Below are 144,179 nucleotides of genomic sequence, written 5' to 3'. Positions count from 1 at the left end.
CGTTCTTCCATAAGCGTTGTGGCTCCTAGTACAAAGAACAATAGGATAGAGATGATGAGAAAATATTCAAGGACCATAGAAAAGGTATTGCACTTCTCCTTAAGACTCCTTCTTGACTGCCTTGGTTTAAAATGTCCAGGAGCAAAACTGATGAAAGGAGATGCTTCAGTTACCTGAAAAACAAAACAGTCTAAGATCTTAAGGGTGACAAATATATGTCTCTTGAAGACATGCTACTAGAAGGACTCCAAGCATATATTTGTTACATCAAAGGACCTTTTCAATAATTTCTGTTGAGTAACAATAACATGGATTGTCTATGACCCACATCATTAGGAAAGTAATAACAATAATGACCAATGTAAGGAATCATCTAAAGACATTACATTCATATAAAACAGAAAAAAAAAGGTGGGTTACACACAGTTTCAAAAGTCACAATCGTAGTAGCTTGGCCTACTAGAAATGAAGTGGAGTATCAAGTGAGAATATAACTAGAAGAAATTTTAGATGTGCCAAGAAAAATACAGACTATAGTCTCATAATGTTGACAAAGGAAATCTACGAATAGAATAGGCATTTTTCAGAATTCACATTGCTTAATCCTCCCATATATAAGAAGATTTAATTTCAACATGATATTTTAGTAATGCATATGCCTTCAAAGGAAAACAATCATACCAGAAAAACGATCAAAACTTTCTAACAAAGTAATATTGTAAGTCTTCACACTGGTATCTAAACCCCATGGCTAAAATTTAAATATTAAAAAAGTGAATAACATAAACAAACAAACATACAAATCACACTTCCAACAGGGGACTACATGAAACTAAAACTACTACCAATCCCCATAGGTTTAGATCCTCATTCTCACCTGGTCTGGGTCCAGTGCCAGGAGTGCCTCCGCCTTCTGTTGAAGTTGTGGCCTCTGAAAGAAGAAAGGGACGAGTGGTGAGGCCTGAGGATTGGGGATATGATGGAAAGGATTCTGTGGGCGTTCTATCGCAGTCGGTCGACCGACCGCCGTGAGAGGTTCCATGTGAAGAGGCCTTCTTGTTCACCTACCTGTGCGTGAACTACCAGAGAGAATGGTGGTCCTGGGGGGCATAGTCGGAGCACCTAATAACGAGAGAGACAAATGCGTCGACAGAGCTTCAGCTCCCTCTTCGAAATCAAATGATTTGATACGTCCCCCAAATGACCCAAACACATTTCCTTAGGGTCTCTGCTTATGAGGAAATCAAATATCACCCAGTTTCCAAAACGTTCCTTCCTGTCCCGCCTACTGATCACTGTGGCCACCGGAGCCCCCTTTTCCACGGATGCCACGGAGAGCGGAGGGCAAACTTTTGGCGCCCTTACCTGTTTCACTTCCTCGCAGTGGACTACCGGAGCTGGCGGAGGTGCCTAAGGCAGGAAAAGGACAGATGATGGATTCGTCCTTCCCAACGGGCCTCTGCAATTACTTGAGCTATTTGGATGTCCCCATGTTGAAAGTACAACCGTGGGACTCTAACCCTCTCCTATGGTGAACTGATCTACGGGATCCCCCCTGCCTTGAAAGGCTCTGAACCGCCGCTGGATCCAGGTAAAACGACGGAGGAACCTTACGAACGCGAGTGGAGCGCAGGTGCAAAAGAAGCACACGTTTCCTCATCCCACGGATGATTACTCAACTACTCCTAAGTGCAACATTCTTTTAGGCCTTTGGATGTACAAGCGAGCGGGATATTCAGCGATCCCTGCCCTGATGTGGCTTCCGTGCTAGCGGCTAGAAACCAGCACTGAAAGATACCCATGACCCATAGGTCAGCGTTAGAAAGGGCTTCGGGAAAATGTAAGGAGCGGGGGGGGCCTCGGTTGGCAGGGGCTGGCCGGCCGTCGGGCCTAGCCCCTGCCGACCCACAAGTGGCTCAGAGATCCCGGACATCTGGAAATACAGATGGGGATCTGTGACGCCGTTTGATTCCCAGGATGACCCAGGTTTGTGACTGGCATGGTGGCTTCCCGCAGGACATGCAGGCCCATGATCTCAGCCCACCTTCCCGCACATGTGTTCACAACAGCCACACACCCACACTAATGGGGTTAGGAAAATGCAGTAAGATAAAACAATCAATAGATCAATAGATCAAGAGATCAATAGACCGATAAACGAATAAACAAAAACCAGAGCTTCAAACTGAAAAAGCTTGCCTCCTGGAAGTTCAGCTTCGGTGGGCCCACTGCCGCCCGTGGACGTCGTGGCCTCTGACAGGGAAAAGAAAGGAAGGAGTACAGAGTGGGCTGTGGGAAACGCACACTGTCCCATTGTCAGACTATATCATCTGAGGTGCCAATATCCAGTTTTCGCGTGCGTTTTCAGGCTTACCTGTGCTGTAACTTCCAGGTTCCTGAGGTTTTCCGGGGACTGTGGTCGTAGTACCTGCAACAGGAGAGGGGCGGTGACCCCTGGGTCCATTGCTTGTCCGCCACGTGTGTTAAATGGGGATCTGTACGTGTCAGGTGCCAGCGAACTATAACCCTGTGACACTTAGTCCCAACAAGTCATCCAACATGCCCCACGTAACACTGGTTGCTGGCTTGGTTGGCTTGCTTCTCTGTTTGCTTGTGTATTTGTCTGTCAGTTTATTTGTTCATTTGTTTTCTGCAACCACTTTACTGAGCCCCCAGCTATCGTGTCTCTTTCTCTGGAGGGGAGTAGGGTAATTTCTCTCCCCATCTCTAGGTGTCGGTCATTAGTTTGACCTCAGCATGGTCGAGTGAAGGCTCTTGTAAGCTGAGGCAACGGGGCGGCAAGGCAAGGACGGGCTCACCCGTGTTACATCTGAACCTGCTCTGGACAACGCACATTGAATAGTGCGCCTATAGCTTCCCGAGACTGTGTCCGATAGTCATCACAGAGTGCAGGTTTGGGCTCAGCCGCGCTCACCTGTGCCGACTCCAAATCCGGTTGTTTCACCTGCTCCTGGGAGAGAGGTGGCCCCTGCGAAACAGAGGGCAGATAGAAAGAGGTAATTGGACACTATCTAAGGACCTTGGAAGAGAAAGGGGGATACTCCGGAGGAGAGAAAAAAGAGAGAGAAAAAGCAATACCAGAGGAGACATCTAATTTGTGGAGGGACATGGGGAATATGGTGTGTCACCCTGTGGCCTCACCTGTGTTGGAACTGCCAGGGGCAACAGTTGTGCCGGGGGCTACGCCGGTGGTGCCTGAAACAGAAAGGGTCTGAGGTCCGCATGGAGACTAATGTTTGTCTCCCGAACACCTGCCCCAAGACGCACTCTAGGTGTATCTGCGTTAGAGCGGAGGGCCCTGTCACTACTCCCGATGAGGTGAGAATCTCTGCCCATCCCTTGTCCCCTCTCCTTGAGAAAGCGGTAAGAATCGTAACATTCCCAGCACGGGGCACCCTCTCCAGACATTCCCTTCATGCTGTGATGGAGAAACAGGTGGCTTTCTCCGAGGCTCACCTGTCCCGCTCCCAGCTGAGCTGCCTCCTTGTGGTCCAGTGGTGCCTATGGTGGGAGGAAAACCAGGAAAACAAGCGAATGCGCCAAGGGACACCTTGAACATCCTTATGGCTCTTCTGAGCAGGAAAACCTTTCTATAGGCTAGGCCTCCTCTAGAGTGCACACTGCTGTCTCTGTGTCTCGCCTCGCGTGTATACTTTTCCTGAGCTCACCCTGAGACCTCAGTGACGTGCATGCCATCACATGAGAGAGCCCTCGTACCGACTTCACCACCAGCTTCTTTAGAGAGTTACTGCCGTGAGGCTAGAAGCCACTTGTGAGAGCTTGCCCCTAATATATGTTAATCGAGGGGAAAATGGCAGCCGAGGAGATCCACTCTGCGGGAAAGCCAACCCCCCAACAGGCGAGCCCAGGAAGAGTCACAGTTAACGCTAAGCCCCAGCCGGCGAGGTCCTCATTCTCACCTGGTCTGGGTCCAGTGCCAGGAGTGCCTCCGCCTTCTGTTGAAGTTGTGGCCTCTGAAAGAAGAAAGGGACGAGTGGTGAGGCCTGAGGATTGGGGATATGATGGAAAGGATTCTGTGGGCGTTCTATCGCAGTCGGTCGACCGACCGCCGTGAGAGGTTCCATGTGAAGAGGCCTTCTTGTTCACCTACCTGTGCGTGAACTACCAGAGAGAATGGTGGTCCTGGGGGGCATAGTCGGAGCACCTAATAACGAGAGAGACAAATGCGTCGACAGAGCTTCAGCTCCCCCTTCGAAATCAAATGATTTGATACGTCCCCCAAATGACCCAAACACATTTCCTTAGGGTCTCTGCTTATGAGGAAATCAAATATCACCCAGTTTCCAAAACGTTCCTTCCTGTCCCGCCTACTGATCACTGTGGCCACCGGAGCCCCCTTTTCCACGGATGCCACGGAGAGCGGAGGGCAAACTTTTGGCGCCCTTACCTGTTTCACTTCCTCGCAGTGGACTACCGGAGCTGGCGGAGGTGCCTAAGGCAGGAAAAGGACAGATGATGGATTCGTCCTTCCCAACGGGCCTCTGCAATTACTTGAGCTATTTGGATGTCCCCATGTTGAAAGTACAACCGTGGGACTCTAACCCTCTCCTATGGTGAACTGATCTACAGGATCCCCCCTGCCTTGAAAGGCTCTGAACCGCCGCTGGATCCAGGTAAAACGACGGAGGAACCTTACGAACGCGAGTGGAGCGCAGGTGCAAAAGAAGTACACGTTTCCTCATCCCACGGATGATTACTCAACTACTCCTAAGTGCAACATTCTTTTAGGCCTTTGGATGTACAAGCGAGCGGGATATTCAGCGATCCCTGCCCTGATGTGGCTTCCGTGCTAGCGGCTAGAAACCAGCACTGAAAGATACCCATGACCCATAGGTCAGCGTTAGAAAGGGCTTCGGGAAAATGTAAGGAGCGGGGGGGGCCTCGGTTGGCAGGGGCTGGCCGGCCGTCGGGCCTAGCCCCTGCCGACCCACAAGTGGCTCAGAGATCCCGGACATCTGGAAATACAGATGGGGATCTGTGACGCCGTTTGATTCCCAGGATGACCCAGGTTTGTGACTGGCATGGTGGCTTCCCGCAGGACATGCAGGCCCATGATCTCAGCCCACCTTCCCGCACATGTGTTCACAACAGCCACACACCCACACTAATGGGGTTAGGAAAATGCAGTAAGATAAAACAATCAATAGATCAATAGATCAAGAGATCAATAGACCGATAAACGAATAAACAAAAACCAGAGCTTCAAACTGAAAAAGCTTGCCTCCTGGAAGTTCAGCTTCGGTGGGCCCACTGCCGCCCGTGGACGTCGTGGCCTCTGACAGGGAAAAGAAAGGAAGGAGTACAGAGTGGGCTGTGGGAAACGCACACTGTCCCATTGTCAGACTATATCATCTGAGGTGCCAATATCCAGTTTTCGCGTGCGTTTTCAGGCTTACCTGTGCTGTAACTTCCAGGTTCCTGAGGTTTTCCGGGGACTGTGGTCGTAGTACCTGCAACAGGAGAGGGGCGGTGACCCCTGGGTCCATTGCTTGTCCGCCACGTGTGTTAAATGGGGATCTGTACGTGTCAGGTGCCAGCGAACTATAACCCTGTGACACTTAGTCCCAACAAGTCATCCAACATGCCCCACGTAACACTGGTTGCTGGCTTGGTTGGCTTGCTTCTCTGTTTGCTTGTGTATTTGTCTGTCAGTTTATTTGTTCATTTGTTTTCTGCAACCACTTTACTGAGCCCCCAGCTATCGTGTCTCTTTCTCTGGAGGGGAGTAGGGTAATTTCTCTCCCCATCTCTAGGTGTCGGTCATTAGTTTGACCTCAGCATGGTCGAGTGAAGGCTCTTGTAAGCTGAGGCAACGGGGCGGCAAGGCAAGGACGGGCTCACCCGTGTTACATCTGAACCTGCTCTGGACAACGCACATTGAATAGTGCGCCTATAGCTTCCCGAGACTGTGTCCGATAGTCATCACAGAGTGCAGGTTTGGGCTCAGCCGCGCTCACCTGTGCCGACTCCAAATCCGGTTGTTTCACCTGCTCCTGGGAGAGAGGTGGCCCCTGCGAAACAGAGGGCAGATAGAAAGAGGTAATTGGACACTATCTAAGGACCTTGGAAGAGAAAGGGGGATACTCCGGAGGAGAGAAAAAAGAGAGAGAAAAAGCAATACCAGAGGAGACATCTAATTTGTGGAGGGACATGGGGAATATGGTGTGTCACCCTGTGGCCTCACCTGTGTTGGAACTGCCAGGGGCAACAGTTGTGCCGGGGGCTACGCCGGTGGTGCCTGAAACAGAAAGGGTCTGAGGTCCGCATGGAGACTAATGTTTGTCTCCCGAACACCTGCCCCAAGACGCACTCTAGGTGTATCTGCGTTAGAGCGGAGGGCCCTGTCACTACTCCCGATGAGGTGAGAATCTCTGCCCATCCCTTGTCCCCTCTCCTTGAGAAAGCGGTAAGAATCGTAACATTCCCAGCACGGGGCACCCTCTCCAGACATTCCCTTCATGCTGTGATGGAGAAACAGGTGGCTTTCTCCGAGGCTCACCTGTCCCGCTCCCAGCTGAGCTGCCTCCTTGTGGTCCAGTGGTGCCTATGGTGGGAGGAAAACCAGGAAAACAAGCGAATGCGCCAAGGGACACCTTGAACATCCTTATGGCTCTTCTGAGCAGGAAAACCTTTCTATAGGCTAGGCCTCCTCTAGAGTGCACACTGCTGTCTCTGTGTCTCGCCTCGCGTGTATACTTTTCCTGAGCTCACCCTGAGACCTCAGTGACGTGCATGCCATCACATGAGAGAGCCCTCGTACCGACTTCACCACCAGCTTCTTTAGAGAGTTACTGCCGTGAGGCTAGAAGCCACTTGTGAGAGCTTGCCCCTAATATATGTTAATCGAGGGGAAAATGGCAGCCGAGGAGATCCACTCTGCGGGAAAGCCAACCCCCCAACAGGCGAGCCCAGGAAGAGTCACAGTTAACGCTAAGCCCCAGCCGGCGAGGTCCTCATTCTCACCTGGTCTGGGTCCAGTGCCAGGAGTGCCTCCGCCTTCTGTTGAAGTTGTGGCCTCTGAAAGAAGAAAGGGACGAGTGGTGAGGCCTGAGGATTGGGGATATGATGGAAAGGATTCTGTGGGCGTTCTATCGCAGTCGGTCGACCGACCGCCGTGAGAGGTTCCATGTGAAGAGGCCTTCTTGTTCACCTACCTGTGCGTGAACTACCAGAGAGAATGGTGGTCCTGGGGGGCATAGTCGGAGCACCTAATAACGAGAGAGACAAATGCGTCGACAGAGCTTCAGCTCCCTCTTCGAAATCAAATGATTTGATACGTCCCCCAAATGACCCAAACACATTTCCTTAGGGTCTCTGCTTATGAGGAAATCAAATATCACCCAGTTTCCAAAACGTTCCTTCCTGTCCCGCCTACTGATCACTGTGGCCACCGGAGCCCCCTTTTCCACGGATGCCACGGAGAGCGGAGGGCAAACTTTTGGCGCCCTTACCTGTTTCACTTCCTCGCAGTGGACTACCGGAGCTGGCGGAGGTGCCTAAGGCAGGAAAAGGACAGATGATGGATTCGTCCTTCCCAACGGGCCTCTGCAATTACTTGAGCTATTTGGATGTCCCCATGTTGAAAGTACAACCGTGGGACTCTAACCCTCTCCTATGGTGAACTGATCTACGGGATCCCCCCTGCCTTGAAAGGCTCTGAACCGCCGCTGGATCCAGGTAAAACGACGGAGGAACCTTACGAACGCGAGTGGAGCGCAGGTGCAAAAGAAGCACACGTTTCCTCATCCCACGGATGATTACTCAACTACTCCTAAGTGCAACATTCTTTTAGGCCTTTGGATGTACAAGCGAGCGGGATATTCAGCGATCCCTGCCCTGATGTGGCTTCCGTGCTAGCGGCTAGAAACCAGCACTGAAAGATACCCATGACCCATAGGTCAGCGTTAGAAAGGGCTTCGGGAAAATGTAAGGAGCGGGGGGGGCCTCGGTTGGCAGGGGCTGGCCGGCCGTCGGGCCTAGCCCCTGCCGACCCACAAGTGGCTCAGAGATCCCGGACATCTGGAAATACAGATGGGGATCTGTGACGCCGTTTGATTCCCAGGATGACCCAGGTTTGTGACTGGCATGGTGGCTTCCCGCAGGACATGCAGGCCCATGATCTCAGCCCACCTTCCCGCACATGTGTTCACAACAGCCACACACCCACACTAATGGGGTTAGGAAAATGCAGTAAGATAAAACAATCAATAGATCAATAGATCAAGAGATCAATAGACCGATAAACGAATAAACAAAAACCAGAGCTTCAAACTGAAAAAGCTTGCCTCCTGGAAGTTCAGCTTCGGTGGGCCCACTGCCGCCCGTGGACGTCGTGGCCTCTGACAGGGAAAAGAAAGGAAGGAGTACAGAGTGGGCTGTGGGAAACGCACACTGTCCCATTGTCAGACTATATCATCTGAGGTGCCAATATCCAGTTTTCGCGTGCGTTTTCAGGCTTACCTGTGCTGTAACTTCCAGGTTCCTGAGGTTTTCCGGGGACTGTGGTCGTAGTACCTGCAACAGGAGAGGGGCGGTGACCCCTGGGTCCATTGCTTGTCCGCCACGTGTGTTAAATGGGGATCTGTACGTGTCAGGTGCCAGCGAACTATAACCCTGTGACACTTAGTCCCAACAAGTCATCCAACATGCCCCACGTAACACTGGTTGCTGGCTTGGTTGGCTTGCTTCTCTGTTTGCTTGTGTATTTGTCTGTCAGTTTATTTGTTCATTTGTTTTCTGCAACCACTTTACTGAGCCCCCAGCTATCGTGTCTCTTTCTCTGGAGGGGAGTAGGGTAATTTCTCTCCCCATCTCTAGGTGTCGGTCATTAGTTTGACCTCAGCATGGTCGAGTGAAGGCTCTTGTAAGCTGAGGCAACGGGGCGGCAAGGCAAGGACGGGCTCACCCGTGTTACATCTGAACCTGCTCTGGACAACGCACATTGAATAGTGCGCCTATAGCTTCCCGAGACTGTGTCCGATAGTCATCACAGAGTGCAGGTTTGGGCTCAGCCGCGCTCACCTGTGCCGACTCCAAATCCGGTTGTTTCACCTGCTCCTGGGAGAGAGGTGGCCCCTGCGAAACAGAGGGCAGATAGAAAGAGGTAATTGGACACTATCTAAGGACCTTGGAAGAGAAAGGGGGATACTCCGGAGGAGAGAAAAAAGAGAGAGAAAAAGCAATACCAGAGGAGACATCTAATTTGTGGAGGGACATGGGGAATATGGTGTGTCACCCTGTGGCCTCACCTGTGTTGGAACTGCCAGGGGCAACAGTTGTGCCGGGGGCTACGCCGGTGGTGCCTGAAACAGAAAGGGTCTGAGGTCCGCATGGAGACTAATGTTTGTCTCCCGAACACCTGCCCCAAGACGCACTCTAGGTGTATCTGCGTTAGAGCGGAGGGCCCTGTCACTACTCCCGATGAGGTGAGAATCTCTGCCCATCCCTTGTCCCCTCTCCTTGAGAAAGCGGTAAGAATCGTAACATTCCCAGCACGGGGCACCCTCTCCAGACATTCCCTTCATGCTGTGATGGAGAAACAGGTGGCTTTCTCCGAGGCTCACCTGTCCCGCTCCCAGCTGAGCTGCCTCCTTGTGGTCCAGTGGTGCCTATGGTGGGAGGAAAACCAGGAAAACAAGCGAATGCGCCAAGGGACACCTTGAACATCCTTATGGCTCTTCTGAGCAGGAAAACCTTTCTATAGGCTAGGCCTCCTCTAGAGTGCACACTGCTGTCTCTGTGTCTCGCCTCGCGTGTATACTTTTCCTGAGCTCACCCTGAGACCTCAGTGACGTGCATGCCATCACATGAGAGAGCCCTCGTACCGACTTCACCACCAGCTTCTTTAGAGAGTTACTGCCGTGAGGCTAGAAGCCACTTGTGAGAGCTTGCCCCTAATATATGTTAATCGAGGGGAAAATGGCAGCCGAGGAGATCCACTCTGCGGGAAAGCCAACCCCCCAACAGGCGAGCCCAGGAAGAGTCACAGTTAACGCTAAGCCCCAGCCGGCGAGGTCCTCATTCTCACCTGGTCTGGGTCCAGTGCCAGGAGTGCCTCCGCCTTCTGTTGAAGTTGTGGCCTCTGAAAGAAGAAAGGGACGAGTGGTGAGGCCTGAGGATTGGGGATATGATGGAAAGGATTCTGTGGGCGTTTTATCGCAGTCGGTCGACCGACCGCCGTGAGAGGTTCCATGTGAAGAGGCCTTCTTGTTCACCTACCTGTGCGTGAACTACCAGAGAGAATGGTGGTCCTGGGGGGCATAGTCGGAGCACCTAATAACGAGAGAGACAAATGCGTCGACAGAGCTTCAGCTCCCTCTTCGAAATCAAATGATTTGATACGTCCCCCAAATGACCCAAACACATTTCCTTAGGGTCTCTGCTTATGAGGAAATCAAATATCACCCAGTTTCCAAAACGTTCCTTCCTGTCCCGCCTACTGATCACTGTGGCCACCGGAGCCCCCTTTTCCACGGATGCCACGGAGAGCGGAGGGCAAACTTTTGGCGCCCTTACCTGTTTCACTTCCTCGCAGTGGACTACCGGAGCTGGCGGAGGTGCCTAAGGCAGGAAAAGGACAGATGATGGATTCGTCCTTCCCAACGGGCCTCTGCAATTACTTGAGCTATTTGGATGTCCCCATGTTGAAAGTACAACCGTGGGACTCTAACCCTCTCCTATGGTGAACTGATCTACGGGATCCCCCCTGCCTTGAAAGGCTCTGAACCGCCGCTGGATCCAGGTAAAACGACGGAGGAACCTTACGAACGCGAGTGGAGCGCAGGTGCAAAAGAAGCACACGTTTCCTCATCCCACGGATGATTACTCAACTACTCCTAAGTGCAACATTCTTTTAGGCCTTTGGATGTACAAGCGAGCGGGATATTCAGCGATCCCTGCCCTGATGTGGCTTCCGTGCTAGCGGCTAGAAACCAGCACTGAAAGATACCCATGACCCATAGGTCAGCGTTAGAAAGGGCTTCGGGAAAATGTAAGGAGCGGGGGGGGCCTCGGTTGGCAGGGGCTGGCCGGCCGTCGGGCCTAGCCCCTGCCGACCCACAAGTGGCTCAGAGATCCCGGACATCTGGAAATACAGATGGGGATCTGTGACGCCGTTTGATTCCCAGGATGACCCAGGTTTGTGACTGGCATGGTGGCTTCCCGCAGGACATGCAGGCCCATGATCTCAGCCCACCTTCCCGCACATGTGTTCACAACAGCCACACACCCACACTAATGGGGTTAGGAAAATGCAGTAAGATAAAACAATCAATAGATCAATAGATCAAGAGATCAATAGACCGATAAACGAATAAACAAAAACCAGAGCTTCAAACTGAAAAAGCTTGCCTCCTGGAAGTTCAGCTTCGGTGGGCCCACTGCCGCCCGTGGACGTCGTGGCCTCTGACAGGGAAAAGAAAGGAAGGAGTACAGAGTGGGCTGTGGGAAACGCACACTGTCCCATTGTCAGACTATATCATCTGAGGTGCCAATATCCAGTTTTCGCGTGCGTTTTCAGGCTTACCTGTGCTGTAACTTCCAGGTTCCTGAGGTTTTCCGGGGACTGTGGTCGTAGTACCTGCAACAGGAGAGGGGCGGTGACCCCTGGGTCCATTGCTTGTCCGCCACGTGTGTTAAATGGGGATCTGTACGTGTCAGGTGCCAGCGAACTATAACCCTGTGACACTTAGTCCCAACAAGTCATCCAACATGCCCCACGTAACACTGGTTGCTGGCTTGGTTGGCTTGCTTCTCTGTTTGCTTGTGTATTTGTCTGTCAGTTTATTTGTTCATTTGTTTTCTGCAACCACTTTACTGAGCCCCCAGCTATCGTGTCTCTTTCTCTGGAGGGGAGTAGGGTAATTTCTCTCCCCATCTCTAGGTGTCGGTCATTAGTTTGACCTCAGCATGGTCGAGTGAAGGCTCTTGTAAGCTGAGGCAACGGGGCGGCAAGGCAAGGACGGGCTCACCCGTGTTACATCTGAACCTGCTCTGGACAACGCACATTGAATAGTGCGCCTATAGCTTCCCGAGACTGTGTCCGATAGTCATCACAGAGTGCAGGTTTGGGCTCAGCCGCGCTCACCTGTGCCGACTCCAAATCCGGTTGTTTCACCTGCTCCTGGGAGAGAGGTGGCCCCTGCGAAACAGAGGGCAGATAGAAAGAGGTAATTGGACACTATCTAAGGACCTTGGAAGAGAAAGGGGGATACTCCGGAGGAGAGAAAAAAGAGAGAGAAAAAGCAATACCAGAGGAGACATCTAATTTGTGGAGGGACATGGGGAATATGGTGTGTCACCCTGTGGCCTCACCTGTGTTGGAACTGCCAGGGGCAACAGTTGTGCCGGGGGCTACGCCGGTGGTGCCTGAAACAGAAAGGGTCTGAGGTCCGCATGGAGACTAATGTTTGTCTCCCGAACACCTGCCCCAAGACGCACTCTAGGTGTATCTGCGTTAGAGCGGAGGGCCCTGTCACTACTCCCGATGAGGTGAGAATCTCTGCCCATCCCTTGTCCCCTCTCCTTGAGAAAGCGGTAAGAATCGTAACATTCCCAGCACGGGGCACCCTCTCCAGACATTCCCTTCATGCTGTGATGGAGAAACAGGTGGCTTTCTCCGAGGCTCACCTGTCCCGCTCCCAGCTGAGCTGCCTCCTTGTGGTCCAGTGGTGCCTATGGTGGGAGGAAAACCAGGAAAACAAGCGAATGCGCCAAGGGACACCTTGAACATCCTTATGGCTCTTCTGAGCAGGAAAACCTTTCTATAGGCTAGGCCTCCTCTAGAGTGCACACTGCTGTCTCTGTGTCTCGCCTCGCGTGTATACTTTTCCTGAGCTCACCCTGAGACCTCAGTGACGTGCATGCCATCACATGAGAGAGCCCTCGTACCGACTTCACCACCAGCTTCTTTAGAGAGTTACTGCCGTGAGGCTAGAAGCCACTTGTGAGAGCTTGCCCCTAATATATGTTAATCGAGGGGAAAATGGCAGCCGAGGAGATCCACTCTGCGGGAAAGCCAACCCCCCAACAGGCGAGCCCAGGAAGAGTCACAGTTAACGCTAAGCCCCAGCCGGCGAGGTCCTCATTCTCACCTGGTCTGGGTCCAGTGCCAGGAGTGCCTCCGCCTTCTGTTGAAGTTGTGGCCTCTGAAAGAAGAAAGGGACGAGTGGTGAGGCCTGAGGATTGGGGATATGATGGAAAGGATTCTGTGGGCGTTCTATCGCAGTCGGTCGACCGACCGCCGTGAGAGGTTCCATGTGAAGAGGCCTTCTTGTTCACCTACCTGTGCGTGAACTACCAGAGAGAATGGTGGTCCTGGGGGGCATAGTCGGAGCACCTAATAACGAGAGAGACAAATGCGTCGACAGAGCTTCAGCTCCCTCTTCGAAATCAAATGATTTGATACGTCCCCCAAATGACCCAAACACATTTCCTTAGGGTCTCTGCTTATGAGGAAATCAAATATCACCCAGTTTCCAAAACGTTCCTTCCTGTCCCGCCTACTGATCACTGTGGCCACCGGAGCCCCCTTTTCCACGGATGCCACGGAGAGCGGAGGGCAAACTTTTGGCGCCCTTACCTGTTTCACTTCCTCGCAGTGGACTACCGGAGCTGGCGGAGGTGCCTAAGGCAGGAAAAGGACAGATGATGGATTCGTCCTTCCCAACGGGCCTCTGCAATTACTTGAGCTATTTGGATGTCCCCATGTTGAAAGTACAACCGTGGGACTCTAACCCTCTCCTATGGTGAACTGATCTACGGGATCCCCCCTGCCTTGAAAGGCTCTGAACCGCCGCTGGATCCAGGTAAAACGACGGAGGAACCTTACGAACGCGAGTGGAGCGCAGGTGCAAAAGAAGCACACGTTTCCTCATCCCACGGATGATTACTCAACTACTCCTAAGTGCAACATTCTTTTAGGCCTTTGGATGTACAAGCGAGCGGGATATTCAGCGATCCCTGCCCTGATGTGGCTTCCGTGCTAGCGGCTAGAAACCAGCACTGAAAGATACCCATGACCCATAGGTCAGCGTTAGAAAGGGCTTCGGGAAAATGTAAGGAGCGGGGGGGGCCTCGGTTGGCAGGGGCTGGCCGGCCGTCGGGCCTAGCCCCTGCCGACCCACAAGTGGCTCAGAGATCCCGGACATCTGGAAATACAGATGGGGATCTGTGACGCCGTTTGATTCCCAGGATGACCCAGGTTTGTGACTGGCATGGTGGCTTCCCGCAGGACATGCAGGCCCATGATCTCAGCCCACCTTCCCGCACATGTGTTCACAACAGCCACACACCCACACTAATGGGGTTAGGAAAATGCAGTAAGATAAAACAATCAATAGATCAATAGATCAAGAGATCAATAGACCGATAAACGAATAAACAAAAACCAGAGCTTCAAACTGAAAAAGCTTGCCTCCTGGAAGTTCAGCTTCGGTGGGCCCACTGCCGCCCGTGGACGTCGTGGCCTCTGACAGGGAAAAGAAAGGAAGGAGTACAGAGTGGGCTGTGGGAAACGCACACTGTCCCATTGTCAGACTATATCATCTGAGGTGCCAATATCCAGTTTTCGCGTGCGTTTTCAGGCTTACCTGTGCTGTAACTTCCAGGTTCCTGAGGTTTTCCGGGGACTGTGGTCGTAGTACCTGCAACAGGAGAGGGGCGGTGACCCCTGGGTCCATTGCTTGTCCGCCACGTGTGTTAAATGGGGATCTGTACGTGTCAGGTGCCAGCGAACTATAACCCTGTGACACTTAGTCCCAACAAGTCATCCAACATGCCCCACGTAACACTGGTTGCTGGCTTGGTTGGCTTGCTTCTCTGTTTGCTTGTGTATTTGTCTGTCAGTTTATTTGTTCATTTGTTTTCTGCAACCACTTTACTGAGCCCCCAGCTATCGTGTCTCTTTCTCTGGAGGGGAGTAGGGTAATTTCTCTCCCCATCTCTAGGTGTCGGTCATTAGTTTGACCTCAGCATGGTCGAGTGAAGGCTCTTGTAAGCTGAGGCAACGGGGCGGCAAGGCAAGGACGGGCTCACCCGTGTTACATCTGAACCTGCTCTGGACAACGCACATTGAATAGTGCGCCTATAGCTTCCCGAGACTGTGTCCGATAGTCATCACAGAGTGCAGGTTTGGGCTCAGCCGCGCTCACCTGTGCCGACTCCAAATCCGGTTGTTTCACCTGCTCCTGGGAGAGAGGTGGCCCCTGCGAAACAGAGGGCAGATAGAAAGAGGTAATTGGACACTATCTAAGGACCTTGGAAGAGAAAGGGGGATACTCCGGAGGAGAGAAAAAAGAGAGAGAAAAAGCAATACCAGAGGAGACATCTAATTTGTGGAGGGACATGGGGAATATGGTGTGTCACCCTGTGGCCTCACCTGTGTTGGAACTGCCAGGGGCAACAGTTGTGCCGGGGGCTACGCCGGTGGTGCCTGAAACAGAAAGGGTCTGAGGTCCGCATGGAGACTAATGTTTGTCTCCCGAACACCTGCCCCAAGACGCACTCTAGGTGTATCTGCGTTAGAGCGGAGGGCCCTGTCACTACTCCCGATGAGGTGAGAATCTCTGCCCATCCCTTGTCCCCTCTCCTTGAGAAAGCGGTAAGAATCGTAACATTCCCAGCACGGGGCACCCTCTCCAGACATTCCCTTCATGCTGTGATGGAGAAACAGGTGGCTTTCTCCGAGGCTCACCTGTCCCGCTCCCAGCTGAGCTGCCTCCTTGTGGTCCAGTGGTGCCTATGGTGGGAGGAAAACCAGGAAAACAAGCGAATGCGCCAAGGGACACCTTGAACATCCTTATGGCTCTTCTGAGCAGGAAAACCTTTCTATAGGCTAGGCCTCCTCTAGAGTGCACACTGCTGTCTCTGTGTCTCGCCTCGCGTGTATACTTTTCCTGAGCTCACCCTGAGACCTCAGTGACGTGCATGCCATCACATGAGAGAGCCCTCGTACCGACTTCACCACCAGCTTCTTTAGAGAGTTACTGCCGTGAGGCTAGAAGCCACTTGTGAGAGCTTGCCCCTAATATATGTTAATCGAGGGGAAAATGGCAGCCGAGGAGATCCACTCTGCGGGAAAGCCAACCCCCCAACAGGCGAGCCCAGGAAGAGTCACAGTTAACGCTAAGCCCCAGCCGGCGAGGTCCTCATTCTCACCTGGTCTGGGTCCAGTGCCAGGAGTGCCTCCGCCTTCTGTTGAAGTTGTGGCCTCTGAAAGAAGAAAGGGACGAGTGGTGAGGCCTGAGGATTGGGGATATGATGGAAAGGATTCTGTGGGCGTTCTATCGCAGTCGGTCGACCGACCGCCGTGAGAGGTTCCATGTGAAGAGGCCTTCTTGTTCACCTACCTGTGCGTGAACTACCAGAGAGAATGGTGGTCCTGGGGGGCATAGTCGGAGCACCTAATAACGAGAGAGACAAATGCGTCGACAGAGCTTCAGCTCCCTCTTCGAAATCAAATGATTTGATACGTCCCCCAAATGACCCAAACACATTTCCTTAGGGTCTCTGCTTATGAGGAAATCAAATATCACCCAGTTTCCAAAACGTTCCTTCCTGTCCCGCCTACTGATCACTGTGGCCACCGGAGCCCCCTTTTCCACGGATGCCACGGAGAGCGGAGGGCAAACTTTTGGCGCCCTTACCTGTTTCACTTCCTCGCAGTGGACTACCGGAGCTGGCGGAGGTGCCTAAGGCAGGAAAAGGACAGATGATGGATTCGTCCTTCCCAACGGGCCTCTGCAATTACTTGAGCTATTTGGATGTCCCCATGTTGAAAGTACAACCGTGGGACTCTAACCCTCTCCTATGGTGAACTGATCTACGGGATCCCCCCTGCCTTGAAAGGCTCTGAACCGCCGCTGGATCCAGGTAAAACGACGGAGGAACCTTACGAACGCGAGTGGAGCGCAGGTGCAAAAGAAGCACACGTTTCCTCATCCCACGGATGATTACTCAACTACTCCTAAGTGCAACATTCTTTTAGGCCTTTGGATGTACAAGCGAGCGGGATATTCAGCGATCCCTGCCCTGATGTGGCTTCCGTGCTAGCGGCTAGAAACCAGCACTGAAAGATACCCATGACCCATAGGTCAGCGTTAGAAAGGGCTTCGGGAAAATGTAAGGAGCGGGGGGGGGGCCTCGGTTGGCAGGGGCTGGCCGGCCGTCGGGCCTAGCCCCTGCCGACCCACAAGTGGCTCAGAGATCCCGGACATCTGGAAATACAGATGGGGATCTGTGACGCCGTTTGATTCCCAGGATGACCCAGGTTTGTGACTGGCATGGTGGCTTCCCGCAGGACATGCAGGCCCATGATCTCAGCCCACCTTCCCGCACATGTGTTCACAACAGCCACACACCCACACTAATGGGGTTAGGAAAATGCAGTAAGATAAAACAATCAATAGATCAATAGATCAAGAGATCAATAGACCGATAAACGAATAAACAAAAACCAAAGCTTCAAACTGAAAAAGCTTGCCTCCTGGAAGTTCAGCTTCGGTGGGCCCACTGCCGCCCGTGGACGTCGTGGCCTCTGACAGGGAAAAGAAAGGAAGGAGTACAGAGTGGGCTGTGGGAAACGCACACTGTCCCATTGTCAGACTATATCATCTGAGGTGCCAATATCCAGTTTTCGCGTGCGTTTTCAGGCTTACCTGTGCTGTAACTTCCAGGTTCCTGAGGTTTTCCGGGGACTGTGGTCGTAGTACCTGCAACAGGAGAGGGGCGGTGACCCCTGGGTCCATTGCTTGTCCGCCACGTGTGTTAAATGGGGATCTGTACGTGTCAGGTGCCAGCGAACTATAACCCTGTGACACTTAGTCCCAACAAGTCATCCAACATGCCCCACGTAACACTGGTTGCTGGCTTGGTTGGCTTGCTTCTCTGTTTGCTTGTGTATTTGTCTGTCAGTTTATTTGTTCATTTGTTTTCTGCAACCACTTTACTGAGCCCCCAGCTATCGTGTCTCTTTCTCTGGAGGGGAGTAGGGTAATTTCTCTCCCCATCTCTAGGTGTCGGTCATTAGTTTGACCTCAGCATGGTCGAGTGAAGGCTCTTGTAAGCTGAGGCAACGGGGCGGCAAGGCAAGGACGGGCTCACCCGTGTTACATCTGAACCTGCTCTGGACAACGCACATTGAATAGTGCGCCTATAGCTTCCCGAGACTGTGTCCGATAGTCATCACAGAGTGCAGGTTTGGGCTCAGCCGCGCTCACCTGTGCCGACTCCAAATCCGGTTGTTTCACCTGCTCCTGGGAGAGAGGTGGCCCCTGCGAAACAGAGGGCAGATAGAAAGAGGTAATTGGACACTATCTAAGGACCTTGGAAGAGAAAGGGGGATACTCCGGAGGAGAGAAAAAAGAGAGAGAAAAAGCAATACCAGAGGAGACATCTAATTTGTGGAGGGACATGGGGAATATGGTGTGTCACCCTGTGGCCTCACCTGTGTTGGAACTGCCAGGGGCAACAGTTGTGCCGGGGGCTACGCCGGTGGTGCCTGAAACAGAAAGGGTCTGAGGTCCGCATGGAGACTAATGTTTGTCTCCCGAACACCTGCCCCAAGACGCACTCTAGGTGTATCTGCGTTAGAGCGGAGGGCCCTGTCACTACTCCCGATGAGGTGAGAATCTCTGCCCATCCCTTGTCCCCTCTCCTTGAGAAAGCGGTAAGAATCGTAACATTCCCAGCACGGGGCACCCTCTCCAGACATTCCCTTCATGCTGTGATGGAGAAACAGGTGGCTTTCTCCGAGGCTCACCTGTCCCGCTCCCAGCTGAGCTGCCTCCTTGTGGTCCAGTGGTGCCTATGGTGGGAGGAAAACCAGGAAAACAAGCGAATGCGCCAAGGGACACCTTGAACATCCTTATGGCTCTTCTGAGCAGGAAAACCTTTCTATAGGCTAGGCCTCCTCTAGAGTGCACACTGCTGTCTCTGTGTCTCGCCTCGCGTGTATACTTTTCCTGAGCTCACCCTGAGACCTCAGTGACGTGCATGCCATCACATGAGAGAGCCCTCGTACCGACTTCACCACCAGCTTCTTTAGAGAGTTACTGCCGTGAGGCTAGAAGCCACTTGTGAGAGCTTGCCCCTAATATATGTTAATCGAGGGGAAAATGGCAGCCGAGGAGATCCACTCTGCGGGAAAGCCAACCCCCCAACAGGCGAGCCCAGGAAGAGTCACAGTTAACGCTAAGCCCCAGCCGGCGAGGTCCTCATTCTCACCTGGTCTGGGTCCAGTGCCAGGAGTGCCTCCGCCTTCTGTTGAAGTTGTGGCCTCTGAAAGAAGAAAGGGACGAGTGGTGAGGCCTGAGGATTGGGGATATGATGGAAAGGATTCTGTGGGCGTTCTATCGCAGTCGGTCGACCGACCGCCGTGAGAGGTTCCATGTGAAGAGGCCTTCTTGTTCACCTACCTGTGCGTGAACTACCAGAGAGAATGGTGGTCCTGGGGGGCATAGTCGGAGCACCTAATAACGAGAGAGACAAATGCGTCGACAGAGCTTCAGCTCCCTCTTCGAAATCAAATGATTTGATACGTCCCCCAAATGACCCAAACACATTTCCTTAGGGTCTCTGCTTATGAGGAAATCAAATATCACCCAGTTTCCAAAACGTTCCTTCCTGTCCCGCCTACTGATCACTGTGGCCACCGGAGCCCCCTTTTCCACGGATGCCACGGAGAGCGGAGGGCAAACTTTTGGCGCCCTTACCTGTTTCACTTCCTCGCAGTGGACTACCGGAGCTGGCGGAGGTGCCTAAGGCAGGAAAAGGACAGATGATGGATTCGTCCTTCCCAACGGGCCTCTGCAATTACTTGAGCTATTTGGATGTCCCCATGTTGAAAGTACAACCGTGGGACTCTAACCCTCTCCTATGGTGAACTGATCTACGGGATCCCCCCTGCCTTGAAAGGCTCTGAACCGCCGCTGGATCCAGGTAAAACGACGGAGGAACCTTACGAACGCGAGTGGAGCGCAGGTGCAAAAGAAGCACACGTTTCCTCATCCCACGGATGATTACTCAACTACTCCTAAGTGCAACATTCTTTTAGGCCTTTGGATGTACAAGCGAGCGGGATATTCAGCGATCCCTGCCCTGATGTGGCTTCCGTGCTAGCGGCTAGAAACCAGCACTGAAAGATACCCATGACCCATAGGTCAGCGTTAGAAAGGGCTTCGGGAAAATGTAAGGAGCGGGGGGGGGCCTCGGTTGGCAGGGGCTGGCCGGCCGTCGGGCCTAGCCCCTGCCGACCCACAAGTGGCTCAGAGATCCCGGACATCTGGAAATACAGATGGGGATCTGTGACGCCGTTTGATTCCCAGGATGACCCAGGTTTGTGACTGGCATGGTGGCTTCCCGCAGGACATGCAGGCCCATGATCTCAGCCCACCTTCCCGCACATGTGTTCACAACAGCCACACACCCACACTAATGGGGTTAGGAAAATGCAGTAAGATAAAACAATCAATAGATCAATAGATCAAGAGATCAATAGACCGATAAACGAATAAACAAAAACCAAAGCTTCAAACTGAAAAAGCTTGCCTCCTGGAAGTTCAGCTTCGGTGGGCCCACTGCCGCCCGTGGACGTCGTGGCCTCTGACAGGGAAAAGAAAGGAAGGAGTACAGAGTGGGCTGTGGGAAACGCACACTGTCCCATTGTCAGACTATATCATCTGAGGTGCCAATATCCAGTTTTCGCGTGCGTTTTCAGGCTTACCTGTGCTGTAACTTCCAGGTTCCTGAGGTTTTCCGGGGACTGTGGTCGTAGTACCTGCAACAGGAGAGGGGCGGTGACCCCTGGGTCCATTGCTTGTCCGCCACGTGTGTTAAATGGGGATCTGTACGTGTCAGGTGCCAGCGAACTATAACCCTGTGACACTTAGTCCCAACAAGTCATCCAACATGCCCCACGTAACACTGGTTGCTGGCTTGGTTGGCTTGCTTCTCTGTTTGCTTGTGTATTTGTCTGTCAGTTTATTTGTTCATTTGTTTTCTGCAACCACTTTACTGAGCCCCCAGCTATCGTGTCTCTTTCTCTGGAGGGGAGTAGGGTAATTTCTCTCCCCATCTCTAGGTGTCGGTCATTAGTTTGACCTCAGCATGGTCGAGTGAAGGCTCTTGTAAGCTGAGGCAACGGGGCGGCAAGGCAAGGACGGGCTCACCCGTGTTACATCTGAACCTGCTCTGGACAACGCACATTGAATAGTGCGCCTATAGCTTCCCGAGACTGTGTCCGATAGTCATCACAGAGTGCAGGTTTGGGCTCAGCCGCGCTCACCTGTGCCGACTCCAAATCCGGTTGTTTCACCTGCTCCTGGGAGAGAGGTGGCCCCTGCGAAACAGAGGGCAGATAGAAAGAGGTAATTGGACACTATCTAAGGACCTTGGAAGAGAAAGGGGGATACTCCGGAGGAGAGAAAAAAGAGAGAGAAAAAGCAATACCAGAGGAGACATCTAATTTGTGGAGGGACATGGGGAATATGGTGTGTCACCCTGTGGCCTCACCTGTGTTGGAACTGCCAGGGGCAACAGTTGTGCCGGGGGCTACGCCGGTGGTGCCTGAAACAGAAAGGGTCTGAGGTCCGCATGGAGACTAATGTTTGTCTCCCGAACACCTGCCCCAAGACGCACTCTAGGTGTATCTGCGTTAGAGCGGAGGGCCCTGTCACTACTCCCGATGAGGTGAGAATCTCTGCCCATCCCTTGTCCCCTCTCCTTGAGAAAGCGGTAAGAATCGTAACATTCCCAGCACGGGGCACCCTCTCCAGACATTCCCTTCATGCTGTGATGGAGAAACAGGTGGCTTTCTCCGAGGCTCACCTGTCCCGCTCCCAGCTGAGCTGCCTCCTTGTGGTCCAGTGGTGCCTATGGTGGGAGGAAAACCAGGAAAACAAGCGAATGCGCCAAGGGACACCTTGAACATCCTTATGGCTCTTCTGAGCAGGAAAACCTTTCTATAGGCTAGGCCTCCTCTAGAGTGCACACTGCTGTCTCTGTGTCTCGCCTCGCGTGTATACTTTTCCTGAGCTCACCCTGAGACCTCAGTGACGTGCATGCCATCACATGAGAGAGCCCTCGTACCGACTTCACCACCAGCTTCTTTAGAGAGTTACTGCCGTGAGGCTAGAAGCCACTTGTGAGAGCTTGCCCCTAATATATGTTAATCGAGGGGAAAATGGCAGCCGAGGAGATCCACTCTGCGGGAAAGCCAACCCCCCAACAGGCGAGCCCAGGAAGAGTCACAGTTAACGCTAAGCCCCAGCCGGCGAGGTCCTCATTCTCACCTGGTCTGGGTCCAGTGCCAGGAGTGCCTCCGCCTTCTGTTGAAGTTGTGGCCTCTGAAAGAAGAAAGGGACGAGTGGTGAGGCCTGAGGATTGGGGATATGATGGAAAGGATTCTGTGGGCGTTCTATCGCAGTCGGTCGACCGACCGCCGTGAGAGGTTCCATGTGAAGAGGCCTTCTTGTTCAACTACCTGTGCGTGAACTACCAGAGAGAATGGTGGTCCTGGGGGGCATAGTCGGAGCACCTAATAACGAGAGAGACAAATGCGTCGACAGAGCTTCAGCTCCCTCTTCGAAATCAAATGATTTGATACGTCCCCCAAATGACCCAAACACATTTCCTTAGGGTCTCTGCTTATGAGGAAATCAAATATCACCCAGTTTCCAAAACGTTCCTTCCTGTCCCGCCTACTGATCACTGTGGCCACCGGAGCCCCCTTTTCCACGGATGCCACGGAGAGCGGAGGGCAAACTTTTGGCGCCCTTACCTGTTTCACTTCCTCGCAGTGGACTACCGGAGCTGGCGGAGGTGCCTAAGGCAGGAAAAGGACAGATGATGGATTCGTCCTTCCCAACGGGCCTCTGCAATTACTTGAGCTATTTGGATGTCCCCATGTTGAAAGTACAACCGTGGGACTCTAACCCTCTCCTATGGTGAACTGATCTACGGGATCCCCCCTGCCTTGAAAGGCTCTGAACCGCCGCTGGATCCAGGTAAAACGACGGAGGAACCTTACGAACGCGAGTGGAGCGCAGGTGCAAAAGAAGCACACGTTTCCTCATCCCACGGATGATTACTCAACTACTCCTAAGTGCAACATTCTTTTAGGCCTTTGGATGTACAAGCGAGCGGGATATTCAGCGATCCCTGCCCTGATGTGGCTTCCGTGCTAGCGGCTAGAAACCAGCACTGAAAGATACCCATGACCCATAGGTCAGCGTTAGAAAGGGCTTCGGGAAAATGTAAGGAGCGGGGGGGGGCCTCGGTTGGCAGGGGCTGGCCGGCCGTCGGGCCTAGCCCCTGCCGACCCACAAGTGGCTCAGAGATCCCGGACATCTGGAAATACAGATGGGGATCTGTGACGCCGTTTGATTCCCAGGATGACCCAGGTTTGTGACTGGCATGGTGGCTTCCCGCAGGACATGCAGGCCCATGATCTCAGCCCACCTTCCCGCACATGTGTTCACAACAGCCACACACCCACACTAATGGGGTTAGGAAAATGCAGTAAGATAAAACAATCAATAGATCAATAGATCAAGAGATCAATAGACCGATAAACGAATAAACAAAAACCAAAGCTTCAAACTGAAAAAGCTTGCCTCCTGGAAGTTCAGCTTCGGTGGGCCCACTGCCGCCCGTGGACGTCGTGGCCTCTGACAGGGAAAAGAAAGGAAGGAGTACAGAGTGGGCTGTGGGAAACGCACACTGTCCCATTGTCAGACTATATCATCTGAGGTGCCAATATCCAGTTTTCGCGTGCGTTTTCAGGCTTACCTGTGCTGTAACTTCCAGGTTCCTGAGGTTTTCCGGGGACTGTGGTCGTAGTACCTGCAACAGGAGAGGGGCGGTGACCCCTGGGTCCATTGCTTGTCCGCCACGTGTGTTAAATGGGGATCTGTACGTGTCAGGTGCCAGCGAACTATAACCCTGTGACACTTAGTCCCAACAAGTCATCCAACATGCCCCACGTAACACTGGTTGCTGGCTTGGTTGGCTTGCTTCTCTGTTTGCTTGTGTATTTGTCTGTCAGTTTATTTGTTCATTTGTTTTCTGCAACCACTTTACTGAGCCCCCAGCTATCGTGTCTCTTTCTCTGGAGGGGAGTAGGGTAATTTCTCTCCCCATCTCTAGGTGTCGGTCATTAGTTTGACCTCAGCATGGTCGAGTGAAGGCTCTTGTAAGCTGAGGCAACGGGGCGGCAAGGCAAGGACGGGCTCACCCGTGTTACATCTGAACCTGCTCTGGACAACGCACATTGAATAGTGCGCCTATAGCTTCCCGAGACTGTGTCCGATAGTCATCACAGAGTGCAGGTTTGGGCTCAGCCGCGCTCACCTGTGCCGACTCCAAATCCGGTTGTTTCACCTGCTCCTGGGAGAGAGGTGGCCCCTGCGAAACAGAGGGCAGATAGAAAGAGGTAATTGGACACTATCTAAGGACCTTGGAAGAGAAAGGGGGATACTCCGGAGGAGAGAAAAAAGAGAGAGAAAAAGCAATACCAGAGGAGACATCTAATTTGTGGAGGGACATGGGGAATATGGTGTGTCACCCTGTGGCCTCACCTGTGTTGGAACTGCCAGGGGCAACAGTTGTGCCGGGGGCTACGCCGGTGGTGCCTGAAACAGAAAGGGTCTGAGGTCCGCATGGAGACTAATGTTTGTCTCCCGAACACCTGCCCCAAGACGCACTCTAGGTGTATCTGCGTTAGAGCGGAGGGCCCTGTCACTACTCCCGATGAGGTGAGAATCTCTGCCCATCCCTTGTCCCCTCTCCTTGAGAAAGCGGTAAGAATCGTAACATTCCCAGCACGGGGCACCCTCTCCAGACATTCCCTTCATGCTGTGATGGAGAAACAGGTGGCTTTCTCCGAGGCTCACCTGTCCCGCTCCCAGCTGAGCTGCCTCCTTGTGGTCCAGTGGTGCCTATGGTGGGAGGAAAACCAGGAAAACAAGCGAATGCGCCAAGGGACACCTTGAACATCCTTATGGCTCTTCTGAGCAGGAAAACCTTTCTATAGGCTAGGCCTCCTCTAGAGTGCACACTGCTGTCTCTGTGTCTCGCCTCGCGTGTATACTTTTCCTGAGCTCACCCTGAGACCTCAGTGACGTGCATGCCATCACATGAGAGAGCCCTCGTACCGACTTCACCACCAGCTTCTTTAGAGAGTTACTGCCGTGAGGCTAGAAGCCACTTGTGAGAGCTTGCCCCTAATATATGTTAATCGAGGGGAAAATGGCAGCCGAGGAGATCCACTCTGCGGGAAAGCCAACCCCCCAACAGGCGAGCCCAGGAAGAGTCACAGTTAACGCTAAGCCCCAGCCGGCGAGGTCCTCATTCTCACCTGGTCTGGGTCCAGTGCCAGGAGTGCCTCCGCCTTCTGTTGAAGTTGTGGCCTCTGAAAGAAGAAAGGGACGAGTGGTGAGGCCTGAGGATTGGGGATATGATGGAAAGGATTCTGTGGGCGTTCTATCGCAGTCGGTCGACCGACCGCCGTGAGAGGTTCCATGTGAAGAGGCCTTCTTGTTCACCTACCTGTGCGTGAACTACCAGAGAGAATGGTGGTCCTGGGGGGCATAGTCGGAGCACCTAATAACGAGAGAGACAAATGCGTCGACAGAGCTTCAGCTCCCTCTTCGAAATCAAATGATTTGATACGTCCCCCAAATGACCCAAACACATTTCCTTAGGGTCTCTGCTTATGAGGAAATCAAATATCACCCAGTTTCCAAAACGTTCCTTCCTGTCCCGCCTACTGATCACTGTGGCCACCGGAGCCCCCTTTTCCACGGATGCCACGGAGAGCGGAGGGCAAACTTTTGGCGCCCTTACCTGTTTCACTTCCTCGCAGTGGACTACCGGAGCTGGCGGAGGTGCCTAAGGCAGGAAAAGGACAGATGATGGATTCGTCCTTCCCAACGGGCCTCTGCAATTACTTGAGCTATTTGGATGTCCCCATGTTGAAAGTACAACCGTGGGACTCTAACCCTCTCCTATGGTGAACTGATCTACGGGATCCCCCCTGCCTTGAAAGGCTCTGAACCGCCGCTGGATCCAGGTAAAACGACGGAGGAACCTTACGAACGCGAGTGGAGCGCAGGTGCAAAAGAAGCACACGTTTCCTCATCCCACGGATGATTACTCAACTACTCCTAAGTGCAACATTCTTTTAGGCCTTTGGATGTACAAGCGAGCGGGATATTCAGCGATCCCTGCCCTGATGTGGCTTCCTTGCTAGCGGCTAGAAACCAGCACTGAAAGATACCCATGACCCATAGGTCAGCGTTAGAAAGGGCTTCGGGAAAATGTAAGGAGCGGGGGGGGCCTCGGTTGGCAGGGGCTGGCCGGCCGTCGGGCCTAGCCCCTGCCGACCCACAAGTGGCTCAGAGATCCCGGACATCTGGAAATACAGATGGGGATCTGTGACGCCGTTTGATTCCCAGGATGACCCAGGTTTGTGACTGGCATGGTGGCTTCCCGCAGGACATGCAGGCCCATGATCTCAGCCCACCTTCCCGCACATGTGTTCACAACAGCCACACACCCACACTAATGGGGTTAGGAAAATGCAGTAAGATAAAACAATCAATAGATCAATAGATCAAGAGATCAATAGACCGATAAACGAATAAACAAAAACCAGAGCTTCAAACTGAAAAAGCTTGCCTCCTGGAAGTTCAGCTTCGGTGGGCCCACTGCCGCCCGTGGACGTCGTGGCCTCTGACAGGGAAAAGAAAGGAAGGAGTACAGAGTGGGCTGTGGGAAACGCACACTGTCCCATTGTCAGACTATATCATCTGAGGTGCCAATATCCAGTTTTCGCGTGCGTTTTCAGGCTTACCTGTGCTGTAACTTCCAGGTTCCTGAGGTTTTCCGGGGACTGTGGTCGTAGTACCTGCAACAGGAGAGGGGCGGTGACCCCTGGGTCCATTGCTTGTCCGCCACGTGTGTTAAATGGGGATCTGTACGTGTCAGGTGCCAGCGAACTATAACCCTGTGACACTTAGTCCCAACAAGTCATCCAACATGCCCCACGTAACACTGGTTGCTGGCTTGGTTGGCTTGCTTCTCTGTTTGCTTGTGTATTTGTCTGTCAGTTTATTTGTTCATTTGTTTTCTGCAACCACTTTACTGAGCCCCCAGCTATCGTGTCTCTTTCTCTGGAGGGGAGTAGGGTAATTTCTCTCCCCATCTCTAGGTGTCGGTCATTAGTTTGACCTCAGCATGGTCGAGTGAAGGCTCTTGTAAGCTGAGGCAACGGGGCGGCAAGGCAAGGACGGGCTCACCCGTGTTACATCTGAACCTGCTCTGGACAACGCACATTGAATAGTGCGCCTATAGCTTCCCGAGACTGTGTCCGATAGTCATCACAGAGTGCAGGTTTGGGCTCAGCCGCGCTCACCTGTGCCGACTCCAAATCCGGTTGTTTCACCTGCTCCTGGGAGAGAGGTGGCCCCTGCGAAACAGAGGGCAGATAGAAAGAGGTAATTGGACACTATCTAAGGACCTTGGAAGAGAAAGGGGGATACTCCGGAGGAGAGAAAAAAGAGAGAGAAAAAGCAATACCAGAGGAGACATCTAATTTGTGGAGGGACATGGGGAATATGGTGTGTCACCCTGTGGCCTCACCTGTGTTGGAACTGCCAGGGGCAACAGTTGTGCCGGGGGCTACGCCGGTGGTGCCTGAAACAGAAAGGGTCTGAGGTCCGCATGGAGACTAATGTTTGTCTCCCGAACACCTGCCCCAAGACGCACTCTAGGTGTATCTGCGTTAGAGCGGAGGGCCCTGTCACTACTCCCGATGAGGTGAGAATCTCTGCCCATCCCTTGTCCCCTCTCCTTGAGAAAGCGGTAAGAATCGTAACATTCCCAGCACGGGGCACCCTCTCCAGACATTCCCTTCATGCTGTGATGGAGAAACAGGTGGCTTTCTCCGAGGCTCACCTGTCCCGCTCCCAGCTGAGCTGCCTCCTTGTGGTCCAGTGGTGCCTATGGTGGGAGGAAAACCAGGAAAACAAGCGAATGCGCCAAGGGACACCTTGAACATCCTTATGGCTCTTCTGAGCAGGAAAACCTTTCTATAGGCTAGGCCTCCTCTAGAGTGCACACTGCTGTCTCTGTGTCTCGCCTCGCGTGTATACTTTTCCTGAGCTCACCCTGAGACCTCAGTGACGTGCATGCCATCACATGAGAGAGCCCTCGTACCGACTTCACCACCAGCTTCTTTAGAGAGTTACTGCCGTGAGGCTAGAAGCCACTTGTGAGAGCTTGCCCCTAATATATGTTAATCGAGGGGAAAATGGCAGCCGAGGAGATCCACTCTGCGGGAAAGCCAACCCCCCAACAGGCGAGCCCAGGAAGAGTCACAGTTAACGCTAAGCCCCAGCCGGCGAGGTCCTCGTTCTCACCTGGTCTGGGTCCAGTGCCAGGAGTGCCTCCGCCTTCTGTTGAAGTTGTGGCCTCTGAAAGAAGAAAGGGACGAGTGGTGAGGCCTGAGGATTGGGGATATGATGGAAAGGATTCTGTGGGCGTTCTATCGCAGTCGGTCGACCGACCGCCGTGAGAGGTTCCATGTGAAGAGGCCTTCTTGTTCACCTACCTGTGCGTGAACTACCAGAGAGAATGGTGGTCCTGGGGGGCATAGTCGGAGCACCTAATAACGAGAGAGACAAATGCGTCGACAGAGCTTCAGCTCCCTCTTCGAAATCAAATGATTTGATACGTCCCCCAAATGACCCAAACACATTTCCTTAGGGTCTCTGCTTATGAGGAAATCAAATATCACCCAGTTTCCAAAACGTTCCTTCCTGTCCCGCCTACTGATCACTGTGGCCACCGGAGCCCCCTTTTCCACGGATGCCACGGAGAGCGGAGGGCAAACTTTTGGCGCCCTTACCTGTTTCACTTCCTCGCAGTGGACTACCGGAGCTGGCGGAGGTGCCTAAGGCAGGAAAAGGACAGATGATGGATTCGTCCTTCCCAACGGGCCTCTGCAATTACTTGAGCTATTTGGATGTCCCCATGTTGAAAGTACAACCGTGGGACTCTAACCCTCTCCTATGGTGAACTGATCTACGGGATCCCCCCTGCCTTGAAAGGCTCTGAACCGCCGCTGGATCCAGGTAAAACGACGGAGGAACCTTACGAACGCGAGTGGAGCGCAGGTGCAAAAGAAGCACACGTTTCCTCATCCCACGGATGATTACTCAACTACTCCTAAGTGCAACATTCTTTTAGGCCTTTGGATGTACAAGCGAGCGGGATATTCAGCGATCCCTGCCCTGATGTGGCTTCCTTGCTAGCGGCTAGAAACCAGCACTGAAAGATACCCATGACCCATAGGTCAGCGTTAGAAAGGGCTTCGGGAAAATGTAAGGAGCGGGGGGGGCCTCGGTTGGCAGGGGCTGGCCGGCCGTCGGGCCTAGCCCCTGCCGACCCACAAGTGGCTCAGAGATCCCGGACATCTGGAAATACAGATGGGGATCTGTGACGCCGTTTGATTCCCAGGATGACCCAGGTTTGTGACTGGCATGGTGGCTTCCCGCAGGACATGCAGGCCCATGATCTCAGCCCACCTTCCCGCACATGTGTTCACAACAGCCACACACCCACACTAATGGGGTTAGGAAAATGCAGTAAGATAAAACAATCAATAGATCAATAGATCAAGAGATCAATAGACCGATAAACGAATAAACAAAAACCAGAGCTTCAAACTGAAAAAGCTTGCCTCCTGGAAGTTCAGCTTCGGTGGGCCCACTGCCGCCCGTGGACGTCGTGGCCTCTGACAGGGAAAAGAAAGGAAGGAGTACAGAGTGGGCTGTGGGAAACGCACACTGTCCCATTGTCAGACTATATCATCTGAGGTGCCAATATCCAGTTTTCGCGTGCGTTTTCAGGCTTACCTGTGCTGTAACTTCCAGGTTCCTGAGGTTTTCCGGGGACTGTGGTCGTAGTACCTGCAACAGGAGAGGGGCGGTGACCCCTGGGTCCATTGCTTGTCCGCCACGTGTGTTAAATGGGGATCTGTACGTGTCAGGTGCCAGCGAACTATAACCCTGTGACACTTAGTCCCAACAAGTCATCCAACATGCCCCACGTAACACTGGTTGCTGGCTTGGTTGGCTTGCTTCTCTGTTTGCTTGTGTATTTGTCTGTCAGTTTATTTGTTCATTTGTTTTCTGCAACCACTTTACTGAGCCCCCAGCTATCGTGTCTCTTTCTCTGGAGGGGAGTAGGGTAATTTCTCTCCCCATCTCTAGGTGTCGGTCATTAGTTTGACCTCAGCATGGTCGAGTGAAGGCTCTTGTAAGCTGAGGCAACGGGGCGGCAAGGCAAGGACGGGCTCACCCGTGTTACATCTGAACCTGCTCTGGACAACGCACATTGAATAGTGCGCCTATAGCTTCCCGAGACTGTGTCCGATAGTCATCACAGAGTGCAGGTTTGGGCTCAGCCGCGCTCACCTGTGCCGACTCCAAATCCGGTTGTTTCACCTGCTCCTGGGAGAGAGGTGGCCCCTGCGAAACAGAGGGCAGATAGAAAGAGGTAATTGGACACTATCTAAGGACCTTGGAAGAGAAAGGGGGATACTCCGGAGGAGAGAAAAAAGAGAGAGAAAAAGCAATACCAGAGGAGACATCTAATTTGTGGAGGGACATGGGGAATATGGTGTGTCACCCTGTGGCCTCACCTGTGTTGGAACTGCCAGGGGCAACAGTTGTGCCGGGGGCTACGCCGGTGGTGCCTGAAACAGAAAGGGTCTGAGGTCCGCATGGAGACTAATGTTTGTCTCCCGAACACCTGCCCCAAGACGCACTCTAGGTGTATCTGCGTTAGAGCGGAGGGCCCTGTCACTACTCCCGATGAGGTGAGAATCTCTGCCCATCCCTTGTCCCCTCTCCTTGAGAAAGCGGTAAGAATCGTAACATTCCCAGCACGGGGCACCCTCTCCAGACATTCCCTTCATGCTGTGATGGAGAAACAGGTGGCTTTCTCCGAGGCTCACCTGTCCCGCTCCCAGCTGAGCTGCCTCCTTGTGGTCCAGTGGTGCCTATGGTGGGAGGAAAACCAGGAAAACAAGCGAATGCGCCAAGGGACACCTTGAACATCCTTATGGCTCTTCTGAGCAGGAAAACCTTTCTATAGGCTAGGCCTCCTCTAGAGTGCACACTGCTGTCTCTGTGTCTCGCCTCGCGTGTATACTTTTCCTGAGCTCACCCTGAGACCTCAGTGACGTGCATGCCATCACATGAGAGAGCCCTCGTACCGACTTCACCACCAGCTTCTTTAGAGAGTTACTGCCGTGAGGCTAGAAGCCACTTGTGAGAGCTTGCCCCTAATATATGTTAATCGAGGGGAAAATGGCAGCCGAGGAGATCCACTCTGCGGGAAAGCCAACCCCCCAACAGGCGAGCCCAGGAAGAGTCACAGTTAACGCTAAGCCCCAGCCGGCGAGGTCCTCGTTCTCACCTGGTCTGGGTCCAGTGCCAGGAGTGCCTCCGCCTTCTGTTGAAGTTGTGGCCTCTGAAAGAAGAAAGGGACGAGTGGTGAGGCCTGAGGATTGGGGATATGATGGAAAGGATTCTGTGGGCGTTCTATCGCAGTCGGTCGACCGACCGCCGTGAGAGGTTCCATGTGAAGAGGCCTTCTTGTTCACCTACCTGTGCGTGAACTACCAGAGAGAATGGTGGTCCTGGGGGGCATAGTCGGAGCACCTAATAACGAGAGAGACAAATGCGTCGACAGAGCTTCAGCTCCCTCTTCGAAATCAAATGATTTGATACGTCCCCCAAATGACCCAAACACATTTCCTTAGGGTCTCTGCTTATGAGGAAATCAAATATCACCCAGTTTCCAAAACGTTCCTTCCTGTCCCGCCTACTGATCACTGTGGCCACCGGAGCCCCCTTTTCCACGGATGCCACGGAGAGCGGAGGGCAAACTTTTGGCGCCCTTACCTGTTTCACTTCCTCGCAGTGGACTACCGGAGCTGGCGGAGGTGCCTAAGGCAGGAAAAGGACAGATGATGGATTCGTCCTTCCCAACGGGCCTCTGCAATTACTTGAGCTATTTGGATGTCCCCATGTTGAAAGTACAACCGTGGGACTCTAACCCTCTCCTATGGTGAACTGATCTACGGGATCCCCCCTGCCTTGAAAGGCTCTGAACCGCCGCTGGATCCAGGTAAAACGACGGAGGAACCTTACGAACGCGAGTGGAGCGCAGGTGCAAAAGAAGCACACGTTTCCTCATCCCACGGATGATTACTCAACTACTCCTAAGTGCAACATTCTTTTAGGCCTTTGGATGTACAAGCGAGCGGGATATTCAGCGATCCCTGCCCTGATGTGGCTTCCGTGCTAGCGGCTAGAAACCAGCACTGAAAGATACCCATGACCCATAGGTCAGCGTTAGAAAGGGCTTCGGGAAAATGTAAGGAGCGGGGGGGCCTCGGTAGGCAGGGGCTGGCCGGCCGTCGGGCCTAGCCCCTGCCGACCCACAAGTGGCTCAGAGATCCCGGACATCTGGAAATACAGATGGGGATCTGTGACGCCGTTTGATTCCCAGGATGACCCAGGTTTGTGACTGGCATGGTGGCTTCCCGCAGGACATGCAGGCCCATGATCTCAGCCCACCTTCCCGCACATGTGTTCACAACAGCCACACACCCACACTAATGGGGTTAGGAAAATGCAGTAAGATAAAACAATCAATAGATCAATAGATCAAGAGATCAATAGACCGATAAACGAATAAACAAAAACCAAAGCTTCAAACTGAAAAAGCTTGCCTCCTGGAAGTTCAGCTTCGGTGGGCCCACTGCCGCCCGTGGACGTCGTGGCCTCTGACAGGGAAAAGAAAGGAAGGAGTACAGAGTGGGCTGTGGGAAACGCACACTGTCCCATTGTCAGACTATATCATCTGAGGTGCCAATATCCAGTTTTCGCGTGCGTTTTCAGGCTTACCTGTGCTGTAACTTCCAGGTTCCTGAGGTTTTCCGGGGACTGTGGTCGTAGTACCTGCAACAGGAGAGGGGCGGTGACCCCTGGGTCCATTGCTTGTCCGCCACGTGTGTTAAATGGGGATCTGTACGTGTCAGGTGCCAGCGAACTATAACCCTGTGACACTTAGTCCCAACAAGTCATCCAACATGCCCCACGTAACACTGGTTGCTGGCTTGGTTGGCTTGCTTCTCTGTTTGCTTGTGTATTTGTCTGTCAGTTTATTTGTTCATTTGTTTTCTGCAACCACTTTACTGAGCCCCCAGCTATCGTGTCTCTTTCTCTGGAGGGGAGTAGGGTAATTTCTCTCCCCATCTCTAGGTGTCGGTCATTAGTTTGACCTCAGCATGGTCGAGTGAAGGCTCTTGTAAGCTGAGGCAACGGGGCGGCAAGGCAAGGACGGGCTCACCCGTGTTACATCTGAACCTGCTCTGGACAACGCACATTGAATAGTGCGCCTATAGCTTCCCGAGACTGTGTCCGATAGTCATCACAGAGTGCAGGTTTGGGCTCAGCCGCGCTCACCTGTGCCGACTCCAAATCCGGTTGTTTCACCTGCTCCTGGGAGAGAGGTGGCCCCTGCGAAACAGAGGGCAGATAGAAAGAGGTAATTGGACACTATCTAAGGACCTTGGAAGAGAAAGGGGGATACTCCGGAGGAGAGAAAAAAGAGAGAGAAAAAGCAATACCAGAGGAGACATCTAATTTGTGGAGGGACATGGGGAATATGGTGTGTCACCCTGTGGCCTCACCTGTGTTGGAACTGCCAGGGGCAACAGTTGTGCCGGGGGCTACGCCGGTGGTGCCTGAAACAGAAAGGGTCTGAGGTCCGCATGGAGACTAATGTTTGTCTCCCGAACACCTGCCCCAAGACGCACTCTAGGTGTATCTGCGTTAGAGCGGAGGGCCCTGTCACTACTCCCGATGAGGTGAGAATCTCTGCCCATCCCTTGTCCCCTCTCCTTGAGAAAGCGGTAAGAATCGTAACATTCCCAGCACGGGGCACCCTCTCCAGACATTCCCTTCATGCTGTGATGGAGAAACAGGTGGCTTTCTCCGAGGCTCACCTGTCCCGCTCCCAGCTGAGCTGCCTCCTTGTGGTCCAGTGGTGCCTATGGTGGGAGGAAAACCAGGAAAACAAGCGAATGCGCCAAGGGACACCTTGAACATCCTTATGGCTCTTCTGAGCAGGAAAACCTTTCTATAGGCTAGGCCTCCTCTAGAGTGCACACTGCTGTCTCTGTGTCTCGCCTCGCGTGTATACTTTTCCTGAGCTCACCCTGAGACCTCAGTGACGTGCATGCCATCACATGAGAGAGCCCTCGTACCGACTTCACCACCAGCTTCTTTAGAGAGTTACTGCCGTGAGGCTAGAAGCCACTTGTGAGAGCTTGCCCCTAATATATGTTAATCGAGGGGAAAATGGCAGCCGAGGAGATCCACTCTGCGGGAAAGCCAACCCCCCAACAGGCGAGCCCAGGAAGAGTCACAGTTAACGCTAAGCCCCAGCCGGCGAGGTCCTCATTCTCACCTGGTCTGGGTCCAGTGCCAGGAGTGCCTCCGCCTTCTGTTGAAGTTGTGGCCTCTGAAAGAAGAAAGGGACGAGTGGTGAGGCCTGAGGATTGGGGATATGATGGAAAGGATTCTGTGGGCGTTCTATCGCAGTCGGTCGACCGACCGCCGTGAGAGGTTCCATGTGAAGAGGCCTTCTTGTTCACCTACCTGTGCGTGAACTACCAGAGAGAATGGTGGTCCTGGGGGGCATAGTCGGAGCACCTAATAACGAGAGAGACAAATGCGTCGACAGAGCTTCAGCTCCCTCTTCGAAATCAAATGATTTGATACGTCCCCCAAATGACCCAAACACATTTCCTTAGGGTCTCTGCTTATGAGGAAATCAAATATCACCCAGTTTCCAAAACGTTCCTTCCTGTCCCGCCTACTGATCACTGTGGCCACCGGAGCCCCCTTTTCCACGGATGCCACGGAGAGCGGAGGGCAAACTTTTGGCGCCCTTACCTGTTTCACTTCCTCGCAGTGGACTACCGGAGCTGGCGGAGGTGCCTAAGGCAGGAAAAGGACAGATGATGGATTCGTCCTTCCCAACGGGCCTCTGCAATTACTTGAGCTATTTGGATGTCCCCATGTTGAAAGTACAACCGTGGGACTCTAACCCTCTCCTATGGTGAACTGATCTACGGGATCCCCCCTGCCTTGAAAGGCTCTGAACCGCCGCTGGATCCAGGTAAAACGACGGAGGAACCTTACGAACGCGAGTGGAGCGCAGGTGCAAAAGAAGCACACGTTTCCTCATCCCACGGATGATTACTCAACTACTCCTAAGTGCAACATTCTTTTAGGCCTTTGGATGTACAAGCGAGCGGGATATTCAGCGATCCCTGCCCTGATGTGGCTTCCGTGCTAGCGGCTAGAAACCAGCACTGAAAGATACCCATGACCCATAGGTCAGCGTTAGAAAGGGCTTCGGGAAAATGTAAGGAGCGGGGGGGGGGGCCTCGGTTGGCAGGGGCTGGCCGGCCGTCGGGCCTAGCCCCTGCCGACCCACAAGTGGCTCAGAGATCCCGGACATCTGGAAATACAGATGGGGATCTGTGACGCCGTTTGATTCCCAGGATGACCCAGGTTTGTGACTGGCATGGTGGCTTCCCGCAGGACATGCAGGCCCATGATCTCAGCCCACCTTCCCGCACATGTGTTCACAACAGCCACACACCCACACTAATGGGGTTAGGAAAATGCAGTAAGATAAAACAATCAATAGATCAATAGATCAAGAGATCAATAGACCGATAAACGAATAAACAAAAACCAAAGCTTCAAACTGAAAAAGCTTGCCTCCTGGAAGTTCAGCTTCGGTGGGCCCACTGCCGCCCGTGGACGTCGTGGCCTCTGACAGGGAAAAGAAAGGAAGGAGTACAGAGTGGGCTGTGGGAAACGCACACTGTCCCATTGTCAGACTATATCATCTGAGGTGCCAATATCCAGTTTTCGCGTGCGTTTTCAGGCTTACCTGTGCTGTAACTTCCAGGTTCCTGAGGTTTTCCGGGGACTGTGGTCGTAGTACCTGCAACAGGAGAGGGGCGGTGACCCCTGGGTCCATTGCTTGTCCGCCACGTGTGTTAAATGGGGATCTGTACGTGTCAGGTGCCAGCGAACTATAACCCTGTGACACTTAGTCCCAACAAGTCATCCAACATGCCCCACGTAACACTGGTTGCTGGCTTGGTTGGCTTGCTTCTCTGTTTGCTTGTGTATTTGTCTGTCAGTTTATTTGTTCATTTGTTTTCTGCAACCACTTTACTGAGCCCCCAGCTATCGTGTCTCTTTCTCTGGAGGGGAGTAGGGTAATTTCTCTCCCCATCTCTAGGTGTCGGTCATTAGTTTGACCTCAGCATGGTCGAGTGAAGGCTCTTGTAAGCTGAGGCAACGGGGCGGCAAGGCAAGGACGGGCTCACCCGTGTTACATCTGAACCTGCTCTGGACAACGCACATTGAATAGTGCGCCTATAGCTTCCCGAGACTGTGTCCGATAGTCATCACAGAGTGCAGGTTTGGGCTCAGCCGCGCTCACCTGTGCCGACTCCAAATCCGGTTGTTTCACCTGCTCCTGGGAGAGAGGTGGCCCCTGCGAAACAGAGGGCAGATAGAAAGAGGTAATTGGACACTATCTAAGGACCTTGGAAGAGAAAGGGGGATACTCCGGAGGAGAGAAAAAAGAGAGAGAAAAAGCAATACCAGAGGAGACATCTAATTTGTGGAGGGACATGGGGAATATGGTGTGTCACCCTGTGGCCTCACCTGTGTTGGAACTGCCAGGGGCAACAGTTGTGCCGGGGGCTACGCCGGTGGTGCCTGAAACAGAAAGGGTCTGAGGTCCGCATGGAGACTAATGTTTGTCTCCCGAACACCTGCCCCAAGACGCACTCTAGGTGTATCTGCGTTAGAGCGGAGGGCCCTGTCACTACTCCCGATGAGGTGAGAATCTCTGCCCATCCCTTGTCCCCTCTCCTTGAGAAAGCGGTAAGAATCGTAACATTCCCAGCACGGGGCACCCTCTCCAGACATTCCCTTCATGCTGTGATGGAGAAACAGGTGGCTTTCTCCGAGGCTCACCTGTCCCGCTCCCAGCTGAGCTGCCTCCTTGTGGTCCAGTGGTGCCTATGGTGGGAGGAAAACCAGGAAAACAAGCGAATGCGCCAAGGGACACCTTGAACATCCTTATGGCTCTTCTGAGCAGGAAAACCTTTCTATAGGCTAGGCCTCCTCTAGAGTGCACACTGCTGTCTCTGTGTCTCGCCTCGCGTGTATACTTTTCCTGAGCTCACCCTGAGACCTCAGTGACGTGCATGCCATCACATGAGAGAGCCCTCGTACCGACTTCACCACCAGCTTCTTTAGAGAGTTACTGCCGTGAGGCTAGAAGCCACTTGTGAGAGCTTGCCCCTAATATATGTTAATCGAGGGGAAAATGGCAGCCGAGGAGATCCACTCTGCGGGAAAGCCAACCCCCCAACAGGCGAGCCCAGGAAGAGTCACAGTTAACGCTAAGCCCCAGCCGGCGAGGTCCTCATTCTCACCTGGTCTGGGTCCAGTGCCAGGAGTGCCTCCGCCTTCTGTTGAAGTTGTGGCCTCTGAAAGAAGAAAGGGACGAGTGGTGAGGCCTGAGGATTGGGGATATGATGGAAAGGATTCTGTGGGCGTTCTATCGCAGTCGGTCGTCCGACCGCCGTGAGAGGTTCCATGTGAAGAGGCCTTCTTGTTCACCTACCTGTGCGTGAACTACCAGAGAGAATGGTGGTCCTGGGGGGCATAGTCGGAGCACCTAATAACGAGAGAGACAAATGCGTCGACAGAGCTTCAGCTCCCTCTTCGAAATCAAATGATTTGATACGTCCCCCAAATGACCCAAACACATTTCCTTAGGGTCTCTGCTTATGAGGAAATCAAATATCACCCAGTTTCCAAAACGTTCCTTCCTGTCCCGCCTACTGATCACTGTGGCCACCGGAGCCCCCTTTTCCACGGATGCCACGGAGAGCGGAGGGCAAACTTTTGGCGCCCTTACCTGTTTCACTTCCTCGCAGTGGACTACCGGAGCTGGCGGAGGTGCCTAAGGCAGGAAAAGGACAGATGATGGATTCGTCCTTCCCAACGGGCCTCTGCAATTACTTGAGCTATTTGGATGTCCCCATGTTGAAAGTACAACCGTGGGACTCTAACCCTCTCCTATGGTGAACTGATCTACGGGATCCCCCCTGCCTTGAAAGGCTCTGAACCGCCGCTGGATCCAGGTAAAACGACGGAGGAACCTTACGAACGCGAGTGGAGCGCAGGTGCAAAAGAAGCACACGTTTCCTCATCCCACGGATGATTACTCAACTACTCCTAAGTGCAACATTCTTTTAGGCCTTTGGATGTACAAGCGAGCGGGATATTCAGCGATCCCTGCCCTGATGTGGCTTCCGTGCTAGCGGCTAGAAACCAGCACTGAAAGATACCCATGACCCATAGGTCAGCGTTAGAAAGGGCTTCGGGAAAATGTAAGGAGCGGGGGGGGGGGCCTCGGTTGGCAGGGGCTGGCCGGCCGTCGGGCCTAGCCCCTGCCGACCCACAAGTGGCTCAGAGATCCCGGACATCTGGAAATACAGATGGGGATCTGTGACGCCGTTTGATTCCCAGGATGACCCAGGTTTGTGACTGGCATGGTGGCTTCCCGCAGGACATGCAGGCCCATGATCTCAGCCCACCTTCCCGCACATGTGTTCACAACAGCCACACACCCACACTAATGGGGTTAGGAAAATGCAGTAAGATAAAACAATCAATAGATCAATAGATCAAGAGATCAATAGACCGATAAACGAATAAACAAAAACCAGAGCTTCAAACTGAAAAAGCTTGCCTCCTGGAAGTTCAGCTTCGGTGGGCCCACTGCCGCCCGTGGACGTCGTGGCCTCTGACAGGGAAAAGAAAGGAAGGAGTACAGAGTGGGCTGTGGGAAACGCACACTGTCCCATTGTCAGACTATATCATCTGAGGTGCCAATATCCAGTTTTCGCGTGCGTTTTCAGGCTTACCTGTGCTGTAACTTCCAGGTTCCTGAGGTTTTCCGGGGACTGTGGTCGTAGTACCTGCAACAGGAGAGGGGCGGTGACCCCTGGGTCCATTGCTTGTCCGCCACGTGTGTTAAATGGGGATCTGTACGTGTCAGGTGCCAGCGAACTATAACCCTGTGACACTTAGTCCCAACAAGTCATCCAACATGCCCCACGTAACACTGGTTGCTGGCTTGGTTGGCTTGCTTCTCTGTTTGCTTGTGTATTTGTCTGTCAGTTTATTTGTTCATTTGTTTTCTGCAACCACTTTACTGAGCCCCCAGCTATCGTGTCTCTTTCTCTGGAGGGGAGTAGGGTAATTTCTCTCCCCATCTCTAGGTGTCGGTCATTAGTTTGACCTCAGCATGGTCGAGTGAAGGCTCTTGTAAGCTGAGGCAACGGGGCGGCAAGGCAAGGACGGGCTCACCCGTGTTACATCTGAACCTGCTCTGGACAACGCACATTGAATAGTGCGCCTATAGCTTCCCGAGACTGTGTCCGATAGTCATCACAGAGTGCAGGTTTGGGCTCAGCCGCGCTCACCTGTGCCGACTCCAAATCCGGTTGTTTCACCTGCTCCTGGGAGAGAGGTGGCCCCTGCGAAACAGAGGGCAGATAGAAAGAGGTAATTGGACACTATCTAAGGACCTTGGAAGAGAAAGGGGGATACTCCGGAGGAGAGAAAAAAGAGAGAGAAAAAGCAATACCAGAGGAGACATCTAATTTGTGGAGGGACATGGGGAATATGGTGTGTCACCCTGTGGCCTCACCTGTGTTGGAACTGCCAGGGGCAACAGTTGTGCCGGGGGCTACGCCGGTGGTGCCTGAAACAGAAAGGGTCTGAGGTCCGCATGGAGACTAATGTTTGTCTCCCGAACACCTGCCCCAAGACGCACTCTAGGTGTATCTGCGTTAGAGCGGAGGGCCCTGTCACTACTCCCGATGAGGTGAGAATCTCTGCCCATCCCTTGTCCCCTCTCCTTGAGAAAGCGGTAAGAATCGTAACATTCCCAGCACGGGGCACCCTCTCCAGACATTCCCTTCATGCTGTGATGGAGAAACAGGTGGCTTTCTCCGAGGCTCACCTGTCCCGCTCCCAGCTGAGCTGCCTCCTTGTGGTCCAGTGGTGCCTATGGTGGGAGGAAAACCAGGAAAACAAGCGAATGCGCCAAGGGACACCTTGAACATCCTTATGGCTCTTCTGAGCAGGAAAACCTTTCTATAGGCTAGGCCTCCTCTAGAGTGCACACTGCTGTCTCTGTGTCTCGCCTCGCGTGTATACTTTTCCTGAGCTCACCCTGAGACCTCAGTGACGTGCATGCCATCACATGAGAGAGCCCTCGTACCGACTTCACCACCAGCTTCTTTAGAGAGTTACTGCCGTGAGGCTAGAAGCCACTTGTGAGAGCTTGCCCCTAATATATGTTAATCGAGGGGAAAATGGCAGCCGAGGAGATCCACTCTGCGGGAAAGCCAACCCCCCAACAGGCGAGCCCAGGAAGAGTCACAGTTAACGCTAAGCCCCAGCCGGCGAGGTCCTCGTTCTCACCTGGTCTGGGTCCAGTGCCAGGAGTGCCTCCGCCTTCTGTTGAAGTTGTGGCCTCTGAAAGAAGAAAGGGACGAGTGGTGAGGCCTGAGGATTGGGGATATGATGGAAAGGATTCTGTGGGCGTTCTATCGCAGTCGGTCGACCGACCGCCGTGAGAGGTTCCATGTGAAGAGGCCTTCTTGTTCACCTACCTGTGCGTGAACTACCAGAGAGAATGGTGGTCCTGGGGGGCATAGTCGGAGCACCTAATAACGAGAGAGACAAATGCGTCGACAGAGCTTCAGCTCCCTCTTCGAAATCAAATGATTTGATACGTCCCCCAAATGACCCAAACACATTTCCTTAGGGTCTCTGCTTATGAGGAAATCAAATATCACCCAGTTTCCAAAACGTTCCTTCCTGTCCCGCCTACTGATCACTGTGGCCACCGGAGCCCCCTTTTCCACGGATGCCACGGAGAGCGGAGGGCAAACTTTTGGCGCCCTTACCTGTTTCACTTCCTCGCAGTGGACTACCGGAGCTGGCGGAGGTGCCTAAGGCAGGAAAAGGACAGATGATGGATTCGTCCTTCCCAACGGGCCTCTGCAATTACTTGAGCTATTTGGATGTCCCCATGTTGAAAGTACAACCGTGGGACTCTAACCCTCTCCTATGGTGAACTGATCTACGGGATCCCCCCTGCCTTGAAAGGCTCTGAACCGCCGCTGGATCCAGGTAAAACGACGGAGGAACCTTACGAACGCGAGTGGAGCGCAGGTGCAAAAGAAGCACACGTTTCCTCATCCCACGGATGATTACTCAACTACTCCTAAGTGCAACATTCTTTTAGGCCTTTGGATGTACAAGCGAGCGGGATATTCAGCGATCCCTGCCCTGATGTGGCTTCCTTGCTAGCGGCTAGAAACCAGCACTGAAAGATACCCATGACCCATAGGTCAGCGTTAGAAAGGGCTTCGGGAAAATGTAAGGAGCGGGGGGGGGCCTCGGTTGGCAGGGGCTGGCCGGCCGTCGGGCCTAGCCCCTGCCGACCCACAAGTGGCTCAGAGATCCCGGACATCTGGAAATACAGATGGGGATCTGTGACGCCGTTTGATTCCCAGGATGACCCAGGTTTGTGACTGGCATGGTGGCTTCCCGCAGGACATGCAGGCCCATGATCTCAGCCCACCTTCCCGCACATGTGTTCACAACAGCCACACACCCACACTAATGGGGTTAGGAAAATGCAGTAAGATAAAACAATCAATAGATCAATAGATCAAGAGATCAATAGACCGATAAACGAATAAACAAAAACCAGAGCTTCAAACTGAAAAAGCTTGCCTCCTGGAAGTTCAGCTTCGGTGGGCCCACTGCCGCCCGTGGACGTCGTGGCCTCTGACAGGGAAAAGAAAGGAAGGAGTACAGAGTGGGCTGTGGGAAACGCACACTGTCCCATTGTCAGACTATATCATCTGAGGTGCCAATATCCAGTTTTCGCGTGCGTTTTCAGGCTTACCTGTGCTGTAACTTCCAGGTTCCTGAGGTTTTCCGGGGACTGTGGTCGTAGTACCTGCAACAGGAGAGGGGCGGTGACCCCTGGGTCCATTGCTTGTCCGCCACGTGTGTTAAATGGGGATCTGTACGTGTCAGGTGCCAGCGAACTATAACCCTGTGACACTTAGTCCCAACAAGTCATCCAACATGCCCCACGTAACACTGGTTGCTGGCTTGGTTGGCTTGCTTCTCTGTTTGCTTGTGTATTTGTCTGTCAGTTTATTTGTTCATTTGTTTTCTGCAACCACTTTACTGAGCCCCCAGCTATCGTGTCTCTTTCTCTGGAGGGGAGTAGGGTAATTTCTCTCCCCATCTCTAGGTGTCGGTCATTAGTTTGACCTCAGCATGGTCGAGTGAAGGCTCTTGTAAGCTGAGGCAACGGGGCGGCAAGGCAAGGACGGGCTCACCCGTGTTACATCTGAACCTGCTCTGGACAACGCACATTGAATAGTGCGCCTATAGCTTCCCGAGACTGTGTCCGATAGTCATCACAGAGTGCAGGTTTGGGCTCAGCCGCGCTCACCTGTGCCGACTCCAAATCCGGTTGTTTCACCTGCTCCTGGGAGAGAGGTGGCCCCTGCGAAACAGAGGGCAGATAGAAAGAGGTAATTGGACACTATCTAAGGACCTTGGAAGAGAAAGGGGGATACTCCGGAGGAGAGAAAAAAGAGAGAGAAAAAGCAATACCAGAGGAGACATCTAATTTGTGGAGGGACATGGGGAATATGGTGTGTCACCCTGTGGCCTCACCTGTGTTGGAACTGCCAGGGGCAACAGTTGTGCCGGGGGCTACGCCGGTGGTGCCTGAAACAGAAAGGGTCTGAGGTCCGCATGGAGACTAATGTTTGTCTCCCGAACACCTGCCCCAAGACGCACTCTAGGTGTATCTGCGTTAGAGCGGAGGGCCCTGTCACTACTCCCGATGAGGTGAGAATCTCTGCCCATCCCTTGTCCCCTCTCCTTGAGAAAGCGGTAAGAATCGTAACATTCCCAGCACGGGGCACCCTCTCCAGACATTCCCTTCATGCTGTGATGGAGAAACAGGTGGCTTTCTCCGAGGCTCACCTGTCCCGCTCCCAGCTGAGCTGCCTCCTTGTGGTCCAGTGGTGCCTATGGTGGGAGGAAAACCAGGAAAACAAGCGAATGCGCCAAGGGACACCTTGAACATCCTTATGGCTCTTCTGAGCAGGAAAACCTTTCTATAGGCTAGGCCTCCTCTAGAGTGCACACTGCTGTCTCTGTGTCTCGCCTCGCGTGTATACTTTTCCTGAGCTCACCCTGAGACCTCAGTGACGTGCATGCCATCACATGAGAGAGCCCTCGTACCGACTTCACCACCAGCTTCTTTAGAGAGTTACTGCCGTGAGGCTAGAAGCCACTTGTGAGAGCTTGCCCCTAATATATGTTAATCGAGGGGAAAATGGCAGCCGAGGAGATCCACTCTGCGGGAAAGCCAACCCCCCAACAGGCGAGCCCAGGAAGAGTCACAGTTAACGCTAAGCCCCAGCCGGCGAGGTCCTCGTTCTCACCTGGTCTGGGTCCAGTGCCAGGAGTGCCTCCGCCTTCTGTTGAAGTTGTGGCCTCTGAAAGAAGAAAGGGACGAGTGGTGAGGCCTGAGGATTGGGGATATGATGGAAAGGATTCTGTGGGCGTTCTATCGCAGTCGGTCGACCGACCGCCGTGAGAGGTTCCATGTGAAGAGGCCTTCTTGTTCACCTACCTGTGCGTGAACTACCAGAGAGAATGGTGGTCCTGGGGGGCATAGTCGGAGCACCTAATAACGAGAGAGACAAATGCGTCGACAGAGCTTCAGCTCCCTCTTCGAAATCAAATGATTTGATACGTCCCCCAAATGACCCAAACACATTTCCTTAGGGTCTCTGCTTATGAGGAAATCAAATATCACCCAGTTTCCAAAACGTTCCTTCCTGTCCCGCCTACTGATCACTGTGGCCACCGGAGCCCCCTTTTCCACGGATGCCACGGAGAGCGGAGGGCAAACTTTTGGCGCCCTTACCTGTTTCACTTCCTCGCAGTGGACTACCGGAGCTGGCGGAGGTGCCTAAGGCAGGAAAAGGACAGATGATGGATTCGTCCTTCCCAACGGGCCTCTGCAATTACTTGAGCTATTTGGATGTCCCCATGTTGAAAGTACAACCGTGGGACTCTAACCCTCTCCTATGGTGAACTGATCTACGGGATCCCCCCTGCCTTGAAAGGCTCTGAACCGCCGCTGGATCCAGGTAAAACGACGGAGGAACCTTACGAACGCGAGTGGAGCGCAGGTGCAAAAGAAGCACACGTTTCCTCATCCCACGGATGATTACTCAACTACTCCTAAGTGCAACATTCTTTTAGGCCTTTGGATGTACAAGCGAGCGGGATATTCAGCGATCCCTGCCCTGATGTGGCTTCCGTGCTAGCGGCTAGAAACCAGCACTGAAAGATACCCATGACCCATAGGTCAGCGTTAGAAAGGGCTTCGGGAAAATGTAAGGAGCGGGGGGGCCTCGGTAGGCAGGGGCTGGCCGGCCGTCGGGCCTAGCCCCTGCCGACCCACAAGTGGCTCAGAGATCCCGGACATCTGGAAATACAGATGGGGATCTGTGACGCCGTTTGATTCCCAGGATGACCCAGGTTTGTGACTGGCATGGTGGCTTCCCGCAGGACATGCAGGCCCATGATCTCAGCCCACCTTCCCGCACATGTGTTCACAACAGCCACACACCCACACTAATGGGGTTAGGAAAATGCAGTAAGATAAAACAATCAATAGATCAATAGATCAAGAGATCAATAGACCGATAAACGAATAAACAAAAACCAAAGCTTCAAACTGAAAAAGCTTGCCTCCTGGAAGTTCAGCTTCGGTGGGCCCACTGCCGCCCGTGGACGTCGTGGCCTCTGACAGGGAAAAGAAAGGAAGGAGTACAGAGTGGGCTGTGGGAAACGCACACTGTCCCATTGTCAGACTATATCATCTGAGGTGCCAATATCCAGTTTTCGCGTGCGTTTTCAGGCTTACCTGTGCTGTAACTTCCAGGTTCCTGAGGTTTTCCGGGGACTGTGGTCGTAGTACCTGCAACAGGAGAGGGGCGGTGACCCCTGGGTCCATTGCTTGTCCGCCACGTGTGTTAAATGGGGATCTGTACGTGTCAGGTGCCAGCGAACTATAACCCTGTGACACTTAGTCCCAACAAGTCATCCAACATGCCCCACGTAACACTGGTTGCTGGCTTGGTTGGCTTGCTTCTCTGTTTGCTTGTGTATTTGTCTGTCAGTTTATTTGTTCATTTGTTTTCTGCAACCACTTTACTGAGCCCCCAGCTATCGTGTCTCTTTCTCTGGAGGGGAGTAGGGTAATTTCTCTCCCCATCTCTAGGTGTCGGTCATTAGTTTGACCTCAGCATGGTCGAGTGAAGGCTCTTGTAAGCTGAGGCAACGGGGCGGCAAGGCAAGGACGGGCTCACCCGTGTTACATCTGAACCTGCTCTGGACAACGCACATTGAATAGTGCGCCTATAGCTTCCCGAGACTGTGTCCGATAGTCATCACAGAGTGCAGGTTTGGGCTCAGCCGCGCTCACCTGTGCCGACTCCAAATCCGGTTGTTTCACCTGCTCCTGGGAGAGAGGTGGCCCCTGCGAAACAGAGGGCAGATAGAAAGAGGTAATTGGACACTATCTAAGGACCTTGGAAGAGAAAGGGGGATACTCCGGAGGAGAGAAAAAAGAGAGAGAAAAAGCAATACCAGAGGAGACATCTAATTTGTGGAGGGACATGGGGAATATGGTGTGTCACCCTGTGGCCTCACCTGTGTTGGAACTGCCAGGGGCAACAGTTGTGCCGGGGGCTACGCCGGTGGTGCCTGAAACAGAAAGGGTCTGAGGTCCGCATGGAGACTAATGTTTGTCTCCCGAACACCTGCCCCAAGACGCACTCTAGGTGTATCTGCGTTAGAGCGGAGGGCCCTGTCACTACTCCCGATGAGGTGAGAATCTCTGCCCATCCCTTGTCCCCTCTCCTTGAGAAAGCGGTAAGAATCGTAACATTCCCAGCACGGGGCACCCTCTCCAGACATTCCCTTCATGCTGTGATGGAGAAACAGGTGGCTTTCTCCGAGGCTCACCTGTCCCGCTCCCAGCTGAGCTGCCTCCTTGTGGTCCAGTGGTGCCTATGGTGGGAGGAAAACCAGGAAAACAAGCGAATGCGCCAAGGGACACCTTGAACATCCTTATGGCTCTTCTGAGCAGGAAAACCTTTCTATAGGCTAGGCCTCCTCTAGAGTGCACACTGCTGTCTCTGTGTCTCGCCTCGCGTGTATACTTTTCCTGAGCTCACCCTGAGACCTCAGTGACGTGCATGCCATCACATGAGAGAGCCCTCGTACCGACTTCACCACCAGCTTCTTTAGAGAGTTACTGCCGTGAGGCTAGAAGCCACTTGTGAGAGCTTGCCCCTAATATATGTTAATCGAGGGGAAAATGGCAGCCGAGGAGATCCACTCTGCGGGAAAGCCAACCCCCCAACAGGCGAGCCCAGGAAGAGTCACAGTTAACGCTAAGCCCCAGCCGGCGAGGTCCTCATTCTCACCTGGTCTGGGTCCAGTGCCAGGAGTGCCTCCGCCTTCTGTTGAAGTTGTGGCCTCTGAAAGAAGAAAGGGACGAGTGGTGAGGCCTGAGGATTGGGGATATGATGGAAAGGATTCTGTGGGCGTTCTATCGCAGTCGGTCGACCGACCGCCGTGAGAGGTTCCATGTGAAGAGGCCTTCTTGTTCACCTACCTGTGCGTGAACTACCAGAGAGAATGGTGGTCCTGGGGGGCATAGTCGGAGCACCTAATAACGAGAGAGACAAATGCGTCGACAGAGCTTCAGCTCCCTCTTCGAAATCAAATGATTTGATACGTCCCCCAAATGACCCAAACACATTTCCTTAGGGTCTCTGCTTATGAGGAAATCAAATATCACCCAGTTTCCAAAACGTTCCTTCCTGTCCCGCCTACTGATCACTGTGGCCACCGGAGCCCCCTTTTCCACGGATGCCACGGAGAGCGGAGGGCAAACTTTTGGCGCCCTTACCTGTTTCACTTCCTCGCAGTGGACTACCGGAGCTGGCGGAGGTGCCTAAGGCAGGAAAAGGACAGATGATGGATTCGTCCTTCCCAACGGGCCTCTGCAATTACTTGAGCTATTTGGATGTCCCCATGTTGAAAGTACAACCGTGGGACTCTAACCCTCTCCTATGGTGAACTGATCTACGGGATCCCCCCTGCCTTGAAAGGCTCTGAACCGCCGCTGGATCCAGGTAAAACGACGGAGGAACCTTACGAACGCGAGTGGAGCGCAGGTGCAAAAGAAGCACACGTTTCCTCATCCCACGGATGATTACTCAACTACTCCTAAGTGCAACATTCTTTTAGGCCTTTGGATGTACAAGCGAGCGGGATATTCAGCGATCCCTGCCCTGATGTGGCTTCCGTGCTAGCGGCTAGAAACCAGCACTGAAAGATACCCATGACCCATAGGTCAGCGTTAGAAAGGGTTTCGGGAAAATGTAAGGAGCGGGGGGGGCCTCGGTTGGCAGGGGCTGGCCGGCCGTCGGGCCTAGCCCCTGCCGACCCACAAGTGGCTCAGAGATCCCGGACATCTGGAAATACAGATGGGGATCTGTGACGCCGTTTGATTCCCAGGATGACCCAGGTTTGTGACTGGCATGGTGGCTTCCCGCAGGACATGCAGGCCCATGATCTCAGCCCACCTTCCCGCACATGTGTTCACAACAGCCACACACCCACACTAATGGGGTTAGGAAAATGCAGTAAGATAAAACAATCAATAGATCAATAGATCAAGAGATCAATAGACCGATAAACGAATAAACAAAAACCAGAGCTTCAAACTGAAAAAGCTTGCCTCCTGGAAGTTCAGCTTCGGTGGGCCCACTGCCACCCGTGGACGTCGTGGCCTCTGACAGGGAAAAGAAAGGAAGGAGTACAGAGTGGGCTGTGGGAAACGCACACTGTCCCATTGTCAGACTATATCATCTGAGGTGCCAATATCCAGTTTTCGCATGCGTTTTCAGGCTTACCTGTGCTGTAACTTCCAGGTTCCTGAGGTTTTCCGGGGACTGTGGTCGTAGTACCTGCAACAGGAGAGGGGCGGTGACCCCTGGGTCCATTGCTTGTCCGCCACGTGTGTTAAATGGGGATCTGTACGTGTCAGGTGCCAGCGAACTATAACCCTGTGACACTTAGTCCCAACAAGTCATCCAACATGCCCCACGTAACACTGGTTGCTGGCTTGGTTGGCTTGCTTCTCTGTTTGCTTGTGTATTTGTCTGTCAGTTTATTTGTTCATTTGTTTTCTGCAACCACTTTACTGAGCCCCCAGCTATCGTGTCTCTTTCTCTGGAGGGGAGTAGGGTAATTTCTCTCCCCATCTCTAGGTGTCGGTCATTAGTTTGACCTCAGCATGGTCGAGTGAAGGCTCTTGTAAGCTGAGGCAACGGGGCGGCAAGGCAAGGACGGGCTCACCCGTGTTACATCTGAACCTGCTCTGGACAACGCACATTGAATAGTGCGCCTATAGCTTCCCGAGACTGTGTCCGATAGTCATCACAGAGTGCAGGTTTGGGCTCAGCCGCGCTCACCTGTGCCGACTCCAAATCCGGTTGTTTCACCTGCTCCTGGGAGAGAGGTGGCCCCTGCGAAACAGAGGGCAGATAGAAAGAGGTAATTGGACACTATCTAAGGACCTTGGAAGAGAAAGGGGGATACTCCGGAGGAGAGAAAAAAGAGAGAGAAAAAGCAATACCAGAGGAGACATCTAATTTGTGGAGGGACATGGGGAATATGGTGTGTCACCCTGTGGCCTCACCTGTGTTGGAACTGCCAGGGGCAACAGTTGTGCCGGGGGCTACGCCGGTGGTGCCTGAAACAGAAAGGGTCTGAGGTCCGCATGGAGACTAATGTTTGTCTCCCGAACACCTGCCCCAAGACGCACTCTAGGTGTATCTGCGTTAGAGCGGAGGGCCCTGTCACTACTCCCGATGAGGTGAGAATCTCTGCCCATCCCTTGTCCCCTCTCCTTGAGAAAGCGGTAAGAATCGTAACATTCCCAGCACGGGGCACCCTCTCCAGACATTCCCTTCATGCTGTGATGGAGAAACAGGTGGCTTTCTCCGAGGCTCACCTGTCCCGCTCCCAGCTGAGCTGCCTCCTTGTGGTCCAGTGGTGCCTATGGTGGGAGGAAAACCAGGAAAACAAGCGAATGCGCCAAGGGACACCTTGAACATCCTTATGGCTCTTCTGAGCAGGAAAACCTTTCTATAGGCTAGGCCTCCTCTAGAGTGCACACTGCTGTCTCTGTGTCTCGCCTCGCGTGTATACTTTTCCTGAGCTCACCCTGAGACCTCAGTGACGTGCATGCCATCACATGAGAGAGCCCTCGTACCGACTTCACCACCAGCTTCTTTAGAGAGTTACTGCCGTGAGGCTAGAAGCCACTTGTGAGAGCTTGCCCCTAATATATGTTAATCGAGGGGAAAATGGCAGCCGAGGAGATCCACTCTGCGGGAAAGCCAACCCCCCAACAGGCGAGCCCAGGAAGAGTCACAGTTAACGCTAAGCCCCAGCCGGCGAGGTCCTCATTCTCACCTGGTCTGGGTCCAGTGCCAGGAGTGCCTCCGCCTTCTGTTGAAGTTGTGGCCTCTGAAAGAAGAAAGGGACGAGTGGTGAGGCCTGAGGATTGGGGATATGATGGAAAGGATTCTGTGGGCGTTCTATCGCAGTCGGTCGACCGACCGCCGTGAGAGGTTCCATGTGAAGAGGCCTTCTTGTTCACCTACCTGTGCGTGAACTACCAGAGAGAATGGTGGTCCTGGGGGGCATAGTCGGAGCACCTAATAACGAGAGAGACAAATGCGTCGACAGAGCTTCAGCTCCCTCTTCGAAATCAAATGATTTGATACGTCCCCCAAATGACCCAAACACATTTCCTTAGGGTCTCTGCTTATGAGGAAATCAAATATCACCCAGTTTCCAAAACGTTCCTTCCTGTCCCGCCTACTGATCACTGTGGCCACCGGAGCCCCCTTTTCCACGGATGCCACGGAGAGCGGAGGGCAAACTTTTGGCGCCCTTACCTGTTTCACTTCCTCGCAGTGGACTACCGGAGCTGGCGGAGGTGCCTAAGGCAGGAAAAGGACAGATGATGGATTCGTCCTTCCCAACGGGCCTCTGCAATTACTTGAGCTATTTGGATGTCCCCATGTTGAAAGTACAACCGTGGGACTCTAACCCTCTCCTATGGTGAACTGATCTACGGGATCCCCCCTGCCTTGAAAGGCTCTGAACCGCCGCTGGATCCAGGTAAAACGACGGAGGAACCTTACGAACGCGAGTGGAGCGCAGGTGCAAAAGAAGCACACGTTTCCTCATCCCACGGATGATTACTCAACTACTCCTAAGTGCAACATTCTTTTAGGCCTTTGGATGTACAAGCGAGCGGGATATTCAGCGATCCCTGCCCTGATGTGGCTTCCTTGCTAGCGGCTAGAAACCAGCACTGAAAGATACCCATGACCCATAGGTCAGCGTTAGAAAGGGCTTCGGGAAAATGTAAGGAGCGGGGGGGGGCCTCGGTTGGCAGGGGCTGGCCGGCCGTCGGGCCTAGCCCCTGCCGACCCACAAGTGGCTCAGAGATCCCGGACATCTGGAAATACAGATGGGGATCTGTGACGCCGTTTGATTCCCAGGATGACCCAGGTTTGTGACTGGCATGGTGGCTTCCCGCAGGACATGCAGGCCCATGATCTCAGCCCACCTTCCCGCACATGTGTTCACAACAGCCACACACCCACACTAATGGGGTTAGGAAAATGCAGTAAGATAAAACAATCAATAGATCAATAGATCAAGAGATCAATAGACCGATAAACGAATAAACAAAAACCAAAGCTTCAAACTGAAAAAGCTTGCCTCCTGGAAGTTCAGCTTCGGTGGGCCCACTGCCACCCGTGGACGTCGTGGCCTCTGACAGGGAAAAGAAAGGAAGGAGTACAGAGTGGGCTGTGGGAAACGCACACTGTCCCATTGTCAGACTATATCATCTGAGGTGCCAATATCCAGTTTTCGCGTGCGTTTTCAGGCTTACCTGTGCTGTAACTTCCAGGTTCCTGAGGTTTTCCGGGGACTGTGGTCGTAGTACCTGCAACAGGAGAGGGGCGGTGACCCCTGGGTCCATTGCTTGTCCGCCACGTGTGTTAAATGGGGATCTGTACGTGTCAGGTGCCAGCGAACTATAACCCTGTGACACTTAGTCCCAACAAGTCATCCAACATGCCCCACGTAACACTGGTTGCTGGCTTGGTTGGCTTGCTTCTCTGTTTGCTTGTGTATTTGTCTGTCAGTTTATTTGTTCATTTGTTTTCTGCAACCACTTTACTGAGCCCCCAGCTATCGTGTCTCTTTCTCTGGAGGGGAGTAGGGTAATTTCTCTCCCCATCTCTAGGTGTCGGTCATTAGTTTGACCTCAGCATGGTCGAGTGAAGGCTCTTGTAAGCTGAGGCAACGGGGCGGCAAGGCAAGGACGGGCTCACCCGTGTTACATCTGAACCTGCTCTGGACAACGCACATTGAATAGTGCACCTATAGCTTCCCGAGACTGTGTCCGATAGTCATCACAGAGTGCAGGTTTGGGCTCAGCCGCGCTCACCTGTGCCGACTCCAAATCCGGTTGTTTCACCTGCTCCTGGGAGAGAGGTGGCCCCTGCGAAACAGAGGGCAGATAGAAAGAGGTAATTGGACACTATCTAAGGACCTTGGAAGAGAAAGGGGGATACTCCGGAGGAGAGAAAAAAGAGAGAGAAAAAGCAATACCAGAGGAGACATCTAATTTGTGGAGGGACATGGGGAATATGGTGTGTCACCCTGTGGCCTCACCTGTGTTGGAACTGCCAGGGGCAACAGTTGTGCCGGGGGCTACGCCGGTGGTGCCTGAAACAGAAAGGGTCTGAGGTCCGCATGGAGACTAATGTTTGTCTCCCGAACACCTGCCCCAAGACCCACTCTAGGTGTATCTGTGTTAGAGCGGAGGGCCCTGTCACTACTCCCGATGAGGTGAGAATCTCTGCCCATCCCTTGTCCCCTCTCCTTGAGAAAGCGGTAAGAATCGTAACATTCCCAGCACGGGGCACCCTCTCCAGACATTCCCTTCATGCTGTGATGGAGAAACAGGTGGCTTTCTCCGAGGCTCACCTGTCCCGCTCCCAGCTGAGCTGCCTCCTTGTGGTCCAGTGGTGCCTATGGTGGGAGGAAAACCAGGAAAACAAGCGAATGCGCCAAGGGACACCTTGAACATCCTTATGGCTCTTCTGAGCAGGAAAACCTTTCTATAGGCTAGGCCTCCTCTAGAGTGCACACTGCTGTCTCTGTGTCTCGCCTCGCGTGTATACTTTTCCTGAGCTCACCCTGAGACCTCAGTGACGTGCATGCCATCACATGAGAGAGCCCTCGTACCGACTTCACCACCAGCTTCTTTAGAGAGTTACTGCCGTGAGGCTAGAAGCCACTTGTGAGAGCTTGCCCCTAATATATGTTAATCGAGGGGAAAATGGCAGCCGAGGAGATCCACTCTGCGGGAAAGCCAACCCCCCAACAGGCGAGCCCAGGAAGAGTCACAGTTAACGCTAAGCCCCAGCCGGCGAGGTCCTCGTTCTCACCTGGTCTGGGTCCAGTGCCAGGAGTGCCTCCGCCTTCTGTTGAAGTTGTGGCCTCTGAAAGAAGAAAGGGACGAGTGGTGAGGCCTGAGGATTGGGGATATGATGGAAAGGATTCTGTGGGCATTCTATCGCAGTCGGTCGACCGACCGCCGTGAGAGGTTCCATGTGAAGAGGCCTTCTTGTTCACCTACCTGTGCGTGAACTACCAGAGAGAATGGTGGTCCTGGGGGGCATAGTCGGAGCACCTAATAACGAGAGAGACAAATGCGTCGACAGAGCTTCAGCTCCCTCTTCGAAATCAAATGATTTGATACGTCCCCCAAATGACCCAAACACATTTCCTTAGGGTCTCTGCTTATGAGGAAATCAAATATCACCCAGTTTCCAAAACGTTCCTTCCTGTCCCGCCTACTGATCACTGTGGCCACTGGAGCCCCCTTTTCCACGGATGCCACGGAGAGCGGAGGGCAAACTTTTGGCGCCCTTACCTGTTTCACTTCCTCGCAGTGGACTACCGGAGCTGGCGGAGGTGCCTAAGGCAGGAAAAGGACAGATGATGGATTCGTCCTTCCCAACGGGCCTCTGCAATTACTTGAGCTATTTGGATGTCCCCATGTTGAAAGTACAACCGTGGGACTCTAACCCTCTCCTATGGTGAACTGATCTACGGGATCCCCCCTGCCTTGAAAGGCTCTGAACCGCCGCTGGATCCAGGTAAAACGACGGAGGAACCTTACGAACGCGAGTGGAGCGCAGGTGCAAAAGAAGCACACGTTTCCTCATCCCACGGATGATTACTCAACTACTCCTAAGTGCAACATTCTTTTAGGCCTTTGGATGTACAAGCGAGCGGGATATTCAGCGATCCCTGCCCTGATGTGGCTTCCTTGCTAGCGGCTAGAAACCAGCACTGAAAGATACCCATGACCCATAGGTCAGCGTTAGAAAGGGCTTCGGGAAAATGTAAGGAGCGGGGGGGGCCTCGGTAGGCAGGGGCTGGCCGGCCGTCGGGCCTAGCCCCTGCCGACCCACAAGTGGCTCAGAGATCCCGGACATCTGGAAATACAGATGGGGATCTGTGACGCCGTTTGATTCCCAGGATGACCCAGGTTTGTGACTGGCATGGTGGCTTCCCGCAGGACATGCAGGCCCATGATCTCAGCCCACCTTCCCGCACATGTGTTCACAACAGCCACACACCCACACTAATGGGGTTAGGAAAATGCAGTAAGATAAAACAATCAATAGATCAATAGATCAAGAGATCAATAGACCGATAAACGAATAAACAAAAACCAAAGCTTCAAACTGAAAAAGCTTGCCTCCTGGAAGTTCAGCTTCGGTGGGCCCACTGCCGCCCGTGGACGTCGTGGCCTCTGACAGGGAAAAGAAAGGAAGGAGTACAGAGTGGGCTGTGGGAAACGCACACTGTCCCATTGTCAGACTATATCATCTGAGGTGCCAATATCCAGTTTTCGCGTGCGTTTTCAGGCTTACCTGTGCTGTAACTTCCAGGTTCCTGAGGTTTTCCGGGGACTGTGGTCGTAGTACCTGCAACAGGAGAGGGGCGGTGACCCCTGGGTCCATTGCTTGTCCGCCACGTGTGTTAAATGGGGATCTGTACGTGTCAGGTGCCAGCGAACTATAACCCTGTGACACTTAGTCCCAACAAGTCATCCAACATGCCCCACGTAACACTGGTTGCTGGCTTGGTTGGCTTGCTTCTCTGTTTGCTTGTGTATTTGTCTGTCAGTTTATTTGTTCATTTGTTTTCTGCAACCACTTTACTGAGCCCCCAGCTATCGTGTCTCTTTCTCTGGAGGGGAGTAGGGTAATTTCTCTCCCCATCTCTAGGTGTCGGTCATTAGTTTGACCTCAGCATGGTCGAGTGAAGGCTCTTGTAAGCTGAGGCAACGGGGCGGCAAGGCAAGGACGGGCTCACCCGTGTTACATCTGAACCTGCTCTGGACAACGCACATTGAATAGTGCGCCTATAGCTTCCCGAGACTGTGTCCGATAGTCATCACAGAGTGCAGGTTTGGGCTCAGCCGCGCTCACCTGTGCCGACTCCAAATCCGGTTGTTTCACCTGCTCCTGGGAGAGAGGTGGCCCCTGCGAAACAGAGGGCAGATAGAAAGAGGTAATTGGACACTATCTAAGGACCTTGGAAGAGAAAGGGGGATACTCCGGAGGAGAGAAAAAAGAGAGAGAAAAAGCAATACCAGAGGAGACATCTAATTTGTGGAGGGACATGGGGAATATGGTGTGTCACCCTGTGGCCTCACCTGTGTTGGAACTGCCAGGGGCAACAGTTGTGCCGGGGGCTACGCCGGTGGTGCCTGAAACAGAAAGGGTCTGAGGTCCGCATGGAGACTAATGTTTGTCTCCCGAACACCTGCCCCAAGACGCACTCTAGGTGTATCTGCGTTAGAGCGGAGGGCCCTGTCACTACTCCCGATGAGGTGAGAATCCCTGCCCATCCCTTGTCCCCTCTCCTTGAGAAAGCGGTAAGAATCGTAACATTCCCAGCACGGGGCACCCTCTCCAGACATTCCCTTCATGCTGTGATGGAGAAACAGGTGGCTTTCTCCGAGGCTCACCTGTCCCGCTCCCAGCTGAGCTGCCTCCTTGTGGTCCAGTGGTGCCTATGGTGGGAGGAAAACCAGGAAAACAAGCGAATGCGCCAAGGGACACCTTGAACATCCTTATGGCTCTTCTGAGCAGGAAAACCTTTCTATAGGCTAGGCCTCCTCTAGAGTGCACACTGCTGTCTCTGTGTCTCGCCTCGCGTGTATACTTTTCCTGAGCTCACCCTGAGACCTCAGTGACGTGCATGCCATCACATGAGAGAGCCCTCGTACCGACTTCACCACCAGCTTCTTTAGAGAGTTACTGCCGTGAGGCTAGAAGCCACTTGTGAGAGCTTGCCCCTAATATATGTTAATCGAGGGGAAAATGGCAGCCGAGGAGATCCACTCTGCGGGAAAGCCAACCCCCCAACAGGCGAGCCCAGGAAGAGTCACAGTTAACGCTAAGCCCCAGCCGGTGAGGTCCTCATTCTCACCTGGTCTGGGTCCAGTGCCAGGAGTGCCTCCGCCTTCTGTTGAAGTTGTGGCCTCTGAAAGAAGAAAGGGACGAGTGGTGAGGCCTGAGGATTGGGGATATGATGGAAAGGATTCTGTGGGCGTTCTATCGCAGTCGGTCGACCGACCGCCGTGAGAGGTTCCATGTGAAGAGGCCTTCTTGTTCACCTACCTGTGCGTGAACTACCAGAGAGAATGGTGGTCCTGGGGGGCATAGTCGGAGCACCTAATAACGAGAGAGACAAATGCGTCGACAGAGCTTCAGCTCCCTCTTCGAAATCAAATGATTTGATACGTCCCCCAAATGACCCAAACACATTTCCTTAGGGTCTCTGCTTATGAGGAAATCAAATATCACCCAGTTTCCAAAACGTTCCTTCCTGTCCCGCCTACTGATCACTGTGGCCACCGGAGCCCCCTTTTCCACGGATGCCACGGAGAGCGGAGGGCAAACTTTTGGCGCCCTTACCTGTTTCACTTCCTCGCAGTGGACTACCGGAGCTGGCGGAGGTGCCTAAGGCAGGAAAAGGACAGATGATGGATTCGTCCTTCCCAACGGGCCTCTGCAATTACTTGAGCTATTTGGATGTCCCCATGTTGAAAGTACAACCGTGGGACTCTAACCCTCTCCTATGGTGAACTGATCTACGGGATCCCCCCTGCCTTGAAAGGCTCTGAACTGCCGCTGGATCCAGGTAAAACGACGGAGGAACCTTACGAACGCGAGTGGAGCGCAGGTGCAAAAGAAGCACACGTTTCCTCATCCCACGGATGATTACTCAAGTACTCCTAAGTGCAACATTCTTTTAGGCCTTTGGATGTACAAGCGAGCGGGATATTCAGCGATCCCTGCCCTGATGTGGCTTCCGTGCTAGCGGCTAGAAACCAGCACTGAAAGATACCCATGACCCATAGGTCAGCGTTAGAAAGGGCTTCGGGAAAATGTAAGGAGCGGGGGGGGGGGGGGGGGGGGGGGGGGGGGGGCCTCGGTAGGCAGGGGCTGGCCGGCCGTCGGGCCTAGCCCCTGCCGACCCACAAGTGGCTCAGAGATCCCGGACATCTGGAAATACAGATGGGGATCTGTGACGCCGTTTGATTCCCAGGATGACCCAGGTTTGTGACTGGCATGGTGGCTTCCCGCAGGACATGCAGGCCCATGATCTCAGCCCACCTTCCCGCACATGTGTTCACAACAGCCACACACCCACACTAATGGGGTTAGGAAAATGCAGTAAGATAAAACAATCAATAGATCAATAGATCAAGAGATCAATAGACCGATAAACGAATAAACAAAAACCAAAGCTTCAAACTGAAAAAGCTTGCCTCCTGGAAGTTCAGCTTCGGTGGGCCCACTGCCGCCCGTGGACGTCGTGGCCTCTGACAGGGAAAAGAAAGGAAGGAGTACAGAGTGGGCTGTGGGAAACGCACACTGTCCCATTGTCAGACTATATCATCTGAGGTGCCAATATCCAGTTTTCGCGTGCGTTTTCAGGCTTACCTGTGCTGTAACTTCCAGGTTCCTGAGGTTTTCCGGGGACTGTGGTCGTAGTACCTGCAACAGGAGAGGGGCGGTGACCCCTGGGTCCATTGCTTGTCCGCCACGTGTGTTAAATGGGGATCTGTACGTGTCAGGTGCCAGCGAACTATAACCCTGTGACACTTAGTCCCAACAAGTCATCCAACATGCCCCACGTAACACTGGTTGCTGGCTTGGTTGGCTTGCTTCTCTGTTTGCTTGTGTATTTGTCTGTCAGTTTATTTGTTCATTTGTTTTCTGCAACCACTTTACTGAGCCCCCAGCTATCGTGTCTCTTTCTCTGGAGGGGAGTAGGGTAATTTCTCTCCCCATCTCTAGGTGTCGGTCATTAGTTTGACCTCAGCATGGTCGAGTGAAGGCTCTTGTAAGCTGAGGCAACGGGGCGGCAAGGCAAGGACGGGCTCACCCGTGTTACATCTGAACCTGCTCTGGACAACGCACATTGAATAGTGCGCCTATAGCTTCCCGAGACTGTGTCCGATAGTCATCACAGAGTGCAGGTTTGGGCTCAGCCGCGCTCACCTGTGCCGACTCCAAATCCGGTTGTTTCACCTGCTCCTGGGAGAGAGGTGGCCCCTGCGAAACAGAGGGCAGATAGAAAGAGGTAATTGGACACTATCTAAGGACCTTGGAAGAGAAAGGGGGATACTCCGGAGGAGAGAAAAAAGAGAGAGAAAAAGCAATACCAGAGGAGACATCTAATTTGTGGAGGGACATGGGGAATATGGTGTGTCACCCTGTGGCCTCACCTGTGTTGGAACTGCCAGGGGCAACAGTTGTGCCGGGGGCTACGCCGGTGGTGCCTGAAACAGAAAGGGTCTGAGGTCCGCATGGAGACTAATGTTTGTCTCCCGAACACCTGCCCCAAGACCCACTCTAGGTGTATCTGTGTTAGAGCGGAGGGCCCTGTCACTACTCCCGATGAGGTGAGAATCTCTGCCCATCCCTTGTCCCCTCTCCTTGAGAAAGCGGTAAGAATCGTAACATTCCCAGCACGGGGCACCCTCTCCAGACATTCCCTTCATGCTGTGATGGAGAAACAGGTGGCTTTCTCCGAGGCTCACCTGTCCCGCTCCCAGCTGAGCTGCCTCCTTGTGGTCCAGTGGTGCCTATGGTGGGAGGAAAACCAGGAAAACAAGCGAATGCGCCAAGGGACACCTTGAACATCCTTATGGCTCTTCTGAGCAGGAAAACCTTTCTATAGGCTAGGCCTCCTCTAGAGTGCACACTGCTGTCTCTGTGTCTCGCCTCGCGTGTATACTTTTCCTGAGCTCACCCTGAGACCTCAGTGACGTGCATGCCATCACATGAGAGAGCCCTCGTACCGACTTCACCACCAGCTTCTTTAGAGAGTTACTGCCGTGAGGCTAGAAGCCACTTGTGAGAGCTTGCCCCTAATATATGTTAATCGAGGGGAAAATGGCAGCCGAGGAGATCCACTCTGCGGGAAAGCCAACCCCCCAACAGGCGAGCCCAGGAAGAGTCACAGTTAACGCTAAGCCCCAGCCGGCGAGGTCCTTATTCTCACCTGGTCTGGGTCCAGTGCCAGGAGTGCCTCCACCTTCTGTTGAAGTTGTGGCCTCTGAAAGAAGAAAGGGACGAGTGGTGAGGCCTGAGGATTGGGGATATGATGGAAAGGATTCTGTGGGCGTTCTATCGCAGTCGGTCGACCGACCGCCGTGAGAGGTTCCATGTGAAGAGGCCTTCTTGTTCACCTACCTGTGCGTGAACTACCAGAGAGAATGGTGGTCCTGGGGGGCATAGTCGGAGCACCTAATAACGAGAGAGACAAATGCGTCGACAGAGCTTCAGCTCCCTCTTCGAAATCAAATGATTTGATACGTCCCCCAAATGACCCAAACACATTTCCTTAGGGTCTCTGCTTATGAGGAAATCAAATATCACCCAGTTTCCAAAACGTTCCTTCCTGTCCCGCCTACTGATCACTGTGGCCACCGGAGCCCCCTTTTCCACGGATGCCACGGAGAGCGGAGGGCAAACTTTTGGCGCCCTTACCTGTTTCACTTCCTCGCAGTGGACTACCGGAGCTGGCGGAGGTGCCTAAGGCAGGAAAAGGACAGATGATGGATTCGTCCTTCCCAACGGGCCTCTGCAATTACTTGAGCTATTTGGATGTCCCCATGTTGAAAGTACAACCGTGGGACTCTAACCCTCTCCTATGGTGAACTGATCTACGGGATCCCCCCTGCCTTGAAAGGCTCTGAACCGCCGCTGGATCCAGGTAAAACGACGGAGGAACCTTACGAACGCGAGTGGAGCGCAGGTGCAAAAGAAGCACACGTTTCCTCATCCCACGGATGATTACTCAACTACTCCTAAGTGCAACATTCTTTTAGGCCTTTGGATGTACAAGCGAGCGGGATATTCAGCGATCCCTGCCCTGATGTGGCTTCCGTGCTAGCGGCTAGAAACCAGCACTGAAAGATACCCATGACCCATAGGTCAGCGTTAGAAAGGGCTTCGGGAAAATGTAAGGAGCGGGGGGGGGGCCTCGGTTGGCAGGGGCTGGCCGGCCGTCGGGCCTAGCCCCTGCCGACCCACAAGTGGCTCAGAGATCCCGGACATCTGGAAATACAGATGGGGATCTGTGACGCCGTTTGATTCCCAGGATGACCCAGGTTTGTGACTGGCATGGTGGCTTCCCGCAGGACATGCAGGCCCATGATCTCAGCCCACCTTCCCGCACATGTGTTCACAACAGCCACACACCCACACTAATGGGGTTAGGAAAATGCAGTAAGATAAAACAATCAATAGATCAATAGATCAAGAGATCAATAGACCGATAAACGAATAAACAAAAACCAAAGCTTCAAACTGAAAAAGCTTGCCTCCTGGAAGTTCAGCTTCGGTGGGCCCACTGCCGCCCGTGGACGTCGTGGCCTCTGACAGGGAAAAGAAAGGAAGGAGTACAGAGTGGGCTGTGGGAAACGCACACTGTCCCATTGTCAGACTATATCATCTGAGGTGCCAATATCCAGTTTTCGCGTGCGTTTTCAGGCTTACCTGTGCTGTAACTTCCAGGTTCCTGAGGTTTTCCGGGGACTGTGGTCGTAGTACCTGCAACAGGAGAGGGGCGGTGACCCCTGGGTCCATTGCTTGTCCGCCACGTGTGTTAAATGGGGATCTGTACGTGTCAGGTGCCAGCGAACTATAACCCTGTGACACTTAGTCCCAACAAGTCATCCAACATGCCCCACGTAACACTGGTTGCTGGCTTGGTTGGCTTGCTTCTCTGTTTGCTTGTGTATTTGTCTGTCAGTTTATTTGTTCATTTGTTTTCTACAACCACTTTACTGAGCCCCCAGCTATCGTGTCTCTTTCTCTGGAGGGGAGTAGGGTAATTTCTCTCCCCATCTCTAGGTGTCGGTCATTAGTTTGACCTCAGCATGGTCGAGTGAAGGCTCTTGTAAGCTGAGGCAACGGGGCGGCAAGGCAAGGACGGGCTCACCCGTGTTACATCTGAACCTGCTCTGGACAACGCACATTGAATAGTGCGCCTATAGCTTCCCGAGACTGTGTCCGATAGTCATCACAGAGTGCAGGTTTGGGCTCAGCCGCGCTCACCTGTGCCGACTCCAAATCCGGTTGTTTCACCTGCTCCTGGGAGAGAGGTGGCCCCTGCGAAACAGAGGGCAGATAGAAAGAGGTAATTGGACACTATCTAAGGACCTTGGAAGAGAAAGGGGGATACTCCGGAGGAGAGAAAAAAGAGAGAGAAAAAGCAATACCAGAGGAGACATCTAATTTGTGGAGGGACATGGGGAATATGGTGTGTCACCCTGTGGCCTCACCTGTGTTGGAACTGCCAGGGGCAACAGTTGTGCCGGGGGCTACGCTGGGGGTGCCTGAAATACATAAAGTTTTTTGGTTATCGCAGTGCATATTTGTTTTCTATAGTCCTGGTTTCTAGAAATCCTTAGTGTATTTTCTTTTTATGCAAGTTGCTGATTCTTTTTCCCTTTGTTTGATAATGTGCCCTACTTTTTTATGCTCAAATATTTATTACTGTAGTAGTTTTCTTTAGAATATCCTGCAATGTAGACCACCTGTATGCATCATTCTTTCTCATGGAAACTCGTTGTGATTTCTCCTGACTTCACTTTCTTCTTTCCTGTAACTTCATATTCTAATTCTACAAATGTGTGTCCTATTTAATGGAAACCGAATTATAGTTTAAGTGTTTTTAAAACTTAGTGTTTTGGGAAAATACTTCTTTCCTCATTACTTTTGTGAAAAGCATAAATCTATATAGGGCAGGCATTTTTCCCTGTTTTATGTAACTCTCTTCCATTTCTCAGAAATAGGAAGTTTTCTTACCTTTTCTTGTTGGAAAGTTGATAATATTTCTATTTCAATGGAAAATTTTCTCAAAACAATTAGTAAAATCATCCCATCTTTGGATCACAGCTACAATTCTGAATTTTGTTATTAGTAGCTTTTTAGGACATAATTTCAAAACTGTCAGTTTGTTTGTCACCAACGCAATATTAGTAAAGTAAATATTATTAGTAGTAAAGTAATTATAACTGCTCTTCAGAAACTCTTTCTCTTTCTAGGCTATCCTGTTAGCATTGCTATTACTGGTAATAAGAAGACAGAATCTGCTCCTTCTCACCTATTTTGAATTCACCTCCAGTGGTGCCAGCACCTTCTGTGGGAGTTGTAGCCTCTGAGGAAGGAAATAGAAGAGGAAATAACAGTTTTTCTTAATACTGTCAGAGGTATTTTGTATTATTTTATCACAGCAACCCTATAAAATACTTCATTTCCTGAGTGTCCACATAAATAGTTTTCTTATTATTTCAACTCTACCTGTATTGGAAATGCCTTTTTTAACAGGTCCCTAAGCTCCCTGGTAGAGCACTGTGTGATACACTGAGTAGGTAGAATCTAATGGGTGAGTTGGACAAGTATCAAAGTCAAACACCTCATCACAGAAAGACCAGAAAGGAGTTTTATTTCAGTGTACAAAATACGACAAAAGTACCTGTCTTCATGGACTTTATATTTGAATGTATATGATAAAAGAATGCAGAAGGGGACAATTAAGAAAAAGTAAGATATTCCAAAGAACAAACTTTTTTGCTTATTTTTAAAACACTTAGGTTTTAAAAAGGAACATCAGGATGCAATAAAAGCTAAATTTTTTTCATGAAAATAATAGGTGACAACACTAATATGCTGAGAAATGTGGTACTGCTGTTTTTAAATGATGGGGCTATTTCTAGATTTATTTTTATTTATTTGATTGATTTTGTACATTTCTATACAACCAATGTAAAATTTAATCATTATGTTTGTAAAGGATTCAGTACATCTTTGTTTTAAGAAGGCACAAAAATAAATAAAGCAAAAGCTCTATGCTATCAAAATCTAACTTGAAGTTCATGTTGTAGTAATCTGATAAATTATGACTTCTGCTATTCTATACAATTTTTAAGTGTATTTTATAATCTTATGTTTTCTCACCTGTTATTTTAGACTGTGTTGGTGGCACTAAAAATAAAAAACACAAATATTATGTATGTATCAATGTACATTTTTATTTACCTCAATTGTTAAATATTATAATTTGGGAAGAATATCACTGTCCTTTAGTTATTTTTCAGTTCTGAATTGAAAACTTGGAAATTATTTCAAACCACATTATACAGAAGCATATTTTTGTCATTTTAAAATTTTAACTCACCTACAATGAGTGCTGGTGGAATTATGTCAACAGGGCCTAGTAATGGAAAGATTAAATTCATGTTTCAATCAAACAATATACTTCATAAATTTCATTTTAAAAAAATTACTTCAGTGATTCAACTGCCATGATATATAATTTTTTTAATTAAAAAACAGAAGCATGATATTTCCATAGAGGTTTATATTAGAAATTAAAGTCAGTATGAGAGATCTCTTGGGATAGAAACTGTTAAGTGCTCTTTAAGGAATCATCTATGAGTTACAAATTATTAAATTGAAAACAAAACCACAGCGTTTTTTCCAAGTAAAATATTTACACATATGTAATTCTTGTTTGGTTCAATGTAATTAAAGACTAAAGTCCAGAATTTGGGAAATCCTTTACCCCAAAAAATAGATAATACATACTGTGCCCCAATAGTCACATATACTAGTTGCTATAGCATTAATTTATAGACTAATTATGGTGTTCAATACACAACATGAAGCACATGAATTCATTTACACTTATATAACCATTGATTGAATTAATAAAGAATCATTATGAATTTAGTCTGAATCAAATTATTAAATCAATTATTTTCTAATGGCTAGTTTGTAAAATGGATTTATATAAGCAGAGTTTGTAATAATAGTTAGAATAAATGTAGCATAAATATTTACCAGAAAAAACTTATAAGCAATCTATTCCTTAAATAATGGACAATTTAGTCACTAAAACTGAGGTTCTATTGGATAACCTCCAAACTGAGAAATGATGTCTTTCTCAAGCACTATGGTGAGTATTACCAGTCCCAAAACTTAAACAATAATGTACAATCTGAGCCAACAGGTTCCTTTCCCACTTTAATAGCTTCCCTTCCCACTCTCCTGATTTTCCAGGTGTGGTTAATCTGATTTTGCTTTCACCTGCTTCAGTGGTTTCTCCATGTAGTTCTTCAGTTGTGCCTGGTTAAAGGGATAATTGATTATTATTTTTACATAATTTATTTTAGTAAAATAATAAACTTACTTCCATTTAAGTAAATTTAAAATGTAAATGTTAATAATGAACTTAGAACATATTTTAATCATTTCTCAAAAAATTTGGTCCTTGGTTAATTTAACTTAAATCACCATCATAATTTGGATCTCAGTCATGCTTGTGCTAGATCACCCAAATGAGTTTTACCTGTTTGGAACCCAGCAGAGGTGGCCCCAGAAGCTGCTGTTCCACTTGTGGTTCCCCTGCTTCCCTCTGTGATTGCTCCTACTGACACTTTAATACCACCTGGTCAAAACAAAAAACAAAAAACAAAAAAAAGGTGGCAGAGATGAAAACAAAATTACTAAGTATGAGACATAAATTTAAAACAATGATGTTCCAAAGAACCCATCTTTACTCAACAATGTGAGTTATAACCAGTCTAACTCTGAAAAATTTATACCATTCAAAACTAGGCATCTGACCAAAATTAATATTTTCTATACTGAGAGGTCCATTTACAGGTAACTGGACTTGCCTTCAGATGTGGTAATATCAACTCCTTGCTCCTTAGTTGTGCTTCCTGCCTCAGGGATTATTGCAGTTGAAGATTCACTTCTCCAAGTTCCTCCAGTAGATAATCCACTTTCCACTGATCCCCCAGATGATGGACTACTTGTCACTAATCTTTCAGATAAAGATTCTTTTGTTCCTGATGCTCTGGGTGATGATCCAGTGGTCTCTGGCAGTCTAGTTGCTGGTACAGTCAACTCTGATCCTACAGGTGGTGATACAGTTGCTTCTGACCCTTCACTGGATGGCCCAGTTCTTCCAGACTCTCCAAGTGTTGTTCTTTCAAAGGATGAACTCGTTGTGCCTGCAGCAACAACCGATTGTCCAGTCATTGTTGATCCTCCAGCAGAAGTGCTTAAGGTCTGTGATCCTCCGGATGCTGACCCAGTTGTCCCTAATCCTCCAGTCGATGGTCCAGTTGCTCTTGATTCTTCAGTTGATGATCCAGTTGCCCCTGGCAGTCTAGTTGCTGGTCCAGTCAACTCTGATCCTGCAGGTGGTGATACTGTTGTTTCTGACCCTTCACTGGATGGCCCAGTTCTTCCAGACTCTCCAAGTGTTGTTCTTTCAAAGGATGACCTCGTTGTGCCTGCACCAACAACCGATTGTCCAGTCATTGTTGATCCTCCAGCAGATGTGCTTGTGGTCTGTGATCCTCCAGAAGCTGACCTAGTTGTCCCTAATTCTCCAGTCGACGGTCCAGTTGCTCCTGCTTCTTCAGGTGGTGATACTGTGGCCCCTGGCAGTCTAGTAGCTGATACAGTGGACTCTGATCCTACAGGTGGTGATACTGTTGTTTCTGACCCTTCACTGGATGACCCAGTTCTTCCAGACTCTCCAATTGTTGTTTTTTCAAAGGATGACCTCGTTGTGCCTGCAGCAACAACCGATTGTCCAGTCATTGTTGATCCTCCAGCAGATGGGCTTGTGGACTGTGATCCTCCAGATGCTGACCCAGTTGTCCCTAATCCTCCAGTCGATGGTCCAGTTGCTTTTGATTCTTCAGTTGATGATCCAGTTGCCCCTGGCAGTCTAGTTGCTGGTCCAGTCGACTCTGATCCTGCAGGTGGTGATACTGTTGCTTCTGACCCTTCACTGGATGGCCCAGTTCTTCCAGACTCTCCAAGTGTTGTTCTTTCAAAGGATGACCTCGTTGTGCCTGCACCAACAACCGATTGTCCAGTCATTGTTGATCCTCCAGCAGATGTGCTTGTGGTCTGTGATCCTCCAGAAGCTGACCCAGTTGTCCCTAATTCTCCAGTCGACAGTCCAGTTGCTCCTGCTTCTTCAGGTGGTGATACTGTGGCCCCTGGCAGTCCAGTAGCTGATACAGTGGACTCTGATCCTACAGGTGGTGATACTGTTGTTTCTGACCCTTCACTGGATGACCCAGTTCTTCCAGACTCTCCAATTGTTGTTTTTTTAAAGGATGACCTCGTTGTGCCTGCACCAACAACCGATTGTCCAGTCATTGTTGATCCTCCAGCAGATGTGCTTGTGGACTGTGATCCTCCAGATGCTGACCCAGTTGTCCCTAATCCTCCAGTCGATGGTCCAGTTGCTTTTGATTCTTCAGTTGATGATCCAGTTGCCCCTGGCTGTCTAGTTGCTGGTCCACTCGACTCTGATCCTGCAGGTGGTGATACTGTTGCTTCTGACCCTTCACTGGATGGCCCAGTTCTTCCAGACTCTCCAAGTGTTGTTCTTTCAAAGGATGACCTCGTTGTGCCAGCACCAACAACCGATTGTCCAGTCATTGTTGATCCTCCAGCAGATGTGCTTGTGGTGTGTGATCCTCCAGATGCTGACCCAGTTGTCCCTAATTCTCCAGTCGACAGTCCAGTTGCTCCTGCTTCTTCAGGTGGTGATACTGTTGCCCCTGGCAGTCTAGTAGCTGATCCAGTGGACTCTGATCCTACAGGTGGTGATACTGTTGTTTCTGACCCTTCACTGGATGACCCAGTTCTTCTAGACTCTCCAATTGTTGTTTTTTCAAAGGATGACCTCGTTGTGCCTGCACCAACAACCGATTGTCCAGTCATTGTTGATCCTCCAGCAGATGTGCTTGTTGTCTGTGATGCTCCAGATGCTGACCCAGTTGTCCCTAATCCTCCAGTCGATGGTCCAGTTGCTCCTGCTTCTTCAGGTGGTGATACTGTGGCCCCTGGCAGGCTAGTTGCTGGTCCAGTTGACTCTGATCCTGCAGGTGGTGATACTGTTGCTTCTGACCCTTCACTGGATGGCCCAGTTCTTCCAGACTCTCCAAGTGTTGTTCTTTCAAAGGATGACCTCGTTGTGCCTGCACCAACAACCGATTGTCCAGTCATTGTTGATCCCCCAGCAGATGTGCTTGTGGTCTGTGATCCTCCAGATGCTGACCCAGTTGTCCCTAATTCTCCAGTCGACGGTCCAGCTGTTCCTGCTTCTTCAGGTGGTGATACTGTGGCCCCTGGCAGTCTAGTTGCTGGTCCAGTCGACTCTGATCCTGCATGTGGTGATACTGTTGCTTCTGACCCTTCACTGGATGGCCCAGTTCTTCCAGACTCTCCAAGTGTTGTTCTTTCAAAGGATGACCTCGTTGTGCCTGCACCAACAACCGATTGTCCAGTCATTGTTGATCCCCCAGCAGATGTGCTTGTGGTCTGTGATGCTCCAGATGCTGACCCAGTTGTCCCTACTCCTCCAGTCGATGGTCCAGTTGCTCTTGATTCTTCAGTTGATGATCCAGTTGCCCCTGGCAGTCTAGTTGCTGGTCCAGTCGATTCTGATCCTGCAGGTGGTGATACTGTTGTTTCTGACCCTTCACTGGATGACCCAGTTCTTCCAGACTCTCCAATTGTTGTTTTTTCAAAGGATGACCTCGTTGTGCCTGCAGCAACAACCGATTGTCCAGTCATTGTTGATCCTCCAGCAGATGGGCTTGTGGACTGTGATCCTCCAGATGCTGACCCAGTTGTCCCTAATCCTCCAGTCGATGGTCCAGTTGCTCCTGCTTCTTCAGGTGGTGATACTGTGGCCCCTGGCAGTCTAGTTGCTGGTCCAGTCGACTCTGATCCTGCAGGTGGTGATACTGTTGCTTCTGACCCTTCACTGGATGGCCCAGTTCTTCCAGACTCTCCAAGTGTTGTTCTTTCAAAGGATGACCTCGTTGTGCCTGCACTAACAACCGATTGTCCAGTCATTGTTGATCCTCCAGCAGATGTGCTTGTGGTCTGTGATCCTCCAGATGCTGACCCAGTTGTCCCTAGTCCTCCAGTCGACGGTCCAGTTGCTCCTGCTTCTTCAGGTGGTGATACTGTTGCCCCTGGCAGTCTAGTAGCTGATCCAGTGGACTCTGATCCTACAGGTGGTGATACTGTTGTTTCTGACCCTTCACTGGATGGCCCAGTTCTTCCAGACTCTCCAAGTGTTGTTCTTTCAAAGGATGACCTCGTTGTGCCTGCACCAACAACCGATTGTCCAGTCATTGTTGATCCTCCAGCAGATGTGCTTGTGGTCTGTGATCCTCCAGAAGCTGACCCAGTTGTCCCTAATTCTCCAGTCGACAGTCCAGTTGCTCCTGCTTCTTCAGGTGGTGATACTGTGGCCCCTGGCAGTCCAGTAGCTGATCCAGTGGACTCTGATCCTACAGGTGGTGATACTGTTGTTTCTGACCCTTCACTGGATGACCCAGTTCTTCCAGACTCTCCAATTGTTGTTTTTTCAAAGGATGACCTCGTTGTGCCTGCACCAACAACCGATTGTCCAGTCATTGTTGATCCTCCAGCAGATGTGCTTGTGGACTGTGATCCTCCAGATGCTGACCCAGTTGTCCCTAATCCTCCAGTCGATGGTCCAGTTGCTTTTGATTCTTCAGTTGATGATCCAGTTGCCCCTGGCAGTCTAGTTGCTGGTCCACTCGACTCTGATCCTGCATGTGGTGATACTGTTGCTTCTGACCCTTCACTGGATGGCCCAGTTCTTCCAGACTCTCCAAGTGTTGTTCTTTCAAAGGATGACCTCGTTGTGCCAGCACCAACAACCGATTGTCCAGTCATTGTTGATCCTCCAGCAGATGTGCTTGTGGACTGTGATCCTCCAGAAGCTGACCCAGTTGTCCCTAATTCTCCAGTCGACGGTCCAGTTGCTCCTGCTTCTTCAGGTGGTGATACTGTTGCCCCAGGCAGTCTAGTAGCTGATCCAGTGGACTCTGATCCTACAGGTGGTGATACTGTTGTTTCTGACCCTTCACTGGATGACCCAGTTCTTCCAGACTCTCCAGGTGTTGTTCTTTCAAAGGATGACCTCGTTGTGCCTGCACCAACAACCGATTGCCCAGTCATCGTTGATCCTCCAGCAGATGTGCTTGTTGTCTGTGATCTTCCAGATGCTGACCCAGTTGTCCCTAATCCTCCAGTAGATGGTTCAGTTGCTGTTGATTTTTCAGTTGATGATTCCGTTGTCCTCACCACTCCAGATGATGGTACTATTGTCATCTCTGATCCTTCAGTTGATTGTCCACTTGTGCCTATCGAAATGTATTGTAAAAATACAATGTTATTTTAAAGCTGTCTTGGTCCTTGGTTAATATAAACGCTCATGTTGCTTTCTTTTTCCACTACAGCTTTTATACATCATCATCCCTGTAGCCACAATCATTTTTCATACCTTTCATTTTTTCTACATTGTAACTCCTTATTTATTTATTCAACATCATTTTATATCTTGTATGTCATGTAAGTTCTCAGCAAATTACCTATAAGTATTACCACGTTTTACCATCAAAACACTTTGACATATACAGTATTATTGTTCCTTTTTATTGAGGAGAAATTAGAGGATACAAAGTTTAAGGAGCTTTTCTAAGATATAGCTATTAGGCAGATAGTTCTCTATCCCCATAGAAAATTCTAATACATGTAAGAGACATGTGGACATATAAATGAAATTACTATCCAACCACTCAATTCACCAAAAAAAAAAAAAAAGCATCAAAGCACTAACTTAAAGTGAAGTACTATTGAGCAACTTGATTTTATGTTAGACTGCCTGGCTAGCAAAATCCTCTCTGAAAGGATGCCATTTATTTTGAGATTTGACAACAAGAAGTAGACAGCTATGTGAAACTCTGGGGAATATCATTATTGGCAGTGGGAAGAGCCACTACAAGAGCTATAAGGATGAAATGAGCTACATATGTTAGAGAAGCAGAACTAGATGTTGAATACATATGTATCATGGTAGGTTAGTGAAAGGACATTAGAAGGTAAAGACATATACACTGGATTGGACAAGTTATTATAAAATGAGGGAAGGAAATTAGACATTTTTCTAAATGCAATGGAATATAATTTTATGCAAGGGATATATATATATATATATATATATATATATATATATATATATATATAGTGCCAAAAAGTGTATACACATTTTAAGAAAAGAAAAAACTATCAAAATTGTAATACTCAATATACACTGATAACAAAAGATGAGTACATGTCACATTTGATTTCTGCAATTACAAGAGGTGCTCAAAGTGGTTACCATCAACATCCAGACACTTCTGATTATGGCAACTAGTGTTTGAGCAACATTGACCGAAGTGTCCACTTGTATACATTTTTAAATATATATTAAAATCTCTCTTTCCACTCTGCAGAAAATAAAATATATGGTTAAGAGTGCATAACAAAGTTGAAATACAAGTAAGAGGTGATTTCAGGAATCCAGATAATTCATGAGTACAGTCAGCTAGAGAAGTGATAAAAGATATTGAGAACAGTGGACAGGTTCAGGAAATTTCTTAGAAATAGCATAAGGAGGCCTCATTTGTAGTGGGAAGCACAAAATAAAAAGAAGAGAAGCATCAAGGATAGCTCTAAAATTTTTTCCTGAGTAAACTAAGTCAGTGATGGTACCATTTATTGATATGGTGGAGACTAGAGAACAGATGTGGGCATAAAAGTAAATCAAGAATTCTGCTTAGGTCATGTTAAGTCTGTTACATAGACATACAATTGGAAATGTCAAGTTAATAACTGAGTATGAATCTAGAGTTTCAGAGAAGCCAAGAATGGAGATACTCATGTGAAAATTTACGTCTGCATTATCTTCAAAAGATTCCTATACCTGACTTACTTCCTATAGGTTATGCAACTACTCCCACTAGGCTTGTCTTGTCTCTGACTACCAGAAACGTCTCCATGAACTCAACCTAAGGAAATTTCTCAGCCATGTCATACTTGCATTTTTCTACAGACTAGTTTGCTAATTACCAGCTAATGTTCTGATTGCCTCTGAAACCTCAACTTTATTTTACTCAAGAAGTTTAAATTAGTATTATGTTTGAAATCTTAAAGCAATTATCCCACCATACTTCATATCCTGTCATCCTTTGACACTGAGTAAAGCATAAATTTTGGTTTTGCCTATTATCTGTGATATTCTAAGCCCATGCTGGGCTTTCCCTTTTATTCTTAGCTCCTACGTCTTCCACAGCCTGTTCTCTGTCACAATTATTCTATCCTGTCTTCTGGAATCCACTTCAATGATTTAAAAAATATCTTCTATATGCTTACGTGTTTTATAAAATGCTTCTATCTCCTCTGGACTTAACATAGTGAGACTAATTCTGCTACAATCTAGCATAACCTGGAATGCTCTTGATCTGAGATCCTAATATCAAGAATTCCACTAAGGGACCAGATGAGGATGGAAACCTTGGATTTGTAGAGACATGGAATTACACAGTGAGTGTGTGTGTAGATGCATAAATGTTTCCAACAAAGCTCCACTATGTGGGTATAGTAGCAAACAGCCTACTTCCTATTTCACCAATCCTTCCAAAAAGGTTGTCTTTCACAAGTCCTGTTATTTTTATCTCATTGATAAAATAAAGCCTCTTGATCCTTTACCAGACTAGAAGCTCCTATTCGTTTACTTAGTTATTTACCAAATATTCACCAGATATTTTTCAAGTCAGGCACTGAGCTAGGCACTGGAAATACCTGTAAACTAAAACAGGGAAGATACCAAGACATTTTAGTTTTGACAGCAATACACCAGGTCAATGGCCTGTTTAGTAATGGAGAATAACTGGATGAAGAATCAATAATCTAGGCCCTGTTCTGGCCCCATAACATACTCATCCTGTGACTAGAGTAAACATGTTGATTTTTCATATATACAATTTGAGTAATTACTAATATACTGTCACTTGCGCAGAGTGGTTATGTGATTCAAGTAAATATATGTGAAAACATTTTGTCCATTTTAAACTTAGTGCACTTTTTTCAGATTATCATTTTTATTTTTGCTAAAATAGATTAAGATAACTCACAAATGATATCATATGATGGTTAATGACTGCTTCATATCTTTGTATTATCAGTTAAGTTGTACTCAACATATCCAATAAAAACCAAGCTATAAAAAAGTATTATTTTATTCTACCAATTATATTTTTCAAGCACGTGATTTTTGCCTATTTCATGAGAAATATTTACTAATCTTATTTATTTATTTATTTATTTATTTATTTATTTATTTATTTATAGTCTATACCTTTAGTACTTTGAAAGAAGTTAAGTATTATGAGGCACAAACATTGTTTAGTAGAGGGTGGCAACACCCATTGCATAGTTCACGTATTTCCCTGACAGGTAAGATTTAAATAAGTTAGGTATGGTCATGTCCTTCTTGCAAATTCTAGAAAAGAAGAAGTTTATAAACCAATGGGTAGAAATTTTAGGAAACAAACTCTTTTCTAAATTTTTAGACAACTCAGAAGCCAATGTTATTTATTAAATTATTCTCAGAAATGGGGAGATCTGTTCATCAATGTTCTAGATCACTTTTCTGTTCAATAAATTACTTATAGAATATATGTTAATATTTTAAAGCATGAGAATTTCTAATATTAAAAATCTACAAAAATTTCTAATACTAATGATGGTAGTTTTTTTTTGCAAAACAATGAAAAAGAAAATTTCTAACTTGAAATTTGAAATCCTTGTTGATGTCTGATGACCTTTTAATAATTATGAGGCTATTATCAAGAAAGAAAAAAATTTTTTGAACTCTTAAATATGTCTATTACAGGAAAATAGTTCAGTGCAAAAGTAATTGTGGTTTTTGCCATTGTTTTTAACCTTTTAAACCGCAATTATTTTTATACCAATCTAATATTATCAATCAATGAAATGCAAAATAGCTGACATAGTATCTTGTAATTATTTAGCGTTTTTAGCCTATATTTATTTTCACTTGTTGTGTAAGTGATTTTGTGTAGAGCAATGCAGACCTTAGATAAAGAAATGTAACTAACTGGATGAGTAAAGTCTGTAACTCAAAAGAAGTTCTAACTCAAAAACGTCATTAAGGACCAAACAGAAGATGAAATGTTAGATTGTCATTGTTGTTTTTTCACTTAACTCCCCAATAGTTGTATCAAATAATATTCCAGTGATTTCTAAATTGGCCATATAAGAATATCAGATTTAAAATGCAACATTACTCTTGTTTAGTAATGGAGAATATCTGAATTGTCAGATCACTATCATTATCTGGGACATCATGATTCACCCCAATAATGTATAAATACTGAATAACAGACAAATAATTTAATGGCAATCTTCCTAGTTGATTCATTTTTGAATTGCAGTGCTCTGATTTTCAAGATGGAAAGGCTTTCAACTAAATAAATATTCTATTTTATAGTCATTTATAAACAAGTTTCTACACCAACTCAGAGTCTGTAATTTGTTTGTGTTTAGTTCATCTCACCTGGCTTATTTGAAGAACTTGTAGTCCCACTGCTGGGTGACCCAGGTGTACTTTCACCTCTACCAGTTGTACTGCCTGATGTTCCAGTTGTACCTGTTATAAAGGAAAAAAATGGAAAGGGCTCATGGACAGGATTTCTTAAACTATGAGATAACCTATTCTGACTTAAATTAACTTCCAACTAAAGATTACAGAAATGTCCACTTTTCTATATCAATAATAATTATTACTCTGTACATTTCAAAAAATGTGCTTTAGCATTTATTTATTATTTCATTGGATCCTTATCACAATCCCATTTAATAGATTACATTGCCCACATTTGCAGATAAACTGAGGCTAAAAAATTTAAGTGATTCGCTCACTTAATTGCATATTGGTTCTAGCAGCAATGTTCACATACTAGTATGGACTCTCGTTGGGCAGGTTGCTTTTTTTTTTCCTCATCAGAAATAGTTACTGAATGTTCATCAAATGCCTTTTTAGTCTCTATGTAGATAACTAGTTGTTTGGGTTTTTTTTTTTCCTAGAGTTATTAGTATGATGAACTATATTAATGGATTTCATAATTTTGAAACAAAATTTCATTAAAAAATAGAAATTTTTATTAAAAATTATTTTAATGTGGTTTTGGATTTTAGTTTCAGTCATTTGTCTTTTGCTATGCAAAGTCTTAAATTGCTCCCTTTTTGTTTTTTGCTTTTTTACTTCTCTTTTCATAGTTTCAAAGGTTATATTTTTATAATAATGTTTTTATATTAGCCCAGTAGCATCCTCCCAATTTTCTTTCAGCTAGTATCTATCTACTGATTCTCCCCTGTAAACAGCAATACATTTAATGCATAATTTCTTATTTTATTCTCCTCTTCCTGTTCTGTATTTTTCAATTTAGGTAAATACCACTTTGTTTCTTAATGCTTATTTTTGTTTATTCTTTAATAAACTTAAGTTTCTGTTATTTGTTTCATGAGCTTTATTTTGTTTGCCTACTACCTGTTACTTAATAAGTTTTTCTCATCTTCCTTCTTATTCCTATTTATTGATGTGATGTTTTTACTTGGTCAAATATGTAACATTCATGTATTTTTTCCTATCTTTCTTTCAACATTTGTTCTAGTTTTAGAGTTAAGTTAAAAATAGTGTTAATGACTATAGTTTAGTGGTTACCAGAGGGTAAGGGGGGTGGGGGGTGGGAAATGAGGGTAAGGGGGATCAAATATACGGTGATGGAAGGAGAACTGACTCTGGGTGGTGAACACACAATGGGATTTATAGATGATGTAATACAGAATTGTACACCTGAAATCTATGTAATTTTACTAACAATTGTCACCCCAATACATTTTTAAAAAGTGTTAATGATCGTTTTGTTAATTTTTAAAGTATTTGTTTGTTGATCCACACTCATCCCCTAGTGATTTTATTATGAAGGGCTCACGGTTACATAATTCCCTGAATTCTTTCCTGTTTTAAACTATTTTCCTGTAGACTTCATACTTCATTTACACTTAGCAGGATACAAAACCCTTGTTCCATATTTTCCTTCCTTGAGTATCTTATAAACACTATATTATAAATGCAAATCTGATGCTAACCTGATTTTCCCTTTTAAATAACTTTGTCTTTTTGCCTTGAAGCACAGAGAATTTCTTTGTTTATATTTCAAGTCTAACATTTTTCTAAAATAAGTGATAGAATTAACTGTTCAAGATTAATTCTTCCAATATACAGTAGAATCTTTTAACATATATATGGATTGAGGTCTTTTTTTTAATTGCCAGAAACTTGTACTGATTTACATTGTTAAATATTAGTTATATTTCATTGTTTTTTCTTCTCCAGAAACTGCAATATTATATATGTTAGATATTTTTGTCTGTTACTCTGATCCACTTTATCTTTTTAAAAAATGTCTGCAATTTTTTGCAGGAGTGAGGTTCTTCTCTATTTTATCCTCGTATCCCTTGCTATATGTTCAGTCTTATTTATTCTCTGATGGGTACCTTGTTGCTTGGTCTTTACTTTTGAGATAATTTTTCTTATCTTTTCAACCATTCTCTTGGGTTTTCATCATTTCCAATTAACAGCTTCCTATTGTTTATCTATTTTTACCCTGAGTTTTTTTATTTATAATTTTGGTATCTATATCTGCAGTAGCTTCTTTATTTAAAATTTATGTTATTATTATATTTTAGTATTCCTCTGCTGAAACCAAGGGTCCTTATGACTTTGATTAAATTTAGTTTTAATTGCTAGGCCTAGAAACCATCTCTCTCTCTTTATATATACACCATTCAAAGATGTAGCCTTTTCCCCAGTAATCAGAAACCCCAGAGGCAGCAGAAGACAGTAGCCAGAACCTAAGTAATGGTCAAGGGGTCTGGACCTCTGGCAGGCTAACGATAACATCTTGACCTTAGTTATGTTTCAGCTCCTGAGCCCTAAGGTGGAAAGGCCCCCAGGTACTTTCCCATGAGATCTGACAGAGGGAAACCAGAACTAACCTCAGAACTGTCCTCAAATCCTGAAGAAATAATTCATTACCCTTACCTCACCTCCAACCAATCAGCTCCCAGCATGATCCCAAGTGCCTGACTCACAGTGTCTTGGGATTTTTCCCTATATTATCTGTAACCTACATGACATAGAGGAACTTTGGCTTTTGAGCATTAGCTTCCCGTTCTCCTGGATGGCACCATTCATCAATAAAATAGCCGATATTTCTCCACTGCAATTCTCAGTGTTTAGTAGTTTGGCTCGGCTAGCACAGGATAGATGCACATTTTCTGGTCAATAACACTGCTTCATGACTACATTTCTAGAATTTGCTTGCTATTGCTGAAACTTCCAAAATGTATAAAAAGGAGTAGCTTTGTATAAATAAATGGCATTTTCTTTTTCATGATTTTTGGCATTGGATTTTCCTGAAACAGCAATAGCAGGAGATCTTTTGCAGTGAGAGGCAGAGAGAGGCTTTCGTTGTGGCTCACCAGATTTCGCAGATCAGTAGCTTCCTCTTATATTGTTAGGATGAAGGGAAGTTTCTTTCATAAGTGGCACCTTTCCTTTGTCTTCTAATTCTTAATTATGATCCTGTTTGCTTGGGACCCTTAGCTTTAAATACTATTTTCTTTTTCCACTGACATTCAGGCTCCAAGGATTCCTCCATTTTCCAATATCCCTCCTTCTCCTTGACAAGCAGTTACCGTGTTTCCTCGAAAATAAGACCTAGCTGGACCATCAGCTCTAATGCATCTTTTGGAGCAAAAGTTAATATAAGACCCGGTATTATTATACTATAATATAAGACTGGGTCTTATATAATAAAATATAATATAAGACCGTCTTATTATACTATAATATAAGACTGGGTCTTATATAATAAAATATAAGATTGGGTCTTATATTAATTTTTGCTCCAAAAGATGCATTAGCGTTGATTGTCCAGCTTGGTCTTATTTGGGGGGAAACAGGGTAAGTGCCTTCCCAAGACTGCCAGTTCTCATTACATGAACTTTCCAATCCATTTTCTTGCAACTCTCCACCCCCACGTTCTCTGACTTGCCAGGTCTCAGATTTCTTCAGTATAATATATTTCAGGTGGGGCCCTTTCTTTCTGGGGGTGAATCCTAGTTGATGCTATGTTCTACCACTATTAAGCACCTCTCTCTACTTCCCTCTCTTCTGGCACTCCCTGACCTAAATCTCATTCCACTATAAGCCTCAGAGCCAACTTTCATGGTCTTTAGAGTCTTAGTCTTCTCTGTCCCTCCTAAACATACTAGGTGTGGGCTCTGAGTGTATATATATGGTTTGTAGGAAGAGGTATGTGTAGATTCAAATGTATATAGCCACCATTTCTCTGACTCCTTTTTTTCCCCCCATTGGTTACTTGACCTTAAATTATACTCAAATCTAAGAGCATCAATGAAAATTAAGGTCCTTAGACCAGATCACACCATGCTGAGAGATGTATGGTTAGGAACAACTGAAAAGTCAGGTCCAGACTTGTCTAGTTTCCAAGGATTTGTGGGTCCAGTGCTTGTTTGCACAGGGGTGCTGTCACCTCCAGATCCAGGGGTGGTGCCATACCTTAGCATGGCTTAATTTTATAATAGAAACAAAAAAGTTAGCTAATTAAAATATAAAAATGATTATCTTATGGGAATAGTTTGTACAAGGAAAAATAAAAACTTTAAATGACTGGTGTAATTCTCTCTGTTGAAAATAAGGAAAGACGCTTCTCTCTTCCTTTTCTTAGAACATTTACTTTAGAAAATTAGTAATTTTAAGTTATTTCTCTGTGTCTTTGAAAGTTCTTGCCATCATTGTGACCCCAGAATTCCTTTTTCAGGGACCTTGGTGCTACCTCTTTGAAATGTAAATATCAAGGGAAATGTTTCTCCTATCTCCCTCTGGTTACAAAACTTCTTCCTGTCATCCAGATAGGAGAACCTTATTTTTTCTTTGTAGGAAACCAACTAACTAACCAGATGGTCACCCCAATTACCAGATGAATTTAGGATGAACTACTAAATGCTGTCAAGTCCTATTGGGGCTCAGTCAACATTTTTCTTGAGAACATATATGTAATGGTTTGTGTCTGCTTGGTGAGATTTCTTTCTGTCTTTACAATCATTTAGCAAATTGTCTGTGATTTGTGTTACATTTTGGTTTGATGCTTATTCAATAAAAGTGTTTTCTTTGTGGACAGGGTCTCTGGGTGGAAGAAGATTTGGTTTTCAATTCTATTTCCTCAACACTTGAAATATGACTGTTCTTTATTCCTCCGAAATTGAATATATCCCTAAAATTTCACTCAGCTTACTTATGTTTTGAGTTTTTGCTCAAATTAAAGCATACAGATATAGTCATAGTGCACTGATTATATCATATTCTTCTCAAAATAGAATAATTCTGTTGTTTTTAACACCAACTAATCAGTTCCATTACTAGAATTTTCTCTTGAGTTCCCACTTCAACACTTGTCATTGAAAATTTCCTTGCCTTTGATTATCTTCTTCTGCCTTGCATGGTTTTTGCCTTTGAATGTACATAAATATTCATTTCCATTGCTCAAAAATCAAATTCAAAGAGAAATACCTTATGCTACTCTGCTTCTGTATTCTACAGAGCACCCAGCATGATGTGATTCACATACTAATATAGATATTGATTTATTTCTGATCATTGGTTTTGAAATTACACAAATCATAAAAATTAAATTCCCCAGGAAAACTTGTCTCTGACAAAATTTTAAGTAAAGAAATCACATTTCTATTGTCTAGATTTATTTTGGTTATATTCTTTCAGTACCTGATACTTCAGAAATATTTTCACCAACAGCTCCAGTGGTGGCTGCATTTTCCCCTCCAGTTGTTCCTAGTTGAAAAGAACAGTGGTGCTCAGTCCCCATTGGGGTTGCCAGAGTTAGCAAATAAAAACACAAACACCCAGTTAAATTTGAATTCCAGATAAACAACGAAAACCATGTTCCAGTTATTGCATGGGCCATACCTATACTAAAAAATTATTCCTTCTTTGTGTGAAATTCCAATTAAAATGGCATTCTGTATTTTAGCAGGCAATTCTAAGTCTACATAGATGGTTGAGTTGAAAATGCTCCCACTATCCATATTTATTTTTCCTATAATTATAGCCATAGCCATTGCTAAATTCACTTAAACTCCTCATAAGAAATTGAGGTCTCAGCTGAGCTCATGATGGAGTACCACCAAAGTGCCCAGGTGAGCCCGCACTTTGCTTGCTCAATTCTGTTAGGCTGGAAGCAGAGAAAGGTGGTCTAGCTGTGCTGCTACCATCAGTTCCAGCAGTAGTTTCAGCAGACATTCCTGTTATATCCGGTAAACATAGTATTGAGGGAGCATATGAATTATTGCGACAGTCCAGTACTATGGTACTTTTGATGGGGAAGATTTGGAGAAACCAGAAAAATAAAAACCTTCTTGAAAATATGAATCATTGTTATACCATTCTACATCGTTTGTTGGATAGTATTTAATTAATTATTACCGAGTAAAATCACCAGGATTCTGATGAAAGACTGTACTTTTTAACCAAAGCCATGGCCTCTGAATGACATCTTCTACTCACCTAACTTGCCTTCAGATGGTGTCACTTCATCGTTTGGGGCTCTAGTTGTTTCACCAGCTGATGATACAGTAGTCCCTTTAAAACACAATAAATATACATCATGATCTTTGGTTAAGCACAACAGAGTATGCTGTTCCTGCTTTCAAAATACTTTTCATATATATGTTCACACTTACCCATTTCCAGTTCACTCAAAAATTCATCATAAGAATCACCTAGATTGCTTCCTAAATATACAGATATACTAGCCTAGTGGTTCTCAGTCCAAGCTATCCATTGGAACCAACTGTAAGCCTTTAATTAAAGTATTATTTTTTTTAACTGTGGGGGCTAAAAAATATTTATACTTTTCCTCACAGCTTCTAAGTTCTTCTAGCTGGGCCAATAATCAAATTAACAGACAGATTAACAGGAGAAAATCAAAATTTTAATACATGCATATATGGGCAATTCGCATAGGCACGAAAATTCCAAAGACAGTGAGGCAACATTGAGTATATAAGACATTTTTGGACAAAGGAAAAAAGGGGAGGATGGGGTATTAGATTTCAGAAGCAATTTATGGGTAGCTGAGGAAAAGCAGAAGAGACATGGCAGGAAAATTCCTGCTGGGCACCTCAGAAACGATGGGCCACACGGGGTATCTAGCTAACAGGCTTGGGTCTTCCTGACTAATGCTGGGGCGAAGATTCTTAAGGTGATTACGCCAAGGCTCCCTTCCTAGAGCAGGTTTTTCTGTCTGAATCTTTGGGGCAGGAAAGGGGGGAGGCTCAAAGGTTTCTTTCTGAGTTGTTTCTTAATAACCAGCTTAAAATCAATATCCCAAAAGAAGGCTTCAGGGGTGCACAATTTTGGTCCCCCTACACCTGGACCCTTTCTCCAGAAGTTCCGATTCAATCAGTCTGTAAAGGGCTCATCAATAATATTTTAAAAGTTTATCTAGCCAATTTTGATTTGTAAACAATACTGCAAACCATGACCTAAGCCCCACTCCAGACTCACAGCAGAAGTTCTAAGGCAGGAGTCTTGGAATCTGAAGCATCACATACTTTGCTCTAAATCACCTCTGAGCTGATGTTAGAGAAACACTGCCCTGAAGCCCATAAATGCAGAGACTGTGAAGTCCTGAATATGTGCATTTACTAATAACTAATAATATAGTGGAAAACCCTGGTGACTTAGCTAAGTTCAATAAGAAGGTGCTTCAGAATTCCAATTTCCATACCTGCTCTGCCTCCCAAGGTTGTGCCTGTGGCAGTTGGGTCTCCACTGCTGCTCCTGCTCCCAGGTGCTGTTGTAAAGACCTCTGATACTTCTGATGTCCCTGACATAACAGCAAGGAAAGGGTATTACTTCTCGAGTTGTAGGATTCTACATATCACTCATCTTTTCTAATGTGACAAAAATTGAGGTTTCCAATATAAAAGAAATCTTTCAATGAGCCCTACGATTTCTGCAGCAAAATGGTCTAATATCACCATCATAATCTTTAGTCCAACCTGTAATATGCTTAGTGCTGTTTAATAGGTGCTAAGGTATGTATACATTCTGACTTACCTGATCTTGGGCTTGTTGGTCCTGTACTTGGTTCCCTGGGTGTGCTGTCTTCTGTAATTACTACTGGCAGTTGAGTAGGGGCATTCGTTCCAGCTAAAGAAAAAAAAAAAAAACCAACACACACACACACACACACACACACACACACACACACACACACAAATAGCAGTTTATAAAAATACCCTAGATATAAATCCACTCATTTAATCTTATAAAAATCCTCTGTTCCAGGTAATATTATTATTCCCATTTAACAGATGTTGTTAAGTGACTTTCCCTGGGTCACCCAATTGGTGGCAGCAGATCCAGCAGCCAAACCCAGGCAGTCTAGCCCCAGAGTTTACACTCTAATCTTTGCTTCTCAAACAATCTGTGGTAAAAGAGCAATATTGTAAAACTTCTAATCTGCGTTATATTGATGTTTTGAGACAATGGCATGAAAGTAGAGAAACAAAATTAAAAATAATAAAATCATCCAAAACATAAGCTTTTATTCAACATTTATAAAATCATTGTGTCAAACTGCTGTTTCTACATGCTTGTTCTCTGTTTCAGTTCTTATCACGTCATGGACCAGTAACAAACAGTTCTGGATGACACTCATTTATGGGCCAAACCTTCAGCAGCTTTAACACCACTGTACTTACTACCTGATAACCAGAAAAGATAATTGATTGACTTGTCATTATTAACCAAATAATTCTGATTCAAATTTTAGAAAATATAAACTAAACAGTCAGCACTTGGAATTAACCAGTTTATTAATTTGTGCTGCGATAGGTTATATCTTCTAATACATTGTTTTTATGTAAGCTATATCTTATTCCAAAAAGCATATAGGACATACATTTTAAATCAAGGAATTTGCTAAGGGAAAATAAATGTAGAAAAAACAAAATCAGACCATGAATTAATTAATAAAGGCATAAAGAGAAGTCCCATGCATATTCTAAAGACATGGTTTTTAATGTTATATAAAGAAATTTTCATTCCTCCTAAAAGCAATCAGGACAATTGAAGGATTTTAAATAGTGGGGTGACATGATGACAGTTGAATTTTGGAACTCCATTCAGGCCAGCGATATTGACTAACGTGTAATTTTGGAGAGAAGTGTTGAAGGAGTGGAAATGTTTTCCACTTTGATAAGCATCAGTTGCCTAAAAGGCTTGCTAATACACTCTTCTGGTTTCCACTCTAAGAGTTTCTGATTCTCGGGAGTGGATCCCCAAATTTGCAATTCTAGAACGTTCTCAGGAGATATTGATGCCTTTGGTTTGGGAACTACACTTTGAACAGCACTGTGGTAAGGGAAGGTGAGCTAGGTGGATAACTGCGGAGATCAGGTGGAAAATGTTTAACACCGGAGCAAAAGCAGAGACAAATGTGATGCAGAGAGGAGAAAATGTAAGAGGTACTTAAAATTATTAACTGACTGCACAAGGAGTAGGGGCAAGCTAAGACTTGTTTGTTTTAATTAAAATTACCTATGCTTAAAATATATCAATAATGTTTTATTTATGAAACTAACAGTAGTTGAAATTTAATCAGTGATACACAAGGGCAAGCATATTCTCGTCTGTTTTTTGTTTTTGTTTTTGTTTGGATGTATGCTCTTATGCACAGATCAGGGAAGTGTGGAGCTAGTGCACAGAAGGCTAATGGTCTATGTTCTAATCCTGGTTCTGCCAGCTTTGAGACTTTTGATTATTGTCTTCCTTCCTTAAGGGAATAAAGAGACCTAACTACTGTAGTGCCAATGTGGATTAGATTGCGTTATATATTGGAGCAAAATTCAGAAATGTTAGTGTACCATAGAAATGTATCACTAATATTTTATTAATATATAAAGATTAATTATTGAAAAACTTTCCAAAGTCATCCCAGTGACGTAGCACTGACTCTGGACCCCAGTTTTCTAATGCTGTCCTCAGTTGTTCCTGACTTGAAATGGAGGACTACTCGTGAAAAGCAGCTATGGAAGAAATAGCATTTGACCCATTGCTTTGTCTTACCGTTTTTGAGGCCTGTGTCACCTGTGATTCCACTTGCAGTTGTACTCACTGATCCTCCCGTTGTCCCTGATGAGGGTAAAATAAAAACAAACACCTGCTAAGAAAAAGTGCATGGCCACCAACAGCTCTCCCGGTAATGGGTGCATGGAATTGTAACTGCATGATATCCTTTAAGAAAGCAACCTCTGGAAAAAACAAAAGACTCAACATTTTCATTACATACAAAGAACACCTAAGTCTGATATTACACCTAAATCAAATATCGTTATTTTGTAAAATACTGGGCCGAGCAGCATTGCCTGAAACCAGTTGCTCAGCTGTAGTACTGTGTGCTTGGTTCTGAAATTAATTTACCTGATATGTGCCAAGGACTGGTGAACAGGGTGCCCATTACTCCCGTTGTGTCTGCACTTGCAGCTGTGGAGGTGATGGCAAGCGGAGTTCTTGTAACACCTGAGAAAAACAGAAAAGGAACGTCTCATCTCAAGTACTGGACTTTAGTCCCAATGGGTGACTTAACTGCTCAATCAATTCCTACCAGAGAAAATAAAGAATCCAGAGATTTCTGCCCAGACTTTACTAAAACATTGTTGTAAAATTACTTTTGAAGCTGGAGAATTAATACCTTCAGAAAATACCTTTATACAAAATAGGTTTGTAAGTTATTAATAGTTTAAACTAACAGCCACAAGAAGGAAGTCACATAGCACCCTGTTAACTGTGAGAGAAATTGTTTAGCCCAGGCAGGAGCTGCTAGATTGATGGAAAAACAAGTAACCAAGACAGCAGAAATAATAATACCATGCAATGAGTAAGTCGCAAGATGTATACCTTCCACCCTTGCACACCATGCTCACCTATTGACACACATTGTTAAGATGTTTTTCAGCCTACAAAGCAGAATGACCATCCACTACAATCTTGGTAAAACCAGGCAAGGTGATGCCAAAAGGGAAGCAGTTGAATGAAAGATGAAAATTATCTGCTTAACTAATCAAGGACCAATCAGCAAGACCCATGAGCCCAAACCCCTTACCCATGACTATTCATGATTTTTGCTCTATAAAACCCTTTTCTGGAAGCCACAAGGGAGTTGAAATTCTGAGGACTATGTCCACATTCTCCTGGGTGGCACCATTTCAATAAAATAGCTTCTCTTTCTTCACTGCAAGAGCTGGTGTTAGCTCTCATTCACTTGCTGCACACAGGTGGACATGAACTCTATTTTGGCTAGTTTGGTTATACTTTCCTACAAGATTTTGGTTTAGCCCTTGCTATTTTTATTTTTAAAACAAAATTATGTTCTCTGCAGCTTCAGTGGGGTCACACTAAGTTTTAGTGCTTTTGTCTCAACAAAGTTGCTTTCAAATAAATGGAACCTTATGCCCTAATGACACGGTCACTCAGGGTTGATAGTAGTAATGATGAAATAATATCATGAAATAGCTAATTGCTACTTTTATACCTAAAAACACATAAAAAGCAAAATATATCACTAGATAAATGTTTTCTCTCATCCTTTATTCTTTTTTTAAAAAAAATTGAGCTTGATATCATTTAGTACTGTTGTAGATGTGACACTGATAGTTAATAATAAGGAACAAAATAAAACTGGAAACCATATTACAGCCAATCAACATAAACTGGCTAAAAACTAAATTCAATTTTCTAAAAAAAGTTTAAAACCAGTGGGAAAAGCCCAGTAGACAACTTGTTTGAAATGTGTGTGTTTTTTTCCACAAGTAAAATTCTCATATAACGTTTTCTTAAAAACCACAAATTATTAATAATTTATACTGTTAGCTATTTTTAAACATATAAGAACCAGGAATTAATATACTAACCTGTAGTAAAAAGTTCACTGGGTAGACTTAGAGTTGTTCCTGATAAGAAAAAGAGAAATGTTGTGAATTTTTCTGACCTCATGGGAAAAAACTACAAAGATTGCTCACTTGTTAATTTTCAATAGATAGTAGTTTGCAATATACTTGGTGTTGACAGTAATAATACATTTTTAATTTATTTAAAAAATAGTGACATTATGACATACTTTCTAAGGTATATGTGTTTGTGTGTGTGTGTGTGTATGTGTGTGTGTGCAAAATACACACACATATGCTCAATTCTACTAAATAAAGAATAAATGGAATAAACATATATCATCAATGACATAGTTAATTTTTCATTAAGCAGAGGCCGATATTGCAGTTTGTGATTTCTTCGACTTCACTCTATTTCTGGTTATTTGTGTCCTCGATAATTTTCTACAAAGTAGCATTGAGTTTATAAGGGTTTGGGGTGGGGTGAAAGATAAATACTTTTTAGGATTTCTTTCATGATTTGATAGAGCAGGTTCATGGAGATAAATTTGAAGTTACCAGTGTACTCCTGAAGAAAGAGGCCACATTTTTATCTTTGCATTCCCAGTGTCTGCCCCATTTCCAGGAATGTGGTAGGAATTTATTAATGTTTGTTGAGGGGGTCTGTGGACTTAAAAACAAGCCTTTATTAATTTCTAGATTTCATAAATAATGAAGAGTCAGCTATTTTCTGTATTTTAGTCTCAATTTTGATTAAAAATTCTTGGAAATCTATTATTTTTCTGATAATGTCACTTTACAATTTTACTGTATTTTGTAACTTGAAAAAGAAGGAAAAAAAGCCTTTCACATTAATCTCTCTATTTAATCCTCATTTACTACCCAGCCACACTGGCCTTTGTTTAGTTTTTCATACCTGCTATTTGCAGTTCCCTATACTTGGTTTCTTGCCTCTTTGTCTAGTTAATCCTTCATTGGTCAGTTCTCAATTCAATCATCTTTTCTTCAGGCTTTCCTGACCATCTTGACTTAATCAAATTCTTTCTCCACATGTCCTACCCCCATTTTAAGTATTTCATAGCTCTTGTCATTGATGCAAGTTTTTGTTTGTTTTATAATTACTTGATTGATATCCATCTTTCTGGCTAGTTTTATGAATGTAGGGAGCATGTCTATTTTAACTCACCTTTATATCTCTAGTGATATTAGAGTGCCCACCACATAATAGATGCTTGATAAGTATTTGTCAATAGAATGAATGAATGAACGAAAGAACAAATGAATGAATGAATAAAAGCATTATAACTATTGTACATCTGAAGAATTGGACTCAGAAAAAGTTGAGTAATATGTTCAAGATCACCACTGGTCAGCAACAAAGCTGGTGACTTATCACCTACTATGTAGAACAGTGACACAAAGCTTTTCATGTAATGCTGCCTCTATGTATAATGCACCACCTTTTGTAGTATTTTTTTATTACCCACTTCCCACATTAATGGTAGTATTATAAATTAGACTAGAAATTCTAGAATATATCAAATAAATAATAAAATATCATGTCTCCCCTAATTACTTCACAAAATGTTAAGTACTTTGAGAGGTTTATGGGAGAATTCTCAAAATTAATGCCAAGCTTTAGTTGAGAAGAATTTTCAGATCAGTATCAAGCAGACTCCAGCAACAGCAATTCAGATCTTGATATCTTTTTTCATTAATGAACACAATAATTGAACATTTGAATTAAAATTTCTTGCTGATCTGGATGCAAGGATAGCATAGAAAGACTGTTACGTCATGGTACACAAAGATTATCAAGATTGTAATGATGTAGCAGGATTGACCCTGATACTATGAAAGATTTTAGTTCACATTCCACTTAGAGTACAAATTTAACCTCCAAGGGATTCCTCAAAAGAGCTCATTTGAGCTCTTTCAATTTGAAAACAACTACATTTAATTAAAAGCAACATTGTCATATGAAGTAGAATAAAATCTTCTCCAGAATTGCCACATCTGAATGTGCTCTGATCAACATGGAGTTAAGATAAACACAGTAGCACACCATAGATGGGAGAGAACAGATTGCAAATATTTTTAGCACATGAATGAGAAAACACATTTATAGAACTTTCCTTGTAATTGAGGTGGCAACATGCTCCAAAATGGAGTTCAAGGACCTATCTTCTATGAGGGCCATGAGAGTTATCTAAACTTGCCATAGATTGAGTACATACTAGTCAGGCTACTATATCATAGCTCCCTTTAGCACAAATGAACTTCAGAAGACATAAGTCTGAAATTCTTGACACAGCAATAAAAGTTGGGATAAGCCATTACTAACAGAAACATATGAGAATCAACTTTTCTTCATGATTTAATTACCAAAACTAATAGATAAAGCATCATTGTTCTCATTAGTTTTGATATCCATAACCATTACAATTTCAATTGGTGTTCCCGTTACTTGAAAATGAACATATATGCGAACATACTTGATATTGTGAATTACTATGTATCAGCGGCCTTGTTGCCAGACATAAATGGTAACAGGAAGAGCTGCCTTTACCAAAATATTGATAGCTCTGTGCATTGAGAGATAGTAATCTATCCTAAAATTTTCAAAGTGACAGTGTCAGTTTATTTTTATCTCATGATAAACTTAATAAAATAATTTATTTTATTATTTTAACTTCATTTATTTTTCATCTCATGATAAACTTAATTAAAATGAAATCTTGCAATTAATTTTCCAGCCACCACTGTTTTCTGATCTTCTAAGAAGCATTTTAATTTTTATAAAAAATTATTTTGCCATTTTCCTTCAATGAATTCCATTTTACGTAATATAAATGTCTAAAAGATAAGCTTAAGAAGTATCCATAACATTTTCTCTAACAAGCAATAAATTTGGTACTGCAAAGTTTATAGATTTTGTAAAATAACTTATTTCTGAAAAAAAAATCAAAATCCATAAAATTGGTATTAATTCAGGAGATTCTTCTGATTGCCCTTCTCACTTTATGTAAACTACTATAATTCCTCAGTCAGAAGTAAATGGGCATGTTATCTCTCATGGTTGTTAAAATTCAGAAATGTCTCATTTTATTCTGAATATTTTGTACCTGTCCAGGAATCCATAGCACAAGTTCAAGTAGATAATTTATGATTATCTAATTAATTGAATAGATGATCAAGTGGTATGATCCAACACCTAACACCCCAAGTCACAGATTTTTGGGGTTAACTAAATCAATTATTGTTAGAATAATTGCTAATTTCCACCTATCATGTATGATAATGGGCATAGCCTCAGAAAAGAAGGAGTGGAAAGTGGATGAGTAGCTAAGAATTAAACCAAGTCTTACCACTAATCATTATTTTAAAATTGAAATTTAGTTAATGAACAAAATTTTGTATGCCTCAGTTCATCTGGGAAATAAGCACTTATTAATTGATTCCAGCAATAAGATAAGCTACACGTACACTGTTAATAAATGTTGGAAAGTATCATTGATTTGATAATTTGATTAATTACTGTTTTCTGTGTATTCGGATTATTTGATGACATTTACTTCACGCACATACAATTTATAGTACAATAGGACAGTTTTAACATAAAAAGACTTCTAAAAATTACTTTTGCCTCCTGATTTTAGACTAATATTGAGGCAGCCTTAATAATTATAATCTCTAGCTATAATTTCTGGCATTCGTGGACATTAAGGAAAATAAAAATAACCCTAATTTCTCTCTACATAATACCAGAAAGTTTCTTTTCTTCTGATTTTGGTTATACTGGAAAAATTATTAAAGCTCTTTGCTTCTCCTCTCCTATAAAATGATGAGGGATTGGAGATTATGGAGAAAATAGTACTTAATCAGGGCATTGTTGAGATTTAATGAGATATTGAGTGAAAACTACTTGATATAATGACTAGAATGATATAATGACTAAATCCTCATTAAAAGTCATTATTAGCTACAACTTACAGTACAGTACTAATATAACATTTTAGTAAATTATTAACATTATACTTATAGAGCATGAAATACCTACTGGAATTTCAGTGAAATTAAATAAAGCATTAAGAATTAGTAATGCTAAGCATTAAGTCATAAATAATACCTAATTAATTCAGGAAAAAAAATCACCTAAGTAATCTTCCCTGTAATTCAATTACATTAGATTTATAATGTTTTAAATACTATGATGGAGATCATTGATGATATTTTTATAATGTTTTAAAGTGAATTAAACATTTTCATCTAAAACTTCATCAGTTGCTCACAAAAGCTCTTTAGGTAATCTATCAAAACTTGCTTGCTACTATCCAAACTGTTGACAAAATAAAATCACTAGAATGTTATGTTCAAAACTGAGTGCTTGTGGGAAAAAAAGTAATAACAGGAAACATATGTATAAGGTGGAAAAAATCAAGCCAATTTTCTTAGTTTTGTCTGAGTGCCTGTTGAGATAGAGGATGCAGATATCATCATATTGAAATATTTATCCAAATTGCTTATGAGTCATGCATAACTATACAATTCATAGAATAAACAGTCAAGAATAATTTTATTTCTTTAAGTGATCAAAAGATTCAAAACTTTTAATAGCTGGATGAAATATTTTATTTTAACTAAAAGAGAGCTATATAACTAAACCAAATTATTCATAATAGAAACAGAACCAGGCTGAGAATCAGGAATTCAGTCCACTGCTTATGACTGAGATAATATGTGGCTAAAAAATTATTCTGCAGTGCATATGAAACAACAAAGAGAACTATTGTGATGAAATTGTCACTAAGGCTCAGAAAATGAATTTACAATTATAGAAAGAGAAAAATATTTCTGAAATGTGTTAGTCTTTCCAAGATTTACATTGAAAGAGCCAGTAGTGCTTAGCATTGCTAATGATATTCAACATAAGAAAGAGTTTGATAAGAATTAAACATATAAGTTTGGGCATTTTCAATGATATTCCACCCTCTGATGGCTGATATTTTAACATATATATTTACCCTTTGAATATAAGCATATATTAATTACCAAATAAATCAGACAATGTTAAGAATAACAAAGTAGTAAAAATTATAGTCATAATTCTACATCATGATATAAAATTATAATTTAAAAGTTTGTATTCTAGAGAGGAATACTAGCTCTAATGAGTGAAATGTATAAATTGTAAGATTTATCAGTATAAATAATATCTAACCAATAGTCTAACCTTCACCAGAAATTCTGTGCCAAAATAAAAACCTGATGTATGAATTTGGGACACAGAAAAAGGAGTCATCCCTTTATTCTATAAAGATTGATTGAATAGTAACTAATGTAGCTTGGGACAAGGTACAATTGGGAATACAAGAATGGCAAACCATGGTCTGTGACTTGAAGGAAGTTAACTAGACTTACTGTGGTGATCATTCCTCAATATATACAAATACTGAATCATTATGTTGTACACCTGAAACTAGTATAATGTTACATGCCAATTATGTCTCCATAAAATATCATAGATTTAAATACACATATAAAGACTAGAAGAAAGCAATAAATAACAGGAGGAGAGAAATAGTGTTCAGTTGGAGGAAGAAAAAGTCCTACATATAGGTGAGTGGGTATGTTAAATCTAATACATGTAAGTTCAAAAAAAACAATTTGAATACATATTAAAAACTTTGTAAATTTATAGGCTTTTTAATTCACCTACCTATTGTTTCACTGCTCGATGTTGCAATCTCTGGAATGAAAGTTGCTGAATTAAAGAAAACAATGGGAAAAATAAGTTTTGTTTAGAGGTAAAATTATGTTTCTGAGAATATCTAAGGTCATATATAAAATGGATCAAACTGAAATGAATGTTTCAGAGAAATTTGATCATACAAGTGAATAGATGTTAAAATGTGAAATTGAAGTTTTAAAATCCATAGACCACAAAGTAAAAGGTCAAAAAATGTGTTATTTTGTACAATATTTTCCCCAACATCTTCCTCTAAAACATTCTTTAAAAAGAACAAAAAGAAAAGCGAAAAACAAAGAAGCAATAAAACTTTCCCTAAAAATGCCACTGCTAAAGTACTACAAAAGGAAGTTTTGGATTTCTTTCTTTCTTTTTTTTTTTAATGCCCTCTTGATTAAGGTGTGGTTGAGATTAAGGCTTACCTGTACCTGAGCTGCTGGTTACCAGCGCAATTGCTAAACAATGGAGGAGACAAACATTTGGAAATATATGTTAAAATGGTATTGAAAGACATTTTTAGATATCTCTAGAATGCAAATAAATTATTAAATATAACAGTTAAATTTATCAGATGTTTGCCCATTTCAATACACTACTTTTGTGCTATATTGGCCTCAGATTTAATTACAAACCACTCAATTAATGTTAAAATTCCTTGTTGTTAGTAAAAGAGAAATTGTAAATTATTTTCAAAGAATTTAACATAAAATATTCTTCAGCAGTCCCTTTCACCAAATTAGTAGCATGTGGAACATTCTTTGTAGGATACATAACCTCTGAATAGGGAAGACATTCTTCACCAAAGTGAGAATTGGCTCTAGATCTTACTATTGGGCATTTAGAAGATGAATAAGTAGAGAATGACACATTTGAAAATAGGGTCAAAATACCTGAATTGCAAATTCAGTTTGCTTCAAATTTAGAAGCTAAAAAAACAAATAAGCATTGATTTACCTGCTTCGGTGTTTAATATGGAAGTAGCTGTTGTAGTAGTAACTGTTTAGGAAAGACAATATTTATGAAAATAAAATACTTGAATAATTTTTGCTGGGAAATTTAGTTCAAGAAACCAGTTGCTATAAACTAAATATGAATTTCTGAAATTGTGTGCAGAGATTAAGTGACAAAGCAATCTTTCATTGAAATCAAAACAATATTATGTATTTATTTCATGTCCACCAAAAATAACTAATTATTTTCTGTTATTACCCCTTAACCAAAATTTCATAGGAACTTTGTAAGGTCTATTTATGGACCAAGAAATAAGGTTCTGAACACTGATATGTGATATGTAAGTGACTGGTAAAAATTAAAATTTAAATAGCATTTTATAGATAATCACATAACCTTAATTATCAGAACGGAAGGCTTCCAATTTACTGTAATATCTCTCATTTGACACCATCTCCAAATATTAACCAACAGGAAATAAAACTTCTCCTTGAATCACACAAGACACAAATATGTAAGTATACTAAGGCAACTCTAAGTGTACTTATATTGCCAGTAAATTAAAGGTCCCAAATTAAAGTAAACTGCATTTTGCCCAGCACTCTCTGGAATGAACATAACTGAAATGCCCTTAGAGCTCAGAGCAAAAACATGAGTTAAGAAAAATGATTAACTTTGTATTTCTATGTTTTCAAATTAATTTCTATGTTTTCAAATTATCTCCCAGTGCGATCATTTTAAAATGTTTACTTCATGGAAGACTATATTTACTTCTGTTTCATGCCACTTATTTCAATTATTATCTAAAAATGTCTAACTTTGGGTTATGATATTTACCTAATAAGCATACAATGCCTACTATATGTTCTAATCATATTCCTAACTTAATTCACATAACTATAATGAAAGAATATTTTGACATATTTTCCACTAACTTGTCAATTTTAATTTGAAATTTGTATCAGCAGATTTACCAGAGTATCTTTTACTGGCACAGATTAATGTGAAATTACAAAAAAATGATTCACAAAAAGAAATCAGAAATAATACATATTTAAAACATGATGATTTTACCTGTAAATGTTGCATTCGTAGAAGCAATTTCTGAAATGATCATAAATACTATTATTAACAAACATGCAAAATCACAAAAACTTTTAAATCTCAAGTTATCTATTAGTTATCTGTCACTTTTATTTTACTTTTTACAATTTCTAATACAAAAAGGAGTAGTTCACATATTCTTTTGGAGCCATTGAGATTTATTTTTGAGATATGTGTTGCTTATGAGCAATTCTTCAATTATTTAAGTCTATCTATATTAATCCTCACCTTCCACTCCATCTCTTTATTAAACCATTTGGACTGATGTCTCATTCCCTTAATTCCCAGAACCTACAGATAGGTGGAGGCACGCAGCAGGAGAACTGCCCCATCTGCCAATTTGAAATGCCTTGGTTTTGAAGTGATTCAACACAATACACTGTAATGGAATCGGTTCAGTTCACTGAGGGGCAGTCTAAAGCATGAAGTACCTACTCTTCTGCTGTTGATGGTCAGGAAAGATCCCAAACCTTTTATCTCACCTTTCCAAAATCAATTTGAGTAAAATATAATGACTCACCACTGCACTCCAACTCTCCCGCAATGCAATAGCTGAAAATTAAAGTTAAAAAAAAAAAAAAAGAATGTGGTTAAAATTTTAACTCCAAATGACATACATCTTCCAAATTTAAAACAACAAATTTCTAACAGTGAAAATTAAGACACAACCAAATAAGAGAACAATAAATAATTGTTTCCCCAAGAGCCTGCCATTGATTGAAATTGCTTGTTTTTTCATGTACTGTTATTTCTAATCTATTTCAGTGAGGTGTTCCTGGGACCTAAAGGAATGCTTTTCAGTCAAGCTGTAAAGTTAGTTCTTACATTTTCAGTTTCAAACATGATGTTACTGATGTCCATGCTGCTCTAGTATAGACATCACCTCTTTGCTTCCATGTCACTGTCTGAAAGCCTATAAACATGACCTTTCATTTATAGAATTAAAGCTTTCTTTTTACCTAAAACTACAGTAACAAATTCTGTTCTGTCTTTTGCATTATTAAGTATAAGATTTAACAAACCATTTGTTGATATGTAAATTTACTGAAAACACAAAATAACCATCTTAACTAATGTGAAACTAAACCTAAAGCTGGCCTTATTTAAAAATAACAGTGTTAAAATTATATACATACATATGTGTATGTATGTATATAATTGTATACTATATATATATGTGTGTATATATATATGTGTGTGTGTGTGTGTGTGTGTGTGTGTATATATATATATATATATATATATATATATATATATATATTAAATGAAAATGAAAGAAACAGAATTGCTTATTGGAAAGGTAGTAGAGAATGTACCATGTTCTTCCACAGTTATCTTGGATCACTCCCCCTGCTGGTATGACATCGTTGTAGAAGCAGCTGCACTCAGACAAACTGACACATTTCATGGTGTTCTCATCCAGATAAGGAGCATTGTCTGGGCACTTAGCATAACAACCTGTGAGTAAAAATGACCTGCAGTTTGTCTCTATTTACTGAAATTGATCATACTGCATTATATTATATAGAATATTTATAAAGTTACTTATATGATTCCGTTAACTAAAGTAGATAATAGCAAGATGCTATCACATCCTTAAGAATGACAATGAGCAATGGGATTGTGTTTCCGCTCTCTCTATATATATATCTCCTATTAAACACATAACTTATGTCCAGAAAAAATGTGTCTGATGCAGAAATATTAATGTCACAATAAAGATAACTATTCATTAAATTACAAAATATAAGACACCAAATTGGCAGAAACTGACAACATTTTCCAGTTTTAAATATCAATATAATTTGCACTACCCTTTGGATATTATTAAAATTTGCCTTACCTTCTAAAAGTGCAGAAAATTTCTGGCCAATAACTCGATCTTTGCATGTCTTTGCAGTCACTGTACCACAAGGTTCATAATGCCAGCTGCATTCTCCAGGTGCGTTGTAATAATCACAGTAGACAGCTATAATTAAATTATATCAAATTACTTCCATTAATTATATAACAATTTTCACCTTTCGTTTCTGAAAGCATTTTTAAAAGGGATTTTGAATGATAGTAACAATAAACAGACCTAAAAATATATCATTCTATCTTATCAACTTCCTTTGGCTTTGATCAAATTGCCTTATAAGCCAAAATAGCTCAGAAAAAAAGAGAGAAGCATATAGAATCAAGACAGTACTTAACTTTGACATCTCACACTAATATAGGTTTGAGGTGGAAAAGTAACATTAATTTTCCTATTTTGAGATAGTTAAAGCCATAGCCTAGATTCACAGTTTTAATGTTCAAGCTTAAATTAGAAAACTAAGTCTCTGGAAAAATTAGACTTCTTTAATATGTAAACAACAGTTCCCAAATGAGGCAACTGAAGGTTTCAATATAATATAATGCTGTGCATAATGAACTGAATGCAATGCGGATTCAATCTCGACGTTTCTCATTTGTCATATTTTCTTTCATAATACCTTCCTTTAAAAGAAAGAGTTAACTGATTTCTATTGAAGTTACCACTTTCTATATACATCAAGATTCAGTTTACATTTATTGTATAGTTTATTTTGAATAGGGCTCTATAAAAGTTTTCAAGATAATGTGTGAGGATTTCCATCAAAAGTAATATATGAGGTAAATGTTTAAGGATATATGACTATAACAAGACAGGTAAATAGTTCATTGTTCCTCTGAATCTGAGTGAGTATTCTCCATCAGTCTTCAATTTTTTTTTTCCCCTCTGAACATAAGAACTTTTGAAATTGAATTTGATGTTCTATGCCAGGTGCTATATTTTTTTAAATAGATACTTTTTTCCACCATCATATAACACATTTTAAAACATTTCGAGGATCAAGAATGTGTGTTTTATAGAAAATATGAGAGGAAGGTTGATTATCTAACAAAGTCATTATATCTAATTATGTTGTTAACGAACAACAATACATGGATTTCACTTACGACAGAGGTCGGGTTTTCTCCACTTGACACAGACTCCAACAGCGCTGCATGCCTCCGCATACATAGCCACAGACGTGCAGAAGCCCAGGTACTTCCCTTCCATGTCACATGCGCAGGCTTCCTCGATACACGCATCATAGTAAGCACTGGGGTCCACCTAGGTAGAGGACAGCACATGAGTCTCTGGGAGCAAACCCTGTGGAGGTCCATGCTCTCAGAGTAGTGCTACCTTGTTATGGCAGTCTCTGAAGGTGCTGTCCCGGATGATCTCACATTTCCGCACAGCCCAGGCCTTACAGTAGGGGTTTGAGTCACATGGGAAAGTCTGAGTTACTGTGTTTGAACATTCTTGACTTGTTTTCCAACTATTTCCAAATTCCAGTGCTCCAGCAGCGACTGACGAGTATCTTGTTGTGAAATCATCCTTGAGATCACCATTGCTATTTCCACAAAGACCACACACTTTGCCCTATACAGATCAGAAAGGGAAATTAACAAGTACGTTGTAGATATAGATATGTAGACATGTAGATATAGAGAGAGAGTTGGAATCAGAAAGGGAAATTTATAAAGTGAGCTGCACTAGGGATATACATAGAGACAGATGATAGGTAGATGATAGATAATAATTATTATATATAATCAGAGTTATATGTCATGAGTCTATTTTAAATTTCAATTTTTGGAAGGAAACCAGAATCTGTGGATAAGATTCTGATCCCGTTTAATTCAAGACATCCTATATCATAAGATGATCTAGTATTAACTAAGAAAATGCCTTAAGAATTAAAATAATTATATTCACTAGCTTCAAATTATATATGAGTATACTCTCAGTTTCTTAGAACATTTGCTCCCAGCAATACAGTTATTTCTATATATACTCCAACTACTTCAAAATTGAATTATGCAATAATCTCAAACAACCAAATATGGATAAACTAGAATACTTCAGGTTTATTGCATTTATTTTTCACCAGATTCTATCATCTTTATTACATTTAATATTTCATGCAAAGGTTAAATAGATATGGAGCGCTTATTGTACAACAGAGACTACCATTCTCCCACTTTCCACCTATAAGTATGTCTCTAACTCTCAGTAACAGAAATGATTTTGTTTCCCAATTGAATTACTTATTAGCAATATACATACATTCCAGCGTGGATCCAAAATAACAGACATTCTTGTGTTTTTGTCCCAAATTATGGTTATTCCAGCTAAAAATTTCAGAATCAAGTACAGGCCAACGGTATGCACAGAATATGCATTTCCACTGAGTTCACATTCCTTACTTTCTGGAGCTTTGATTGCTGTTACTTTACCATCTTGCAAGATAACATTCTGATCCTGTAAATGAAAAGATAGGCTTATATCAGTTTTATTTGGTCACTCATAATCTGAAAAAGACAGTAAATAAAGGGAAATAGCACTATACCTGTAAAGTAACTATGATTTTTCTTGAACATGTGAGCCCATCTTCGCAGCATGGGACACTTTCAGTTAAAATACGGAATGTGCCATTTTCACGACCACAATAATCCTTTAAAAATAAAGTTATAATATGTTTATTAATATCAGGGATATGGAACTTAGTTATAACATTTGTATCAAATATTTCTCAGTCAGTGATAACTTAAACTCAGTAAATTACGATATACTATATTAGGGAAATTTCTGAAACATAATGGTTTAATTGCATTTGGCTGAGGCCAAGCTAGTTAACTTGCTTTGACTCAGCCCTTTTCCCATTACTTTTATACAAGTTTAGAATTACACCATGGATATGTAAGTGTTTAAATTATATGTTTGTAATCATAGACTTATATCTAGGACTTGTAAATTGCTAAAAGTGGATTTTTTTTCCTCAGTGATTTATAGGAAATTTGATATTCAATCAAAACTAATGCATACATACAAAACAATCCAAATGTATCTTCCTCTTATGGAGGAAGCAGCTTAATTGCATGTAATAAGCATAAACTCTGGAATCAGACAGATCAGGTTTGAATAAGGTATTGTCTACTTAGTAATTTTTGTTGTTTATCCTCTGTAAACCTCAATTTCTTTATCTGAATCATAGGAATAATATCAGCCTTTTAGTATTATAATGATTAAATGTAGTAAAATATGTAAACTTGCTTGGCAAAGAAGTTCTCATAAAATGCTGTCATCGTTGCTGATTGTGCTGTTCTTAAAATAATTGTAATATCTAACTTTTATTAAGCACTTAGCATGTGCTCCAATATTTCCCCTAATTTGGTTTCGAGTAGAGGCAATTGCCATCCCCATTTTATAGATAAGGAAATTGAGACACAGAAAGGTTAAGGAAGGTGCCCAAAGTCACACACCTTAAAAATGGTAGAGCCGGGATTGAAATCTAGGCCTGCTGCCTCTGGAGTCAGCATTGTTTTATGTTACATTTTACTGTCTTCGAGAAACTGCCTTCAGCCTTTTTTTTTTTTAATTTCACATTTTGAGAATAAAATTTTCCAGAGTTCATCCACAATAAATAATAAGTAAGAAATTTAGGAAAATTGTGATAAAACACACTTGTAATTACCTCAACAAATGAATACTGGCAGAGACCATCAAAGCTGTAACTTTTCCTATCAAAAGTTCGAACATGACCTTCCCCATAGATGTGACAGGTAGTTTGACATTCATTTTGCGTACAGCTCCAAGATCCTTTTAAGCAAATGCTGAAATAAAACAATGACAGTGTGTGGTAATTATACTATTCCAAGATCTATATACTCATACTACTTTTGTAAAGAAGCACAAAACAATGTTTTCTATTGATGTAAATTTTGCAGTTGTCGTCATTATACTTCATGATGTTCATCATATATAATATGCTATATAACTTTCTATTTAAAGAAATAGCATTTTTTTCTAACTGCATTTGACCATTATTTTTGGAAATATCCCAAAATATGACTTCTTCTTTCTCATAAAAATAAGAGCAGATTGTGCACTTTTTAAATCCAAAATAAATAATAATCCTTTACTACACACCATTTGTTGCAGCCCACTGAGGTGACACTTCCTTGTTCATACTCTCGTCCACCAAAAGAGCATGGGCAGTCATCAGGAAAGACACAGTTCCCTTTAGAATTGCGAACCATTCCTACTGGACAGTAGCACCCACGTTTGCAAGGCAAGTTTCCCTACAGAAATAAGTATAAAATATACACAATGAGGCACGGCTCCAAACACATCACATTATCAACATTAATTTATAATAGATAAATACACCAAGTATACATTTAGCGTTAATATTTAACAAGTCAGAATAACACACAATAAATAATATGATCTTATAATTATTTTTCATTGACATTTTAATTTTATTCTGCCCTTTTACAGAGCTAAACTCTAATGCCATGTCACTTACATCAAAATTAGGCATGTTCCGAGTGCTACATGAACTGTCAACTCTTCTCTGTGCCTTAGGATCACTGCAGTCCACATATTCAGCCCCTCCAGAACAAGTCTCTGTAAGATAAAGAAAGCCATTGTTCATCAAGGCCTTCTTGATCTGTTTATTTTAACCAAAGCAGAATATCTTCAACTTGCATCATGATTTCAACACTTACGTTGGGTTAAATCAATGGGAGTCTGGCAAAGAAGAATCCCATCTCGACAGACACTGGAAATAAAAGAAAATGATACATTTAAACATCACATTTCAGTGACAATATCTTAATACATCATCACAGCCACCTGAACCCCTCATTCATAAACCACCTGTTTCATTGCAAGTAGTTAGATGAATGAGACATAATGCCCCAGAACATGAGAATGAACTGAATCATAAGATACAGACTTGTACATATTATAGGAATGTACAAATAAGGTTGTGTAGACATCAAAGAAAACTTCGTGGAAAATATGCCTGGATATTGATGGATGAGTAAGACTCAATAGATACTGCTGATAAAATGCAAAGCTGTGAGGCATGAAAGAACAATGTATATTCCAATTACTTGTTTGGATTGAAGGTAGAATGTGTAATAGGGAGAAGTGGTAAAAGTAAGTTGGGGCCATATTTCAGATGGTCTTAAATGACATGCAAGTCTAATTTTGTTCTTCAGGCAACTGTCATCATTAATGTTTTTGAGCAGCTAAGTGGCACAAACTGAACAGTGCTTTAGGTTAGATACTCTAGTGGGAGTGAGGAAACATGAGACAGAGACAGAGAGATACAGGGCAAAGAACAACCACATTAGCAATCACAGTAGTGCCAGTAAGAGCTCACAGGGGTCTGAAATAGGGTAATGCTGTGCTGAAGGGAACCATCATTTGGAGGTGCTAGCCTGTTGTATTTAAAAGGTAATCTACTGATTCTCCAACATGTGCAGAGAAAGTATCATTATCAAACCTTAACTGAATGTTGTGTGTGCTTTGTGGGAAAAGGATTGTTAATATGCTTTTCTTTTAAATGGCCAAGAAATATCATTCATTGCTAAATGATTGCTTAATGGAACCAAAGAAAACATAGAAGGTGCATCCAGAGAGTTTTGGAATGGCTACTTCATTTTGCAGTTATGTTGTTAAGAATTGCTATATCTATTTATGTAATTAGACATATGGATAAATGACTTTGCCCCATAAATTACTTTGCCAGAAACCACAACCTCCTTAGCCATTATGAAGTCACAATTCTTTAACCCTTACTGCCCAGGAACTAAGTTCAAATTCTTGAGCATGGCCTGACCACTGCCTACATTTTCAACCCAATCCCATGCAACAATGACCTACCTGTGCAATACATTTTCAAGCATTTCCTACATTAGTGCATTCTGTTTACTCTACTGAAAATCACTCTTCACACCCCAATTTTTTCTGGAAAAAGATTCATCCTTAGGAAAACTCAAATGCTGGTCTCCTCTGAGAAGTTTTCCTTATCTCCACAGGTAGACACTGGCCTTTTCTGTGCCATGTTATAGTATACAAGTATACAAAATCCTCGCCACCAGCACCCTATTTACTCTGTGAGTGCAAAACAGTATTCATCTATCTTCATAACTTCAGCATTCAGCACGAGGTCTGGCACAGTGTAGACATTCATTTAATACGCATTTGTTTGACAATGAATATTGAGTGACTACTAGAAAATATTGTCTGAATATGAAATTACTTTGCATTGTTTGCACGTAGGAGCTGCTAGAATACTTTTTTTACTGGTATTAAAACCAAATAAGAATAGGATAAATCAAGTATAGCCATGATGATGCAGTGAATACTCCAGGTTAAAGCGGACGATATCTAACCTTACTAAGAAATACAAAATTAAAAAAAAAATATATATATATATATATGACATCTCTAAAGAAGACTTCATACTAGCAAAAGACTATTTCTCTGAAAGGGACAGTCCCTGGATTTCAAAGTCATAACATATGTATATATATGTAATCTCCATACCATTTATTATCATCAATTTCGATGAGTTTGCCTGGTTTCAAGACCTCATCATTTATATAGCAGTCACACTGGGATTTGGGGACACAATTTCCTTCATTGTCCTGGTACATCTCATCGGGGCAAGTGCATCCATCAACTGGAACATCTTCTACATCACAGCTCCTATCTCTCTCTGACAATGAGCGGCAAGAACTATTGCAGGCTTTTACATTGTACTTGAAAACTAGGCCACTTGGACAAGAATGATCTGTAGGATAGGGACAAAAAATAGTAAATATGTTATCTATCCAGAAAATATAGCAATTTCACTTCAACTTGATGCTTATAGATATTATAGTGAATTATTCATAATTGAGGTAATAAATAATCAAGAAAAAAGTAGTTGTTCATTTTTTTTTCAGTCAATATTGAGACGTCACCATACGTTCTGCTAGGGATAAAGCCCATAAACAAGATTGGTGACACACTGCTCTCTAGTGGTTTATATTCCTGGGGGAAGGACAATCGTGTTACATGCTATGAAGGAGCAAGATGGGAATTCTAAGTGTGCACAACTGGGGACCTGCACTTAGTGAAGGGAAGCAGTAGATGGACAACAAGAAGGCAGTCTAGAGAAAGAGAATTCTAAGTCTGGGGAACAACCTAAGTTAAAGAGAGGAAAGGTCTTTCAAAAAGCAAATAAAAGAATAGAAGCTATAAGCCCAGACACAGAATTAGCAGTAGGCCTTTCAGGGCCCACTTAGGCAGTTTGATCTTTAGCATTAGAGTGATGAGAAGCCATTGACTTGTTTTAGACTAGAGTATCACATGATCAGGTTAGTTTTATTTGGTTTTACTTTAAAGATTACACTGATTACTCTGTGGAAAATGGAGTAGAGGGAACCAGGAATCAATACTGAAGGAGGCTATTGCAATCACACAGGAGAAGAAAAACGATGGTTTCTTAAACTAGGTTGATGGCAGTAAAGATGGAGATACGTGAATGGATTTGAGAGAAATTTGTGAGGTAAACTTGACAGACCTTATTGATTGACTGGATATAAGCTATGAGGTATTAAGTATGATCTACAAGGGATATGTTCCTACAAAGTATTTCTTTTTTTCTTTTTGGAAATCAAGTACTTTCTAAAGTCTCATTCCAATAGTGTAATACATACTTTAAAATAAAGTTTTAGAAATATTATAGCTGATCCTCTAATTTACTGATTTATTTTTATTTTGTTACAAAGTAAGTTATTAATATTTGACTATCATTTAAAATACAGTAGTATTCAGAACATTACTTAAATTTCAGCAAACAATAATTGAACAGATACATAGTTATATATAAATACATATATATTCTGTTCTTGTTTACATATGAATATATTAAATTGAGATAAAAAAATAAATCAAGAAGTAAAAAATGCAAGGATTGCCCAAATATACATATTTAGTAGAGTGGGGGTGGTCACTGAGTGGTCTTATTCAAATCACATGCTAACCCCATGTCTTTCAGGAGGATGGGTACTTTAATGGTGGTTCCAACAAGATTTACTTCAATGAAGATGGGGTAGATTCCCAAAGGAATATCAGAATTTTATTACAAAAAGAAGAGGACATGGATATTGACCAATCAATAAAATTGGGGAGCAGAAATATCCATTATTAATATTTTTTTAATTATTATTTTCCTTAGGATAAATCCTCAAAAGTGTAAATGCAGTGCCAGGGAGGATGAAGATTTTTATAATTCTTGCTGCCTAATGTTCTACTGGTTTCCATAATGCCATACTGATGCTTGAAGCTCATTTTCCCTTTCCCAGGTCTAGGAAATACATTTTTTTTTAACCTTTTGACCCCCTTCACCCATATCTCCCAATCCCCACCGACGACCTCTGGCAATTACCAAGCTGTTCTCTATCAAAAGCAGAAAATTATCTTTGAAAGAACCAAGTAGAAATTTGTAAATACATGTGCCTATGTGCATACACACACACACACACACACACACACACACACACAAACTATAGTAAAATTGAGAAGGAAATAGAGTTATCTAAAGCATCCATCTGCTTACCACATCGTCCAGCTCTCCAGTCCACTACGTATGTTTCCTTCTCAGCACATGCTTTCACATAGTTGCCTAAAATTGTACACAGGCAATCTTGACTGTTTTCACAAGTACAAGTGTATTTTTTGCATTCCTTTAAAATGAGAAACAAATTCATATGACATTATGAAAATATTCAGAAGAACAGGCAAACTGGGTAAATTACTTGAGTTCATAATCACTCTTCTTCCCTGAAAACAAATTGTCTTTGAAACTTTTGGAAATATTTGTTTTCAAAAATATGCAAAATAGCAAATCAATTATTAACTGGGTTTTCAAATAACTTAGAAAAAAACAGAAAGAAAATTATTCAAGATTTTTTTCATTTGGGGTTTTTTTATATCAATTTTAAAAATTAGAGTTGGTATATTTGACAATTGAAGAAAATAGTGGAATTCAATGTTAAATTTAAACATACCTTAATCTACTGACAATGGCAGTTATTTGAAAATTCTTAATATCTACATATTTCTTTTGATATTATCAAAGTATTTCCCCCAAAAGCTGTTAATGTTAGATTCTCATGTACCTCAAGATATGGTTTAGGGTTCACAACTGGATGACAGGAAGCAAAAGGCCCATTTGCATCAAGAAGAATTCCACAGTGACTTTCAGCAAAATTTTCTGGAAGAAAATTAATGCAACCAAAATTTGTATCATTAATGTCATAATTTTTTAATTGAAAGAAAAAGTGTAAATTTTTAATAGAATTTTATCTTTATTAAAACAATTATGTTTTTGAAGTGTTTTGCTATAATAAATTGAATTTGTTATCAGTATATATAAAAATAACATGATATAATCAGAAACACCTTAAAGTAAAAGGCAAAGTCTTTATTAGCTTTGGACTTCTGTATTAAATCAGTTAACTATTTTCTGAAATTATATATATATGGAAAAAAGGAACCAGATCATTTATTTATGTGCCATTTAATTTAAAATACACATTTCTTTCTAAGTTATGAGAAGTGGGTAAATGAAGCCACCACACCACTGCCACTTCACTCCTGTCACCAGTATACAATTTTCTTAAGATCTAGGTTTGGGGTTTGGTGTAACTAATATTTACCATAGCAGTGGTTGGGAGACCTAGATCTAGCCATAGCTCTATTATCAAGTGGCTCAGCACTTTGAGTCAGTCTATTTTAATCAATGATTACTTCCATGACTAAATTAATAGGAAAGAATAACAACTCAAATAATCTGTAAAGCCTCCTCTAACTCTATTATTCTATAACTATGGAGAAACTGTTTAAGGAAGGAAAGAGTGGGTATAGAAAAAGACAACTGAGATGATCCACCCTCCCCCAGTGAAAGGTATGTTTTCTAGGAATACCCTCAGTCAGCCAGACTGTTTCTCTGCTGTTTCCTCTGAAATTGGGACAGTACAGCAAATACTCATTAAAATCAGGGTTATGTGATAGTCTCATATTATTGCAAGAATAAGTACATAATTCCTAACAACACGTATTTAATTACAGAGTTTGGCATTCAATCAGCATTACCTTGTTCTATGCTGATGCATGAGGTAGGTTTTCCTTTAGGACAGGACATCATTTCCCAAGAATCAGCAAACGTCTGAGACGTCTTCTCCAATATATTCTGACTTGACATGAAATCATCCTCTGCTCTGTTGTTATAGGAACCGCAGAGTCCTGTATAAGAGCACAGCACAAAGTTTAACATCTCCTTACCTACTCAACCATTTGGATTCATGTCCTTACTTCGTCTCAGTTCTTTCTTCAAATGAAAACTACAGAAGCTACCGAAAGCATTCCTTGATTAGTCTTTATGCATATAAATAAAATTTAATAACACTTCAGATTCATACCCCCTTTTAGTCAAATTCCAAGAACACTGAAATTCCATTTGCCATGAATAGTGTATTTTTCCTGTCGGTTGCTGTAACTTTACCTTCTTTGAGAAGGTAGCAGGAAGTACGCTTACAAGTAGGAGGTTTATGACTACATATTTTCACAGGTCCAGTGTGGAGACTTGAATTATGTTAAGGGCTATGTGCCTTTCTTATCTGGACCCTACTGACTCATGAGTTACATACTTTACCTATGTGTAAATAAGTCACCTTCTCAAGCATAGATACATTGCAAAAGCTTAAAAGGTTTAAATTAGTAATTGTGGCCTTGGCTAGAATTGTTTTATGTAACATCAATGACAGCATGTAAGAGCAGATTTCTATCCTAGGAAAAACCTCAATGAAAGATATGACCACATAATCTGTTGGTAAAAAGACAAATTATAATGTAACTTGTATTTAAACATGATTTTCAGAGGATTTATGTCTATAATATTTTTATTTTTTCTTCTCCAGATCAAAATCTTAGTAATGCATATCAGCAAAGTGATATATAACATATATCATCAAGTCTCACTTCATAAAAGCCTTAATTTAAAAACCTTAAAATGTTTAAATTTTTAAGGACCATTTGGGAATAGATTTTGTAATTAATAAAGCTGTCTTTACTATAAGAAGCAAACTGGAATTATTTTACTGCCATATGGAAGATAAAGTTAAGTAAAAATGTTTTATGATTTAATGTCATCTAGAGACAATTGAAAATTACAATAAATAATGGTCACCTTAGAGCCTGGGAAATAAAAACATATGCGGAGGACTTACCTACGGTGTCTGTGAATTGGTTAGGTGGCATAGAAACATATAATTGCATCACAGGAACAACTTGTATTTGCATTTTTACGTGAAAGTATGTTTCTACTTGAAAGTATGAGGAAGATGCCTTGAATATCTGTATTTTGTCTGTTAAAATAATTATTAACATTATTAGCAATAATTAACATTATAAACAGTTTTTAATTTCTTAAAATGCTTTTAGTCTTTAATACTTGTTAAAAACAGTAATATTTAACATCTTTAAAAATTGAATAAATGAATCTCTTACATTTATTTTTAAATTAAAGGTAAGTATTATTACACTTACCTGAATAATAATGACCTTGATTTCTAATATTGTCATTTGTGACTGTTCCATCTTTATTGAAAGTATATTTGTCAACTGAAACAGACTAAAATTTAAGATACATTGTTAATTCATTTTAATTTACAAAATTAATTCATTTTAGTGTAACATATAAACCTGAGATTCTGTTCCACAACAACTTGTTTAATTTTATTGGATTAACTTATAAATATCTAAAATGTAGAACATTTTTAAAGCATTTGTCATACTTCGCATCATTGTTTTTCATCCTAACTCTTTAAGGAAGATTGTAAAGAACTCTTTATCCCCAATTTGTAGAGGAGGAAACTAAGACCCTAGAAGGTAACTTGAATTTCCAAAGGTCACACAGCTTGCAAGTGCCAAAGGCCAAGATAGTTGTTCTCTATACTCATTTATGTCTGTTTCCATTTATAATGTTGGTTTCTAATACACAAAATTCTAAACAAATATAATTGCTTTCAGAGTTTAATAATTTTATAAGCACATAAGATTGATCTGTAATTAGCATATTAGTTGTATATCTACGGTAATTTTGATATATTTAAGGATCCTTGGAACTATGCAGCTCTTCCAGAAACTTTATCAATTTTCTCTACAATCTTATCTTTGCTTTTAATTTACAGTAAAGCCTGCCTTCTTCAACCTCAAAAACTCTGAATTTGTGAAGTAATTGATTTGATTGTGCTCTGAATAAACTTTAGGAAGCTGATGACTTACCGAATTCAAGAGGAGTGTAACACTATTTAAGCATGTTCCTGACTGACCACTTGGACATGGACGAAGTTCAACACTCACAGACCAATCTTTATCCTGTTAAAAAAAAAAATGCATTTCATTTAAATGTTTATTAAAATGTTATTGATTATATGCTATTACTATGTGATTCATTCACAATGCATGTTTGCATTTTAAATATGCACAATTCCTGTGTACAATCAGTCTGCTCTGAAAATTGAAACCTAGTTAAGTCTATGGTACAGTCTAGGCCTGGCCAAGAGCTTTACAGATCGTCTAAGGATCTTCCATCAGCTATATCTATGTAGTCTATGATCGGGGGGTTTTCATAAACACCAATTTTTTTCTTTATCTTTACTTTTTACTTCTCCTTCAAGGGATTTGTGCTACTTTGTAGAGACTAATAGGAATTAGAGGCAATATAGCTTGTTTATTCTCTGGATAATCCATGTCTGTTTAAATCCAATGTGAGAGGTATTTAATTTGTGAAACTGTAATATAAGTCATGTCAAACATTGACTTCCAGTTCTCATTTTAAGATCTAGGAATCTCTAAACTAAGCAAATATTCCGTGTATTTTGGCATATTTCCCTCTCACTTTGCCCATTTCCTGTCCTCACGGATTACATGCAGAACATAAAAAGAAGGGGGGAAAAAAGAGATGGCATACTGACTTTCAGTAGCAGCAACTACATTTCTCTGATTACTGGACATTGACCCATATCTCTTTATTTCAGGAGTCACAGATTTTGCTCATTTTTGTTTCTTACCAGGAAGATTAAATAAAGTTATATATTCTCATGCTAGCTAAAGGTACAAGCTACAAAATAAAATTTTATTGAAATTTAAATGATTTAAAATGTTAATACTGAAAAGAGTTTAAATATAAGGTCAACCTATATCATACTGATAATATAGTATTATATAATGTATCATATAAAAATAAATGTAAAGGAATAATGATGAAGATACTTCATGGAATAGGAAAGGTAGTTGCATTTGAGGCACTAGTGAACACATGCAAAGAAAAGTAGAAGAACAAATAATTACCCAGTGTATTTAGAAAATTATTCATGATGAAAGGAGCTTTGTTTGTTTGCTTATTAAAGTACACATTTGTAAATCTGAAAACATTTAGAGATAAAGACATGTGTGCTCCAATGTTCATTGCAGCTTTGTCTACGGTGGCCAAGACATGGAAACAACCAAAATGTCCTTCGATAGATGAATGGATAAAGAAGTTGTGGTATATATACACAATGGAATACTATTCAGCGGTAAGAAAAGATGATATAGGAACATTTGTGACAACATGGATGGATCTTGAGAGTGTAATGCTGAGCGAAATAAGTCAGACAGAAAAAGCAGAGAACCATGTGATTTCACTGATATGTGGTATATAAAGCAACAAAAAGAACAAAAAGCAACAAAAGAACAAGACAAACAAATGAGAAACAGAAACTCATAGACACAGACAATGGTTTGGCGGTTGCCAGAGGGTAAGGGGTGGGGGGTGGGGGGAGGTGAGGGTAAGGGGGATCGAATATATGGTGATGGAAGGAGAACTGATGAACAGTGATGAACACACAATGGGATTTATAGATGATGTAATACAGAATTGTACACCTGAAATCTATGTCTATGTAATTTTACTAGCAATTGTCACCCCAATAAATTTAATAAAATAAAATTAAATAAATAAATAAATAAATAAATAAATAAAATAATAAAGTACACATTTGTGAGGAGAATAAGTAATATTGATTGTCAATATGTGACAAAAGGTATACTGAAATATATAACTACTAATTGAAGGGCTGTTTGTTATTTATTGTTTTAAATAGTAATTGAAGGTGAAGATTGTGTTTCAAAGTGTTTAAAATATAGTGTGGTGCCTGTATCCATTTTTGCAAGTGTTCTAGGCTATTACTTACATGGATGGCCAAAAAGTAACAGTTTCCAGGATGGTTATATTTTTCACCATCAAAGGTAGTAATTGAACTTCCTTCCACCTTACATCTTCCAGGGCATAATGCTTCAGTGCAAGACCATTTTGCTTCTTGGCAGGTGCTGTTAAAATAAAATGGTTATGTTAAAGGTTATCAATTGTGTTTTCTCAGTGGTAAGAATAAATATCACATTAAAAAAAATCACAACTTGAGCTAAGACATTTAGTTAAGTAGTTTTAGATCCTATTCATTCCCCACCCACTATCTCAGCTATGTTAAAATGTCTCACTGACAGTGGTAACTTGGTACTTCAGAAGACTTGAATTCCATTGACTAAAAATAATAGCTTCTGCCTGCATCAAACATAAAAACTTGTCAATTGGATTTCATGAATTTGTTTAAATGAAACACATTTCACTGTTAGTATAAAAACACCTGCTACACATCACATTGTAGACCTGCACTGTCCAATACAGTTCAGTCATATAGCTATAGATTATTTGAAATGTGGCTAGTCCAGATTGAGATCGGCTGTAAATATAAAATACAGACTTTGAAGACTTAATATGAAAAAAAATTGTAAAAACTCTCCTTAACTCTTTATACTAATTTTATGTTGAAATGATAATATTTTGGATATACAAAATATAAGATAAAAACTATTAATAATTCTATCTGCTTTTTTTTTGCTTTTAAAAAATGTTTCAACTAAAAATATGTAAAATTATCTATGTGGGTCCTATTTGCCTATTTATGACTCACATTATATTTCTCTTGGACAGAATAGTATAAACATTCAAAAATCATAGCTGTTGTTATTTTTAATTATTAATATAGTATCATCACACTAACAAAATATTTCCTATTTATAGAGAAAATATTATAGTAAAAATAATAGACTAGTCTTCATTGAATCAGATTATTTTCCCAGAAGGACACCATATGTTTCTAGAAAAGTCCTGTGGAATCTTACAGAAATTTGGAGTTTCAGAGAAAAGACAAAATGAAGAATAGAGAAATCTCTCTGGTCAGCATATTGTTGCTGACTTAAAAGGAGGAATCAAGCTAACTATGCAATTAAAAAAGAAATAGTCTATACTAACTTTTGGCACATTCAAATCCACTCTGGATTAAATACATCATCACCAAAGAAGCCTCATATAAAAATTACTTGAAAGTGTTGGGTTGTTTCTGATTGTTCATTTTATTAAATATGTAATTAGCGTAATTATTGCTTCATTATTATAAACATACTCTAGTATTATTCTTTGCTCTGTATTTGCAATCACAAATTGGTTTACTATTCAAAACACTATTTCAGTTAGTGAAAAACATTATCTTTGAAAGATACACAGAAAGCTCACATCTTATTTATAATAAACATACTAAACATTCCTCGAAAATAAAAGACAAAATATCAACACAGGAAATCCAATGAGGCAGATTTTTATTTGTGAAAAGTTTATTTTAAGGGTGGATTTAGGAATTATTTTCAATTAGATTAAAATATCAGTAGTTTTTCACTATCAATAAAATGTAAACAAGAAGCACACATACCACTGAGAACCACAAGGACCTTCTCGGACTTCTCCTGACTGATAGACTTTTCCATTAGATTCACATGGACATTCAGCCTTTAATACACATCTCCCTTTCTCTCCAATATCATCCAATAGATAACCTAAAAATCATTATATAAGATAAATCTCAGAACTATATAAACATCAATAAATTCCCAAGCAGTGTATTATGAAATCACTCTTGAACTAGTCCTTCTTAGTTCAATCGTGAACTTAAAATGGTAATTTCTATTTAAGTAGCTACTCCAAGTTTGAGAGCTGGCAAGTGTTCTGAGCCACAGAGCAGTCCTACTGAGCCCAATATAGGACTCCAGGATGACCTGTAGAATACCATGTCCCTTGGGTACTGTAGAGATAGAAAAACATGTTAACATTAAAGGTCTCTCTGGTCCTTCTCAGCAGTTTGCCAGAAGGATGGATTAGGAATAGGTGGATTTATTAAACATCTCATCACAGACAAGACTCCATTAAACTTGAGTCACTTCATTTTGAGTTGTTTTTGTGTAAATATTATTACCTTCTGGGCAGGTGCAGCCACTCACACATTCACTGTCTTGAAAAGGAGCCACATTAGAACAAGTTGCAGGATTTGAGAGACCACATTCTTTGTAGATATGTTTTTCTGGACATCTTGGTTTTTCTGGAGAAATATAGAAATATGTATGCATGGAAATTAGAAGGAAATAAATGTGATAAATACATAATATTCTAATGGAGAACTTTTCAAATGGTATTCTTTGAGTCTCATTTTCAAGATATAAGTATTTAAAGATCCTCAGTACAACTAAATTATGCCATTTTACCATGCATTATTTTATGATACAATATTTAATATGGAGAAACTGTATATTATACATAATATAATTTCATCATACTTTGAAATTGATATTCTATTTGTATTTTAACTTACACGGATTGAGCCAATCATAAGTGGAAAGTATATTTACATTTGTATGAAGCTCATATTAAAGTTTTATTAATCTTTTTGAAAGCAAAGAGGTACTAATCAATATACTTTTGATAACTTTCCAGTTTTTTTACAGAGTTTTTATAGAATTTTACAAAATTACTCATTTTCCCAGTGAATTTTACTCATTGTAAAGACTATAAAGTTCCTAATTAAGATCTTAACACAAAGCACTGCAACTGTGGCAAGTCACTTTACCATGTGTGCTTCAGTGTCCTCAAAAGTACATGTGAGAGAAGATTATATCATCTATTAAGATGCTTTCCAGGGCTAACAGTCATCTGAGAAGATTACTTCGAAACATAGCTCAACTTTAAAGTGGTATATAAACTTCCTGATTTGGAATCTACAATAAATTGGAAAACCTACCACAAGCCACATCGGAATCATCTCTCCAGGATTCATAGGTGCCGGGGCCATCTGAGGCACAGAGGCGTGACAATTCGGAATAAGTGTCACATGTAGAATTTTTGCCTCTATTTTGGCAATACTCATCAATGCAGATCATTTTGTAGTCATTGGATAAAGTGGTAACCTTTCCACATTTCTCAAAGTAAGTTTCAATAATTTTGTTACAGTGCTACAAAATAGATCATGAGATTTTATTAAAACATAAGAAAAATGACAATCAAATGAACATTTAGGAAAAGATAAATTCAGAAGGTTTTTGGGGGGGTTGTTTTGTTTTGTTTTGCATAATATTCTACAACTTTAACAGCGAGAGTTGTTGGATGTTGGTTGAACTGGAGGGTTTTGAAGTATTATATATAGTTGGTACAGTTACTCCTACAAGAATACTTTACCTCTGGCATTTAGGACTGCTATGTAACGACTTCAAAAATTGTACCTCAACTCATCCAAAATTTCTCTAAAGCGGACATGAAGTTTAGAACTCAAGAAAGTGGAAAGGGTGAGAAAAGGAGAGATCCATTGATGTCAGAGATTGGATGATAAATGATTGACACCACGATAAATACTGAGTTTCCCCGAAATTAAGACATAGCTAGACAATCAGCTCTAATGTGTCTTTTGGAGCAAAAATTAATATAAGACTCAGTCTTATTTTACCACAATATAAGACCGGGTCTTTAATATAGTATAGTATAGTATAGTATAGTATAGTATAGTATAGTATAGTATAGTATAGTATAGTATAGTATAGTATAGTATAATATAATAATATAATACTGGGTTTTACATTAATTTTTGCTCCAAAAGACACATTAGAGCTGATTGTCCAGCTAGGTCTTATTTTCGGGGAAACACGGTAGATACTGGCCTTTTAACTGGTAGTCTGCCTATATTTGATGAGCAAACAGATGACAGTAAAACACAGGGACTCTGTGCTTTCTTGATGGGGGCCATGTGAGTTTGCTCTGGAAACAACATATTTGTTCTCATGTTGGTTAAGGAAGTAAAGACATATTATTGAACCCCCAAAACTTCAAATTTCAATGTATTTTAACTATCACATAGCTGTTTTCTATTTTACACATGTTTATTTTCAGTTGTCAAACAAATGCACAATTTGCACCAATTAAGACGTAAGACTGCTGCTAATATTCAAGTGAGTTATAAAATGAAATAAAATAAAATCTTCAAAGATTGTTTTTTCATCCATTATCCTTTGTATATCTTTCTTGCTGAATTATAGGCTCCTTGATTATAAGAAATACAACTCTGTATCATTTGGTCTTAATACAATACCTTATACATAGTAGGCCCATATGAAGTATGCATGGATGTTAACATAAATTTATATATTTATTTAATAAACATTTTTAAGCAAAAAGAAGTAAGTTCACACTCAGCAAGCAACTACCACAATGGATATAACATCACAGAACTCATAATCTTACAGAAGACATATGAAAAAAACCATGAGAAATTATTACATATGGTATCTTATCATAAGTTCCAATGAGTGGCAAACAGTAGCACAGTAAAGAGAAAGTAATTCTAACTGCAAAAGTCAAGGAGGGTTTCACGAGGAAGATAGCAAGTGTTTTTATATACTGTCATGGTTTAATTTGCTTTACTAGAAGATGACAAGGTGGTTATAAATGTAACAACTATTGTCAATAATACAAAAGTCTGTTCTATCCATATATATCTTGAGCTTTAGAATTTTGTTCTAGATTGAAATAGGAATATATGAACATTCATTCAGTCATCAAATTAATCTATCAAATTCAATATAACAAAATTAAACAGCGTGGAAAATTCACAGAGTGAATAATGACTATTTTTAAGTGTTGGAGTCAAAAAGGTTATGTGCAACTTTTTCAAAAAGAAGGTAAAAGATCTGAGGGAGGACAATTCAGACAGACTATCTGGGTCAAAAGTTAAGGGAGTGAAAGCAAAAAGTAGTTGTTGGGCTCACAGTACATGAATTTCTAAACTATAAGAGTCAAGTTAGTATCCATCAAGAGATAATAATGGAGAGGTGAAGCATGTTCAGTTTATAGACAAACTGAAATACTATGCAAAGGAAATTGGAATTGTCACAGTAACATATAATAAATATCATACCATTTTAGGAGGAAAACTTGTTTTAGCATCTACAGCTAGACTAAAGCTGAGAAACAGAGCACAGGGAAATTGGAGAGGAAGCATTTGCAGAATTCTAAGAAGGTATGCATGCTTAAAAAAGACGTTGGCTATCTAAATTTAAATCAAGGGGAATATTGCTAAAATTTGCTACTAGATAGATAAAATATAAATTTCTTACCTGTACTCCATCTGGACAACTTTCATGGCTTTTACTAAATGCCCTGGGACATTCATCAGGAATTTTACTATTGGCAATGTGCTCATTGATATCTTCTCCTTAAAAAGAAAGCAATGTTTGGTTCAAAATATTCATTACATATACACATCATTTTCAAGCTAAATATGGACTTGATGACATATATATGTACGTATATATATGTATACATATACATATATATTAACAATTTCTCATTCTTTAGACAAATGTAAATTGTTTGTTGTTAGATTTATCTAAATATAAGCAATTACTTTAAAATTTTAGTTTGGAAAGCAATTTTCTTGTACATAATACATAGCAATCTTACCTGGAGTGCTGTTGAAATTTCCGCAAAGACCACAAGTTGGATATTGCTTGTGAAGAGTGAGCTTTAAAAGAAATATAAATGTATGTATTTATAAAATATTGAAAATATCTCAAGACAAAATTTACCCAAACCAAAGAATAGGGCCTCTTCATATTCAGTTCTACCTAAGCTGGTTACTTTGGGATGTATTACAGGGACTCTTTTTAAAGGACCTAGCTCTAAAATTTGGAATGGGTTCTAATTCCACAACTTACTAACTATGTGTCTTTGGGCAGGATATTTAACTTTTATTAGCCTGACTCTTCTGAATTCCATCATCTTTAAAATAAGATTAATAATAGTATGTAATTCAAGGTATTTGAAATATTAAGATAAGGCTTAGAACGTTAATTACTACATAGAGCTATCTCAGTAAACTTTAGCTCTTATTTTCAATATATTTAGAATATATTGTTTTTATAACTGAAAGCACAGAACAAAATGCACAGGATTATAAGAAAATCATAGATGGACTTACTGAGAGTTTGTTATTTTTGTCCCACATTAAAGACAAGATTCCTCTACGGCTATTCAGGACATTATGTTCTCCATATTTTTTAATGTGAATCAACTTATTGTTGTATGGTATCTGTACACTGAAAAGTATAAAATACAAGTACATATAAATGTAACAATAGTATTATTATAACATGTTTTTCTGATAATTCATGTTTCTATATTTAGTATCATAAATATACTGGATAGTAGATATTAAAGTTTCCTTTTTCATATTTCAGAAGAAGAAATACAATGGCTTTTTTTCAATATTGGAAAGACTTTTAAGGAACAGTGAATAAATCTGGAGTCTTTGGAGAAATGGACAACAACAACAAAAAAAAACACACATCGGTTTGGTATAAGAAAAAATGATGAAATAATTTGAAATGTTCACAAGTTAAGTATTGAGTCTCATTTTCTTATCCTGGAAAGTATTCAGATATGCCATCCCTTCCAAATATTAATTGCTACTTCTGAAAATCTTGACATAAAAGTTTCAATTCATTGTAAAACCTCAAATTTATATTTAGTATTAAACATACAAATGAAAATTGAAATATTCTGTTAACAGTTTTGTTGAATACACATGTTGCCCCGAATCTAGATACTCAAAATAGTCAAACAATAGAACCACTCTTTTTTTCACCTTGTTGTAGAAGTAAATATAATATAACATTTTATGATCCCACATATATCAAATTTTTATACATTCACCAAACTCCTGGCCAAGAATTTATTTAAAATATCAATACACACATCAGAATAGGAAAAGAGTACCATCGCTTTCCCATTCAACCTTTTTCTTTTCTTTTTTTGGCTCAATTTACTTAAAAGAATTCTATAGCATTTATCCAAAACACGTTAGCATTTACCTTTCTCCATTAACTAAAATGGTATCACCAGAAATAGAGATGTAATTACTGTCAATTATAACCATTATTTTTTCAATCTCACTATCATTGTTTCGTTTGATCTCAATATTGAAATCTCCTCCAGATTCAACGCAGTGACGGCAGAAAGTGTACGTGCATGAAGACTCAAAGGAAAAGATACGGTTGTTGAAAGCTTTATATGCTCCTTTGCCCCAAGTAGAAGCTTCACCTACAAGATTTAGAGCAGAATATTCATAATTATTCAGAACAATTAATGTACTGTCTAATTCTGATTTTTAAAGTGTTTACGTACCAATATAAAAAAAAATCAGTGAAAGATTATATTCTCACAGCCCCCACTTTAAATCAATACTTTCCTTGCTCACATACCGCAAAAAAACACATTAAAAGTAGTACCTGAGTCCTTGAGAATACCCAAAGTTAGCTGTCTTGCTAAACAAAATGTAAATAAAAACATCTTGTTTCCCTTGGGGAAGATATTGTTTCTATGAGTTTTTCATATCATGGGGAGGGATATATGGAGGGAAGTTGTGGTCTGCTTGATTGCTTTGCTTTTTGTAGGTTACCATTTATATCAAATGATTGTAAAGAATTATATTATTTTTTCTATACATCTACGTATATGTACATATGTATATACATATATATATTTATGTGTAGGTGGTGTTTGTGTATCTTTGAGAAAAATAGTACAAATGTGGTATCATTCAAACATACAATGATCAAACAGATAGATCATGGGCAAATTTTTAAAACTAGTTTCGAATCATGGTTATGTTGAAATCCCATTAGGTACTGGCTAGCTTGGAAACAAAAATATAGAAAAAAATCAGAATAATTTTTACTTACCAATAATTGCATTTGTTTCTGAGTACTTTGGAGTCGCTTCTGGAATATGGGATCCTTTTTCTATTCAACACAATGCATAGATTATTTAAATTTCAAGACATATACTGATTTTCAATATACAAGATATTTGGATGGCAATTTAGAAGTTAGTATTGAAAGCTATCAATGGGTTTCTTTATCCTGAATATATAATTTGATTTTGTGAGAGCTGTGATTTGCCAAGATCATATTCCTGATTATCTCTGATGTTCATATTTTTTCTTGGAACAATCAGCCATAGTGTGTTCAGAAATCATCAAGAGCTTATTAACTTGGAGTCATTTACAATTATAAATATATGCTGCATCTCTCACAGACTGTTTTCTCAACTTCAAAAATAGAATTTTGCTAGCCTATTTTTATTGTCCATTACCCCGACAGGTCCAATGTAGATTTTATTAAACCAGTCTACTGTTATATATAATAATAATAGATAATACTGATAATTCAGTTATTTACATATGAAGAAAATTTAATTTTCCTGATCAAAGGGAAAAATCTGCATACCTGCAAACTTTAAATTTCCCATAATTGTTATTTCTAATGCACTGACCCTTTTATGTAATCAAGTAAATTTATAAGTTATCTTACAGCAGGGTCTGAAAGCAAGCCAACTAAAACAAGTACAGTAACAAAAGTGAATACACTTATAGAATTTGAAAATAGTTTTCACAATGCCATTTATTTTGTATCTTGAGGCCACTTCTCTTTACAAAGGTTTTCTTTACTCAGGTTGAGCGGAAATAGATTCAACTATTTATAAAGTCATTTTTAAGATAATACATCTAAAATGATAAAAGAGAAGTTACACTATGCTTTATTCAGGTTGCCTTAAAGTATAATTTAATCTCTCTCATTCATGAAATTGTTTCAAATATCTGGTTAGTCCTCAAAACTTCCGTACTCAAAGAAAAGATGCATTTAGAAGTTCAATTAGTATGAGAAACACATAAGATATTATTGATTTACTAGGCTACACACACACACACACACACACACACACACACACACACACACACACACAGAGTGTATATAAACTTTTTAAACACTGAAAGTCATGAATAAAACTACCTGGAGTGCTGAGTGATCCAGAGGTAGTGTAATCAGATGAGCTTGTGACACCTATTTTAATACAAAATAAATTAGTCTGTTTCTGTGTTATTTTACTTGGTAAAATATGGGGGGGGGAAAGTTTTAAGATCTGATGGATCCAAATCCAGCAATGCTAACAGACTTTTTAGAACCATGTGAAGCTGTAAGAGACCATATATATATATATATATATATATAGTCAAGTCTACAACCTGCTGGAATAACAAAACTAAATGCCTGCCACTAAATGGGCTGACACAAAATTAATTTATTCAGATCAATTGCCTTAAAACTTATTCAGGGAAAGAGATAAGAGTTGCATAGACAGACAGTGTTTTAAGTCTCTTATCCAATTTTCAACCCACTTTAAATTGTTTTACTTTTGGGAAATCTAGATATCATTTCACATGTCAACAGAACAAAGGATTCATAAAAACTGGAAGTATGAAAACCACTAATCTAGATGAACGGAGATATTCATCTCAAGATGTGTAATGTCAAGACACATTAATGTCAAGAGAGCCAGAACTGGCCATTTCAAAGCCACTAGATTTACTGCCATTAGATACATTACCAGAAAGAACACTAATTAATAAAAGTCTATCTGATTTGGAAAAATGAAATCAGTCAAGTGTTGACATCTAAATAACAGAAAAATCTCAAATTGGTAACCACTCCACAATAGAAAGAAAAGAAGCAATTACTTCTTATCACATTTCTCAGGAACAAAACCTAAATTTAAATACCTGAGCTAATGGCAGCAGATCAGGTGTTCATAAATTCATTGTCTCTTAAACCATTTGTGCCAACAATATTTAAACAAAACTAGTGACAATAAGTAATGAGTGATTTCAAATTTGTCAGTTCCATTGAAATGTTGACCTCAAAACTAATGTCCAAAACTTAAGAATAACCCAAAATAAAATTATTATTTCTGTATGACCAAGCCTTTTTTGAACAGATTGATTGATAGCCAATCCTGACTGAGGTCAACCATTACTACACTACACCATATGTATTACTAATTAGACTTCACTAAAAGAAAAGTATTCTAAATCTGAGTTACTAACATGAATCCTGAATATTTTTCAGAACACCCATGTCATTAGAAATGGATCTACTATCCACAGTTCTGTGGTTATCTAGTGTTTCCTAAGACTTCTCAACATTGCTAGCAGCATCAAAATAGTTCATGATAAATATTGTTTTAACAATGTGTACCACAAATTCCAAGACTATTCAACCTAATGTTTCTATTAAGCAGAAACATTAAATTGTATCAGAATTTTTAAAAAGAAAAAAAATGAAATGAAACTTATTTACTCTTCTCAGGAAGTGGACCTTCCAAAAAAAAAACACCTTAAGACACCAAGACCAAGACCTGATCCAGGATACAAAGCTAAATCTCAAGGCCAACAAATCAGCTGCTACCCTAACCACCTCTTCAATTTATGTAATTCCAAAACAATTTTGCATAAAGGCAACAAAAACGATTCCACATCAATGTATTCACAGCCATATACTAGTTCCCACATCCTCTGCCAACAAATGACTTGTGCCTGATTGTATCTAATTACATTTCATTATTGCAGGATTCTTGCTTGCTTTTTATATCATTATTAATAATGTTCATGATTTTCACTGTTATTTCAAAATATATATTAGAATCCTGACTTTCTCATCATCAGAAAAAAATCTCAAATTCTCAAGCTATGGGTATCAGATCCAGTAAGACCCTTTCCAGCATCACAAGTACCTGTACTACTAACGCCCATTTCACCAAATTCGTTTGGTCCAAAAGTACCAGCACCAAGTCCAGTTGCACCCTTCCTTCCTCCACTATTTTCAGAACCAGAAGACCAAATCTGTTTTTCTTTTCCTAATGAAAAATCAAAATGTGACTAAAAAAATAAAGAAGGAAGAAATTCATTTGGATTTCTTATAAACAGAGTCAAGGTTAGGATACCTGAGCCCCTGACATCAGATCCAGGACTCAAGTATTTAGATCCAGCGGATCCACTGCTACTCTTTCCATTCCCACCAATTTCAATGACTCCAAATCCCTGTTGATCAGATGACCCCAAATTGAATCTTGAATCTATAGAGACAGCATCAAAATATTCAAACCCATTTCTTGCACGTGAGCCACATGCTGAATACAAAATGATGGTCACGAGAATTACTTTCAATGCATACCATGATTCAGAATTGTTGTATGCACAATCCATACCTAGAACACTGGAACTCGAGCCTCCAGAACCACCTATGCTATTTCCATCAAAGTCTATAGCACTATGACCATTGTCACCAAATTGATTTGAACCAGAATCTCCAACACTAAATTGAGTTTCACCCTTTGTTTCTCCATTTCCAGAGTCAGAAAACCAGGTCATTCCCGCTAATGGAAAAATTAAAATGTTACTTTAAAAAATGAAAGTTTGTAGTCCGTTTTAATTTCACTGAGAGTCCAAATTAGTAGAATGCCTGAGTTATGGGTATTGGACCTGAGATTCATGGATTGAGGCCCAACAGGTATATCGCTGCCCATTCCATCAATCCCCTGCCTCCAAATACCTTTTTGCTAAATGTCCAATCACCAAATCCTGAATTTCTAAAATTATCACCAGCATGTTCACCCCCACTTCTTGCACTCATACGTCTACCAAAATATTAAAAATTTGTCACCAGAACATATTTAATAAATTTTATGATTCAGAATTTTTTTCAAATGTTTTTCCTTCAAATCCAAAATCAAAAGACCCAGGCCTTCCACTAACAGAAAAAATAAAAATATTATTTAAAAAAATACTAACTATTTGAAACCCAATTGTATTTCTCAGTAATATAGACTGAATGGAATACCTGAGCTACTGGCATCAGATGTAACATCTTTGAATCCAGCCCCAACAAATCCACTGTCAGTCATTCTATCCTCTCCAGTTTCAGTAATCCCAAATTCCTGTTGATCAGAAGCCCCTAAATCGGATTGCACATTTCCAGAGCTATCACCAACAAATGTGTCCCAACTTCTCAAACTGGTATCACCTGCAGAATATCAAATGATTATCACAGAGTGTATTGAAAATATTTTAGGATTCAGAAATTTTTATGCACAAACATGAAATATCAATAGCTAGGTCATTGGAAGTACATCCTCCAAAAATTACCACTCAATTTCTATCAACCGTGTTGCTACTAATGCCACTGTCACTAAATGAACTTGAACCAAAAACTCCAAAATAAATGCATCATTGCTCTCCTCTGCTCCAAGTTCCCAACCAGAAGACCCAGTTCCAACTGATGGAAAAATCAAAATGCTGTTAAAATCATTCTTTGTTAATTAATTACTTTGTTGTTGTATGTTAAAGAAAAGTATTGTTAGCCAATTAGTTAATTTGATCAATTTTAAATTTTTTTGGAATGAGTTTTAGTTGGAACACTTAAGCTATGGGCATCTGATCTGAAACCTCTGGATTTATGCCCAGCAGATCCTCTGCTGCTCATTTCCCTCCAATCAGTTCGACTGACTTCCAGTCTGTTTTGACCCAAACCAAAGCCCAAATTTCTAGAGGAACAAATACTAAATCCAGCCCCATCCCTAGTGTTGGTACTATTTGCTGAAATAAAAAACGATTGTCACCATGGAATATTTAAATACAACTTATGACTCTTTACTTTTTATGCACAAACCTAAAGAGTAATACTTAGAACGCTAGAATTTGATTTTCCAGGGTCCCCTATTTCATTGTTACCAAAGCCTTTTTGTCCAACACCACTGATACAAATTCCACATGAGCCAGAATTATCAAGATGAAATTCAAATTCATCCTTCTTTTCAACACCAAGTCCAAAATAAAAAGGCAAATGGACAATTAAACTGTTATCAGGAGCAATAAACAAAGGATGGAAATTATTTGTATTTTTTAGTAGAGTCTGAGCCACTTACACGAGAGCCAAAGCCCACAGATTTACTAACACATTCCTTGCTGTACTGTTTCCACCAATTTTCACATATTCTAAGATAGATTGCTCTGACACAAAAGTTCCTAGATTTACTGTAAGTTAGTGATCCTCACTTCTTTCACTGGCATTAATTTTTCATATAAATTGTTACTTATCTACACTTTTGTAAATCTATCTTTTCTGGCATTTATTTTTCAGGGAAACTAGTTCAAATATGAGTAATACAACTTATAAAGTTAGCATTGCAAAAGTCATAGACAAACATGCAACTAAATTTTTTTCTGTTCTTGTGATAAAACTTAGGAACATGAGATTTTAAGTGGCTTTTCCAAAGTCTGCAGAAAGTTAGTGGAAAAGTCTGGGGATAGAAACTGGATCTCTTCTTTCCAGTTCCAAGCTTCTTCATTAAAGCATTAAATCCACTTGGCTTTTTATTAAAATGTCTACATTGCTCCTTTCTGTTGACGATAACACAGGTTCTTTAAGAATCAAACACATTTTAAAAATCTTTCCCATGATTTTCTCTAACACTAAGTCTGTTTTGATCAAAAACAACACCACCAATTCCTGCTTTGCTAATTGACTGATTTTTCTGTCAAAAGCAAAAACTATGAAACAACTTAGAATACCTGTTTTACTGGCAGCATAGTTAGAGCCAACTACTCCATGCTCTTCATTCACATCAAATCCTCTTGGGCCAGTTGGATCCCAATCAATTTCATTTTGATTTGAAGCTGTGCCACCAAATTCAGTACCATCAGAAACAATGTCGGCAAGACCATTTTCTGAATTGGTTTCCTCTACCATGCAAAAAAATACAATCATTATCAGAGAAAAGTTGCGTTCCTTCATATTATACAAGAAATTAATTGATATACATTTCTTGAACTAGGCCTACATTATAGTTTCAAATGAATCTTTTTTCTCCCTTCCATATATTTTTACATACATAATTCCACACAATGTAATCAGGGGTGTGTCTGACAACCTATTTCCCGTGAGGTTTGAGAGCATTCCATAAGAATTTAAGACAAAAATCTCCATTTAAGATAAAATTTCACTGTGTTCTGTATAAAATGAGCAAACAATTAACATCTCAGAGTTGAAAACAAGAGCAAATATATCTGTGTTAATTATTAGTCATACTGAGTTTGTCAATTCCGAAACAGATGACTAGACAGATTAGAAAATTTGTCTTCCTGAAAATATTTCAACTGTACCCCTACACCCAAAGCTGTTTTTTCCTTTTCATTTATTACCACCTGGACTCAAATATTAAATTTTAATATAAAACACTGAAGTTATTTTTCTCACTATTTTTCTCCATATATATATGGAGAGAGAGAGAGATGAAATACAGAGATTTCAGTAACCAGGCCAGTAAAGTAAAAGCTTGAATGGGTCATTTAGGAGTCCTGTGTTGAACCAGAGAGCATGCCTCACCTAAAAAAAATTATTTTCTTTTTCCTGACAAAACAAAATTGCTGGCCACAAACTGTTTAGAAACTCTGCTTTATAATATTACTCATCAAATTGACTATGTAATTTAAAGAGAAAATCCTGTTATAGAAAACAAATTGTGGTTGGAGACAGAAACATGAGCACTAAATTTGGGTCCAGGAACCATTTTAAATGATTAATTTACATGTTATAAAAATGACTGATCATCACAATAATAGTACTACTCAGTAGAAAGATAACATGAGCAAATAAAAATTTTCAGGAAGAAATTTGATTTGTTATAAACCTCTTTGCCAAAACTCTCTAAAGACAGAATTCATCCTTCTGATTGGCACTGGAATTAGTGGCTTTAGATTATTGCTACTTCGCTACTACTATTAAGGCCATGTACTGCAAATAAAACAAAGATGATCAGATTCTCCCAAATGAAGAAAAGCATTTGTTTCCTAGGTAAGCATTTTCCTTCAAAAGTACCTGGTGGGTTGTCATCTAACTCTAAACTATCAGTCTCTCGGCGTTCTCTCTTGTCTTCAGCCTTTTCTGGAGAACCATTTTGATCGTCAAAGAGTGAAGCAACATGAGGTTTCCTTCTTCCATTTGCGTCACCAAAGGGTAAACTTCCAAACAGTATGTCATCTAATGTGAGTAACAGATTTCATTTGAAAACAATATTGCTAGCACAATATAGGTGATTTGATTGTCACAGTACGAAATGGCATATTTTATTTTGCATAAGCCCAGTTATCCTGGCAGCACTTGAAACAACATATCCCACTGATAGACTTAATCACTATACCCATATTTTTTGGTCTTAGTTCTAAGACTTTAAGAAAGATGAATAGAGCTGTGGAGATGTAATTGATGCATGCTAGAAACTTCTTCACATGGACAGGGCAGAAACCACCCGTCTGCTTCCTTCTCCATTACAAAGCCCCAAGTTTAAGTGCCCAACCTTACACCATGAAAATACTCTGCTGGGTTGAACTCACATGGTCTTCAGCTTAGTAATAGCTGATAATGTTAAGATAACATACCTGAATCATTTTCCTCTATTTCTGCAAAGAAAAAAATGAAAATATTTACTCATAAATTAGTTGTAACATTCACCTCTACATGTCTTAGTTTAAATGTCATCTCAATGTTGAATACTCTGACAATTTGAAATTGCAATGCCATTCCAACACTCCCAATTATCATTATATTACTCTAATTTATTCCGTAGATTTAATCACCTTGTAATACACCATGTTACTACTATAATGTTTATTGTTTATTGACTGTCTACTTTTTTTGAAGCTTAAATTTGAAGCTTCAAAAATTCAAGTTTCTTTTGCCTTTTATTCACTGAGGTATCCCAGATGTCTAGAACAGTGCCTGAACCACAGAGGACACTCAATTAATATTTATGTAACAAATGCATTCATCAACAAAGACCTCTTGTTAAGGTAATATGTACTGTATTACATGAGATATATTATGCCTTCTGTTACATATTTTTTAAATCTTTATAATAAAATTAAAATACTATAGAAGTAATAATGCCTTAATAACTATACTATTTCTGTAAAGTTGTGGAAGACAGGCACTTTGTTCACCGATTAGAAAAAAAATGAAATGCATGATTTGTAAGTAAAATTTGAAAACTATGCAAAAATAAAAACAAACAAAATTACGAGATTTAATTCTCCCTGTTGAAAATAAGAAAAGACTCTCCTCTTTTTTTAGATCATTTACTTTCGAAAACTTGTGAGTTCTTTCACTATCTCTTTGAAATGTTAGTAATATTTTTTTAAAGCTCTATAAGCAACCCAGAAATGTTTCCTCAAGGGATTCGTGACCATTTTTAGCAAACACAGTTGGCTACTCCAACTCCCAAGCAAATTTAAGATGGACTATGTATCACAAATGGTGCTATCGAGTCCTCTTACTTGAGGACTAATTATCGTTCATCTTGAAAATATGTATGTAATGGGCTGTATCTGACTTGGCCATATAAGAGGGTAGGATTTTTTTGTCTTTGCAATCTCTTAGCAGATCATCTGTGATGCATATTACATCCCGGTTTAATACTTATTCAGTAATAAAACTGTTTTCTTTCTCTTCTACTTTTGTGGAGAGGTTTTATAATGTAACAGAAGATTTTGTTTTTAATTCTATTTCCTCAACAACTACTCTTGGAGTTCTTATTGTCTATGTGTCTAGCAAATGTATTTATATTTTTCTAAATCAATCAGTATACAGAAACAAGGTATTAATATGATTTGGGAAATAGTCAAAATAGGAATTAATCTATTATGTAATTTGAGGGAAAGGCCCCCAATATTTAAGACATTTTGAAATAATATTTACTTATAAGTGTTTGTTTTAAGAAGACTATACCATGTTTCCCTGAAAATAAGACCTAGATGGACAATCAGCTCTAATGCTTGTTTTGGAGCAAAAATTAATATAAGACCCGGTATTATATTATATTATATTATATTATATTATTATATTATATTAAGATCCGTTCTTATATTATAGTAAAATAAGACTTGGTCTTATAATAATTTTTGTTCTAAAAGACGCATTAGAGCTGATTGTCTGGCTAGGTCTTATTTTCGGGGAAACACAGTGGTACTTAAATGAACTATAGCCAATTTATATTATCACATTATTAAGTAACCCTCAAACCACTGTTACTTATAAACTCTTCTCCATATACAGCATTTTTCCTCTTTGTCTCTTCTTCCCTTACTTTACTACATATTCTTCCTTTTCTTTACCCTCTTTCTTTCTCATTGTCTTTCTTCACTGTCATGTAGTTTTAGACCTGCATCATAATATCGACATATCTTAGTTTGATAGCTAAGCAAAAAGAAATAAGGTAGTATTTAGTAGTGGGAAAACTATGATTTTTTTTTTTAATCAAACCCATTTGGACTCCCCGACTTGCAATCAGAATCTTTGACTCTTTCTCTCCTTGATTCGGCAAGGGGGCTTCCTACTCTGAACCACACAAGTCTCACTCTTGCCTTCCTTGGGTCATAGCCCTCCTCAGAGGGCAAAGAATGCAGGCAGAGGGTCAAGGGAACATGCCAACCCAGAGCCTGTGCCATCTTCCCTCCCCTACTACACACCCTACTCTAAGTCTCCAGGGCCCAGAACCTCAAAGCCCACTGTGAGGGCCAGCATGGACTTAGTTCCCAAGACCATCTCCCCAAAGTTAGTCCATATTGCAGGGATGAGAATCCCTAGGCCTGGAAGATGGCCAAAGCATGGCTGTTTGCAGAAGTAGATGGAGCTGAGACACACAGGCTATAGTATCCCACTCAGTGTCGGACAAAGACAAGAATAGAAAAAACAGGGGGAGAGGAATATTGGCAGCGACACTGTCCACCCCGTTCTTGCATTGATTTCCAATGACCTAAAAATCCTGCACTGGAACATAGCCTTCCAGGTTGTCATGAACATATTTTGTCAAGGTGGAAGAAAAAACACATTTTACTTAAATTTTTGTTATTTTTGTTATACATGTACTATGTAGACCTGTATTTGTATTCTTGCCACTGACTGTATCTTTGGGCTGTCCTTTGAGAAGTTATTTAATACTTCTGAAATAAAGTTTTCTTATCTATTAAGTGGGGACTACAAAATAAATGAGAATAAGACAATATCTACTCCGTCTTATGGTTATTAACTAAATAATAACCAAGACATGGAAACAACCTAAGTGCCCATCTACAGATGAATAGCTAACGAAAGTGTAATTTATACTACACATACACATATGCAATGGAATACTATTCACCATAAAAAAGGATATCCTGTCATTTGTGACACCATAGATGGACCTTGAGGGCATTGTGGTAAGTGAAATAAGTCAGACAGAGAAGGAAGAAAACTGTAGAATCACCCTTATATATGGAGTCTAAAAACATCTAATTCATAGAAATAGAGAGTAGAACAGTGGTTGCCAAGAACTTGGGGTGGTGGAAATGAGGAGATACACATCAAAAGTATAAACTTTTAGTTATAAGATAAATATGTTTTGAGGATCTAATGTACAGCATGGTGACTGTAATTAACAATATTGTATTATATACTAAAAAGATTTTAAATTGTTCTCACCTCAAAAACATAGTTATTATGTGAGGCGATGGAGGTGTTAACTAATCTCAGTGTGGTAATAATTTCTCAATATATATGTGTATCAAATCATCCATCACATCGTATGCCTTAAACTTATGCTATATTGTCTGTCAGTTATATCTCAGTATAGCTGTGTTCCAAAAGTAGGCTCTCAAAGTAAAGATTACGTATCTCAAAGTAAAGATTAATTTCTGAAACATACTGACCTGAGTTTAGTCTATAAAATTGGGCTTCTCCATCTATAAAAAAATGTAAAAAAGTAAAAACAATTAGATCATTTTATACTTCTTTACAGCATATTTTCAATACAATGAGAATAATGTTCTTGTTTTCATTCTTCTTTCAAATTCAGTATAAGCAATCTACTTTTTATATCTAATAATTGTGATATTTCAATATTAAGTTACTGCTTTGGAGCTCTTATTTAATAAATTTAATCTATATAGATCTAAGTAATGCATTTACCTCACAACATACTTAAATGAAAGTTTTCAATGTCAACTCATTGTTGGAAATACACATGGCCAAATAAATGAAACCCCACAGATTAATACCAGCCAGTACTTTGTCTTTTTCACACTATCAAAACCTTTTACAGCTGTCAATGTGAAGTACATTTTTTGATCAAAATTTCACCTGATTTTATTTTTCCTAAACTTTTTCTGCTAAATGTGTTTATAAGCAGTGAAGTAGATAAAAAAGAAAATCCAGTGTATAGCTTTTACTCTACTGAGAGAATAGAATATCCTGGGAAGAAATAAGAATTGAATGTACATATCTATTTCACGCCAGATCTACCACTTACATCACTGAAGTTTTTTCCATTAACCAGGAAACATTTTTTAATTGTTCTTTCCTTCTGTACAGTTATAGTTGGTTAAATAATACAAATTTTTCTTCCTATTAATAATATGGCTGCCTCCTAAATATCTGCCTTCTTCAATTTCCAGTCCTCAAGATTTAGTATCTGTCACCTACTGAAAATGAAGGGAGTCTGTGTTTGAAACATAAACCTCATTGATAAAGAGCAATAAATATTTATTTCAACTAAGACACTTGGAATTTCTGCAAAGAGCAGTTTTCCAGGTGTATTTCTTATTTCCTACCATAAACTTACAAATAAATATGTAAAATTTCTGACTTCTGTCAGTAAATCACCAATTTATGAAATCCTATAGAAATACTCATAATCTTTTCTCAGAACTACTTTGGGTTCTAGCAATTTATTTTAGAAACATTCTCTAGTTCCCTGGTGAATTTAATATACTTTAGCAATTACTTTTAAAGCACATCTTATTGTGATATATCACTTAATAAATTCTATGAAAATAATGTGTTCTTTGCTCTGTTACTTAAGAAATACATTTATGTAAATAGAGACAAATAATATTTATATTTATGCAAAGCAAAAGCAAAAAACATAGCAATGTGCTGTATAAAGTCATGAAAGTTACCATTATTTAAAGTAATCATTTTTTTAATCGTCCATCAGATTATTTCCCAGGTAGTTGGATTAAGAATAGAAATGTTTTCTCTTAATTACAACAAATAATTGTAGTCCTTTGTATCCTGGCTTCTCATAGAAAAGTAAATTGTATCTTACTCCCAAATTTAGAAAACAGATTTTTAAGATTAGATATAGAATGAATATTCTCCCTTTTGCAGAACTTTCCCCTTTGTTTAAATGTTTTGCTTTTCTGCCATTTTCAGAAGCAGAACTAACGGACAAAAAAAATACATTTGTTTCTAAAGATTTTTTTCATTTTGCTCAATTTTAATTAACAAATTTAATTAATGATGTCTTTTCAATTAATTTCAGAAATCAGTTAAATTACTTTCTGAAATATCCAGGAAAGTTGTTAGTTTAACAAACATTTTCCCTACAAAATGTTTTTCTGGTAATGAAGTAGTCTTTTAATTGGTGATATTTTCATGATTTGTGAAAACAGCAATTACTAACAGTGTGGATCTTTCATCTTATTGTGACTACATGTTCAAGATAAGAGTCATCAAAGGATAAACTGTGATAAAATGATGAAACAAATAATAACACTATATGCATCTTGAGTAACCTGTTCACTGATATTTATATATATATATATATATATATATATATATATATATATATATATATATATTCTTATTACAGGATGGTTAAAGCTGTAAAACACCCTATAAGATGAAAATCCAGCGGGTTTTTTATTATTATTATTATTATTATTATTATCCCCTTTTGAGGTGTAGGAAAGATTTCCCAAGGAGAAAAATGATTGAAGTAGAAAACACTAAACATTTAAGCAAATATATACATGGGTCTATCAACTTTGAAAGGATTCTTTTTAAATTAGTCCCTTACCTTTGCAGAAGATACAAAGTGCCACAACCAAGTACAAAAAGACCAACTTCATGGTAGTGATCTGGAACCTAGAAATGGAGACAAGTCATCCTGGAGAAAGAGACCTGCAAAGAACCCTCTAACTGGAGTTTTTATACCCAGTCATACCACTGTCTGTCATCAAGGGATGGGTGTGGTAAACAGTGATGACAGAACAAAGATAAATATCATAGCATGCTAAAGATGAAATCCATTTCAATTTAATGTTTTATTTATGTGACATATTCCATGTTGGACCAAATCCAGCTCATGCCAAACCCAGACCATGCCTTCCTGCCGCCCTGTGCAAACAGCAAACGCAGGAACTAAAAGCCTCAAGATTAAAAACCAAACATGTTGATGATGTACATTTATCTGTACCCTATTCATCATTACAAAAGTCTTAATACCTCAAGAAACTCAAATATTGTGATTAAATATTGCAATTGTTCTTGATCCATTTTGAGTTAATTTTGGTACATGGTGACAGATAGCAGTCTAGTTTCATTCTTTTGCACGTGGCTTTCCAATTCTCCCAACACCATTTATTGAAGAGGCTGTCTTTTCTCCATTGTATGTTTTTGGTTTCCTTGTTGAAAATTATCTGTCCATATTTACGTAAGTTTATTTCTGGGTGCTCAATTCTATTCCATTGGTTTGTGTATCTGTTTTTCTGCTGACATACAGATGATGTATTACAGAATTGTGTACCTGAAACGTATGTAACTTTACTAACAATTGTCACCCCAATAAACTTCAATTAAGAAAAATATTGCAATTGTCTCTCTCATAACAATAAATTTATTTTAAACATTAAGCTACCTTGCAATAAAGAACACTTTATTTATTGATATGTTAATAGATATTTCCCTACAGAGATATATAAGTATCACATAGATACAGGTATAGGAATAGATATATGAAGACACATAAGTGCATCATGGTTACGGTAACAGCTTTATTATTCACAAGATACATAATACTCCAATGAGACACATTTTTACCATGAACTTTATAACTGGAGATTTAAATAGGTAGAGAAGACATGAAAATGAGAACATCAGGAAAAGAATGTTTCAGGACAAAAATAAAATTAAATAGAAAATACCATGTATGAATTACATATGGAGGAAACAAGTTCAAGGTAAGATCTAAGAGGACAAGGTCTAGTCTGTGCTAAACAAGGGAAAGAGGAGTGACAATGAGAGGAATCCCTGGTACCGCCAGGTGGGCCTGAAAAATAGAAGGGCCAACAACCTAGCTTTCATGATGTTACCTGCTTCATATCTGGCCCCAATCATTACCAAGAAAAGACTTTGAAACAGTCCTCAGCTTATTCTCTCCAGGAATAGAATTGAGCACCCAGAAAAGCAGAAGAATCCCAGGAAAAAGAAAAATGTATATGTATATGGACCAACAACCCTTTCCTTCCCCTTTATATACTAATTTCTTGACTAATCTAACGGAAATAAATGATGCCTGCCTTCTCCGAGGTCCTTGCTCATATGTACTGATACTTTCACTGATGTCAGATTTAAAAACGCATGGCCTAATGTGTTAAATGAGAAAATGCATTTTAGATGTTTGAATCTGTTGAATTCTGTCCCCTTTCAAAGTGACTTAAGGAATCGGTAAGTAGACTAAGGAGATTCGGTGGGAGTAGGGAGCACATGAGTAAAAGCATTTGAGTTTTCCCTGTGGGGCAGGGATTGGAAAAGTAGGCAAAGAATGGATACAGGAGTGTTGGAGGAGGGGGCTCACTCCAAGATCAGAGAAGGAGGTAACAAACAAGGTGTAGACGCTGAAGACTGACTTCACTGATGTCATCGTACTTCCAAAACCCAGTTCTCACTGTTTCAATAATTTGCAAATAAGGACTGTACATTGAGGACTTTTCTTCAACACAGAAAAAAAAGTATGGTGAAGAAGGAAACATATGACTCACATTAACACTACCATTTATGGCATTCTTTTCTTTATCATATATGACTTCATCTTGAAGGAGATTTGGTCTTGGAGAGCCCATTTTTCAGATTATCATTCTGCTCTGTGCCAACAGTGGGTTTAGACATGTAGGAGAGGAGAATGAAACAAAGTTACTAAAGCTACTTAGACATTGTTGGGGGGACTAAGGATACATGCAAGTTAGAAAATTTCAACAAGCAAGGTTCAGGTGAAATGCTACGGAAGCTCCAAGGAAGACGGGATATCTTTCAGTCTGGGAAAATCAGGGAGATTTTCATGGAGAGGTTAGTTTAAGGGTTAAACCAAGAAAAGGAATAGCACTTGGACAAGCAGAATCAGAGGATTCTAGGTGGAAAATGCACTATGAACAAAGTCAAATGCAATTTCAAGCATTCTAAATTCGCAACACCAACTTCTCTCTTTCCAGATCACTTGTTTTAGTAGTCTGCTTCTAAAATTCTGTTGGCTCCCCCTGGAATCTGCAATATATTGATCTTAGTAACCTTTCATTTACCTTCACTCCTCTCAACAATTCAAGTACCTTTTCACATGGCTTAAATGCTATGGTTTATCATTATCATTGTTTCCTTGCATGAACCTTCAATTCCCTTCATCCCCTCTAAATTCGCTTGGCAAAACCTCGGCCATGGCTTAAATTAAACTATTTTCCTTCTCCCTACTTATACCACGCTGATGAACATGACATGGTGAAAATACACAGTCATGCTAACTTTTCTCTCTTAAATTCCTTACCCCAAGTGGGTCCTTTAGATAGTCAGGCAATCATTGTCTTGTCCATTTGCTTTCACACTCTATTTCATGTTTTCTCTATTCTTCAGTATGCAATGCCTTCCTCCCATCCTCCCTCTCGATTAATGACCTTACTTCCAATTTTATTGAGGAAATAAAAGCTAACAAAAGAGAAATTCTTTAAGCTCCCATTTCCACAGATTCTCATCTGTTGGTATTTGTACCCTGTATTCTGCTTCCTTTCTTAATACGATGAAACCTCTCTCTGCTGCCATCTAAAGCTGACCCTCCCATTTGTGTATGGGATTCCATCCAACAACATTATACCAGTAATTTGTTCATCTTGCCCATATCATCAAGGTTTCCCTACACTTTTGGATTATTCCCAACAATATAAAGACATGCTGTTATGTCCTTATTTTAAAAATAAATAAATATAACAAAACAAAACAATTTCATGGTACCTGAATTATATTTCAATAAAGCTGTTATTTTAAAAAAACTGTTGCACTCACTTCCCTTTCAGCTTTCCCCCCATTTATCTGCTCTTATTAATGGTTAAATTTCACACACAAAAAAGTTACTTATGCTCATTTACTCCAGGTCCTGACTTCTCATTTTCTCGTGAATTTACTCAACTCCCGTTAAATTTCAATTCCATTTATAAACAAAATGTGCCCTTGTCAAGGACACCGGTGATCTCCTTTTCTGAATCCCATGGTCAGTTTTCAGCCCTCATTTTATTGGCCAACATCATTTATTACACAGCCAATCAATTCTTCCTTCTTGGTACACTTTGACTTTCGCAATTTCAATTTTTTCCCCATTTCATTTGCTGCTCCCGCTTATTCTCCTGTACTGATTCTGGCTCACCTCCAGGACCTCTTAATATGAGGGCCTTGAGGCTCAAATTTGAATCTCTTCTCTTCTTCCAGAATTTCACTCCCTTGGTGATTATACCCAAGTTCTATGGATTCACATACCATTTAAACACTCATGACTTCAAAGTTTATATATCCATCCTGGACTGTTCCCCTGACCTCCAGGCGTATACGCAACATCCATTTGAATGTCTAATAGGCGACTCAAACTTAATCTATCTACAATAACTCTCCAGATACACCCTTCCACAGATGTGCTTTTCCCATGTCTTTTCCATCGTTAACTGCAAATCCGTCCAGGTTACCTTACCCCAAAATTTGTAGCCATCTATGCCTTCTCTTTTTCTCTCAGCACCCCTCCCTCCACATACCATTCTATCAAACAATTCTGTTGATTCACTTTAAAATAAATATAGAGTGAAACCCTCACCACCTCTACTATTACCACCCTGGTTCTCCTCATTCAGTCTACCATCATCTCTCACCTAAATTACCACAGTGGACTTCTAAGCTAGTCTCCCCGTTTGTAAACTTTTCCTCTGTCGTCTAATCTCAAACCATCAGCCAGAGTGGTCCTGTGCAAACTGACTCATAACACGGAATTTTCTATTCAACCCCATGCCCCCATTTCACCCCAAATAAAACCAACACATTTACACGTCCTACAAGGTCCTACTCGATCCAGCTCTGATCTCAGCCCCTACCTGCTTGCTCTGACTGTCTCTGCTCCAGGCTGGGAGGCTTCCCTGCTGCCACTGGAGCTCACCAGGCACAGTAACTCCTCAGAGATTTTGCATTTGCTGATCTGCTCCCTGGAATACTCCCTCCTTAGATATCCACAGAATGGCTCCCTCACCTCATTAAAACATGAGTTTTAATAACATATTTTGCAAATAGCTTGTATCTACTTCTACAGGCAATAATTATTTTTCCTCCAAAATAACCTTTTTTAGGATTATAATTAAACTTTAGCCTTAATGAATAAAAGCCTCTCTTACGTGTAAGAGATTTAAAATATGGATAATTTGCATATGTTTTAAATAGATGTCCTAAAGGATAATTAGGTAACATAATTTTCGACACTATTAATATTTTATACTATTAAAATTAATATTAATTAAAATTAATATTTTAATTTCAAAATAAATTAAGAGCTTTTTAACTTTCTTCTGAGTTAGTTTATATGTTTATGCAATTGCTAATTCTTCCCCCAGATACTACTCCTTCACTTCATTTAGGTCTTTGCTCAAATAGTATATTCACGTGGACATCTTCCCTGAAAACTTTCAATTACAAACCTCCTTTCCTCTATTCTCTTTTCTGTTTTATCTTTCTCCATTGCTTTCACCACCACTAATGCATACATTTGATTTAATCTGTTTAATGCATTAATTATTGTCTGTCTTTAGTACTAGAATGTAAATTTAATTAGGACAGGGATCTGTATGTACTTTGGTCACTGCTGAGTCTCAATATCTAGAATAGAGACATAATATGCCAACTGGTCAATAAATATTAAATAAATTATTTAATGAATAATTTTGTTGGACTCAAAAATAAAGATTATTTTAATAATAACAATAGCAATAATAAATTAGTTTTAGTACTGAGTTGTTTATATTAAGAGATTTAACACACTATAAAATAGCATGCATGGAGTTATACACACTATATTAAAATTGGGAAAATACTGATGATTAAGCAAAGGTTCCCATCATTTGAATCTCTTAGTCCAGATTCATCCTCAGTTATTGTAAGGGGAAATGCTGTACTAGCAGTGTTAACAGTTATGTTTGATTTCACCAGCTCAGAATTGCTTAGTAGTGAAAACTAGTCACAAACTATTAATGATGTTTTTTAGAACTTTTTCACTATAATGTTTATAATCATAGATGAAATTTGTTTTACAGCGGCACTAAAAGTCAAGATGACAATAAAATGTCATTATACTGTATTTACATTTGTGGACTGTCTATGAGAGTTTTTTATTTTTTTAATTGAGAACCAGATAATGAAATGATTATGTAGGAAAGCTACAAACTACATTAGTTTGAGGCTAGTGCCTCTTCGCTTCTCAAACCATTCCTAGGACTTAACTGCAGGTTATTCTCTTTTACCTTCTAAGGTTTCAAAATATCTGCAATTGATATCATCATAAGGGAAAGGTATTTTAAAAAGAATTAAAACTATTACCTCAGGAAATATTAAATAGGGCTCTTAAAAAGAAAATAATTTTTTTAGGAGGTAGACTTTTTTTTTCTGGAACTTCTCATAAGGTAGTGTGTTTTTACAAGTTAATTAAGCACTTTAACTCTTTGATAATAGTATATCAATTAGATAAAACCACCTAATAATACTGAGATTATACTGCATAGCTATTGTATACATTAAAAGCATATCCATCAAAAAGAACAATAGCCAAAGATTTCCTTCTTGATTTAAAAGGATGTGGCTTAAGTGTCTGTACACTTAATGATTTGCTGTTAGAGGAAAGGTCAACAGTGGAAAGAACAATGGCATCAGTATGGACAAGATAGTTTGTTTTTTAAATAACGTTTGTACTGGAAAGAAATACAGAAAATGTTCAAGTATCTATTTGGACTGTGGAACAAGAAGTTCCCTACTTTCTTGTACATTATGATGTGAGATTATATTGGAAAGTTGAGTGCCTGAAAATTAAAAGCTTTTTGTTATATGGAAAGTTTCATATCAAGAGAAATAAAAATACAATTACATTTTTGAATAAATATTATTTAAAATGATATAATTATTTAAACATAAGTGATTCTTAGCATTTGATGTAAACAATAAATAATTTTCTTCAGTAAATTACCACCTCCAATTTAAATTGCCAAATGTTTTTTTATTGTATTCAGTAGGAAGAAGAAACTTTTAATGTTGGAACAGATTTTAAGAGAGTGATTTTGTAACAGAGTAAACAAGAAATTTTGCCAGGATTCTGAGCATGGTATGGTAGTGGCATTGATACAATTTTCAGATAAATATGAACACTGGCTTTCTCTTGATAAAGAAGTCTGTGGTGAGCCATATTCTTGATAATAGCTTTAAGTTGGTGTCTTCTCTGCATTTGTATCATTGCAATGGTTTTTCGTGCTCAATATAAAGCCATAATTTTAAAAATCACTCTATCATTTGTCTTTCGCAGTTCCACCACGATTACTATACCAATTCCTTTCTTCCAGCTTTCTTCTTCTATTTCTTTACATTTATTGCTGTCTCTCCATTCTCATCTCCCCTTCTTAGTTAGACATACTCCTCAACCCATTTCTGTCAGCCTCTCACTCTATGAATGCTGTTCTCTAAATGGTCACCACATACAGCTTCATTACCACATTCATTTGCTTTATTCAGTCCCTTATGGAATGGTCTGTCCCTTTTGATTCCATTGATGACCTCCTTCTTTAAATTATCTTATCATCAGCCTGTCCCCTTCCATCTCTTATGACTATGGATGCTTTCCAGAGCCTTCTTTTTCCAATACACCTGCATTGGCCATCTCATACTCTCCCTCATTTTAAAATGATGGTGTTACAGACTGAATTGTGTGTTTTTATATTGAATTCCTAACTCCCGATACCTCGAAATATAACCATATTTGGAAATAAGGGTCTTTAAAGAAGTAATTAAATTAAAATGAGATCATTAAGGAAGACCCTAATTCAATAAGACTGGTGTTTTTATAAGAGGGAATTTGAACACAGACACATACACAGGGAAGATGATATGAAGACACAGGTAGAAGATGTCATCTGCAAGCCAAGAAGAGCGGCTTAGAGCAGCTCCCTCCCTCCCAGCTCTCAGCAAGAACTAACCCTGTGGACACTTTGATCTTAAACTTCTACCTTGCAGAACTGTGAGAAAATAGATCTCTGTTTTTTAAGCCACCCAATCTTTGGTACCCTGCTATAGCAGCCCTTAATAAACTGATACAGATAACCTCTCAACAGATGGCTTACAAATCTACCTCTGACCCCACAGTGTCTTCTGAGTCTTGGATCAGCATCCACAGCTGCCTACTGAACATTTCCATCTGGATGTTTTACAAGAAACTTAAATAAACATGTCAAAAATTAAAGCATCATCTGCACCACACCTGTTACTCATCTCTACTTCCCAGTAGGTCTCAATATTCAATGATCTAATCTTAAAACTTCAGAATTATTTAGGGTTATAATTAAACTTGAATTATATACTAATAATTAAACTTTAGTCTTAATTGTAATGTTAAAATGGAATGAGGCATTGTGTAGTGATAATAACTAGAAATGACTTACTTCATTATCTATGAACTGCTTATATCCTACTAAACCATATTCCTTACTAGCACTTAACAGGCTAGGAAAAAAATCAAAACTAAACTTGAAGAAATAAGAACTACAGAAATTTTAGAAATGTTTTCAGGACTATTTTACTTTGCTCAGTGAAGTAAATTAGTCTGTTCCATTTTTATATCTCCATTTATTGGAGCTATAACATATATAAATATATAAAACATAAATACATAATTTAAGGAATTATTATATAACAAAAACCCATTTAACTACCAAGTAGGTCAAGAGATAAGACATTTTCCAGCATTCTGGAATCCCCCACCTGCCGGCTTCTCAATCAAAATTCTTTCCATTCTTTATAATCACTGTCCTGACATTTGTAATCATCATTTCCTTACTTGCTTTATAGTTTTACTACCTATCTATGCATCCTTAAACAATAGAGTCCAGTTCTTCTTTTCAATTTTACGAGTATATGAATGGAAGCACTGTAAACTGCTTTTCTTTAAAAACTCATTTATATTTGAGAGATAGGATGAATGTGTATTGCTTCAGAAAAGATATAGGTTTTCTTCTTCCAGGAATCTAAACACTACCAGTGGAAATACTTTCAATAATAAATCTCCTGATTTTATTTTAAAACACATGTAAATTTGGTCTCTAAATCTATTATGACTCCAGAGTTACAATGCCTCAGATTCTTTAATCACCACCTTGCTACACTCAGCACCAACAATTTTACTTTGAGGGAGGAGTTAAAAAGTGTGGCATGAATGATTTCTGGTTTACCTTTATTCTAACAGTACACATCTTTTGGGTTACAGCTTTATTTGAGGGATGAATCTTTAATTAGACACCACACATTGGGTAGGTCCTCATTTATGTTTTCTGCTCCACATACCCCATAAGCTCTTCAAAATCTCATCCCAATTTCATCAGAATCAACAAATGTATTCAAAGCAATTGGTTATTTACACATGTATTTATTACTTTAGAAACATATTGGGATTTTAGTTATCTTCCATAGGTGCTGTTCAATACCACTGAGAACTGAAATACACATTTCCCCAGTTGCTGGGAAGATTGTCAGCGTATCTTATAACCCTCTCTTAGAGATACCCCTGCTGAAAGTACTGTCGTACCAAAGTCACTCTGATTTCTTCAGACATCCCACATCCAATGACTGGTCTATGTAGGTATAAAATCCAGGGACCCTCACCTCAATTTAGGATAATCCTGAAGGACTATGTAACAGCTTCAAAGTTCTCCATGAAGTCAATGGAGGCCTTGTTATATCTGTGATACCACACAACTTCTCCCTCTGCCCCATTCTGCTTCCTTTCTTTCCCCTCATATGTGTGGATCCAGAGAGTACTTCCTGATAAACCTCCTGCAGAAGAATTTGTATCTCAGAGTTGGCTTGCCAGGGAACCCAATGGCTTGCCAGGTGACACCTTTTTACAATCAATTTTTATCTTAATTGTATCCTTGTATGACTTCAGCACTTTAAAATCAAATGATTAAATTAATGACTCTAGGCCAGTTCATGGTCAGTTTTTGTAAATGTTCCTTGTGTGGTTGAAAAAAACCACATGTGGTAAAGATATTAGTTGTGGTGTTCTTTTCATGTCTATCATTTCCAAGTTGTTCATTGTGCTGTTCAAATGTTTGTCCTCACTGATTTGTTCTTCTGTCTAGCTCTATCAATTACTAAGACAAGTATGCTAAAATCTCCCACTCTGATATGTCTGACTATTCTTTGTAGTTTTGCTCATTTATGTTTTATATATTTGAGAATATGTGATTATTCATATTGATAAATTCAAACGTATATTGCACATATAAATTTAAAAGTTATATCTTCATGGTGAGTTAAATATTTGCCATCATGAAGTTCTCAGGGTGGGCTAGAATTCCCCAACTCTACCCATCTTTAGTTCTTATTGCTGGACTAGTAATATAGTAATAAAATTGATAAAGACTAGATTAACAGGAGAAAAACAATTTAATATGTGCACACAGGAAAATCACAATATGATGTTCAGGTCATAAAATGAAGCTCAAAGAAATGATTGAACCAGGCACCTTTATACTTTTTAGACAAACAATAAATGTGTGAAGAATTTACAGGACACAAAAAAAGTTAGTGCTCACTAGAAAGTTATGTAAGCAAGATTTGCGTATGCATTAATGAAAAATTCAAACAAAGTAATAAATTAGATGAAAGGCAGTAAGATTTGATTATACAGAATTTTCAGCTCGGAGTTGTTTAACTCTAGCAATAAAAGAGGTATCTTCCAAGTGTAGGGATATCACCTGTCATATGGGAGATTTATTTCCTGCATTCAAGGCGAAAAGGGAGAGTTAAGGTTCCCTTCTGGCAATGGCCGATTGTCAAGTAACTTTAATTAAAAATAATCAATATGACATTGTGGGATATTTGGGGGAGCCCTGTCTTGGGCCTATACAAAGTGATTTTTTTTTAATTGCTGGTAATGATGTTTGCCTTAGAGTCTATTTTGTCTCTTATTAATATAGCTGCTTTGGCTTCATTTTAGTTATTATTTATGCATGTGGGTGTATGTGTGCGTATGTGTATTTCTATTATTTTATTTTCAACATTTATATATTCTTAAAATTTAGATCTATCTCATAGTGTACAGATGGATTTTTAATTTTTTATTGTCTGAAAATCATATCTTAATCACATCATTTATTTCATTTATACTTAATGTAAGCACTAATATATTAATTTGAAAACTATATTATATTTTCACCTGTCCCATTTTTTCTGTTTTTATTTCACTCATTTCTTCCCTTCCTTTAGATTAAAAAACATTTTATAATTTCTTTTTTCTCCTCAACTAGTTTGGAAATTATATTCAGTTGAGCATTGAACAACATGGGTTTCAAGAGCATTTTTTTCACAAAATGCAGTCAGCCCTTTGTATGCAGGTTTTACATCTGTGGATGTGAAGCGCTAACCATAGAGTCAAAAGTTACACTTGGAGAGGATCCAAAATGGTGGATTAGAAAAACAGTGTGCTTGCTTCCTCCAGTGACCACATTAAAATTACTACTAAATTATAGAGCAGTCAACCAAGAGAACCATCTGAAGTCTAGCTGAACAGACGTTCTATAACTAAGGACATAAAAAAGAACTGGAGAGACAGTTGCAATTTTTTTAGTGTAAAATCCTCCCGTGCAGCCACAGGCAGGCACCATTTTTTCTGTGTTGAACCCTCCCCCCAACACATCCAACTCTGAATCTGAATTGGCCTGGTGAGCTACATTCCCTCTACTCTAGTGACACCCTGGGACCCACTCTACCCAACTCATACATACTCAGTGAGCAGCCAGCCCCAATCACATTGCACTCTTTCTTGAACAATGCTCAGGGGTCTGTAGATTCCAGGCAGGCAGCAGCTGGCCTCCTTGTGCTCTGAAACTTTTGCTGAGTAGCTCTAGACTCAGCACTGGCACCAAATCAGAATCTAACCTAGTGGAAACAACTCATCCCACCCTGGTGAATCTCTGACTCTCTGACATCACTCTTAGTAATATTTTCTCTGATCTACCTCCTCAGCTTAGAGAAACAAAAGAAAGAAAAAACAAACGAGACTAAATTAAACTAAATAAATGAGACTAAATTAAATATTTGTACAGGAACAGAAACCACCAACACAACAAAAAGACAGCCTACTGAATGGGAAAAGGTATTGACCAATGATACATCGGATAAGGGTTTAAGATCCAAAATTTATAAAGAACTCATACAGCTCAACACCAAAAAAAATAAAAAATAAAAAAAATAAAAAATCCAATTAGAAAATGGACAGAGGACCTAAAGAGACATTTCTCCAAAAAGGACATACACATGGCCAATAGACATGTAAAAGATGCTCAACATCACTAATCATCAGAGAAGTACAAATTGAAACCATAAAGAGATATCACCTCACATCTGTCAGAATGGCTATCATCAATAAATCAACAAACAAAAAGTGTTGGCGAGGATGCAAAGAAAAGGGAACACTGTGCTCTATTGGTGTGATTGCAAATTTGTGCAGCCACTGTGCAAAATGGTTTGGAGGTTTCTCAAAAAATTAAAAATAGAACTACCTTATGACTCAGAAATCCACTTCTGAATATTTATCCAAAGAAATCCCAAACACTAATTTGAAAAGATATGTGTACCCCTATGTTCATTGCAGCACTATTGACAACAGCCAAGATATAGAAGCAACCAAGTGCCTGTCAATAGGTGATTGGATACACAAGAAGTGGTAGATATATGCAATGGAATATTGCCCAGCCATAAAAAAAGAATGAAATCTTACCATTTGTGACAACACAGATAGACCTAGGGGATTATGCTAAGTGAAATAAGTCAGACTGAGAAAGACAAATACCATATGATCTTACATTTATGTGAAAACTAACAAAATAAATGAACAAACAAAACAGAAACAGACTCATAGATACAGAGAACAAACTGTTGCCATAGGAGAGGGGGATTGGAGAGCTGGGTGAAAATGGTGAAGGGATTAAGAAATACAAATTGGTAGTTTTGAATAGTCACAGGGATGTAAAGTACAGCATAGACAATATAATCAGTAATGTTGCAACAACTATGTATAATGCCCGGTGGGTACTAGACTAATGGGGGGGATCACTGCAAAAATTATATAAATGTCTAACCACTATGCTGTACACCTGAAACTAATATAAAATAATATTGAATGTCAACAGTAACTTAAATATTTATATATATTTTTTTCAGTTATGCTTGGATTCTCGAGTACACAACTGTTGGCACCCCAATCCCTGTGTTGTTCAAGGGTCAGCTGTACTCTGTACTTATCCTTTTAGTGGTTACTCCAGAAATGATAATACATATATTATTTATCAAAACCTAAATATCTTTGTCCTCTTCCTAGCTAATTCAAGAGTTTGGAAGATTTTTTTTTTTTCTTTCTTAATTAGCACCTCAAGTGATTTCTCTTTTTAAATAACATATATATGTAAATTTGGATTGCAATTCTGGAAGGGACAGCTTATGGGCCTTCTCAGGGCCTTGCTATCCCCAGAGGAGACACACGGTGAGATAGTTCTACTTTGACGCTGCACTTACACTGCGATGTATCCCTTTGCTGCCCCAGCTGAATGGGAATACCTGCCTATTTGGCTCCCGACCTTGGAATGCATTGGGATTTGTCCTCTGGCCTCCAGTCCTTTCTAAGCTGAGGAAACTGCTGCTCAAATTCACTAGGTTCAGCAAATATTCACAGGAAAAAAAAGAGCTTTGATATTCCGTTTACACCTTTGTACTCTCACCATCACTTTGGTTTTGGCCTGATATTCCATACCATCTTATCAGATCCTTCCTTTTTTTATTTAACCTTTTTAGTTTTTAGCCGATGGACTTCTCCAAATCATTGCCATATTACTAGAAATGAAACCAAAGCCAATTTGCTGTCATCATATTACTTTATTCACACAGAGTCAGTTTCTCCCAGCTCCTGCTAAATAAATGCTACAGAAATATTTAAAGTATAGTTTGATGAGATGCCAAGTTACTAGCTTTCTTAGTCACTGACAACCATGATATATAACCCAGAGACCTTAGTTCATCATTCAAGCAACTAAGCATAATAAATGTTGTATTTTGCTGTATGTAATGCACCCTTTTTTGCCCAAATTTGTGAGGGAAAAATAAGGATGCGCATTTTACATGGGTAGTATTAATTCCATATCTATATAAATACTTTCAATTATTTTATTTATGCTTATGAGTTAAAAGTGTAACTCTAGAAATCTATAACAATATCCATATGCAAAATAATACCCTGGAATACGATAATCAGTTTTGTTCAACTTACAACAAAATTGCAACGACGCAGAGTTCTTGGCCTTCTATGATGCGTAAATACCATAAATTTGTTACCAGTACACAAAATTTCTTGTACCTTGTATCTGCTCTGGTGTTTTGTAATTATTTGCCACACAAAATTTCTTGTACCATAATATTAAAAAATAAATGCTAAAATTCCTTTATAATACAAAAAACAAGTACCTAAATATAAACAAATACAAATTTGAATTAAAATATCAAAATGAAAGATATTTTTCCCTGAAAGTTTGGGCCAAAAATGTGGATGTGCATTATACATGGGAGTGCATTACACGTGGCAAAATACAGTAAGTAGAATATTGGCTCCATCTACCAGCTTAAAATTTCAAAATTTATCTATC

The 144,179-nt window shown here is 42.2% G+C and overlaps 2 protein-coding genes and 4 long non-coding RNA genes across 6 annotated transcripts; all 6 read right to left on the bottom strand.

Moving 5' to 3' along the window:
• Positions 1-68,949: 68,949 nt before the first annotated feature.
• Positions 68,950-81,061, bottom strand: LOC148759058 (uncharacterized). Its single transcript, XM_088791139.1, has 6 exons — positions 80,956-81,061; positions 79,731-79,805; positions 78,933-78,998; positions 73,617-73,709; positions 69,158-69,357; positions 68,950-69,045 (listed from the first exon to the last, which is right to left on the bottom strand). Exons 1-6 carry the CDS (start codon positions 81,059-81,061, stop codon positions 68,950-68,952), a joined length of 636 nt encoding a protein of 211 aa, XP_088647265.1.
• Positions 81,062-81,276: 215 nt separating this feature from the next.
• On the bottom strand, positions 81,277-83,756 carry LOC141570115 (uncharacterized). Its single transcript, XR_012494013.2, has 3 exons — positions 83,655-83,756; positions 83,301-83,366; positions 81,277-81,380 (listed from the first exon to the last, which is right to left on the bottom strand). It is a non-coding gene; the product is annotated as an uncharacterized LOC141570115 (long non-coding RNA).
• A 7,075-nt stretch (positions 83,757-90,831) lies between these two features.
• On the bottom strand, positions 90,832-114,531 carry MUC19 (mucin 19, oligomeric). Its single transcript, XM_088791119.1, has 27 exons — positions 114,522-114,531; positions 114,352-114,449; positions 111,990-112,200; positions 111,171-111,293; positions 110,631-110,754; positions 109,059-109,194; positions 107,107-107,199; positions 106,369-106,453; positions 106,050-106,187; positions 104,917-105,066; positions 103,941-104,035; positions 103,379-103,505; positions 101,320-101,566; positions 99,489-99,541; positions 99,287-99,387; positions 98,908-99,059; positions 98,453-98,591; positions 97,328-97,432; positions 97,045-97,239; positions 96,118-96,357; positions 95,889-96,045; positions 94,768-94,893; positions 94,241-94,382; positions 93,445-93,476; positions 92,895-92,924; positions 91,824-91,865; positions 90,832-90,884 (listed from the first exon to the last, which is right to left on the bottom strand). The coding sequence occupies exons 1-27, from the start codon at positions 114,529-114,531 to the stop codon at positions 90,832-90,834; spliced, it is 3,204 nt and encodes a 1,067-aa protein (XP_088647245.1).
• A 165-nt stretch (positions 114,532-114,696) lies between these two features.
• Positions 114,697-116,323, bottom strand: LOC148759057 (uncharacterized). The gene is made up of 3 exons (XR_016020866.1): positions 116,107-116,323; positions 115,215-115,332; positions 114,697-114,758 (listed from the first exon to the last, which is right to left on the bottom strand). It is a non-coding gene; the product is annotated as an uncharacterized LOC148759057 (long non-coding RNA).
• Positions 116,324-116,974: 651 nt separating this feature from the next.
• On the bottom strand, positions 116,975-119,937 carry LOC141570119 (uncharacterized). The gene is made up of 3 exons (XR_012494017.1): positions 119,864-119,937; positions 118,087-118,137; positions 116,975-117,036 (listed from the first exon to the last, which is right to left on the bottom strand). It is a non-coding gene; the product is annotated as an uncharacterized LOC141570119 (long non-coding RNA).
• Positions 119,938-120,968: 1,031 nt separating this feature from the next.
• LOC141570118 (uncharacterized) lies at positions 120,969-122,866 on the bottom strand. Its single transcript, XR_012494016.1, has 2 exons — positions 122,700-122,866; positions 120,969-121,152 (listed from the first exon to the last, which is right to left on the bottom strand). It is a non-coding gene; the product is annotated as an uncharacterized LOC141570118 (long non-coding RNA).
• Positions 122,867-144,179: the final 21,313 nt, after the last annotated feature.

The sequence above is a fragment of the Rhinolophus sinicus genome, chromosome 1, assembly GCF_057876585.1.
Source record: "Rhinolophus sinicus isolate RSI-liver-muscle chromosome 1, RSI-T2T, whole genome shotgun sequence".
Classification (NCBI taxonomy): Eukaryota; Metazoa; Chordata; class Mammalia; order Chiroptera; family Rhinolophidae; genus Rhinolophus; species Rhinolophus sinicus.
This window is presented reverse-complemented; position numbering and strand designations above follow the sequence as displayed.

Bases quoted from the DNA above. Each gene is read 5' to 3' on its own strand.
- LOC148759058 (XM_088791139.1), bottom strand. From the start codon at position 81,061: ATGTCAGGGACATCAGAAGTATCAGAGGTCTTTACAACAGCACCTGGG. The intron at 73,710-78,932 runs GTACTGAAAGAA...CCTTTATAACAG, and splicing joins AAATATTTCTGAAGTATCAG to GTACAACTGGAACATCAGGC. The intron at 69,358-73,616 runs GTGAGATGAACT...ACATTTCGATAG, and splicing joins AAGTTCTTCAAATAAGCCAG to GCACAAGTGGACAATCAACT.
- MUC19 (XM_088791119.1), bottom strand. The intron at 99,060-99,286 runs GTAAGTGACATG...TTATTTCTGTAG, and splicing joins GGAACATGCCTAATTTTGAT to GGAAACTTGCCTTGCAAACG. The intron at 94,383-94,767 runs GTAAGGCAAATT...TTTTACTCACAG, and splicing joins ATTTTCTGCACTTTTAGAAG to GTTGTTATGCTAAGTGCCCA.